Below are 142,758 nucleotides of genomic sequence, written 5' to 3'. Positions count from 1 at the left end.
AAAGAGTTAACGACCCAACACAGCCAAAAATTAAAAAAAAAAAAAAAAGAGTTAACGAAAATAGGACATTGTCCTGAAGCCTTAGAAGGATAATAAATGTAAAGTTTGCCATCTCACATATAGTTGCACTATTTGGATTCCTGCCTGAGCTGTCCAAACTTTGTCAGTGGCTGCTCTGTGTCAGGCCTTGGAGGGGGGGTTTGGAGGCCCCAAAGCAATAAAAACTCAGGCCCTCAACACAGGCGGTTGCCAAGTTTGGCCTCAGTACGAGCTCAGCTCACATTACATTACTTGTTTTTAATCCTGTCTTTCAGGTTTAAATTTTTTTTTTAAATTTTAGAACAGTTGTAGATTTTACAGAAAAATTGATAGTACAGAGAGCTCTTATATTACCCCCTCCCCTGTGCATAATTTCCGCTATTAGTAACATCTTGCATTAATACAGTACATTTGTAACAGTTAGTGAACCGGTATTTATACATTATTGTTAACTGAAGTCTGCTCTTTACATTAAGGTTAACGCTCGCTTCCTTCTGAGCTGTTCTGTGGGTTTCGACAAATGCATAATGACATCTATCCACCAGTACAGCAACATAAAGAAGAGTTTCACCTTCCTGAAAATCCCCTAGGCTTCACCTCCTCCTCCTCCTCCCCATGAACCTTGGAAGCCACTGATCTTTTTACTGTCCCTATAGTTTTGCTTTTTCCAGAATGCCATATAGTTGGAATCTGACAGTATATAGCCTCTTAAGACTGGCTTCTTTCACTTAGTAATATGCATTTAAGGTCCCCCCATGTCTTTTCATGGCTTGATACCTCATTTCTTTTTAGCACTGAATAATATTCCATTGTCTGGCTGTACCACTGCTTATTTAGCCATTCACCTACCAAAGGACTCCTTGATTGCTTTCAGTTTTTGACAAGTATGAATAAAGCTGCTATATAAACACTTGTGTGCAGGTTTTTATGTGGACATGTTTTCAACTCCTTTGGGTAAATACCGAGTGTGATTGCTAAGATCATATGGTAAGAATACATTTAGTTTTGTAAGAAACTGCCAAACTCTTCCAAAATGGCTGTGCCATTTTGCATTTCCACCAGCAGTGAATGAGTGTCCCTGTTGCTCTGCATTCCTGCCAGCACTCGGTGTTGTCAGTTTTTGGGATCTTAGCCAGTCTAGTAGATGTGTAATGGTATCTCATGGTTGTTTTCATCTGCAAGTTCCTTAAAGATATATTATGTTTAGCATATTTTCACATGCTTATTTGCCATCTGTGTATCTTCTTTTTCATCTGTCAAGATCTTTTGCCCATTTTTAAATAGGGTTGTTTGTTTTCTTAGAGTTCAGTTTTTAAAAATTCTTTGTATATTTTGGTTACAAGTCCTTTATTGGACATGTGTTTTGCAAAGATTTTCTCCAAGCTTTGGCTTATCTTTTCATTCTCTTAACGGTGTTTTTTGTAAAGTGGAATTTTTGACTTTAAATGAAGTCTGACTTATGAAGTTTTTTCTTTCGTGGATCATGCTCTTGGTGTTGTTATCTAAAAACTGATTGCCAAACCTAGATCCTAGATTTTCTTCTATGTTATATTCTAGAAGTTTTATAGTTTTGCATTGTACATTCAGGTTTATGATCCATTTTGCATTATTTTTTGTGAAAGGTAGAAGGTCTATGTATAGAATCCCTTCCTTCCTTCCTTCCTTCCTCCCTCCCTCCTCTCTCTCTCTTTCTTCCTTCCTTCCTTCCTTTCTTCCTTTCTTTCTTCCTTCCTTCCTTCCTCCCTCCCTCCCACCCTCCCTCCCTCTCTCCCTTTCTTTCTTTCTTTCTTTCTGTTGTCTGCCTGTCTGTCTGTCTCTTGTCTCTTTCTCTCTCGCTCTCTCAGCTCACACTTGGGATCCTTGAGCTGACATGTGAGACGTCCAGCTACCCTGAAGCCACAGTCCTGGAGAGAGAACATGGAGAGAACACAGAGAGACAGAGAGAAAGGCTGGAGGAGCCCCAGCTGTACGGGACTTCCCAGCCCAGGCCCAGATGTGAGCAAGCGAGCCCTCAGATGTTTCCAGCTCCCATTCCTGAGCCATCCCAGCTGACACCAAGAGGAACAGACATGAGCCGAGCCCACTGAACCCTGACCAAATTGCAAAGTCACCAGCAAAATGAATGTTGCTAATGAATGTTGTTTCAATCTGATGCCAAGTAGCACAGAGACAAACTGTCCCCAAATGAGCCCGGCCAGGTTGCAGATTCATGAGCTAAATAAATGCCACAATGTTTGGGGATAGTTTGTTTTGCAGCCATTGTACCTTGACCTGCTGCAGACCTACAATACTCACCTCTCACGTTCTTCCTTGCCAACAGAGCCCAGACTTCATCAGGGCAGCGGTGTACCCTCCCTGAGGCAATGGAACATGATTTGTTTCAGCCAATCATGACAGTCCCGTTCCAGCTTTCCTAGCCTCCCTTGTCCTATGGGTGGCTGAATGACCCAGTTCTGCCAACTAAACACACATGGAAGTCTGCATGTGGGGGAGTGCTTCTGGGGCAGTGTTAGTATTCCTGATAGAAGGGGTCTTGCGGCTGTGAACACAGGCCATCCTACCGCCAGGAGGGAAGGCCAAGACAACCGCAGTGTGGGAGTCCTGATGTCTGTGGACTATGGACGCAACTCCAGCAAGAGCCAATATCTGGAATTCTTGTAAAGTGAAAAGAATTTTCCAGACATGGGAGCCCTGACATCTTTGAACAGCTGAACCACAGCAGCTGTGGTCTACCTACAGACACCATTTCTCCACAGAAGAAATTTTGACTTTTTGTCATTTTGCAGTTTTTAACAGAGCAGATCCAGGGGGTTTATTTCAAGAGTTGGAGCCATCTGGGGCCTCCAAGCTGGCCTGGCTCACCTGGTTTTGGCGGGTGAGGACAAAGGGATTGATAACAACCCTGAACCAAGCTCTGTGGACATAACCAGCAGACTGTGTCAAGGGGGCTGAGGGTTGATCCCTTTTGCTACCACCCTTGGGGCAGAATGACATCCAATCAAACCTCAGGTAGCGCAGGTTCGATAAACAGGCTTTCTTCTAAAAGAAAGGAATGATGATCGTGGTGATGGTGATGATGATGGTGGTGATGATGATGACAATGATGGTGCTGGTGGGGATAATCATGGTGGTGGAGGTGGGGATGATGACGTTAATGGTGATGGTGGTGATGGTGATGATGATGGTGGTGATGATGATGACAATGATGGTGCTGGTGGGGATAATCATGGTGGTGGAGGTGGGGATGATGACGTTAATGATGATGGTGGTGATGATGATGATGACAGTGATGGTGCTGGTGGGGTTAATCATGGTGGTGGAGGTGGGGATGATGACGTTAATGATGATGGTGGCGATGTTGATGATGATGGTGGTGATGATGATGACAATGATGGTGCTGGTGGGGATAATCATGGTGGTGGAGGTGGGGATGATGACGTTAATGGTGATGGTGGTGATGGTGATGATGATGGTGGTGATGATGATGACAATGATGGTGCTGGTGGGGATAATCATGGTGGTGGAGGTGGGGATGATGACGTTAATGATGATGGTGGCGATGATGATGATGACAGTGATGGTGCTGGTGGGGTTAATCATGGTGGTGGAGGTGGGGATGATGACGTTAATGATGATGGTGGCGATGTTGATGATGATGGTGGTGATGATGATGACAATGATGGTGCTGGTGGGGATAATCATGGTGGTGGAGGTGGGGATGATGACGTTAATGATGATGATGGTGATGATGATGATGATAGTGGTGGGGGTGTTGAAGTTGATGATGATGATAGGGATGATGATGATGATAAGGAGGGTGGTGGTAATGGTGGTAGTGATGAGAGGATGATATTAAGAGCTGACATTTATGTAGTAGTGTGGCACTATGTACCAGACTCTGTTGTAGGCTCTTGTCATATATTAATTAATCCTTACAAAAACTCTTGGAATTAGGTACTATGATTAGGTCCATTTACAGTTGAGGAAAAGACACAGAGAGGATAAGATACTTGCTCAAGATCACATAGCTGGTGAGTACTGAGTGAGCACACTTCCTCAGGAGAGAGAAACTCCTCTCAGGAACCTAACTGACATTGTAACACTGTGCTTGTTGCAATATGCATGATTTGCCATCTGGGAGGAATGTATACAGAGCTTAGTGTTTCTGGCTGAAGACCAGTACACTCCTGCCTGCTTACTTCACTGATTTCCTGGGACAAAGGAAAAAAAGTCCTGAATTATACTGTCTCCAGGGCTGCCTTCCTCCAGGCCACCACGGACTCAGCTGTCAGAATTCACAAAGTTAAATCTCTCTCTCTTTTGGTTGAGAATCCCCCTGTGACTCCTCATTGCTTAATGGTTAAACCAGAGTTTCTCAACCTTGGCGCTATTGACATTTTGAGCTGGATAAGTCTTTGTTGTGGGGAGGTGTCCCATGCATTGTAAGATGTTTAGCAGCATCCTTGGCCTCTACCCACTAGATTCCAGAAGCCTCCTGCCTGTCGTAGCAACCAAAATGTCTCCAGACTTTGCCAAATGCAAAGTGGCGTGGGAAGTGGTGGTGGCCCCAGGTATGGAACCACTGGGTTAAAGGAAACAGGTTTCCAACCTTTAAAAGGTAATTTGACCACAGGGCTCTCAGGGGAGCCTCCCATCAGACAGCGGGCTTCCCAAGGGTGAAGACCCAGCCTTACTTGGCTTATTTCTCTTCCCCTGAGGTTGATCTGTAGCTCAGAGCAATGAGGACTCAAGAGATAGGAGTCAAATTGAGTACAACCAGATTGTGATAAGGGGTAAAAGGATACAAACAGGAAGCGTGGGGACTACCAAGGAGGGAGGCATCCGAAATGGGTCTTGAGTGCATCTCTGAAGAGGAGTGAGTTGCAGTGGAAGGTAGGGCAGCATTCTGAAGGAGACAAGAGGGAAGATGGGCATCCAGGCAGAAAAAGCAGCACGAGCAAGGGGTGGAGGTGTACAAGTATATCTCAGGGAGTGCTGGGCTGGGGCCAGCAATGCAGCTTGGAGCCATATTACAAAATGTCTTGAACACCAGCTTCAGGTGATGTGGAGCGTCAAAGGATTCCAAACCAAGGCAAGAGAGGTTCAACCGTGGGTTATAGAACAATCCCTCTGGCAGTTGCATGGATGGCGAATCTGAGGGAGACACAGCTGGTAACCAGCTGGGGTGTTGCAATAATCCACATGAGAGCTGAGGCCCAGCAGAGGGTAGAGCAAGAGGCAGAAGGATTCTAGGCATGGCAAGAGGCAGTGTCTTCCTGTTTCATTGTGGATAAATTCTAATCCTTTCCAAGAGTGAAAAGGCAAATATAAAATTTCCGGCCCATAGTAAATGATTAATAATATGAGCTTTCCCTTCTCCATCTCTGTTCCCTGGGCTGGCTGTGCTCTTCTTCCATTCCTCAGCCTGCAGAAACCACCATCTTTTTTGAAGGCCTGACATCTCCTCAGTGGAGAAGTCTTGAGCTTCCCAGACAGGGTACCTCCTCTGTATGCCTATGGCCACCTACCCAATGTCCTTGTTTAGGAGTTTTGGGCACCTTGTGATTTTGTGCTTGTTTTCTCTATTAGACGTGAGCTCTTTGCGGGCTGTGACTCTGTCTGTCTTGTTCATTTACTCTGTGAACCAATATTTATTGAGCACCTACTAGTGCCAGGCACTGTGCTATGTACTGGGATACAGCTACCACCAACAGTCTTGTATTTCCAGCACTCACAGAGCGCCCGGTGAGTGAGTGAGTGAATGAATGAATGAAGGCGTGGACAATGGGATGGTTGAGGTGGGCGAGACCTACAGAGCTTTGGTGAGTCACCCTTGACTGCCCAGCAGGAAGTGACCAAGGAGGAGCTGAAGCCCAGACAGTTAAAGAATGTGGAAACCAGCTCTCGGCACACTGGGGCTCCACATCCAGTGCTTTCCTGTGATGTTTCTGTGTTCGCTAAGTGGCCTCACATGGCGGCAGGACTACCACCTGTCAGTTGGCATGGCTCTGCCCTCTTCAGCTAGTTGGCCGAAGCTGCGGGAACTGTGGCTTTATTTGTAACGGATATTAGTGGTCTGTCGCCCACACATAATTGTCCCCTTGTTGCCAGGCAACAAGCCCTGTTTGTTTTTTTTTTAATCTTTACTGGAGTATAATTGCTTTACAATGGTGTGTTAGTTTCTGCTGTATAACAAAGTGAATCAGCTATACATATACATATATCCCCATATCCCCTCCCTCTTGCGTCTCCCTCCCACCCTCCCTATCCCACCCCTCTAGATGGTCACAAAGCACGGAGCTGATCTCCCTGTGCTATGTGGCTGCTTCCCACTAGCTACCTGTTTTACATTTGGTAGTGTATATATGTCCATGCCACTCTCTCACTTCGTCCCAGCTTACCCTTCCCCCTCCCCGTGTCCTCAAGGCCATTCTCTACGTCTGCGTCTTCATTCCTGTCCTGCCCCTAGGTTCTTTAGAACATTATTTTTTTTTTAGATTCCATATATATGTGTTAGCATTTCTCTTTCTGACTTACTTCACTCTGTATGACAGTCTCTAGGTCCATCCACCTCACTACAAATAAATCAATTTAGTTTATTTTTATGGCTGAGTAATATTCCATTGTATACATGTGCCACATTTTCTTTATCCACTCGTCTGTCGATGGACACTTATGTTTCTTCCATGTCCTGGCTATTGTAAATAGTGCTGCAATGAACATTGTGGTACATGACTCTTTTTGAATTATGATTTTCTCAGGGTATATGCCCAGTAGTGGGATTACTGGGTCACATCGTAGTTCTATTTTTAGTTTTTTAAGGAACCTCCATACTGTTCTCCATAGTCAAGCCCTGTTTTAAATCTCTGGGGATCTACTCCCCTCCCCCAACTTTCCATCCATAAACCTGCATGGGCTCCATGCCCAGCCTAGGGTTGGAATGCGTGGCCCAGGCTATTCCACTGGCCACGTGGCCACAGGGCCACAAAGCTTGGCAGGGCAAGCATGTGACCTAAGTACCCTAAGCTAGTCCAATCAGGGTGAACCTCAAGACTTTTTGTGGGACTGCTGGGACAAGAGCACTTATACCCTTTTGCACTGGAGCTGAGTGTGGAAGGTATGGGATTTTAACTTCATTGTTGTTGGATGCCATCTTATAACCACCAAGAGAGGGCTTTTCTGTTTATGGACACCCACAGAAAGCAGTCAAGAGATGGAGAACGAGAGAGTGAAATTAGGTCCCAATGAAACTGTCAGAACTCCTGGATCCAGCCGTGCCTGAAGCTAGCAAGATCTTACCCTGGACATTTTGGTTTTTTCCTCAAGCCAGTTTGTTAGCTTTCCATTCTTAACATTTGCTGTGCTGAACCGAGTGCTCAACCTGTGTGCGGAAATATTTGTAGTGGTTAGTCTCCAGTGGAAGGGAGCAGGAATGTGCCATGGCAAAGCTGTCAGTAGGGTGGCACCCCACTCCTGCCCTCCAGCTGTTTTGCAAGAAGGAGTCAGTGGAGCACCAGATTCTTCGAACAAGGGACAAGCCAACATGTGCCCTGCCTTCCTAGAGTACATTTCCTAAACAGAGTGGCCTCCTGGTTCCAGACTTTACTCCTGGGTATTCTTGCAGCATCTGCACAATCAGTGCTGTTTGTCCTTAGTGACATCTTTTGCTGGTCCTTTAGTGCCATCTGTGTCTTTGGTCTTTAACTCAGCTTACCTCTGGCTGGGTCTTTTCTCTTCTCCTTCGGACACTCAGACATACCTCTTGGGAAATGTCATTTCTCCAGACTGGACTCATTTCCATTTCTTGGAAACTTGCCATGTGCCCAGTGCCATGTAATCAATTGTCCCATTTAATCTTCAAACAACACTGTGCATTCCCATTTTATAGATGAAGATGTTGAAGCTCAGAGAGATTAAGTAACTCTCCCAAGATCTCACAGCTAGCAAGTGGTAAAAATGCACAATACCCAATATCTCTCCTACTCCACAGCCTGTGCCCTTGACCACTCTGCTATACTTCCTCTCTGGGATTCTATCTGGGAGGTATATCTGTGGGCTTCTTTGCCTTGAGGGTAAGACCCAGACCAAAATGAGCCAATGACTATCCTGACTATGACCATCTCTCCACGCACATGTGCATTCACACCCTACACACCTGCTCCCATATCCACAGTCACAGAATTAGCGTTACTTTGGAAGATGTGGGGCCATTCTGGGACAAAGGCCACAAAGATAAGGCTATGATGTCATCTTCATAAAGACAGTTGTTTGCCTCAGCATGTCCGGAAGGGAGTTACAAGGATGAAAGGACTAGTATGGGGCATGGAGAGAAGAAAGTTGAAAGGCTAAAGTCTCAGGGCGATTGAAGGAGGTTATAAAAAATGATGGTTAAGAAATCAGAGATATACAGGACAATAAAATATGCAGGAATGGGGCCTTCGGAAAAACCAGGCTGGCTTATTTAAAACCCTGTCACCCAGAACCCTGGGGTTTATTCATTCATTCAGTGAATATTTATTGATGCCTATTATATGTCATCACATCCTGGGAGCTAGGGACTGCAAAGGTGAATAAGACATGGTCCCTGTCCCCAAGGAGCTCATGATCAGCTGGAGGAAAGCATGACCAAGTAATTAGGGTACAATGTTATACCAGTCCTGAGAGGGAAGCATGAAAACAGAAGTTTTCTGGAAGAAGGGCCAAACTTGGAACATCTGATGGATGAGGAGGCGTTCTCCAGTTTGAGCGTGAGTGGGACGAGGTGGGGAGAGTGACCCAGGGGAAGAAACAGAATTTGCAAAGGTATTAAGAGGAGACCAATTACTGGGGTAATTGATATGAGATCAAAAAAGCTGAGGGGACAGGGAGAGTGACAAGACAGGTAGAAAAGAAACACAGCGTTCTGGTCCAGGAGAATAGTAGCTTTTAAATCTTTTTGTTTACAACCCACAGTAAGAAATGCATTTTCTATTCTGGCCCGGTACAATCACACACACACATGCACATGCACACGTGTGTGCATGTGCATGTGTGAAACAAAGATCAACAAAGCAATATTTCGCACTGCAACTTGCCATTCATTCTGATATGTTGTATTCTGTTCTATTTTGTTTTTCAAACGTTGGTCAGGGGTGAAATAAGCTTATCACAAAATAGTACACATCGTATGATTTCATTTATATGCAATTCTGTAACAGACACAAATAATCTAATCTACAGTGGTATAAATTAGGTCAGTGGCTGTCTGGGCTGCAGATGGGGTGGGGCAGGATTAAAAGCAAAGAAGTGAAAGAGAGCTTTCTTAGGAGATGAAAATATTCTGCATCTTGATTAGGGTGGTGCTTACATGGACACATGCATTTGTCAAAAATAAATACATAAAAATAAATGCATGGGAGGGAACTTTCCGGGGTGGTATTGGTGTTCTATATCTTGATAAGGAATTTGCATTGCACAGGTGAATGCATTTGTCAAAACTCATCAAGTGGTACACTTAAGATTTGTGTATTTCATTGTATGTACCTTTTATAACAAAAGGAAAAAAATTGTGGGCAAGTAGTGAACTGTAGTTGATGATATGCATGCTGAAGCGTTAGGAGAAAGTATTCTGGTGTCGGCAACTCACTTTTTGAAATGCATCAAAAAATAAAATAGATTGGTGGATGGATAGAGGAATGGAAAGATTTACAGATATGTGATAAAGCAAATATAAAAAACTGTTAACACATGTCAAGACAATTCAACGAGGAAAGGCCAGCCTTTTCAATAAATGGTGCTGGAATAACTGGATATTTACCTGCAAAAGAATGAAGTTTGAGACTTCCCTGATGGTCCAGCGTGTGAGGCTCCACTCTCCCAACGTGGGAGGCCTGGGTTAGGTCCCTGGTCGGGGAGCTGGATCCCACATGCATGCTGTGACTGGGAGTTCGCATGCCGCAACTAAAAAGAGTCCGAATGCCGCAACTAAAGACTCTGCATGCCGCAACTAAGAAGTCCGCATGACTCAACTGAGGGATCCCGCATGCCGTGACAGGGATCCCGAGTGCTGCTGAGACCCAGTGCAGCCTAAATAAACAAACAAACAAACAAACAAACAAATAAATAAATAAATATTTTTTTAAAAACCCAAAAAACAAAAGAATGAAGTTGGATCCTTACCTCACATCATATGCAAAAATTAACTCAAAATGGATCTAAGACCTAAATGGAAGAGTTAAACTATAAAACTCTTAGAAGAATACATGGATGTAAATTTTCCTGACCTTGGATTAGGCAATGATTTCTGAGCTATGACACAAAAAACAGAATCAACAAAAGAAAAAAGAATAAGTAAATTTGACATCATCAAATTTAAAAGCTTTGGGGCTTTAAAGGACACCAGTAAGAAAGTGAAAAGATAATCCCCAGAATTGAAGAAAGTTTTTGAAAATCATATATCCGATAAGAGACTTGTATCTAGAATATGTAAACAACAACAAAAACTTGCACACAACGGCATTATGCATAATCCCCAAAAGGTGGAAACAACACAAATGTTCATCCACTAAGAGTGGATAAATAAAATGTGCCATATTCATACGAGGGAATATTATTTGGGAATAAAAAGAAATGAAGTACTGATACAAGCTACAACATGGATAAACCTCGAAAACATTGTGCCAAGTGAAAGAAGCCATCTGTGAAGGATCACATGTTGTGTGATTCTATTTAGTATATACGGAAGATCCAAAACAGACAAATCTAAAGATCCAGAAAGTAGATTATGTTGCCCAGGGTTGGAGGTGGGGATGAGACAGCAGGAGACTGATGGTTAAGGAGTGCAGGGTTTCTTCTTGGGGTAATGAAAAAGTTCTAAAATTGATTGTGGTGATGGTTTGCACAAATCTGTGAATATAGTAAAGCGATTAAATTATACACTTTAAATGGCTGAATTGTATGGTTTATGGATTTTATCTCAATAAAGCTGTTTAAATATGTTAATGTAGACATAAATGAAACAATTGATAAATTGCACTTCACCAAAATGAAACACTTCTGCTCTTCAAAAGATACTACTAAGGAAATAAAGAGGCAAGCCACAGATGGTAAGAAAATATTTGCAAACTATGTATCTAATAAAGGACTTGTATCTATAATATAAAGAACTCTAAAATGCAATAAAAAACAACTCAATTCTTAAAAATGGGCAAAAGACTTGAACAGATATTTTACCAATAAATATAGACATATAGCAAATAAACATGTGAAAAGACGCTCAGCATCATGTCATTAGGGATTTAGAAATGAAAATCACAATGAGATACCTCAACACACATACTAGAATGGCTCATATTTTTATATTAAAAATTTTTTTAATATATCACAATTCCAAGTGATAGTGAGGATTGAAATAACAGGAATTCTCACACCTTCTGGTGGGAATGCAAAATGATATAGTCATTTGGAAAACAGCTGGGCAGTTTCTTATAAAGTAAAACATGTTCTACTATACAACCCACTTTTCCACTCTGAGGTATTTATCCTGGAGAAATGAAAACTCAGGTTCACACAGCAATCTGTCTGCAAATGTTTACAGTGACTTTATTCGTAACTGCCAAAAACTAGATGTCCCCCAGCTGGTGAATGAATAAATGAACCTCAGTACATGCATATGATGGAATGCTATTCAACAATAAAAAGGAAGAATCTTCTGATACACACAACACTGTGGGAAAATCTCCAAAGCACTATGTGTTATGAAAGAAGCCAGACTGAAAATGCTACCTACTGTATGACTCTGTTTATATGACAGACTCGAGGGAGAGAAACTAGACCAGTGATTGCCAGGGACGGGATGGGAAGCTGGGTCACTGCAAAGGGGCAGGGGAGAATTTTTGGGATTGAAGGCACTGCTCTGAATCGTGATTGTGGTAGTAGCTGCTTGACTGTATTTGTCAAAACTCACAGAACTGTGCACTAAAGTAGGTGAATCTTACTCTAAGTAAATTATACCTTAATCTAAAATTTTTAAAAATATATATTAAAGGTAGAATCTAGATGGTGGGAATATGTGTATTCATATCTTCTTGGCATGTTTGAATAAGTTCAGAATCAGATGTTTGGCAAAAACATCAAAAAGATATTAAGCGATTGATAAAAATAAATAAATGTACGCATGACCAAAACAAACAATTAATCACATAAAAATAGTGAGTCATTTCACCCTTCGTGTCTTAAATAATAAATGTAATAATTAAAGCATTAGAAGTCATGACCCACTAAATTGATTTTATAAGCTACTGATGGGTCGTGACCTGCAGTTTGAAAACCACTGCTGTAGACCAGGTTAAGGCACTTAGAGTTTAGCCTGAGAGAGCCTGGGGAGATTGGGGCCTCCAGAAGTGAGCAGAGCTGGGTGGGTTCTCCACTCTGGGACCAGGGCCAGTTGGAGGTCCTGGGCAGTAGCTGGAGCCTGTGCTCAGCTCAGAGGGAAATGGCTGCCTGCTGTCCCCAGGGAAGCTAGACCATGGACAGAATCCTGTCTCCTGCATCAGAGAGCCAGCCTGAGGTGGCAACAGAAGGCAGTCAGCGTTCTCGAAGTCATCTGTGTGGGTGAAAACCACAAGGCTCTCATCCACCATCTGGACTGGATCGGACCTTGGATTTGCACTCGACTCTGGATGGGAAAAAGTTCTCCCATTCTGACAGAGATTAGCTTTCTCACCAGCCTCGTCACTGGGCATACAGGGTCAGGCTTAATTTAATTTATTAGTAAAATCATGTTTCCTAACTTCAAGACAGTTGTGGTCAAGGAAAAATGTATCTCTATTATATCTGATTTTGATACTGGAGTTACAGTTAATTTCAACTTGTAGAGGGGTTCATGCATAAAAAAAATGTTCTTCTACTTAAAAGTGCAAGTTTGGAAACCCTCATTCAAAGTCATTTCTGCAATTTTAAGAGCTGGGCTTACCTACCCATGGTCTTGGAGCTCAAGATAAAACCCTGGTGTCTTCTTTCCCAGAGTCATCACCTGAGCTCTGCGCCATTTGCCCAACGCTCAGAATAGTCACAGTCCCGAAGAGGAGCAATGCCTTTCATACCTCTTTGCCTTTGCATAGATTTTTTTTCCCCTCTCTTGTTCCCCTGGTGAAACTCCTATTCGTCCTTCAGTACCCTGCACCTCCTCTGTGGCGATTTTTCTGGATTCCTTCTCCTACAGCAGAGGCAGTGATTCCTTTTTTGGCATTTCCATCTATCTGTGCGTGCAGCTGTAAAGTCAAGTTGGCTGTCTCTTTGGATGAACAAAACGCCACAGGAGTTTGTTGTTCCAAATAAAGTTGTCTGCTGCCAAGACCTCATGCCCCAGAGTATAACAAATTACTCTAAGTAGTTGCTTAGACTCTCCCAGCCTCCAGGTTGAGACAGAGGGTGGAGGCATGTATGCAGTGTAGACACTTACGGAGAACCCTCTGGGCTCTGATCTACAAAAGGCACCACAGGGAGGCTATTGTCCAATCCTGCCAGGCCCTGGAAGGTGGGTGTCCTCCCAGGTCCCTCCCAGCTGGGGCACGAGTGTCTGGCAGTGGCTGGGTGAAGCTTCCCCTCATAGCATCATGTAGTCATTCAAACTGGGATCCTGTCACCTCCCTGGGCACCATGAGGCAGCATGGCATTGTCACACAATCCCAAAATGCCTGCACCCCCGCCTCCCAGTTTGAGGAACTCGCTGCTTCTGCCCATCTCCCCCAAGCTCTTCCCTCTGTTCCCTTCTTCCCTGGGAGTTTTCACTGGAAACACAGCATGGTCTTGCTTGCCTAGGGGAGGGGGCAAGGGATACCGAGGCCAGACAGTTTCTTACTAACTGTTACACGTCTATCAGCACCTACCTCACCACGTTACAGTGATTTATTTCCTGGCCTGGACCTTTCTCTGAACTGTGAGTCTTCTGAGGTCAAGAACAGTCTCACTGACCTTGGTCTCCAAACGCTCAAGAGTGGGCTTTCTAATTGTGCCACTGAGGCAAGTTTTTTAAACTTCTCTGAGCCTCAGTAAAATGGGACCAATCTCATAGTAGTTTGGTTGGTATGAACAAAGGTAATGCATATTAATTCCTTAGAACAGTGCCTGTCGTGTACCAATAACTCAATTAATATTACCTGCTATTATTACTTGTTATTCTTATTATTGTTACTTGTTGTGGATGTTTGGTTGCCTACCCAACAGTCATTCCCAGCTTCTTTTTTTCCACATTAGAGACTGAAAGTGCAAAGTACTCATCTTCCCAGACTTGCTTGCAGCTGGGGCAGGCGCCAGTGCCCCAATCTTGGGCAACAGGACTTGAACAAAAGTGTGCAAGAGGCTTCTGGGAAAGATTTTCCTCTCTGATAAATAGACAGAGAGACAGAGACCTTGGACACTATCATAGAGAGAGGTGATGCTTGGAGCTGTGGTAGCCATCTTGTGACCATGAGGGCAGAGGTAAGGATAAAAGTCAACATGCTGAAAATGTCAGAGCAGAAAGATGCAAGGGTCAGGGGCCTTGATGACGTTTTTTAAAATATTTATTTATTTATTTATTTATTTTTGGCTGAGTTGGGTCTTCGTTGCTGTGCATGGGCTTTCTCTAGTTGCGGCGAGCTGGGGCTACTCTTGGTTGCGGTGCATGGGCTTCTCATTGCAGTGGCTTCTCTTGTTGCGGGGCATGGGCTCTAGGTGCGGGGGCTTCAGTAGTTGTGGCTCGCGGGCTCTAGAGCGCAGGCTCAGTAGTTGTGGCTCATGGGCTTAGTTGCTCCATGGCATGTGGGATCTTCCCAGATCAGGAATCGAACCCGTGTCCCCTGCATTGGCAGGCGGATTCTTAACCACTGTGCCACCAGGGAAGCCCCATGACATTGTTGAGTTGCTGCCCCAACCTTGGAACTTCCTATCTTAGAACACTTTGTTAAATTGGATCTGAAATGTCCTTATTATGAGGGCTACTTTGAGTTGGGGATTCTGGTATTAGCAGCTGAAAGTATTCCATTGAATATGGGTTTTTTTTGTTTTTTTTTTGTTTTTTAAATTTATTTTTTATTTATTTATTTTTGGCTGTGTTGGGTCTTCGTTGCGGTGCGCGGGCTTCTCACTGCGGTGGCTTCTCTTGTTGCGGAGCTCGGGCTCTAGGCGCGCAGGCTTCAGTAGTTGTGGCACGCAGGCTCAGTAGTTGTGGTGCACGGGCTTAGCTGCTCTGCGGCATGTGGGATCTTCCCAGACCAGGGCTCGAACCCGTGTCCCCTGCATTGGCAGGCGGATTCTTAACCACTGCACCACCAGGGAAGCCCCATTGAATATGTTATTACAGAAATTTATGCTCAGTAACTGTTGAAAGGAAGTGACAGTGCCAGGATGGAAATCCTGGACTCCTGGGGCCCTGGTAAGTGGCCTTTCAATGAACACCCCCTACTCTCCAGCCTCCACTCCCCCACCCAGATTCACATTAGCACAAGAGCTGACTGCCACCCGAGGTCATAGATGGGTAATGCTTCTTGGTCCACTAGTACGTGTGTTGGCCTCTTGGGCAGTTCTACAGTGTGTCCATAGGAGAGTGGGTGAACGCACAGCAAAAGAAAATACAGAAGGAAGGGAGGAATCACTCACAAGTGAATAATCCAGATTCCTCGGGCTTGGTTTGTGCTCAATCGGATCACACAGCCTTGTTCATTTAATCTGGGGGCGTCCCATAATCAGAATTGTAACATGGGGGTCAGCCTGTCATGGGCTGGCAAAGAAACCATTACCTATCATCACCTTGTTATGACAGTATTTCTAACTTAGTTTCCGAACGTTATTCATTTTATTGTATTGGAAACTTTGTCTCTTTTTTGCTGAGAAAAAGGGTCGGTGGGGAGACAGGGGTTATGTTTCTCTTGTTTCTGGTTAATTTTGTGGCTAGAAAAAATTTCGTGGGAAAGACAAATACACAACCTATTTACACCACAACAACTACCGGTCCCATGGTGATGCAGGATGTTACAGCAATAACTGGTGTGTGCCTTGTACAGGCTCATCAACACCTAACACTTGGTGTGGGAGTCCCATAGGTCAAAAACTAGCTAAAATATTTGAGGAGGGGTGGTATCGTACATTTTAAGGATGTGATAGGTCTCCTGTAGTTAAGAAATATCATTTCTGTGGCAGCACTTGTCTCCCGCACTTTCTTGAGCTGCCGTGTTCTCTCCTTATGTCACCACAGTTCTGTGTATGTGACCGTATTTCAACTCCACACTTACAGAACTTTCTAGGGTCAACAATGGCAGCTTCAACACAAAGGCCTTCTTTTTCCAGGTCCCACGCAGTCTCCCCCACCTCTGCAGCTGCCCATTCTTCCTCAAATGTTCTCCTGTGTTGATTTATAAGATTCCACACAGACTCTCTAATCACCTTTTTCTCTTTCCTTTCATCCTGCCCTCTAAATGGGGTCATTCACCACGTCCTCTTCTTTTTCCTCTAGCACTCTCCTTGTTCAGCTCATTTACAAACTTACTTTTCCCTTATCAGATACGTGCCTGTGATCAAAGCTTCAAGGATGCATAAGGATGTAAAGTCAGTGAATGTTTTCCCCTGGATCTACTCCCCCACCCCTGACCCTCCCAATCCCTCTTCCCAGAAGGAAGCTCTATGAGTTTTGAGATGTGCATTCTTGTACAAACAGAGACATAATTTGATAGTGTGGTTTTGACCACAGCTCTATGTTGATAATTCTCTGTCTCTACATCTGGCCCTGCCTGTCCTCCATGTCCCAGTGTTTCACGACCCCCGTCTTGTGTGCGTTTCCCCTGTTGCTATCTCTCAGACCTCTCAAACTCCATGCCTAAGACCAACTCATCATCTTTCTCCAGCTTTACTTCTCCTTCTGTGTTCTCAGCCTCAGTTAATAGTGTCACCATCCAATTAAGCAAGCTGGAAATGATGTCGCCATCTTTGACCTCCCCCTGTCTGTCGGTCTCTCTCTTTCCCCTTCTCTCTCATGAAAGACAGCCGTAAGCCACCATGGTCTGCCCACTCCACTCCTGGATTCATTTTCACATCTGCCCTATTTCCCTCTCCCTGCTGCTTCTGCCCTGGTCCAGGCCCTAACTCCCTCTCATATGAACTAAAGCAACAAATTGCTTTTTGTTGCTGGTGGTAGCCCCTGTATTATACCCAGCACCCCTTCTTCTCTCTCACTTCATTCAAGCTGCCATGGCCCATGCCTAAAGAATGAATCATGATTGACTGAAGCCAGAAACAGCAGTCCTAATCCTCTTTGACAGATTCTCACTTTCCTGGTCTCCTTTGCACCAAGAGGTGGTGATATGATTCAGTTTTGACTGATAAGACATACAGGGGAAACCTGGAAAGAGGCCCATGAAGAGAAGGACCTCTGCTCGCCCCGCCCCCTCCCCCCAACCAGCACCATCATTTTCATTTATGTTTTATTTTTGATTATTTTATTTTATTTAATATTTTTGGCCATGCCGTGTGGCTTGTGGGATCTTAGTTCCCCGACCAGGGATTGAACCCGGGCCTACAGCAGTGAAAGCACTGAGTCCTAACCACTGAACCGCCAGGGAATTCCCTTATTTATGTTTTAGAAGTTTAAACTCTTTAGGCTGACATTTGATGCCTAGACAACCTCACTCTGCACTTATCTTTCTTGCAATGTTACCCACTTCTCACCACATACCTTATGCTGGAGGCTGGGAGTAAGAAGGCCAAGAGTAGGTATGTCCTCCATGGTAGCTGGTCTCCAAAGATGGCCCCCAATGGAGTCTATCTCCCAGGATCCACAATCTTGTGCAGCCCCCTCCCACTCTGAATCTGCACAGGTCCTGTCAAATACTTTAATTCTTCGATAGCAGAGGGCCTGATGCTATGTCAGTCTGGGTCAAGACGACCCAGCAGATTCCACTGTTACATCCTCAGTGGCCCTAAGCCACCGGATAAGCAATCCAACCGCACTGAGACCACTGCGCCTGAGGCAGTGTAAGTGAACCCCAGGAAAGGCCATGTGGAGGAGAGCTGAGAATCTCAGTCAACACAGAAGACCAAGGCGCCCAACTCGTGTTGGAGGGTGAGCCATTCCCACCAGGCCCCGCCCGCTTGTGTCCCCTGAACTGACAGCCAGTGGAGCAAAGACAAGCTGGCAAGTTGGGGTGAAAAAGTAACTGAAACTCCCTTCTTCTGGTCAGAATCAACTAGTCTCCTCTTTCTTGCAGATGATACTACTCCTGCATCCACACTTTGCCTAGATTAGGTTTCCTCCTCATCACGTTTATCCCATCCTCAAGGCTCATCTTGAATGTCACCTCTTTAAAACCTTCTCGATTATGTCAACCCTGAATACTTGGGTATTTGGATCAGCTCTGGAGCAGGTGTGTGTTTGTGCCCACCTGCACGCACCCTCCCTTTCTATTGTAACAGCGCACCAATTTTGTTTGGACGGATGATCCCTCCTTCCTTTTCGGTGAAACTGTCAATCAAGTTGTCCACTCATCTCTGCCTTGGGTGGGACATAAAACCTGACTGGGGCCAATCAGCTGCTCTCTCCCTCCGGTACAAATCCTGAGATGGGTGACATGAAACCCCAAAGGGATGGCAGTCTGACTGCATCCTCATAGCTTCTGCCAGCTGGGTCCCCCAAGCTGCTCTCATCCCTGTTCAGTGCAAGAGTTGATTCTTCAGCTTTTTCTTTGAGTCTCTGAACCCACTTGTAGCAGAGACAGTAAGATCACCAATTATTCCATTTTCCCCTTACATTTTCCAGTCCCTTGCAGTTAGGGCAGACCCTGTGACTAGTTCTGACAGATGACAGTAGAGTAGAAATGACATGTCACTTTCAGGCTGAGGCAGTAAAAAACCCCTGTGCAAATCTCTAGTCTCTAGAGACCCCTGCATGATTACCGAGGAGGCTACGTGTTTCAGGTGATGGGGCTACAGGATCGTGGAGCCTCTGTTAATCTGAGGCCCTGAGTGAGTGCAGAGAAGAACCTCTGCTGACACACAAGGGCTAGGTAGCATGACCTAGAAATAATGATTTGGGGGATGTTTGTTACAGCACCATAGCCTATCCTATCCTGAGTAATATACACCCAATATCCTTACAACAATTTTTTTTTTTTTTTGCTTAAGTTCCCAGAGTCAGTTTCTTATGGCTAAAATAGCTTAACTGATAAACTCTACAGCACTTAGCAGTTCCTTCTTTGATTATACTTACTAATGTGCATCTATCTTATTTTTTTAATCAGCTATATATTTTTTAATCAACCTGACTAGGGACTACCAAGATTTCATCTTTGCATGCTACCACACTGCCGTACACTTATAAAGCTCTCAACAATTATTTGTTAGAATGAATGCAAAAGTTGAATGAAAATGAAAAATGTGATGAGTCAACTAGATACATTCTTTTCAGTCTTGGCTTCCAAATGTATTTTCAAGTGAGTTTTAATTAAGAGATTAAAAATATGATTTTACCTCTATTTTTGTGATGATGGTGGCAATATATATGTATATATATGTTTTCAATCATATTATAATTGATTCATAACTTCAAAAATTTATTAAATGCTAAAGAACAAAATACTTTTGAAACATCAGAACAAAAATAATATTCACTAAGCTCTTAATTCATGACAGATACTATATGTAGGGTTTTTAGTTTTTCATCTCCCCATCCCACCCCTCCCCCAATCCTGATGTTTAACATTGTATTGTGGACAAAGAGAGAAGCAGCAATGTGGAAATATTTGTCTATCATTCCCAAAGGAATTAATAATTTTCAAATCAGAATAAAAGTGTCCCAAGAAGTTGCTGAACCCATGAGGAAGAACCATGGAGAAGAAGGAATTCTCCACTTTCCTTCCTTTTAAAAGAAACACATGTAAAGTGAAAATGATTTACAACCTGTTCCCAGTGAGAAAGAGAGAGAGAAGAGAGAGAAAATGCTTTTGGTGGAATAACCTGTAAGAGCATGCGCCATGGGACGTGTGAATAAATTTAAGTGTTTTCTAAATCAGTCCTGCTCCAACTTTGACGTGCTTGCGTTTCAGCTGGGGATCTTGTTAAAATGCAGATTTTGCTCCAGTAGGTCAGGGTGGAGCCTCAGACTCATCCTGTGAGATGTCCCACAAGCTCCCAGGTGATGCTGACGCGCTAGTACATGGACCACCTTGGAAGAGCAAATGTAGAATGTTCCTTATGTGATCAGAACCGTCACTGCAATTCAAGAGCTCTTAAAAGGCCTACTTGAGACCACACTGAATTTGGAGTTTTGATCAGCTTGCCCTGAATTCAACCTTTGATAAGTTTTCTTTTTAAGTCAGTTAGGAAATCACTATGACCTTGAATCTTATCTGAAAATCACTTCTCTCATAATTTCACTCTTTAGAAAATAGTTGAGAGCACAGACACAGGCAAAACAGAGGCCTGAGAAAATAGGTGTATCTAATTCTAAATGTGTTCATTTTACTAATATTTAGCTTTATTATTATTATTTGCCACTTTTCCAACATTTATTTGCTCAGGCCAGGGGACGTTAAAAGAAGGCAGTTACAAGAAGAGATTAGGACTGCTGGTAGCTTGACAGAGGGAAGAAGATGGAAATACTGTAAAAAGCTGATGCTACAGTTACAAACTTGGGGTATTTCATGCAAAGGCAAGAAGCCCTAGAAGTAGTAATTGTCCTCAAAGACCTCCCTGTACTCATCAAGAAAAGTCATTATTGGCTTAAAACAGCAGATAAGTATTTTAGAATTATTAATACAGAAAATAGAAAACTTTTAAAATGTTAGTGTGTAAAGGGATAATCTAGTTGTATGGAAAATTCCTTTCTGTATAACAAATCTTGGATGATGCTAGATAAATATGGCTGTAACTATATCCCAATTTTTATAGTGTCAATTTCATTATATCTAAAATCTTCATGATCACAGACTCTATTTTGAAAAATAATATTTCTCATGAATATAAGACATGCTTTTCGAGAAAAGTTGGAAAATATAAGAAAGTGACATGAAAGAAAATTTACCTGTAATCCCCCCAATGAGGGATATCCATCGATAATATTTTAGTATATATTCTTCTAGTTCTCTAGTTTTCTCTTTCTCTGAAAATATTCTGCATTATGGTTTTTTTCTGACCTCAAGTATTCTTTGAAAACATGATTTTCAGGCTGCATAATGTTCTGCAGAATTTTAACTTATGCCAACCATTCTCCTTTTTAATTATATGGAGACATTTAAATTGTTGCCATTTTCCTCTGATGGAATTAAGGCTATGATGTACTTCTTTGTACATTAACCTTTGTGTGAGTCTCTGATTATGTCCTCAGATTCCTAGAAGTGGACTTATGAGGTCAAAGAACATGATATGTCTAGGCTCGTCATGGGCACAGCCAAATTGCCCTTTATGAAGATTGAACAGTCTACACTGCCCTGAAGCATGCACATTTCTCAGTCCACTGTTGGACTCTAAATAGGGATCGTTTTTAAAGCTGACCTTTGGGGGCTGTCTCCATCCTTCTAAGATAAGGGATGAGTAGAGGGGAATCACTTTCCCTTTCTCCTCCACAAATTCATACCCATTTCCTCCACCGGATCAAACTTCAAATGTAATGAATCCCCAAATTATGTGAGTAATAGATGCTAAAGAGGACTGTCATGAAAAGGGTTTAACCTTTCTACTTTCTTCTCCATTTATTGCCATGTACTTTAAAAAATTAAAATGTGGTTTTCATTCTTTTTCTTATTTTCACTCTTCCTATTAGAAATTAAAAATAAATACAGAAAAGTGAAAGAGAAAAAAATGACAGTCATCCGTTTTCCCACCATCCAACATTAACCACTGTTAAGATTTTGGCACATTTACCTCTATCCCCTTTTTTAAAGGGGGTGTTTGGAAAATTATACAAACTCTATATGAATATGTGGTCTTACTATTTTAAGATTATCATATTACAGATAAACCTCAAGACTTCTTTATTTTCTACCTCATCCCACACCCCTTCCCCCTTCCTAGAGGCCCTCTAGTTACAGTTTTGTGACAATATTTCCAATCCTTAAAAAGAAAATACTTTTATATGCATATATTTATCTATTGGAAATATAAACTATTCCCGTTATGCATTTCATCAATTTTGCATAAATGGTAATCCTGTTGCATCCTTTTGTATCTTGCTTTTTTCCCACTCCATTCTATGCTTTTAAGATTCATCCGCGGAAATACTTGTGAGTCAATTCATCCTTTTTAATGTTACACAATTATCTATTGCACGTGAATATTTTGCTTTTTCATTTCCCTATTAAAGATGTTTTCTTTTTTTCCCTCCATTGCCAACACTGTGGCAGCAAACCTCCTCAAGAGCACAAGGGAAGTTTTCTCCAGTTAATTTCCTAGAAGTGGAGCTGATAGATGAGCTTTTTCTATTTCAGTTACACCAAATTGCTCTCCAGAGCAGCTATAATATTTACAACTCCACCATATACGTACCAGAATACTGGTCTCCTCTCACCCTTGGCAACGTTTTGTCATTCTTATGGGGGAAAATCGGTATCTCTTTGTTTTTATTTCCAAGTAATAATAAGGTTGAACATCTTTCTACACATTTTGCAGCCATTTGAATTTCCTCTTCTGGAAGATACACTGGGAGACTCAGTTTTTGCAACCATGTTTGTAATATAGATGGAGCTGACATTTTCTGTAACTCTGCTGTTCTCATTTTGGTATCAAGTTTAGACTAGCCTCATAGAATGTGTTGGATCGACTACTCTATCTTGTTCACATTCCAGGGCAGTTTGTGTAATACAGTTTTGTTCTGTTTTTTGTTTTTCTCATTTTTTGTGTATCACTCCAGTAAAACTATTTCGGTCTAGGCATTTTGGCAGTTGGAGCCAGTCTTCTATACTACCTTTTCAAGTTCATTGATGATTGTTCATCTACTTCTCTTCTTTTTGGACCAAGTTTTGTAATTTGTATTTTTGTCAAAAATTACCCCTTTTATCTAGGTTTTCAAATGTATTGGCATAAAGTTGTTCATTGTGTTCTCTGATGTCTTCTAACATTTTTACTCTATCTGGTGTCTCCTCTGCCATTTATAACATTGCCTATGTGTATCATTTTCTTGATCAGTCTTATTAGGAGTTTGTCTATTTTATTTGTCTTTAACAGAACATCGGGTTTTGGTTTCCATAATCAACTTCATTTTGCTTTTTAAAAATTCCTTTCCCTTTTGTTGTCTCTTCGGTTTTTATTTTTCTACCTCTTAAATGCAACACTTAAATTTTGTTTTCTTGCTTTGTAATAAGTACCCTTAAGGCTATAAATCCCTCCTCTAATTGTTGTTTTAGTTAGATCCCACAAGTTTTATGTCTCACAAGTTTTATGTCAGGCTTTTATTGTCATTCATTTCTAAATATTTTATAATTTTTTTATTGGTTTTCTTTTCAAGCCGTGTGTATTCTTCAGTTACCAAATGTATGTTCTTTTTCTTTCTTTTTTAAAAATTAATTAATTAATTTAAATTTTTGGCTGCATTGGGTCTTCATTGCTGCGCGCAGGCTTTCTCTAGTTGAAGAGAGAGGGGGCTACTCTTCATTGCGGTGTGCAGGCTTCTCATTGTGGTGGCTTCTCTTGTTGCGGAGCATGGGCTCTAGGCGCATGGGCTTCAGTAGTTGTGGCACGCAGGCTCAGTAGTTGTGGCTCGTGGGCTCTAGAGTGCAGGCTCAGTAGTTGTGGCGCACGGGTTTAGTTGCTCTGCAGCATGTGTGATCTTCCGGACCAGGGCTCGAACCCGTGTCCCCTGCATTGGCAGGCGGATTCTTTTTTTTTAATTAATTAATTTATTTATTTATTTTTGGCTGTGTTGGGTCTTCGTTTCTGTGCGAGGGCTTTCTCTAGTTGTGGCAAGCGGGGGCCACTCTTCATCGCGGTGCGTGGGCCTCTCACTGTCGCGGCCTCTCTTGTTACAGAGCACAGGCTCCAGACGCGCAGGCTCAGTAGTTGTGGCTCATGGGCCTAGTTGCTCCACGGCATGTGGGATCTTCCCAGACCAGGGCTCGAACCTGTGTCCCCTGCATTGGCAGGCAGATTCTCAACCACTGCGCCACCAAGGAAGCCCTGGCAGGCGGATTCTTAACCACTGCGCCACCAGGGAAGTCCCTGTTGTTTTTCCGTTAAAAATGTATTATAAAATCTTTCAAAATACAAAAAGATATAAAAAAATAATGAATACCCAGATTAAGAAATAAAACTCAAATGTATGCTGATAATTTTCAATTTTACTTTTCATAAGTAAAAGATGCACGTGATAAAAAACAGATCACTTTGTTTTGCTGGTCCCCTCCTGAGAAGCAACTGCAGTTACTAATTTAAGGTGTATTCTTGTGAGTTGAATAGGTTTCTTTTTGGCTCTCTTTTTGTTGTTGATTTTTAATTTTACTTTGTTGCGGTTTGTGAATACAGTCTGTAGATTCTTTGGAATTTAAGCTTCCTTTGTGGGCCAGTGCATAGTCAATTTCTATAAATGTTTCAACTGTGTTTGACACGAACAGGTGTGCTAATGTTCTTTGTCTAAAATACAAAACTGATCTCATCACTTCCTCTCTGATAGCTTCTGTGGTCCTCGGGTTAAAGACCCACTGCCTTAGCCTATGATTTGGCCCCAACCTTCCTCTTTAGCCAAGCCCTCAGTCACCTCCCTTTGATACAACACATTTACAGACATGTAGCTCTTGTACCTTTTAGGGTCAACTTTCAGAAGCAATGCTTGAACTGTCAGAGTTGTCCTGTAGCAGACAGTCCAATGCCTGACAACGCAAAGGTCCTGTTAGATACTCAATGCGTAAGCCATAGAATGGGCTGTCTTCTGAGGATGGAGTTATGCTGAGACAGGACAGTCACCCAGTGGTGGGTTACTCACTCCCTCATCATGAACTCTAATCCTTACTCACTACTTGCTCCTCCTGAACCCAACCTGCCTCACTGAGGTCTCTGGTTGCAGTATCCTCCATGTCAATTTCTCAGCACTTTCCCTCCTCCCTCCCTCTGCCTGCCCATCATGGTGGATCACTTCAAAGGCCCTCCCACCAATGCTCTCCAGTTGCTTTGCCTTCTAGAGTCAGTGGCATATGCCCAACCAAGACCCACCCCAGGATGAATCCACACTAAGCTTTTGCTCTGAGGCCCCTGACACACGAATGGGAGATTGTGTGTGTGTGGGGGGGAGGGAATCGGGTAAGCGACTGTCCTGTCTACACATCTAAGGTTTCAACCTTTGCTGGAACCTCACTTTTGCATTCCCTTCGGCCTCTGTTCCAAACCTTTTGACTCCCCTCAAGTCCCCTAGCATCTCCCCAGCCCCTTTATTCAGCAGAATGATAGTTTGCTAATTTATGGAGAAAATAGAATACATCAGGGGTGAGCCTTTATTTAAACATTTTCACTTCCTTTCCTTCTGTTTCAGAGCGTCTCTCTTCCTCCTTAGGGTAAAAGTAATCCTGTCTCCGTATGTCCTTGACTCCATCCTCTCCTGTCTCCCCTGTTTTTATTCTACTTTTTCCCTCTGCTCCTGTGTCTCCCCTTCCCAAACCATCCTTCCCAAAAGTAGTCAGCACCCCCGACCTCAGCTTCCCTGCATCCACTCCTATCGGAGGCCAGCCTAGCTTCTTCCCCTCTCTATGGGCTCTAACTGGCCATCAGACTCTAAACTCGGGTCACATCTTTCTTGCCCTCTCCAGAGCGCTGAAGATCCCGACCACTTCCTGCTTCTCAAAACTCTCTCCTACCTATTTTGCCCCTGATACCACTCTGTCTTGAATCTCTTTCTTGTCTTTATACCTTCTTTCTTGTCCTTCTACCTTCTTTCTTGTCCCTTTGATCCTGAAATGTCCCCAGCGTTTTCTACTCATGGTCCTCAGTTTTTATTTCTCCACACACACCAGGAAAGCACACAATTCATTACGAAGGGGTGTAGTCTCTACCAAGCTCCGAACAAGCACTGCCATGGCAGAATGCTGGCTGATTGTCACTACATTGCCCCATTTTTCAAGAGCTGTCAGATACCCTAGGGTTTTACGTGAAATGCCTCAACTTTAAATGTAGATTATGAATTGAAAGTTTGCCAAAACTGTGCAGAGTAAATAAAACATGGATGGTCTCATTAGGGCTGTTCTTTTCTTATTCGACTGCCCCTAGGACAATTTATAAGGTACTTTATTAGTAATGGAAGTTCACATTTATTGAGGATTTACTATGTGCCAGACACACCTCTGAGTGGTTTGCATGTATTAACTCATTCAATCTTCACAACAATCCTATCAACAAAGTGCTATTATTATCCTGCTTTATAGAGGGAGCAAACTGAGGCAGAGAGCTTCAGTACTTTGCCCTGGGTCTGAGATTTTGAGTTTAAGAACCAGGTTTCAAATCCAGACAGTCCAGCTCCAGAGCTCAAGTTTTTAACCACAGTACTCTGCTGGTTTCCTCCCGCAGTAGATGAGAAAACTGAGGACCAGAGAGATTGAGAAGTTGTCCAAGACCACAGGAGTGGTAACCGGCCAAGTAGGGACTTGAAGATTCATCACAGGGATAGACACTTGCGCTTTCTACTGGTCTATAATTAGTTACCTGTTGCCCCTGCTAGACTGCACGACCAGCTCTCAGACCAGGGACTGGAATACAAACGTTTGTTAAAATGAGTGCCCTGGAAACGCAAAACAGTCCGTTCACCTCTGTTAATAACTTCATTTACTTCTCACAACAGTGCCCAGGTAGGACAGTAGCTAACATTTAGTCAGCACTTCCATGTGCCGTTATCTCTTAAAACCTCACAAACACACTATTTCATAGGGACTATTATTATCCCTACTAGACAGAAGAAGAACCTGAGGCTCAGTGCAGCTCCGTGACTCGCCCGAGATCTGGCAACTAGTAAGCGACAGAGTCAGGATTCTAGCGCGCGCTATAAGACAACAGAGGCCTCTTTCTTGACCATGAGGCCACACTGTCCGTTCTACAGATGGGAAAACTGAGGCCCGGGGCCGGGCACTATCTTGTCCTGGGAATGGGAATCGCGCCCATTGAGGAGGGCACACTGCACTCTTGCTCTTCCCCCTCTTGGGCCGCGCGGTGCCACTGCGGAGCGGGAGGCGGAGAACGAGAAGCGGAAGCCCTTTCCCATAAGGTACCGAGAGCCGCTTAGATGCGCTAACTCCCGCCCTAACTGACGGATCCCGCGACTCCAAGGCAACGGCGCGGGCTGGAGAACAGGAAGTGAGTCACCCGGTGGGAGGGACAAATCTGCTACAATCACCAATGGGAGCGCCGCGTCCGCGTTCGCCCCGCCCCGAGGGCGGGGCCGAGCCCGCCTTTTTGCCTTCGCCGCCGGCAGTGTGGGCTACGCTTGGGCAGTGCGGTGGGTAATGGGGGCGCGGGGGCGCGAGGCTGACAGGGAAGGAAGAGGGCCGCTCAGGAAGGCGAGGGGCGGACGGCCGGTGGGGGTCAGGCCCCGGGGGTCGGTCCGCGTGCTGTGCCGCAGTGTGGCTCCGGGGCCCGGGGGCTGGGGCTTCTCAATTCCTGATGGGGAAACTGAGGCCCCGAGAGGGGCGGCAGAGCTAGGTAGACCGGAAGCTAGTCCATCACACGCAGACAGACATTTTAAAAACGTAATATTAGGTGAAAAAATACTTTAAATCATAATATTAGTTGAAAAAGCGAAATACAAAATTCTGTCTAAACTGAATACGTAAAATAGGGCCTTCACTGACCACCCTCTTAGTCTCGCCGGCCTCTGTGCTTCCCCTCTATTTTGGGTACAGAACTTCTTACTTTGTACATGTCCACAGCCTCTTATTTTAAAGCCCTGAGGCTGGATGTGTTCAGAATCCCAAATTTCTTGGATTTTCGAAAGGTAATATGGAGCATATATTATATGTTCTGTCATATCTTCAACGGGGTCTGGGGCAATGTCTTGTGATCAAATGCATTACTTTTCTCACAGCTAAATATGTGCGTATTTACGCGAAGGGGGTAAACATCAACCATAAATAGTCTCACCTTAGGTCAGATCAGGTTTTCAAACTTAGAAGATTAGTTTTGAGAACTTTCGAGATTTGAGAATTGCAGATAAGGGACCTGGATCATAATTTTATCGTTCACTCATATTTCTCACTAATTCGGACTGAGGCTGCCACAGTTCCTCACCCTGCTTTTTGTATGGTCACTTCCCTGTCTCCATTACTAACGCTGTGTCGCCTTGTGCCCTCTCAACCTCAGTTTCCTCATCTGTAAAATGGGGTCAGTAATGCTTTCCTCGTAAGGCTCTGGGGAGGATGAAATGAGACTGTGAATGTGAAACATTAATACTGTGTCTAGCACTTGGCACAGATAGTTATGTTTGAGATTTGCTTATTCCACAAACATTTCTATTTTTAAATTATTTGAATGGTGATACACCCTCCTTTCATAGAGACAACTGACTTCTCTGCATAAACAAGCCTATATGTATCTTTCATCCTCATTTTCCCACCCCTTTTCCCCAAATTATAGCATTGTATACTGTTCTATACCTCCTTCTTATTAACATTTATTTTGGCTGTTCCTTAACATACTTATATAATTTTTTTTTTTTATTAAGATAAGTTACCCACCTATAAAAATGTGTGATATAAGTTTGAAGAACAAAAGCACAGTGAACACCCTTCCGCACACCACGAAGTTAAGAAATAGTACATTGTCATATCCTCAAAGCCTCCACTGAATCCTTTTCTTCCCTCCCTAAAGATAACTACTGCCCTAAATATTGTGTTATCATTCCCTTGTTTTTCCTTGTACTTTTTAGTATCTATGTATCTCTCATGAATGCAGTGTACGGTTTTGCTAGTTTTTAGATTTTATATAAATGGGATCCGAATATATATTTTGTGTGACTTGATTTTTGCACATAACATTACATGTATGAGATGCATCCATGTTACTATGAGTAGCTCTACTTCATTGCTGTTTTGAATTCCATGGTATGATTATAAAGTCTTTATGTAGGTGTTCTTCAGTTGATTGGCACTTATACTGTTGCCAGATTTTTGCTATTACATCATGCTTCATAAACATACTTCCTGGGGTAAATGTGGAAGTTTCTGTAAGGTATATACCTAATAGTAGATTTCTGGGGATATCAGATTTTTAGTGATATCAAATCAATGTCTGAAGTGGTTATAAGGGCTTATACTCTACCAGCAGTGGATGAAAGTTTCAGCCTCAGCCATTCTTAAGAATTTATGCCTTTCTGGTGACAGGTAAGACATAATCACTATGGTTTTAATACTCATTTGCCTGATGACATTGAACATTTCTTTATGTATTTATTAGTCATTTGTGCATTCTCTTCATAAATTTTCTCTTGCTCATTTTTCTCTTACATTGCCTTCCCCTTACTGATTTGTAAGATTTCTTTATATATTCTGAATCTTTTGTGTGTGGCTTAAATGTGTTTCAGATACCTTCCAGTTTGAGCTTGTCTTTTGTCTCTCTGTCTCTCTCTGTCTCTGTCTCTCTCTCCCCCACTTTCTGTATTTTTGATGAACAGAGGATCTTAATTTTAACAAAATCGGATTTATCAGTATATTCTTTTATGGTTTGTACTTTTCATATCTTTTAAAGAAATTCTGCTTTCCCTACCTTTGGTCATAAAGATATACTCCTATATTGTTGTCTAAAAGTTTTATTGTGTTTCCTTTCTTATGACCTTAATCCTCAAGAATTGAGTTTTGTGCATAATGTGAAGTAAGGGTCTAGTTTTATTTTTTTTCACGTATGAATAATGGGTTGTTCTGGCACCTTTCATTGAAAAGTCTGCTTTGATCTGGAGTTCCATTTCTTCAACATATCAAGTATCCATATATGTATACATTTCTATTTCTTAGTTGTCTGTTCTGTTCCATTGGCCTTATTTGTCCATTTCTGTACCATTATCACCCTTTATTCATTACTCTACCTGTATAATAAGTCGTGGTACCTGGTAGGACAAGTCCTCCTGCCTTTATCTTCTCTAAGAATGTCTTTGCTGCTTTGCCTTTACATTTTCTATGTAAATTTTAGAACCATCTTGTCAAATCACACACAGACATGTACACAAAGCCTGTGAGGATTTTGATTGGAATTGTATTGATTCAATTGCATTGGATCAATTTGGATTTTAAAGTGATTGCTTTGAACATTTCATCCTTAAGTGTTATGTGTGCTGTGGGTTTTTGTAGAAGTTTCCTTCTATTCCAAGTTTGTTAAAGAGTTTTTAGTATGAACAAATGTTGAATTTTATCAACTATATTTTCTGCATCTATTAAGATGATTGTATGCTTTTTCTCCTTTCTATTAATGTGGTGGCTCACACTGATTGGTTTTTTTCTCCTGCCACAGCTTTATTGAGATATTATTGACATATGACATTTTTTTTTAAACATCTTTATTGGAGTGTAATTGCTTTACAATGGTTTGTTAGTTTCTGCTTTATAACAAAGTGAATCAGTTATACATATACATATATCCCCATATCCCCTCCCTCTTGCGTCTCCCTCCCTCCCACCCCTCTAGGTGGTCACAAAGCACCCAGCTGATCTCCCTGTGCTATGCAGCTGCTTCCCACTAGCTGTCTATTTTACATTTGGTAGTGTATATATGTCCATGCCACTCTCTCACTTCGTCCCAGCTTACCCTTCCCCCTCCCCGTGTCCTCAAGTCCATTCTCTAGTAGGTCTGCGTCTTTATTCCCGTCTTGCCCCTAGGTTTCTTCATGACCATTTTTTTTGTTTGTTCTTTAGATTCCATATATATGTGTTAGCATACGGTATTTGTTTTTCTCTTTCTGACTTACTTCACTCTGTATGATAGACTCTAGGTCCATCCACCTCACTGCAAATAACTCAATTTCTTTTCTTTTTATGACATATGACATTTGATGGACTTTCAGATGTTTAACCATTGCTGGTATAAATCACACAATATATCGTCCTTTTTACATTGCTAGATTCGGTGTGTTAACATTTTGCTATGTTCATGAACGATAACGGATTTTCATTTTACCTTCTTTTGAAGTCTTTGTTAGGTTTCAGTGCCCAACTTATGTCAGCCTCATCAGATGCTTTGGGGATGGTTTGTTCTTTTTCTGGCTCTGGGATAGTTTATGTAACATTTGAAATGATTTGTTTCTAGAATGTTTGGTAGGATTTCTTGATAAATCCATTGGGACCTGAAGTGTTCTTTGTGGGAAGATACATTTCCCATAAAATGTCTTTAATGGTTATGAAATTGTTCAGGTTTTTAAATTATCTTTAGTCAGTTTTGAATGAATTTCCTGTGACTTTGTACACATTTAAAATACAGATTATTTTAAGTTGTCTATAATATCTTTTTAAAATGTTTGTGTCTGCAATTAGTTTCCCTTTTTCATTCCAAATATTATTTATTTATAAGTTTTCTCTCTCTTGGAAAATCTTGTCAGAGGTTTGTCACTTTTATTAAGTGTTTTCAAAGAATAATTTTGGTTTTATTGATCTTTTCAGATATGCACTTATTTTCTATTTCATTAATTTCTGGTCTTTATTATTTTCTTTCTTTAACGTTCTTTGGATTTAGTTTGCTGTTATTATTTTTATAGCTTCTTCAGATGGATGTCTAACTCACTAATTTTCACACCCCCCTCCCAAAAAAAATATATATATAAACATTTAAGGCTATTAATTTCTCTCTACTGTTTTAGTTGCCTCCCACCAATTTCTATGTGTAATATTTTATTTTCAGTTCAAAATATTTTCTGATTTCCATTAACAATTCATCTTTGATAAAGGATTATTTAGGAGTATGTTTCTTAAATTTTAAACAGTTTTTCTACTTTTCTTTCTGTTTCTGGTTCCCACCTTTATTGCATTGCAGTCAGAGAACATGTTCTGTATGAGACCAGTCTTTTACAGTTTGCTAAGACTTACTTTCTGACCCATATGTGGCAGTTTGCAAAACTGTTCCAGGTATGCTTGAAGACTGTCTATTCTGTGACTGTTGAGTACAATGTTTTATGCATGTCCATCACATTAAGCTTTTTGTTGTGTTTTACAGATCTTCTCTATACACACATTTTTTTGTTCATTTATCAGTGATGGAGAGGGATATGTTAGAATCTCCCACTATGGTTATGGATTTGTATGTTTATTTTCGTAGGTCTGTTAACTGTTTTGAGGTTCTGTTATTATGTGCTTAAATATTTAAAATTGTTATGGCTTCTTTGGAACTGAACCTTTTTATCATTTTATGGGGACCATCCTTATCTCTAGTAATGCTTTCCGCCTTAAAGTCTATTTTGTGTCATATTAATATAGCCACACCAGCTCTCTTTTGGTTAGTTCACAGAGTGTATATTTTCCTATGCTTTTACTGTAAATTTTTTGGCATTCTTATGTTTTAGAAGTAACTGCTGTGTCATATAGCTAGGTTTTATTAATTATGCAATTTGGCAAGTTTTTGATCTGGTTTAACAGCCTGGCTGTATCATCTACTTAAAGACCCTTAGTTGGGAAAGCATGAATCTCCAGAGTTTCTAGGATAAAAGTCCAAATTCCTCAGCCCAGCATATTCTGTTCTTGTGTCTGGAACAATCACTGGCAAATAAGGGGTACTCAATACCTAAAACTAGAATGGATGAATGAAGGTACCTGATCCTAGTGATAGGAAGTAGACGTGGCAGGACTTGGGGGCTGGCTGGATCTCGTCAGCCTCAGAGGAGAGCAGGATCAGGGTTTGATGCTCAGGTCTGTGGTGTCTGTATGTCTGCGTGGACTGTACCACCCAAACCAGATGATTCTCGGAGAGGACTCGCGGGGAGGAAGGGGTCGAGGAAGGAGAAGATGAGTCTGGTTTGGGATTGGTTGAGGTTGAGATGCTGGTGAGATATTCTCGAGGAGAGCTAGCAGGCAGGCAGAGAAGCTGGTCATGAGATGGTGCATCTCCCCAGCTCTGAGGCCCAGCTGATGACGCCGTTTAAAAAGAACAGGAACTAGCCTTCTTGCGTATCTCCTAGTGCTAGTTCTTGGCAAACCCTTGGTAGTCATATCTCATTTAAACTGCATCTTATTCTTTAAAGATCGTATTATCCCCATTTTATAGAAGAAAAGACTGAGATTAAGCATATTAGCTAAAAATGTGTCTGTGTTATATTTGCCTAAGGTAACAGCGACTTTCTTATAAGATCATGGCATCACCTGAAGTGGATGTTAAAACCTCAGAATTTCAAGCCCCTCTGCAGTCAGAACCTCCAGAAAAGACCTGGGGCTCTGCATTTTTAATACACAGGTTGATTCTTAAGATCAGGCGGGTCTGGCAGGCACAGGTCTCAAAGCCACCTGTCTAGTTCTCACCCTGAGGTCTTAGCCGCTGCACTGCACCACCTCTCTGTGGCAGGGGCAGGCTTTTTGATCAGGGCTTGTGCAGTCCTTTTATCAGCTCTGATCTTTGTGGTTTGTGGAAAGATAGCATTTTAGTAGAGAGCAGGAGATTTTGAAAAACACCCTGCAGTCCTAGCATGACAGTTGTTTTATTAGTGGTTTGGGAAAGGGGAAGGAAACTAGCATTTATTAAGTGTTTACTAGTAGTTCTCTAAGCAGTGAAAGTTATTCTGATTTTATAGTGAGAAATGGGGCCTCAGCTAAATTTATCCCAGGCCATAGATCTGGTAGGAGGCTGAGCCAAGTTTCAGACCCAGAAGTGTCTACTAGTAAAAATAGCTAAAATTTTTTTTTTAGTGTCTAGTCTGTTACCATGCTCTTATATGTATTTTTTTATTGAGGTATAGTTGATATACAATATTATATAAGTTTCAGGTGTACAACAGAGTGATTCACAATTTTTAAAGGTTATACTCCATTTATAGTTGTTACAGGCTTTTATGTGTATTTACTCATTTAATCCTCATAGTAATTCTAGGGAAGACGTTTCTATCACTATTCTCACTTAACAGATCAGAAACTGAAGCACATGGAGGTTAAGTGTCCCCGTTTCACACACCTCCGTGGTGGAGCCGCCTGTGAATCCAGGCTTTCTGGCTGCTTCCAGAGTCCACACTTCTCACCACTGCCCAGTACTAATTTGCCTCACCCCTGACTCGTGTCCTTTTCGTCTTTGTACTATTCATCGCGATGAACTAGATTTTAAAAACCATAACACACTTTTATCTGTTAATGTAAATTGGAACGGACCGTGGAACGTTGCTTTTGGTGTGCTCAGACATGACTGGATTGCCTTTGCTTCTTTTTTCAGTTCCTCCATCCATGCAGGGCAGCACGAGGAGAATGGGCGTCATGACTGATGTCCACCGGCGATTCCTCCAGCTGCTGATGACTCACGGCGTGCTGGAGGAGTGGGACGTCCAGCGCTTGCAGAAGCACTGCTATAAGGTCCATGACCGTGAGTATCGTTTCCCTGTTCCCAGGCTGCTCTGCCACCGTGTGATCAGGGGCTAGTGACACTGGACTAATACCATGTACCCAGTCAACCGATATTGCTGACCTGGGCGTTCAAGTCTCTCACCATCTCGTGCCAGCCCACCTTTCTCATCTCATCTTCAACTTTTTATTTTTTTTAAAGCAAATCTGACATTGAGCCCAGTGGCTAAGAACTTGGACTCTGAAGCTGGATAGTCATGGTTCACACCAGAGCTCTAGCACCTTCTCCAGTCCAAGTTGCATCATCTCTATAATGAGGATAATTATTTGTACTTCACACCTGGGGTGATTCAGAGGATTAAGAGACATAATACATACAAAACACCTGGCACGGAAGGCGCTGCATTGGCTATTGATAGGAAGAGGGCACCTTAGCACAGGGGTGAAGGGCACAGCCTTGGACTTGGCCAAATTGGTGAAGTGCCATCCCTGCCCTGTGCCAGCTGTGGGCATTGGGAGCATCTTCTCAGTGGGTTGTTGGGTGGGGTAAATAAGATAACACATGCAGAGCACTTAGAGACAGGACCTGGTTTCAATAACTGGAGGTAGCGGTAGAAGCAAGAGGATCCGTTCTGCTAGATCAGTGAAATCAATATTGGTAGATCTTACTGAGTGAGTGTCAGTATGGGTAGATCTTGTTGAGTGAAAAAGAAAGTTGATAAATTATACCTGTTGTATGATGTCATTGTGCTAAGTGTTTTTGTAAAACTTCACGATCTTTATTGTTCATGAATACATACATCTGTGTGTAAAAATATAAAAATGGATTCTAGAAGGATGTGCAGTACACCGTAAGGTGCTTGCCTTTGGGGAGAGGAGGAGTGGGATCGTTTTGTCACCAGAAATCAAAGGATACTTTGATTACCCTGTTTTGTTCTTTTATTTAAAAAAAGACTTAAACATGGCATTGTCAGCATAGTCTAATGGTTGTCCTTCTGATTGATTAACAGGAATTTAAGTATTTGTTTTTTATTCTATGTTTTTGTCTTTCTGTATTTTTAATTTTCAAAAGAAGTAGTCAGCTAAGTCGAGAGGGGTGGGGAAAGGTGTGGGAGGGGCCCTGGGTGCACCGGTGAAGGGACCCAAGACGAGGTGCCACATTTCGAGAACTGCAGTCTGTGGCCTGACAGAGGCAGAAGCCAGACCCCTAGGAGCTGAGGGGGGAAGGGCAGTAAGAGGGAAGACAGTAGAGAAGCAGTGCCTTCCTGAGGTGTAGAAGAAGGAAGACTTAAGAGGGTGGCATTTAGAGAAGAGGCAGGGTTTGAAGCGGCTGCTCCAGTGAGGTGTTCACGGGAAATTCTGGGAGCTGGGTGGTGCACATCAACAAATTAAAAGCTTGGGGGGGGGCCCTACAGTAAGGAATCCTTTTAAACTGTTTAATCTTCCGTGTCCAAACTTAACTGACCTACAAACCTTGGGAAACTCTGGACAAGAACATATGCCGTGTGGGAAGAGAACAGGTTCTTGTGGTACGTAGGTTTACAGGTTATGAAGAACTCATAATTGTACACCATAGTAATGGGTTTGTTTTTTTTTTTTAATTTAATTCTGTGGACATTGCAGACTTCTAGAAGGATTTGAAGCAGGAGAGTGACATAATTATTGCTGTGTTTGAGACTCTCCTTCTGGTGAAAATATGTTTGCTCGAATTGCCTGTACTGTGGTGGATCGGGGTCTTTGGTGAGAGCCTCCTTTATGGAAGGGGAATATTACATCTGTCAAGCTACCTTCTCTTGCTCTTTAAAAAACACAGCAGGACTTTAAACCTGGCCCTCAGTGTCCTTTAGTGATGGGCAGAATCATGCTTTTCTTAATTTTACCTACGTGACAGTTCCTTTTCCCTTTTAGTTTCTCATCTAAGTCTTTGAGTGTGAGCTTCATTGTTGACGGGGAAGTTTCAGAGCTCACTGCAAGAAGCTATATGATGCCTAAGTACTTAGAATGAAAGTGTTTTTGCCTTTATTTGACCTTTAAAGTTGTCATGACCTAATTTAGGAAAGTCCTGTAAAATGTGTCTAGGAATTGATTTATTCTTCACACTTTATGTACCATTTCTGGGCATCAAGATATGGTTATGGCTAGGGTAGTCAGGATAGAACTATTGGTGTTTTCTCCCATCCTTCATTAAAAAAAAAAAGAGAGAGAGAAAAGCTTGTTTCCAAGTGTTAATGTTATTTGAGGGATTTTTAAACTGAGGGATGATGGAATGAAATTATCTAAAATTAAGTAAAAACTTGTAAGACCAATATTATTAATCTCCTATCTTTTGAAGAGATTCCTAGGAAAGTCCCCTTTTACCAACTAGAAAAATATTTAGGTTCTCAGAGAATGATGAAACAAAGGAGTATTTGAAACTGCAAGTTTCAGTTTCCCAGAGCATTTGTCCCTTTTATCAAAGCACTTCCTATTCTGGGCTCTTGCTTGGGCTGTCCTTTTACTGTCATTAGGGGAAGACCAACTCCCCACATCTCCTGGCTAGTGAAGAATTTTGATTTTTTTCCTGATGTCCTGGTATAAAGCCTTGGCCTTTCTTCCTGGCATTGGAGCACCTTAGATTTTGAACCAGGGCTTGTGTACAAGCATGTGGCCATCCAGCACCATTTCCTGAGACTCTCCAGTGGGCCAGGCCTCTGTGCAAGGACTGATGACACAGATAAACTTTTGCTTCGCCTTGGGTTTCGTGAGTCAGACATGGAATCAGACACGGAATCAGACGATTCCAGTATGAGCCCCCTTGATGGCAGTAGGTACAGGAGGCCTGGGGAGTGGTGGTTAAGAAGACTTGGATTTGAGGATTTCCACTTTAGACCAAGATGGAGTAACAGGGACTGATTTACCTTCCTGTCTGAAACAATCAAAAGATGGACAAAAACATGCAACACTGGACATTAGTCAGTGAAGGACAGTGATCTCTTGAGAGGTTTTTCCCTCTTGACACCAAATATGCATTTTCTTCCCAGCACTACCTCCCCAGTTCTCTGGACACCAACTTGGGTGTCCAAGAACTCAATTCAGTTCTGACACTACCTACCTGGAGTTAGAGTCAGATCCCACCAGTGAGGGGCTTAGTCCCACGAGACTGCCCCTACTTACGATGCCAGTCTCAGGTCCTGGGCCACCCATACTTCTGACTGGCTATAAATCAGGGTTCTCATGATGCCCTCCTCAGGTTCAATACATTGGTAGAATGGCTCACGGAACTCAGGAAGACACTTTACTTGCATTTGCTGGTTTACTGTAAAGGATACAACTCAAGAACAGCCATATGGATAAGATGCATAGGGCAGGCTGCTGGGGGCAGGGGTGGTTTGGAGCCTCCGTGCCCTCTCTGGGTGCTCTACCCTCCTAGCACCTGGATGTGTTCACCATCCCGGAAGCTCTCCAGATCTCAACATTTAGGGATTTTTTTAATGGAGGTTTTATCACGTAGTCATGTTTGATTAAATCACTGGCTGTTGGTGATTAGCTCAATCTCCTCTGCCCAGAGTTGTGGGATGGGGCCGAAAGTTCGAGGCATGTAATCAAGGCTTGGTCTTTCTGGCAACCAGCCCCCATCCTGAAGTTATTTAGGGACCTGCCAAGAGTCATCTCATTAGAACAAAAGACATGCCTATCACCTTATCACTCAGGAAATTCCAAGTGTTTTAGGAGCTCTGTGCCAGGAACCAGGGACAAAGAGCAAGTATCTTTCTTTCTTTTTTTTTTTAAAACATCTTTATTGGAGTATAATTGCTTTACATGGTGTGTTAATTTCTGCTTTATATAAAGTGAATCAGTTATACGTATACATATGTCCCCATATCTCTTCCCTCTTGCATCTCCCTCCCTCCCACCCGCAAGTATCTTTCTTATACCACAGGGAGAATTGGGGTGCGCACTACAATTGCCTCCGGTCACTGCTGTGAGAGCACTTTCAGGCCATGGCACAGGGGAAACCAGGCAGAGCTAGACAGACTCTCTGAGTTGAGGAGATGGAGCTGAGAGTTCAAGGAGATGAAAGCAGCCAGGGTTTGTAGGACAGAACTGTACTGGAGAAGAGAGATGCACAGAGAGAAAAGTAGAGATCTATAGAGTACCCCTCCACCCCCATCAGGGATCCAGCTGAGAACTGATCAGCAAGGGAACTACCTGAGGCTAAGGAAAGAACCAGTTGAAAGAAAGAGTTAGGGAAACAATGTGGCATGTTCACACGGGGCTGGGAATAGTGCCTATTCCAGGCCCAAATGGCTTCCCTGGTGAATTCTACCAAACATTCAAGGAAGAAGTAATACCAATTCCACCCTTACTCTTCCAGAACATTGAAGAGAAGAGAACACTCCCAACTCATTCTATTAGGCTTGTGTTATCCTGATACTAAAACCAGACAAAGACATTGCAAGGAGGGAAGACTAAAGACCAGGATCCCTCATGAACGTAGATGCTAAAATTCTAAACACAATTTTTGCCAATCTCATTCAGCAATATATAAAAAGGATGATGTAATATGACCAAGTGGGGTTTACCCCAAGAATGCAGGGTTGGTTTAGCATTTGAAAATCAATCCATGTAATTCACCACATTAACAAACTAAAAAAGCAAAACCATATGATCATCTCAGTAGGTGCAGAAGAAGCATTTGACAAAATCCAACATCTACCCAGGCATGATGAAGCAGAAGTTTTTTTTTTGTTTTTTGTTTTTAATTTATTTATTATTTATTTATTTGTTTATTTATTTTTGGCTGCATTGGGTCTTCGATGTTGGGTCTTCATGGCTGCGCACAAGCTTTCTCTAGTTGGGGCGAGCGGGGGCTACTCTTTGTTGCGGTGCGCGGGCTTCTCATTGCAGTGGCTTCTCTTGTTGCAGAGCTTGGGCTCTAGGTGCGCAGGCTTCAGTAGTTGTGGCACGCGGGCTCAGTAGTTGTGGCTCGCGGGCTCTAGAGCGCAGGCTCAGTAGTTGTGGCGCACGGGCTTAGCTGCTTCGCAGCATGTGGGATCTTCCCGGATCAGGGCTCGAACACGTGTGCCCTGCATTGGCAGGCGGATTCTCAACCACTGTGCCACCAGGGAAGTCCCGAAGCAGAAGTTTCTTACAGAAAGCTAAAGAGATCCTCAGGAACAGTGTGTAAACAAGATAAACAGGACCTCAGGCCTTAGAGCAGGAGAGAGGAATCAACAACTGTCTGCACAGAGTTGAAAAATCCAACATCTATTTCTGATTAAAAAAAAAAAAAAGAAAACCCTCAGCAAGTAGGAAAAGAAGGGAACTTCCTTAACCCAATAAAGGGGATCTATGTAAAACTACAGCTAACATATTTAATTGTGAGAGACTGAATACTTTTCCCCTAATATCAGGAGCAAGACAGGAATGTCCATTCTCATCATTTCTGTTCACCGTTGTACTACAGGTTCTAGCCAGTGCACCCAGGCAAGGGGAAAAAAAAAATCCACATTGGAAAGGAAGACGTAAAAGTGTCTATTCACAGACATGATCATCGTAGAAAATGTGATGGAATCTTTGAAAAAGCTACTAGAACTAATAAGTGGGTTTAGTAAAGTTGCAGGATACAAGATCAATATACAAAAATCTGTTGCATTTCTGTGTGTTAGCAGTGAATCATCAGAAACTGAAAAATTTTTTAAAAGCACCATTTATAATAGCATCAAAAACATGAAGTACTTAGGAATAAATCTGACAAAAATTTGTAAGGCCTGTAAACTGAAAACCACAAAATATTGCTGAGAGAAATTAAGGGAGATCTAAATAGATGGAGAGACATGCCATGTTCATGGGCTGGAAAATTCAGTATTGCTAAGATATCAGTTCTCCCCCAAATGATATATAGATTCAACTCAATTTCAGTCAAATTGAAACCGCTAGGTGGTGTTTCGGGGAGGGCTCCGAGGAGCTCCGGTTCTTTATGTCTCAGTGCAGAAAGAATTCAGTGAGAGGCAAAGTGATAAGAAGTGATTTATTAGAATAGGACGCTTGTGAGGTTACAAGTAGCGGACGGGCAAGAGGGTGCCGTCTGCTGAGAACTTAGTGGGCCACAGTTTTATAATCAAAGGAAAAGTGGGGAGGGGGAAAAGGCCACCCTCTTCCTCATTCTAGAGTTGACGTCAGGCTTCCCTCATCAACTCCTCCTCCAGGTTGGCCAGGGGAGTTTTCTTGTCCCTACTTGGTCAAGCCAGGACTGTCGTGGCACTATGGAAATGAGCAAAAAGGCGGTAACATATGCTAAAACTGGTAAATCATCTCAGGTTTTGGTATAATGTCACCTTTTCCTTATATTTTTGTTTTTAGTACATGCAGAGGAGCGTGTCCTAGGAATCATTAACTTACTGAGTCAGGATATGGGTTAGGCTGTGGGTCTCATGCCACCATTGTTTTACTCTTTGGGGGTGTGTCTCATACTTCTGTTGCATGGTTTTGTTGCTAAGCAAGTCTGCTTTCTTGAGTCATCATTAACTCACAGAGGTCGCCGATACTTTTTTCTTTACTTACAATCTCCTAGCAGGATTAACTATTTAATTACAGTAAGTCCCCTACATACAAACAAGTTCCGTTCCAAGAGTGTGTTCTTAAGTCCAATTTGTTCGTAAGTCCAGCAAAGTTAGCCTAGGTACCCCAACTAACACAATCGGCTATATAGTACTGTACTGTAATAGGTTAGTAATACTTTTCACAAAAATAATACATAAAAAACAAACAAAAAATAAAGAAAACATTTATAATCTTACAGTATAATACCTTGAAAAGTACAGCAGTACAGTACAACAGCTGGCATACAGGGGCTGGTATCAAGTGAACAGGCAAGAAGAGTTACTGACTGGAGGCGGGAGACGAGGTGGAAGATGGTAGAGCTGAAGGATTGTCAGCAATAGGAGATGGAGGGCAAGCTGCAATTTCACTCACACATGACGTTGATGGCACAGGTTCTGGTTCCTTGCTGGGTTCAATTCTATCTACCCTCTTGAAAAACCGATCCGGTGATGTCTGGGTAGTAGGTCCTTTTTTCTTGTCATAGATGACACAGTAGCACTGGATTGCATTCTGAACGGCTGCTGAACCTTCGTGTACCGTGCTACGTTTGGGTCCTGTGCCTCAAAAACTAACAGTGCCTCCTCAGATAAAAAAAATCCCCTTGTCATTTCCTGTGTCGTGAATCTCTTCAATTCTTCAGTTACTTCTTCCTCTTGTCTCTCTTCGTCCTTTCTCTGGGCACGTTCGCATCTTTGAAAGTTCGCAACTTGAAGGTTTGTATGTAGGGGACTTACTGTACCTACTTTGTCCCTTTACTCTGTCCCTATCAAAATCCCAGCAAGGTTTTTTGTAGAAATTGACAAGCTGATTCCAAAATTCACATGGAAATGCAAAGAACCAAGAAGAGCCAAAACTATTTTGAAGAGGGAATCAAACTTGGAGGATTAACTCTGATAAATAAGGTTAATTAAGATTACCTGATTTTAAGACTTATTATATAGCTGCCATATCAAGGCAGTGTAGTATTGGCATAAAGAAAGATATACAGGTCAATGGAATAGAATAGAGAGTCTAGGAATAGACCCACACATAGATGGACAGCTGATTGTTGACGGACATGCGAAGTCAACTCAGCGAAGATAGTCTTTTCAAAAAATGATGCTGAAATAATTGGATATCCATATTCAGAAAAATGAACCTGAGCCATACTTTGCACCCTATACAAAAGTTAACTCAAGATGAATCATATACCTAAACATAAAACCTAAAACTGTCACACTTCTAGAAGAAAATATAGGAAGAAGCCTTTGTGACCTTGGGTTAGGCAAAGATTTCTTGGATATGATCCATAAGAGAACGAATCAATAATTGCACTTCAAAATTTTAAAATTCTGCTCTTTAAAATATACCACTTAGAGAATGAAAAGACAAGCCAAATACTGGGAGAAAATATTTGCAAATCACATATCTGATCAAGGATTTGTATCCAGAACATATAGAGGACTCAAAAAACTCGACAATCAGAAAACATACAACCCAATTAAAAAAGAGACAAAAGACTTGAACAGACACTTCACCAAAGAAGTTATGTGGATGGCAGATGAGCACATGAAAAGATGCTCAGCCTGTCGTTAGACCTTAGGGAAATGCAAACTAAAACCACAATGAGAGACTACTACACACCTATCAGAATGGCTACAATTTAAAAGACTGTGTGTATCATGTGTTGGCGAGACAGTGGAAGAACTAACTGGAGCTCTCATCTGCCGTTGGGTGTAAAATGATATAGCCATTTTGAAAAACAGTGTGGCAGCTTCTTGACACAGCCGTTTCTCTCTCATGTACTTGTTTTTAGACTCAAGAGAAGCGAAGATACATGTCCACAGAAAGGCTTGCACGTAAGTCTTCAGAGTAGGTTTACTTGTAATGGCCCCAAACTGAAAAAATCCTACTTGTTCCATCAACAGGCGAACTGATAAGTAGACTGTGATGTTATCCATCTGATGGGCTACTACTTAGCAATAAAAAGGAATGAACCATTGCTACCTGCTACAATATGAATGAATCTCAAAATGGTCATGTCCAGTGGAGAAGCCAAACAAAGGAAAGTATATACTGTATGAACCCATATATAAACAATTCTAGACAATGCATATATGGCTATAGTGACAGAAAGTAGTTCAGTGGTTGCCTGGGGATGGTATAGTGGAGAGTTGTGAGGGGTGGGAGAGAGGGATTACACAGAGACATGAGGAGACTTTTAGGGAGTGATGGATATGCTTATTATCTTGACTGTGGTGATGGTTTCAAGAGTGTATACGTGTTGGGACTTCCCTGGTGGCGCAGTGGTTAAGAACCTGCCTGCCAATGCAGAGGACACGGGTTTGAGCCCTGGTCCGGGAAGATGCCACATGCTGCAGAGCAACTAAGCCCGTGTGCCACAGCTACTGAAGTCCGTGCACCTAGAGCCCGTGCTCTGCAACAAGAGAAGCCACAGCAATGAGAAGCCTGTGCACTGCAACAAAGACCCAATGCAGCCAAAAATAAATAAATAAATTTATAAAAAAATAAATAAAAACAAGCAAGAAAAATTTTAAAAAAAAGAGTGTACACGTGTATCACAACTTACTAAATTGTACCCTTTAAAAATTGTATGTCAATTATATCTCAACAAAGCTGTTTAAAAAAAAAATCTGCATTTAAACCTACTTCGCTACTTGGTAGCAGTGTAACCTTGATCGTCACTAAACTCCAGAGCTTCATGAATATAATGTGTGGCATGTGCTCCGTGGCCTGTAAGTGCCATGTAGAGGGATAAACAGGTTTCCAAAATGCAGCTCATTCTCTTGGTCTCATAAGGCCCTGTGTTATCTGTGTGGGACTCTAAGGAAATAGATGCAGCATTCAGGAAAAGTATCCTTTCTGTATCCAGGGCTTACCTGGAGAGGCCCCCTTCTTTTTTTTTTTTTTTTTTTAAAGCGCTTAGGATAGCGCCTAACAGAGTTTTCTTTTTTTTTTTTTTTTTTTAATTAATTTATTTATTTATTTATGGCTGTGTTGGGTCTTCGTTTCTGTGCTAGGGCTTTCTCTAGTTGTGGCAAGCGGGGGCCATCTTCATCGCGGTGCGCGGGCCTCTCACTATCGCAGCCTCTCTTGTTGCGGAGCACAGGCTCCAGACGCGCAGGCTCAGTAATTGTGGCTCACAGGCCTAGTTGCTCAGTGGCATGTGGGATCTTCCCAGCCCAGGGCTCAAACCCGTGTCCCCTGCATTGGCAGGCGGATTCTCAACCACTGCGCCACCAGGGAAGCCCCGAGGCCCCCTTCTTGAAGTCTGACTCCCAAGAGAGTTGGCAAGTAGTTACAGAAAGTTTCATTAGTTCAATTTTCTAAAAACAAAACAAACATGGAAGCCTGAATTTTGAAGCCTTCGAAGGAGGCCCAGGTCCCCTTGGGAAGTTGGTATTCCTGATGATGTTGTCGGGGAATGGTGTTGCCCAGCTTGGGGCTTGAGGGGGCCCTGAACCTGAACCTGACTCTGGGTTGGAATGTGTGTCATTGATCATGTGGCTTTACTGGGCAGGAGCAGAAGGTTGCCACAGCCCACAGTTTCATGGCAACGAGTCTCTCAAAGTTATTCGCCTTGTTAAACTATTTTGGGGCTGGTCTTTCTGGTTCTGTTTGGTTGAACAAGTTGGGTTTTAGGGGATCATTGGGCCCAGCCTCCTCGTCTTACAAAGCAGGAAGCAGAAACCCCTGGGAGTCTGGTGTGCTGTGTAGCCCCTTCTCACACAATGGCTCTGGGCCCCAGCACTGCCCAGTGCTGCCTTCTGAGTCAGTGCCCGATTCTTTGAGGGCCTGCCTTGCCTGAAGCTCCTAGGGTTGCTTTTTAAATTTATTTTTTTATTTTGAAATAGTTCCAAACTCACAGGAGAGTTGTAAGAATAGTACAAAGAACTTTTTCCCCCCTGAATCATTTGAGAGTAGGTTACCAATTTGAAATTCCATCACTCCTACATTCTTTAGGGTGTGTTTCCTTCTAGCAAAGACATTCTCCTGAATAACCGCAGGATAACCATTAAAATCTGATGTTAAGGGCTTCCCTGGTGGCGCAGTGGTTGAGAATCTGCCTGCCAATGCAGGGGACACGGGTTCGAGCCCTGGTCTGGGAAGATCCCACATGCCGCGGAGCAACTGGGCCCGTGAGCCACAATTACTGAGCCTGCGCGTCTGGAGCCTCTGCTCCGCAACAAGAGAGGCCGCGATAGTGAGAGGCCCGCGCACCGCGATGAAGAGTGGCCCCCCCCCACTCGCCGCAACTGGAGAAAGCCCTCGCACAGAAACGAAGACCCAACACAGCCAAAAATAAAAATAATAAATAAATAATAAATTAAAAAATTAAAAAAAAAAAATCTGATGTTAACATTGATCCATCACTATGATCTAGTCCACAGACCCCATTGGGGTTTCTCCAGTTGTCCCAATATTGTCTTTTTTAGCAAAGGATCCACCCCAGAGTCATGTGTCACATTTAGTTGTCACATACAATTTGTCCTCAGGACAAATTAGGTAGAATACCTGAAATCTTAGATTAAAAAATTAAGACTTAACATAATTTCAGTGAGCAGAATAAGTGATATGACGTTCAGGCAAAACACCAGTGAACTGAAGTGCATGTACCACAAATAGATTAGGGAACACAGTGTCAGAGGACCATTATGGATGATAGATATTTTCCGTTTTTGTCAAACCTCTCATCTGCCCTCATCCTAGCTTTGTTTTTCTCATGCGGGTTTACATGACCGCATCTGCGCTGTTGTCTCTGCAGGCCTCGGGGCTCAGACTCATCGCTGGGTGGCACGTGTCAGTGGTGAGGCGGTGGTGCTGTCCGCCTTTCAGTTCAGTACTCCATCCTGTGTCTGCAGTCGCGTTTATACGCACCTTCTCTTTCCACGGCGGACTCAGCGATGATTAGACGCTGGCTCCAAATAAGTTTTCCTCCTGCTTTTAATGATTTCATTGTACATTTCTCCCCTTTGGCCGTGATGAACAGTTAATAAGCTTACCGCTGTCTTTCTGCTTGCCTTTCCAGTTAATCAAAGCCCGCTTGCCTTTCCAGTTAATCAAGGGGGATTAGGCTTGTGACCGTAACTGAAAAGTGGCATAAAATTAGCATGAAAAGTAACATCTCAAACGCAACTTGATGAATATTTCAACATACAGAATTTCATAACAGGCAGTTGTGATGTGCTCAGACCAGAGTCTTTGGGTTCTGGAAGCTCTGCAGCCACGAGGAAACAAACTCTTGTGGCTTTCACATCTCTGGCTTTTGAAGGACTCACTGTGTCCAAGTTCCAGCTGGCCCTTGATGACTGTGTGGCGCAGGAACCCAGCGGGGAGATGGCCCCCAGCAGCCCTTCCAGGCCAGTGTGGGTTTGCTGAGCCGGGGCCTCTGTGTGCTCCACGCTCTCCCAAAGTGTGGGCTTCATTTGCTCCAGGAAGTGTTTTATACTGGATCCCAACCACGAGGGAGGGTGTGTGGGTGTGTGGGAGCACTGGGAGTGGATTCTTCAGCAGGATTACCACACACACCACTGGCAGCAATAGAGAAGCCATTTCTTGAAGACACAGGTTCAAATCAGGGACTTGGGAAAGTTTGTTTTTTTCACTTTCTCAGTCTCCGCTTTCTGTTTTATAGAGGAGATCTTACCTACCTCATGGAAAAGTCATGAGTGTTAAACAGGGAACTTAGGTGAAGCGCCTGGCACAGAGTACTTCCTGCTCCACGTCCAGCGCATGCGCCTTGCTGCCCCTGCCTTCCTGTATGGCCCACCCCCTACCATCTACTCTCAGATCCCGGGGCTGGGGTTGGGGGTGGGAACTCACCTCAGAAGATCCAGGATGTTGGTAAGTAGGGTGAAAGGAATTGTTATGTAGACCATAGGCTACATTTCTCACGCTGGGATTTTCTCAGAAATCCTCGTGGAAGGAGATCACGAGTGCAGGTGCTGAGTGGGGGTGTGAGAGACAGGAAGGCCAGCGCGACCGAGAGTAGAGCGATGGAGGCACACGGGAGCCACTGGTGGCTTCCAGGTTGGTGGTGGTGGTGCGGGTTATCTGGCTTCACCCTGGCTGCGTGTGGAGGACGGGTGGGGGGCTAGGGTGGACGCTGGGAGGCTGGAGGAGGCTGTGTCACACTCCAGGGGCAAGGTGCTGCAGACTCAGAGGGGGGCTGCAGTGAACCGGACGAAAGTGGCCAGCGTCATCTTTCTGATGGCACCACAGGCCTGCTCGTGCCTTTCAGCCACCTTCCTCACCCGTGCCGGGAACAGGGTGCTGAACCAAGTCCCACGTGTACAGAGTGTGGACATAAGTGAAGACCACTCAGATGAGAACAGGCAAGGGCTGTTTATTCAGAGCTTGCTCTAGCAGGGGGACTTGTGTTTTGGAGACTTGCTGGCAGGCAGAGGAGTGGGAAAGCTGTATAGAGGAACAAAGGGAAGGCTTCAGCTGTGCCCTGATTGGAGGCCGTCGGCTCGGGAAGCTGGAGGTGGGCAGTCTAGAAGCAGGACAGGCTGTGATTGGTTGGGGGAGCACACCTGGCTTTCTCTGGTTGGTCCTAAGTTGGAAGCAGGGACAAAAATTAGGGAAGCTGTCAGTTATTAATCAAGACCTGGTCATTTTTTTTTAATATAGATTATTTTATTTTATTATTTATTTTTGGCTGCATTGGGTCTTCATTGCTGTGCGTGGGCTTTCTCTAGTTGCAGTGAGCGGGGGCTACTCTTCATTGCGGTGCATGGGCTTCTCATTGCAGTGACTTCTCTTGTTGCAGAGCACAGGCTCTAGGCGCGTGGGCTTCAGTAGTTGCGGCACTCGGGCTCAGTAGTAGTGGCTCACGGGCTCGAGTGCAGGCTCAGTAGTTGTGGCGCAAGGGCTTAGTTGCTCCGCGGCGTGTGGGATCTTCCAGGACCAGGGCTCGAACCCGTGTCCCCTGCATTGGCAGGTGGATTCTTAACCACTGCACTACCAGGGAAGCCCAAGACCTGGTCGTTTTGAGCCATTTATTACAGAGGTTATGGCTGGCTTCCTGAGCTGGTTGCTAGAGATAGTGGTCTGACCTCCTACACGTCTAACTTATAGGTAGCAGGCTGGCTTCCTGGGCTGGTTACTCTAGGTGGTGGGTTGGTTCCCTGGGCTGGTTGCTGCAGATTGTGGATCAGAGCCCTGTTTCTATAACGTTTATTGTCTGTTTGTATATTCAGTCTCTCAGAAGAAGGTGTGTGACACAGTCTGTTCCTTTGAGTTGTTTGCAGTCCAGCTTCTGAGAAACCACAACTGCTTATCCGGTGGGTCAGGGGACGGAGTGGCCTCTGCAGTCACCATGTCTCTTTATGGCAGGGCTCCAGCCCACACCAGAATTTGAAAACTGTTGGAGTGTCATTGGGATCTAGCTTACAGTCAGAGCCCTGAGCTAATCTCCGTTGTCACAAGACACTACCATTTTTCTCTTTTTTGATTCAGAGTCCTGGGAGTTAAGGCATCAAGTTATGTTGTTGAGCGTCGAAATATTTTTTTAACCTTTTATTATGGAGAAAGAAAGGTAGAGAGAATAATACAACGCAGCCTCATGTACACATCACCCAGTTAAAATGATAACTCATGACTAATCTTGTTTTATCTGTGCTCCTGATTACTTATCCCCATATCATTTTGACATAATTCTCAGACCTCATTGCATATCTGAGTAAGAATTTTTTTTTTAAATGAATGCTCAGGTCCTTTTGTCACTGTGCCAGACTGAAGGCCAGATGTTTGTTTTCTGGCCTGGACTTTGTCACTTACCGGCCCTGTGGTCTTGGGTAAGTCCTTACGCTCTCTGACCCTTGGTTTCCTCTTTTGGAAAACAGACTGTACCACATACTGGCTCCCCTTGGCGGTCGTTCGTGAGGGTCTGATGAGATCCTGAGGGAGCAGAACTTTAGCACGTGGTGATGTGATGTACGGATGGAGAGAACGCTTTGTCTAATCCGTCTGCCGCGTAAAAGGCTGCTCTCCTTCTGTCTCTGCTCTTCCCAGCACTGCTCACTAACCGCACTGTGGAGGTGCCATTGTCAGCTCCCGTCTTTCCACTCACAGGCCTGAGTGTCGAGGGGGTCATCTTCCCCAGGCAACTGAGGTGAAAGCCCTAGGCTGGGACGCGACCCCTCACACACCTCTCTGGCCCAGTGTGCCTGCCTGCCAGCCTCTCCCAGCCCAGGGGTCTGCTCTCGGGCCTGATGTGCCCTAGTGCCCATGTCTGGTCCAGGGCCTGGGCTGCCCCGTCCTCAGCGCTCAGGAGGACCACCCAACTGGCCCCATCAGATGAGAGAGCTCTCATGGGGCATGTTGGCCCGTAAGTGGTTTGGTCCCCTGGGGTCTTATTTTTTGCTATTATTTCCTCTGCCTAAAATAGTATTTCCTCTGCCTAAAAGTTTTCTATCTGTGGTGCCTGGTTTGGAACAAAACTATCTGTTGTTCAGAAGTTAGGGCAGCAGAATTCCTGCTGCCCAAGTATGCAGTGAACCCTGGGTTCCAGTAGGCTTCTGGGAAGCAGAGACTCTGATTAACAAGAAGAGGTTTGTTGGTTAAATTAAAAGTTATTTTAAAAGAAGAGGAGGTAACAGTGGTGGCCAGAAAAAACGACCTCTCAAAATGAGTTGAACCAGCTCTCACTCCTCAGAGAAGTGTCCCGTTTGCTCAGTGCTACCCCAGCCAGGCCACTGCCCTGAGTCCCATTTTTTAATTGCCTCAACAGAAGGGCATTTCCTGCTGAAGAAAGAGCTATTCTGTCCTGAGTCCTTGGCCTTTAGTTTAGCTCCTCCCGCAGCAGCGCGTGTGACCCTGGCCAAGTAGTCAGGGCTGGAGGGATGACGGATGTCGGCCAGGCACAGCCCTGTACGTGGCCTCGGGGCACAGCCCTCTGGCGTCAGCACCGCCTCTGGCGTCTTTCCCAGGCACTGCTCAGACACTTTCTGTCTTTCTGTATTGGCCGAGTCCCTCTTTGTGACCCTGAAGGCACAGTGCCAAGTTCTGGAGGAATGTAGATGTGACCTTGGTGGGGTCTGGGGTAGGGAACGTTCCCAGAGGACGCTTGCTCTGCTCCACAGAGGCTGTGTGGCTTCTGGCGCAGGAGCTTGGCCTGGGCTCCATTTGCAGCGCTGGGCGAGTTGTTTAACCTCTGGTATGTAAGGGCGATGATAACAGCTGACCTCGTGGAGTTAGTGCTCTTGCAGCGACGCAGTGAGCCAAGCTAATGAGCAGTGCCCAGCGCGTACTAAGCTGACGACAGCCCCACATTTACGGGCCTGTTGTTCTCAGCCCAGCAGAAGCAACCTCACCACAGCGCATAAGAAAGGCACAGCTCCAGCCTGCTTCATGGAGAGAGAGCACGGGTGGCACCGCAGACCTACAGACCCTTGCTTGCCTCAGCCGTGGTGCTGACGGTCCTGGTTAGGGTGTCTCTCTGCTCTCTTGAGAAGAGGCAGCTGTGGTAGGTCCAGGGCCTTGTTCCTTACCTCTTATAGCTCATCCCGTGTTGCTGACTGCTGGTCATTGGTGTGGAGGGCCCCAGCCTCTGATCCAGTTCTACCTGCAAAAACTTGGTATTTTGATACTTACCTGAAGCGTATCTTTTTTTCTCAGTTGGTTCGGGATCTGAAGGGAGGAGCAGTGTTATTCGTTAGTTCTCTAAAGTCCCTCGAAGTGGTAGAACCAAGACTGGAAATAGTTGCCTCAGAATCATGTGATATGGTCTTTATCTCACGCACGGTATCGCGACTGTGGACTCATAGGATATTGGGGCCAAATGGATCCTCGGACACTGCTTTAGGCCCAGTGTGTTCCTACAGATTTGCCAACTGTAGCTTTTCCACCATGGGCTCCAGGAAGAGGGGAGGGAGAGGGGGCAGAGCAGTGAAAATTAGCTGGTTTGAAGACTTGATTTTGGGAAGCACTGATCTGGTGTTACCTTGCCACTTAACGGGCATGTCAGGGATCTTGGTAGCAAGCAAGAGTTCCCAATTCTGGCCAACCTGAAAAGGAACGTGTTGGGAGGCTGTTGGGAAAGGAACACACGGGACTGACCGCTGGCTGGTGGCCAGACTGGGGAAGGGGCCGGAGCCCCAGGGCACCAGGCACAGGAAAGCACAGCAGCACCTCTCGGCCAAAGCCCCCCTCCCCCTCCCCCTGCAGCGACTGGGCTGGAACCACCTCCTGCCATCCCTTTGTCCCTTGCTCAGATTGAGAGGGTGTCTGACAGGCTGAGCACGGGTTCTGGCCCAGTGTTGGCTGACCTGGGACCTGGCCTCTGCAGGTTCCTGCTCTCTGGTTTTCTGCATATGGGATTTGTTTTCCCACCAGAATCACACAGATGGGGGAAAGAAAGACTCTTTGGTAGAGTCTATTTAGGGAGTGGGGCAGCCAGATTTGGTAGCTGGAACAAAGTGTGATGGGGAAGGAAGTGCTTGAGGACCGTGGGAGGACAGAGACAGCGCGGGTCCCTGAGTCTCTGTGGTCAGGGCCGGCCTGCACAGGAAGGGGCGTGGCCGGACGCCAGCCGGTCGGGAGCCTGGCTGGTTGGAGCGGGGGTGGTGGAGAGAGGGTCGCAGGGAAGTGTTCTCGTCGCGCGTGAGGTTGGACGTGAGGTGGCCGGTGGCCTTCAGGGATGAGAGAAAGGGAGAGGCTGGCCTGGGGGCCCACAGAGGGGTGGGGCGGGACTGGGCCGGCCCTGCTGCTGCCTCTGTGGCCCCAAGAAGTCCAGTTAGGGCGGGCGTGTGGCTGAACAGGAGAGCAGCTTCTTCCCAGGTGATGGTGCAGCGCAGGGCATCCGTGGGCAGCACGGGCAGGTCCACCCAGGGGAGGGCTGTGGCCGAGCCCCTGACAGGGCCGCTGTGCGCTGGAGCCCACGGGGGCCCCTGAGCAGGCGGCCGGCTGCTGCAAGGTCGGTGGTAGGAAGGGCTTTTTTTTCCTTAAATTGAAAGCATTCATGTTTCTGAAAAGTGAGGCTGGACAGCAAACTGGAGGTGGTGGGAGAGGGGAAAGCGCAGGGCGGCTATTAGCTCATCTCCGTGCGGACGAGGAAAGTCCGAGGTAGCAGAATGCTTTTGATCTGCCCACAGAGTACGTTTTTCTGAACGACACCCAGGAGAGGCCTTTGCAGTGGAAAACGCGAATTGTCGCTTTCAGAGGGAGGTGGGACTTGCCACTGTGTCACCTGGGGTGGACGGGCTGGCTCCCGAGGCAGAGATCCTGTCAGTGGGCGGGAGGCGGTTCTTGGTGCCCGGGGGCCCCGCGCCTGACTCTCCCACGGTCGAGTCGGGTGCTTGGCGGGGCCGAAGGGTGTCCAGCAGGCCGGGCGCGGGGCTCGTCCGTGGAAACTGGCCCCACACACCGGGGCGAGATGCTTTGCGTGGTGTGGGAGCGGAGGAAAGCACCGGAGCACTTCGTGCCAGCGCAGCAGAGAACAGCTCGCGGAAGAAAGTGCCCTTCGAGCTGGCTTTCGTAACTAGTCGATGGGAGTGAGGAGGAGGGCGTGCGAGCAGGGGCACGGAGGCAGGAAAGGTGACCGTATTTCACTCCTCTGATCACACTTTTTCAGCAGCTGTGGCCAAATTTCATCATCACGCTACCGTTACGATTTTTGCCACGTCCATGTACCATCTGTTTATTAATACGAATTTTTTCTTTAAATTGCTTTCTTTGTCGTCATTTTTTGTTTTTTTTTTTGGTCGCGCCACGTGGCTTGAGGGATCTTAATTCCCTGACCAGGGACTGAACCTGGGCCACGGCAGTGAAAGCTCGGAGTCCTGACCACTGGACTGCCAGGGAATTCCCTAAATTGCTTTTTTTTTTTTTTTCTTTAACTTAAGCAACTTTACTTGTAAAGGAAGATTAGATCCCGCCTGTGATTCACCTATTAGTATTTCTGTCCGGGTCTTTGTCATTAGCTTTTCTGGGCCTCCTCAGCAGATGCCGTGCCTGTGTCACAGCTGTCGCCTTTACATGGCTGCGACCTCCATTGCCACCAGCGTGATCTTTTATTTTTTTAAACTTTCATAATATTTAGCTATACAAGGAGCTTACAAGTACCTTTCTAAGAAGCCAAACAGATAAAGTTCAAGTGCCCTGGGATGACCCCCTCATTTTAGTTCCCTTCCTAGCAGTGGCCTTGTTCATCAGTTTGGTGGGTAACCTTCCTGGCCTTTTTCCTGCATATATTGGTGGTTTTATTATTGTTTTTAACATAATATTATATTGTCTGTTTTCCTGCTATTTTTTTCTTACAGTGATTTTTCTAAGGCACAAATCTTTTGAAATTAATTATTTTAATAAGTGAAAACAGTAATACATACGCTTGGTTTAAAAAAGTCTCACAGTACAACAGGGTGATTCCAGGACCCAAGGCTCACCATGTCTCTCCTCTGCTTCCAGCTCTGAGAGGCTCCCACGTCCCACAGGAGGAAGGGCACACGCCCCCCCCCCCCCCCAGCCCATGGGGCCCTGGGCCATCTGGCTCCTGCTTCCTGCTGCTGCCGCCGCAGCCCTCCCAGCCGTCCTTCCTTCCCCTGCCAGTCTGCTGTCCATCCACCCCAGCCCCCTGCGGTGCTCCCCGGGCCCTGTCCGTACCCCCTCCTCTGACAGGCTGATGGCCCCAGAGAGGGTGCTGCTGCCTTGTGCGTCACCAGGGACAGCACGGGGCGGCTGGCATACAGGTCAGGGGCTGTGGCCGTGCTGTCAGGGCTCCCCGCTGCTCGCCGTGCCTGGCAGTGTAACGCTGGGTGAGTGAGCCCCCCTCTGCAGGCAGGATGGGTTCATTACTGTGTGAAGAGCGCTCAGATCAGGGCCTTCCCCGGGCTGGGTGCTCCGTGTGAGCTGTTGTGTGAGCTGTTGTTCTTACCTTGTGGTCGTTACTCTTCACTGTCGCAGCCCCGGGCCAGCACAGGCGTGTCAGTGTTCGATGTGTGTTTGGATGTCGAATAAAGGGAGGAAGGACAGAGGTGGACCTGACGCGTGCGTGAGGACAGGCGGGGGCAGAGGCTCTACGGAGGAGTCAGGCTGCGATGCCCACTGCACTGAAGTGCTGAGTGGGGACAGTGACTGGGCGGCAGGGAACTGGGGCCGGGGAGGAGGCCGAGGGCTGCCAGCCAAGACAGGAAGACCTCGGCAGGCCTCAGACACCATTTCCCAGGCCTTTCTACTTCACAGCGCTGTCTCTTTGCTCCAGGAAGAAAGAAGCCGCAGGCGTTGGCACTCACCCAACAGGGCCAGGGCCTTCGCCCATTTCTGGCTTTGCTGTCTCGTGTTCAGGATGATGGCGGGATTGAAGCAAGCTGCACTTTTTTTGATGGAGCACCCTCCCACTTTTTGGCTTTTGCCTGTTGATTTCCAGGCAGTGCTACCGTAGACAAGCTGGAGGACTTCATCAACAACATTAACAGTGTCTTGGAGTCTTTGTACATCGAGATAAAGAAAGGCGTCACGGAAGATGACGGGAGACCCATTTACGCGCTGGTGAGTGCAGACAGAGCCCCCTGGTGGATGTGTGAGGGACTGCAGCGGAGACAGCCCCGTGCCCTCCTTACTGAGGCGAATGCAGGTGCACCCGCCTCACCAAGGGCTTGGAGGGAGAAAGGGATAAAATGCCTTTTCATTTAGAACAAGACATAGAAGCTGGGAAAAGAAACAACGTGCGTGGCCGCTAAGGACTGGGACATATTTGGGGCCTCCTGTTTTCAGGTTTTCCCTCCCAGCTAGGGAAGGAGGTGAAATACAAACCCCCATCCTTGGCTCGGGAACCACCTTAGGCCGTCAAAGGAGATCAGGCTCCTACCCACCGGGCCCACACAGAAAGGGGCTCTAGCCCAGGGTTTCCCAAACGTTGTTCCATGGAAGAAAGGGTCATGGAGTCAAATAACATGGAAATGCTGGGTCAAATCGGTAAATCAGATTTATTTACTGCCAGACTTCCCAGTGCCTTTTGCATTTGAAGCTCCGTTAGCACGCAGACAAGTTTCCTGAATTTATCTGAGTTTGGAAGATACCACACAATCTTGGGAATTCTAAAATCTCTGAAAATTAGACATACTGACTGAGCTACAAGTTTAAGCCTGTAACATAAGACCGGTTACAAATTTATTCCTGTGGCCCACAGTGCCGGGACACAGGTGCTCCGTGACTTGGCAAGGCAGGGAGGGAGGCGGGGAAGGAGAGCGCGCCAACAAGTGAATTAACTGACAAGTGAAGGGCACAACCTGACCCTCACGCTGACTTATTTTTTAGGTGAATCTTGCAACAACTTCAATTTCTAAAATGGCTTCAGATTTTGCAGAGAATGAGCTGGATCTGTTTAGAAAGGCTGTAAGTACAGTAGCTCCCATTGCCCAGCAGCTGGGCTTCTTGTGGGAATTCCTGTCTTTCACTGGAAATGGAAACTGCAGTCTTAGAGGGTCACCACTGCTGCCTGAGAAAGCCCTTTGCAGAGGGATGTCACCGAGCACCTCGCCCAGAATTCATAGCTGCCAGGTGATTGCTGGGGAGGTCGCCACGGCTGCCTAGGAAAGAAAGGCTGGTCCGGGTTTGACCCCAGCTGGTTGAGCAACAGTGGGCCTCCTGGGTGTGTGAGGCAGGTGAGCAGGTGTCAGTGCCTGGTACCGTGGCAGCATCGCCCGGGAGCTTGCTAGAAAGGCCGAATCCCAGTCCCCACCCAGACTGCATTCTAAGAAGGTGCCCCCGATCCGTTTGCACAGGCACATTTGTGAAGCGCTGCTCTGCCTGCCCGGCTTTGGAGCTGCTTACTCAGCCACCTTGTCACTCACCAGGCTGAGTGCCTGGTCAAGACAGTGCTTCTCAGCTCTGGCTGCACCGTAGTAACTGGGGAGGTAAAAACAACGCAGACATTCTGGCCTCAGGTCAGGTCTGTCGAGTCCAAGTCTCTGAAGACCGAGTCCTGGAATCCTTCCTTTCTAAGCCTCCTCTGGGGACGATCAGCAGCCGAGGTTGAGAATTGGGCTCTAAGATGCCGGACACACCTATGTGTGCAGGAAACCTGTCTTCCCAGTGGCTGTGCCCTGCTGTGGGCAGAAGTGTCAGGGCAGTTGGCCGGCCAGCCTCTCCCGGCCCTGCGTCCACTGTGCCTCTGCACCTCCCGAGCGTGCTCTCTCGCTGCCCACCCTGCTCTCCTGCCCTTCCCGACTCCAGCCTGCCACTCAGACCAGCCCTGATGGCCTGCCCACCTTTGAGTAGGAGGGGTGCCGCCCCATTTCCTTATTCATTCATTCCTCAGCTTCTCCACCTTCAGGGAGGTGAAGTGACCCTTCTTGATTTGGGGGGCATTAAGGTCACTCATTTGGGATGGTGTTACAGGAGAGACTTTTGGGTCAAAACTGTTCATGGCTTTGGATGCATATTATTAAGTTATTTTCCTGAAGAGTCCTGCAGTTCTGCCTGTGATATGCATAGTTTCACTGCACCCCTGCCAGAATTGGTATCATTGCTTGAAAGTTGTTTTTGCCAATTTAATAGATGAATGTGGTTATCTATTTCTTCCAGTTGGAACTGATTATTGACTCAGAAACTGGCTTTGCATCTTCCACAAATATTTTGAACCTGGTTGATCAGCTTAAAGGCAAGAAGATGAGGAAGAAGGAAGCCGAGCATGTGCTGCAGAAGTTCGTACAAAACAAATGGCTGATTGAGGTACTTCGTGCCGTGGGTTTTCCAGCTTGGCTCACTTTTTAGAATGCATCACAGTTTTTCCTCCAAAACCATATTGTATCTAATGGATGTCTGTTGAGCCAGGCCCGTTCGGGTCCCTTCTCTGCTTTGAGGCCCACAGTGACCCTGCAAGGACGACTGGAACCTCCTGTTCATTCACGTGACCTGGGGGAGCCCCAGCTGGAAGTGGGGGAGCCCCAGCTGGAAGTGGCAGAGCCGTGGGCCCCAGACTCTGCTCCCCAGGCAGGTCATGTAGTATGGCGGGCAGGAGCACGGCGCTAGCGTCAGCCCTGGGCCTGAACCCCGGTGCAGGTGCCCCCGTGTTCCTGTGAGAGGGGGGTGATAGCGTGCACCTCCGGGTGTGTGAGGCGCGGGGCGAGCCGGTGTGTGTCGGGTCCCAGCGCTGGGCCCCCACAGGAGTCACTGTCCCTGTCGTGGTTATCGCTGTCAGCGTCGTATTATCCAGGGCCAGCGCTGTTGGGTTCTTTCACTTAGATGGTGGCCCTTAAAGAGCAAAGAGGACGTGTAGACAAGCGTTTGGAGAGGGGCTGTAGGAATCTGTGAGAGGTTTAAGTTTCTCGACGCCCTGTGTCTACTTCTGTTGGCTGGAGCAGTCAGATGTTTCAGTTCTTTTTCCACAAATGCACCACCGTTTCCAAGAAACCTGAGTCAGACAGGCTCAGCGCTGCCTCGTGCACCACAGCCCTGCCCCTCGGGGGCCAGTGTCTGGGCAGGACGTGCTGAGATAGTCCCTCAGCTTCCTCATTTGGCGGTCAGCCCCTTGGCTGGAGGCCGCTGCTGTGGTGACATGATGCTTCACTTCCTTTTGGGGTGGAGCTCACCTCTGGAGTCCTGGCGACAGTGTTCTGAGTTACTGATCTCAGAGGGTGAGCGGGCCCTGGTAGTCTGACCAGAAACATTCAGTGCCTGAGGTACTTGCCTGATGGGAGGAAATGTCTGAAGAGGCCACAGCGGCGGGGAGCTGCTAGTGGGTGCCAGCATCTCTGGGTGTGTCTGCGCAGCATGTGCTTGGGTCCTTCCAGCCCCCTTGTGAGGGCGGGGAGCCCCTTAGCTATGTTTTGTAGCTGAGCCCACTGCAGCTCCGTGATCTGGGTGAAGTCCCACACCCAGCAAGAGGCAGAGCATGTTCAGGCCCCAGCTTGGGTGACTGCAGGTCCCCATCAATTGCTTTGTCACAGTTTTTCTTCCTCTCTGGGGTGGATTTGGCAATATGGAATGTTCTCGGGCAGCTCGGGTCGTAACTGACCATGCTCTGTCCTCGGGCCAGGCTTTCTAAGGGCGGGGACTGTTATTTCATCGTTGTACTTCATCACTCCTGGAGGTACTACTTCCTGAACGGTGACTGGGTGGGTAGAGGAAGTTCCAGAGGAACAGCATTTATCTCAAGCTTACCCCCAAAATAATACAAGAAATCCTCGTAGATTAGGAAATACCAGTATTCATACGGGACCTTGTTGATACGAACACCCGTCATATCCCCCGAAGCTCACCCTCCGCTGCCCAGGCGCAGCCTCTGTGCCTGGCTTTGGGCCCCAGGGTGGTCGTGTGTGTCTAGCACATGCAGGTGCTGTCCCACCACAGTGCAGGGCTGTGTGCCTGACTTTATCGGGACTGATGTTTTGCTGCCCAGAGCAGGGACGACAGAGGGAAAGAATGCCTCTGGGATCCACTGGACTTGCCTTGGGCCCTGCCTCCCATGCTCTCTGCTTCTTCCTCAGTGAAGTGGAGACGCTGGTGCGTCCTCCCAGGGCTGGGGGTTCCCTGAGCACTGGCCTCTGCAGCCCCGAGGGCCTCCGGGGAGCCCCCTTGCTGCCTGACCCCTCTGGCCTCGTGTGGACAAAGGAACAGACCCGGGAGGAGGTGGGGGGGCATGGTGGTGAGACACCCCCAGGGTCCTCCTCCGGCCTTGCCTGTACCTCTGGCGGTGGCTTCTCGCCTCTGAGCCTGTTTCCTGTCTGAAGGGTGAGGACGGTGGTGGCGCGCAGGTGTTTTTGTCACGAGGGCAGGGTGCTTTCTGAAGTGGTCAGCATGGCGTGGCCGTGAGTTCTGTGGCACTTGCGAGGAACAGCTGAGGGGCTGCCAGGTGAGTGCTGGCCAGTCCCCCGACCTGCCTTCCTGGGGCAGCACCTTGACCGGAGGGACCATGTCTGAGTCTCACCCTCAGCCTCTTAGAAACGGGACTTTCCTCAGAAGCCATGCTGTGGGGGAATGTCACCTGGTGGCACTTTGTTACGAAAGTACCTGGAGAGCCCTGCCTGCTACCCTGCGCAAGGCTCCGCCCTGGCCTTGCACAGGGTACGGAGGTGCTGAGGCACCTGTGCAGCCCCTCAGGGGGCCCTGGCGTGGAGGGTGGTCAGGGTCAGCAGGCGAGGCCCCAAGATATGGAGGCGGCCTCGGAGAAGGCGTGGATCCTTGGAGCTTGGGTGTCTGCTGGCAGCTGCGTCTCTGCGCACCCTCGGCACCAGTGCCCGCTGCAAGAGCCCAGCTCAAAGGATGGCTGTGAGGCCTGGGAGGTCACTCGGGTTTGGGTCTTCCTTGGAGATCCAGGGCAGGCCGCCTGTCCCGGTGACGGGGCCCCGAGGATGAGTGGGGTCATGAACAGTAAGCACCGGGCAGTTTCAGGCAGCTAGAAGACGTTTAGTAACTGCAACTCGAGCCTGACTCTGAACTTGAACTTGCTCACCCCAGCTTTGGGCGTTCCTCCTTGGGATCGATGCAAGGGCCACAGCGCTAACAGAGCAACCTGCCCTCTGCAGAGGAAGTGACACTCAGCTGAGGGCTAGATAGGAGGCACCTGGACTGGGGGTGGGGACCATGGTCCAGGGCAGAAGGAGCAGCCTGTGCCCGAGTGGGCATGGTGGGCGCAAGGAGCTACGGCTGGGCGCTCTGGAAGAGGGGACGAGGTGAGCCTGGAGGTGGGCAGGAAGGGGTTCGGTTCTTCAGCCTAAGAACGGCAGAGCATCACAGGGCTGGGCCCCGCAGAGCTCAGGTCGCTGGAGAGGCTTGCAGAGGAGCAAGGGTGGGCCCAGAGGGCGGTTAGGAGGGTGAGGGTGGCCGTGGAGGTGGAGCGTTGTTACGAACTTGGGAGCTTTTGAGAAGGTAGCAGCCACAGGACCCTGGACAGCCTGGGAGGCCACCCTCCCGTGCCCAGCACCTGCGGGGCACAGAGCTCCCGTCCGCTTCCTGGCTGGCCCGACAGCCTGCGGCGCGGGACACCAGTGCCTCGTGCTGGGCCTCCATCCACTTGTGACAGTCCTCGGGCTGCATCCTGCCTGCCCGCCCTGCTCCCGCAGTCGGCGCTCCTGCTGACTCTGCACCCATTTGCCATGTCTCCCTCTGGCTGGTCACCCACCTGCCACTGGAGGCCCAGAGTGAATGCACTTCCTGGCTGGGTTACGGTGGGGAGGGGGTGTCAAGTGGGAGAAACGGGCCCCGCTTGTTGCAGGCGTCAGGTGGAGAAGAGCAGAGACACGAAGGGGCGCTGGGCTGACCCAGCAGCCGCAGGTTCCGGTAGCGGCTTCTCCTGCAAGGCCTGCGACGTCGGCCTGCCCCAGCTGCCCACCGGCCCTTCAGTGCCCTTTGCCCAGGAGCCCCACTGGCAGCTCCTCCTCCCCCAGCGCGGGCAGTGGAGGGGAACGAACATGGTTAAGAGGTTCACCTCCCGCTTCACTAGTCGGTTTTCATGAATAAACGTCCGTGGGCCTCTGTGACCCCTGCCTCTGCCCTGTGAGCTGGCCGTAGGGCAGTTACCACAGCCAGGTTTTCTGTACATCCTGGCTTTCCACCGTGTCTGGTTGGGGGAACCGGGAGGCCCCACCAGCCATGCCACCCAGCCACGCTGGGGGCCTCCCTGGACCGTCTCCAGCGTTGTCTGTAAAGTGGCGCGGCTGGAAGTGATCACGGATGGTCCCCTTGGAGGCTCCAGGCAGCAGGGCTGGGGGCACCTGCTGTGCTGCTACCTGGGGGTGGGGCTGGGGGGCGCTGGGGAGGAGAGGAGGAAGTGGGCGCTTGGGTAGGGGGTGGAGTTCATGCCGTGGGATCACTGCCTCCCTTTCACGGCCTCTGTCCTCATCTGGGGGGCTGGGCAGGCCTCACACGTGGGGCTGCCGTGCAAGATCCGGGATTCCTGTCTGTGAAGGCACAAGGAAGGCGTTAAGAAGATGCGGGGGCGGGGGTCCGTGCCTCGGTTTCCTTTTAGGTCTTACCTAAGTTTTCCCCGCTAGAGCCTCTGCAAGAGGCCGGCGTGGATGCCTGTTGACCGGGGTTGGCGAAAGCCTGTGCGGCGAGGGGCGTGTGGACCTCTCCCCGTTTCTGGGCCTCGGGCCATGGGAGCAGAGATACAGGGTGGGAAGAGGGCCAGGTGTGCCAGTTTCATAAAAGATGCCACTTCCTGTTGTGTCCCTGCAGAAGGAAGGGGAGTTCACGCTGCACGGCCGGGCCATCCTGGAGATGGAGCAGTACATCCGGGAGACGTACCCCGACGCCGTGAAGGTCTGCACCATCTGCCACAGCCTCCTCATCCAGGTACCGCAGGGCCTGGGGCGGGCACTTCCTAGAACTCTCACTCTGGGCCCCAGGCCTCCCTCGAGCGTGAGCAGAAGGTGGGCGTCTCCTCGGAAGTGTCCGAGCATGAGTGAGCGCACGGAGGCCCGCCTCTCCTCTCTGGTCCCTCTGTTCTCGTCCCAGCACTCTACTTTTCTTCCAGATAAGGCTCTCAGAGGTCTTCTGTGTGGTCCATATTATCTCGGCAGCTGTGTGGTGAACACCTTTCTGTCTCAACCATGGTTTCCCCGTCATCTGTTTTCCCCTGTGTACTTTGTAGGGCTGCAGAGCAGAGCAGCTGGACCGGTGCTGGGTGTTTATGTTTCCTTTTTATCTCTTTGCGATCGTCACCTACACCGGGATAGGCCTCTTTGCACGTCCATCCTTGGGCACCTGGTTGTTTTCTTGGGTTGAATTCCTGGGAGTGGAATTCCTGGAACAGAGTGCACACACGACTGTTGAAAGCTTTGCTCCACGTTGCTAAAGTGCCTTCTGAAAAGTGGCCGTCCTCACGCCCACTGCAGGACTCACACGTGCTGGGAGCCTGGGACTCAGCCTTGCTGCTCCAAGGGCTTGGCCCACTGCCCCTGCTGCCGCGCTTTGGCCTTTGGAGTCTTGAGCTTCTTCCCCACGTGCTCATTGGTCAGATTCTTTACTAAAACCCACTGCACTAAGTTAGACTTAACGGGTTGTTCTTATTATGAATCTGGGGCCTGGGAGACAAAAATACTGAGCCTGCGGGACGTTTTCCTTGCAGTTTCCTGAAGGTTTATGAACATGGCGGCTTCCACGCCGTGGCTCCACGGCCATCACCTTTCTCATTTCAGGGTCAAAGCTGCGAGACCTGTGGAATCAGGATGCACTTGCCTTGTGTGGCCAAGTACTTCCAGTCCAACTCGGAGCCGCGCTGCCCCCACTGCAACGACTACTGGCCCCACGAGATACCAGGTTCGTGTCCCCAAGCCGCTGTCTCCTCCTGGCCTCCGGGCGGCTGGGCTGGCAGGGCTGTGAGCGTGCCCGAGTTCTGGTGCCTGGCCCTGAGGGGCCACGGGGGGCAGGGAGACGGGGTGCTCCAACAAAGCCGCCACGTGCGCACAGGACCTGAGCCGTACACGCTGAAGCAGCTCTGAGGTAAGCGGAGGCCAGCTTGCTTGCCCTGTTCCACAGGGCTCCCTAGACCCTGGTAGACGTCCTGAGGCATGTGAGGGTCTGGTGTAGACGAGGCTCTCTCCCCGGCAGCTGTCTCGGGAGGGGAGGTATAAGCGGTGTTCCCAGCTCCCTGTTTGTTTATCTGTCAACTGGGGCTAATTCTGCCTTCCTGGGGAGTAGAATGTCCCATAGGACAGAGTCCTTGGCACACAGACATGGCTGTGGATGGCAGCCGGCCGCACCGTTCACAGTATTTTGTGGCTTTTCTGCGTACAGACGTCTTTGACCCCGAGAAGGAGAGGGAGGCCGGCATCTCCAAATCGAACAAAAGGTCCTTGCGATCCAGGCAGCACTAGCCGGCCGCCGCCTTCAGGGGAGTGCCCGGCGCGCCCCGTTTGGAAGGGAGGCATCAGTTTCGTGTTTCACGTGAATCACCTCCTTTATCTTTTACGTTCACTTCTGAACAGGTTTGGAATAAACTTGCTAAGCAGCCACCTCGGCCTCGTCTGTGGTCGTGTGCCCCTCTTTCCTGGGGCTCACTGAGAGTTGGGAGCCCCTCAGCTTGGGCTCCGGAGCGGAGTGAGGGTGGCAGAGCTCCTCCCGCCCGGCACCGTCCGAGGCCACTTGCTCAGGGCGGCTTTGCCTTCGGTCCCCAGCTGTGGTCACCCGTCCCACCCACACTGGCTGGCCTGACTTGGGCTTGTGGGGGCCTTGGCCCCCTGGGCTGCACCCTCCTTGGTCCAAGATGCACCGGCCTGAACGGCATTGCCCACCGGCTCCAGGCTTCTCCCGCAGAGTCACCTTCCCACCGTGCCAGGCGGCCTGGTGCGCCCCTGCTGGCTGCCCTTGCCCGCAGGCCCGGGCCACGCGATGGGGACCCGTGTACCTCAGCCCCTCTCCCCTCTTACTTTCCAGGGCACGGCATTTCTTTCTGTCCCTGAATGAACCATCGTGTTCCTCACTGCCAGGCCTCTGCACACACGTCTCCCCCGCCTGCCTGCCCTCCCCTCGTGTGTCCCGCCCTTGTCGGCAACACCCGTCCACCCTTTCGATCTTGGTTAGGCTGTCACCACCTCCACTCCAGTCCCCCACCTCCCCGCATGTCTCTGACCATCACACTTGCCACACTATTTTAACTCCGTGTCTCGCCTCCCTTCCGCCCCAGAATCAGTCAGGACCCCTTCAGTCATGACAGCAAACCCAACTCAGAGGGGCTTAAACAAGGAAGGACTTGGCCAGAGGGGGGTCCTCTAGGAGAGGCTTGACGTAGTGGTTCCAGTGTTGTCACCAAGCATCCACGTTTCTGTCTCTGCCCTGTTATCGTGAGTGTTGGCCTCACGCTGGTGCCTAAAACATGGTCTTCCAGCAAATCCAGCCTCTTTCTTCCGGGTAGCAAAATGGCTGCCATACTTGCAGGCCTCGCTCACCCAGGCCCCGCCATCAGGAGGAAGAGGGCGGGTCTCATGTAGTGGCTCCCCCATCCCAGCAAACATCCAATCTGGATACCTGTGGGGGAGGGTGGGATAGTCCAATCGGCACTCTCGGCCTGGGCCACCTGTGAGCCGTGAGTGGGGCAGCCGCTCCCGAGCCACGTGGGTGGGTGAGGAGGTTCTCTAAGCAAACTGAACACGGTATCACCAGGGAGAGGGGGAATGAACGTGGGCGCCCAAAGGGCGGGGCGGCCTCCACCCGTGCAGGCAAGGACGCTCTGCCCGATTCACCTGCATCAACCGGCTGTGGAGCGGGACCCAGGTCCGGCCTGGGCCCTGAGGCCCACCCCCAGGCAGCGAGAGGCGTTCAGCTGTGAGCCAGCCCGGCCCCTGGCCCAGCCTTCTGAAGGCAAATACAAGCCTTGGTGAAGCCCTGTGGGAGCCCCGACTGGCGGGTGGGCGGGTGCAGCTGTGTGCCAGGCACGCCACCGAAACCAGCCCCAGCCAGCTTACCCAGAAAAGGGGTTTCTTGGGAGGGTCTGAGGAAGCTTGCTGACAGCAAGGCAGGAGAACCGGTCTAGAAAACATGGACCCTGGACTCGGGGATTCCGGCGGGTAAGGCCCATTCCCCGGTCACGGTGGGGACTGCTGCCGCTGCACAGCAGCTCCAGCTGTTCTGTTCGTCCTCCCAACGCACCCTCAAGATGCAGGTGCAGGAAGGGCTCCGGGTTGACAGACCCTCCAAGGCTGCACTCCCGGGAGGAAGGGGATCCTCCACAATGCTGTTCCGGACAAGGGGGAACGGAGGCCAGGGGCCAAAAGCAGAGCAGCACGTCGTGGCCTTCCTGCCTGTCTGGGCGGGTGGCTGGGCGGTCAAGGCCAGGCAGGGTCACACCACACAGGTGGCAAGGAAGCTCTGAGCACCTGACGCTGGGACACTGCTCTCCTGCTGCCAGTCTCCCCTGCGGTGACGCCAGCATGAACTTCCTGAGGACCCCTTGGCATGGCCCAACCAAAGCCCTAACCCCAAGTTCCAGAGCGCTTGCCTGGCACTCAAGGCCTTTGTGGTCCGGCCCTGCCCGCCCCCGGGCACAGCCTGTCTCCCACCGCTCTGCCCTCCCACTGGTGCCCCAAGTGTGTCACTCCAGGAATTACTGGACCGGGGACACTCACCGCTCTTCCGGCCTCCGGTCTCCCCCTTCTGGGCTCTTCTCACACGGCAGCGTGATCAGCCCTCGTCTCTCCTTGCTTAGCACCTTCATCCCTCCCCCTGCTGCCACAGTCCTGGCCCTGCCAACCCCAGCTGCCCTCCCGCTTCCCTCAGCGCCCTCAGCTCGCGCTGCGCCGGCCCCATCCTCCCTCCCAAGGCCGCGGCTTTCCTGCCTTGGGCTGCTGCACCTGCTGCTCGGAGCACCTTCCTCAAGTCTCTGTGTCAGTTCTGGATTCCAGGTCCTTCACGCTTCTACTCAGACGCCAGCTACGGAAGTCATGTCCCCAGCCCCTCCCCCGTGGCCACATTCCACCGTCACCCTGTTCTCTTGCCTTCACAGCACTTATCACTACCCGCACTACTTATTTTATTGTCCGTCTCCTCTCGGGGTCCCCCAAGAGCACGAAACACAAGGAGGGCAGGGCGCCCATCCTGCTCGATGCTGCGCCCTGCCTGGCACAGGACGCGGGTGTTGAGCAGCCCTCTCTGCAGCTCCGGTGGGTGGGTGCCTGCACCTCCCCTTGGCCCTACGAGCAGCTGGTCGACACCTTTCTTCTAAGCCGCCTTCGGTCCACACCCCTCAGAGCGGAAGCCAGCCCTCCAGCCAGGATACTAGCAACACGGGAGCCTTGCCCGGAGAGCAGATGAAGATTTCATCTTCCCATCTGACAAGGGACACCTGCTCGAGGCGGCCAGGCCTCAATATGTTTTAATGAACGCTTCCTCTAGTCCCTAACTTCAGAACCACGGCATTACAGATGAACCGCGCTTCGTCATCAGCGGCTCAGCAGGAGTGGGGCCTGCCAGCTGGGATGGATGGGCTCCTAAGGCTGGGCCACCGTGGGAGCTGGAGCCGCGGAAGGAGTGGGGGTTATGCAGGCAGCCCTGGAGTTACGGCTCGTCTGCAGCCCGTCTCCTCACTGACGGCGAGCCTGTGGGCACGGTGGCATCCCCGTTTTATGCCTGACTGCCTTCAGCGGCGTTGATATTTGCTATAAGTTCTTCATATGAAAAATGAGGCGAATAGCTATCAATAATGCTGGGTAGGGGAATAAACGACCTCACAAGCAATTGCTCACAGAGCCCTCGATTCCTTTCTAAACAGCTCTCGTATTCGCCCGGCCTCCACGCCTGGCCCTGGCCTGGGCTCACCCACGGCATCAGACCCACAGCCTCCCTGCAGCTTTGACCATCAGCCCCTCCTCTTCCCTGCCGAGAATCAAACATATATTCTGATGATCTCTCTGCTCTAAAACTCTGAAGCCCCAAGACCTACATGATAAGGTTCAAATTCCTTGGCCTGGTTACAGAGGACATTAGTAGCTAGTTTCAGCTGCCCATCAATGCTTCCCACCCCCCTTCTCACAGTAACTCGGGGGGGGGGGGCCTGTGAGCCAGGCCCCGCCAATCAGAGCAGCCACTCCCTGCCCCACGGCATCGCCCCAGAACGGGCAAAGGTCCCAGGCCCAATGGTCAGAACCTTCCCTGAGGTTTCTGAGCTGGTGTGGCTGAGGTGCTGGGATCTGGAGTTGACCTGCTGGGGCCATCTTCTCCCCCGGGGAGAAGGCTAGCTACAAGAGGGAAGAGACTGAAGTCAAGGTCAGACCAGCAGACATGAGGTGGCCACGGAGGGAGAGAGGCCTGGTAGGTAGAGGCATGGCCCTGGGCCTCCTCCGCAGCTGTTCCTGCAGGTCTGTGACACCCCTGCCCCCAGCATCCTTACCTGGTCAAAATTCAAACAGAACCACCCATGTTTTATACAAATAAAACAAATGTGTTTATGGAAAGTCTGAAGCCTGGGTCTCTCCTAGCCTAAAACCCTCTTCCAGAGAGGAGTGACCCCTGGGCGATGGAGACAGCAAGGGGCAGGAGGGGGCCTGCCAGGTGGTTCTGTTTCTTGACTGGGGGACTGGTTGCTGGGAGGGTGTGGAGTGGAAAATTCGCCAAGCTAGCGGGTCTGTGCACTTCTCTGAAGTAACCAAGACAGAAACTGCCCCAGGCTCCCCACTGCCCAGCAGAGGCCTGAGCTGAGCAAGCCGATAAGAACCCACCCCCGTGACCAGGCCATGGCCACCCGACTCCAGAGCCTGCGGGCCACGGCTGTCCTGACAGGCCAGTATTTACAACAGTAATAATCATGAAGACTGGGGACAGCCGCTGAGGTTTGTAGCGCAGCTCTGCCTACACCACATCCCTAGAGCCCTCTGTGGTGAGGACTAGCGCTGCCCTATTTTCCAGATGGAGACACACAGTGCAGTTTCTTGCCCCAAATCACACAGCAATTAAGCGACAGGGCCAGGCTGGAATCCAGGCAGCCAACCTCAGAGCCCAGGAGCTTCTGTGCGGGTTGTGGGCCTGGAATGTCCCTCTGGGGTCCCACCCGCCTGCCTCCGCTGCCCACACTGGCCTGGGCACCCCTCGCCCTGCGTGTGCCCGGCGAGGGGGTCCTCAGGCGCAGGCCGGGCCGGGCACAGGGTGGAGGACGTGTGACCACGAGCGCGTCTGCTTGCCGGGCACCCTCCTCTCGGGCTACGACCACCAGAAGCTGACCGAGAAGCTCAAGTCCAGAGCCCGCACGTAATGCCAGTACTTCACCGGGATGAAGAGGATCTCTCCCGGAGACAGGATGCAGGACAGGAATGGGGCCTCGGCAAACCTGGGGAACCTCTCCACGTCGGGATTCTCCACGTCAACCTGAGGAAAGCGAAGGAAGTCACTGGCCTGCTCTCAGAGACAGGGTGTGGAGGAGGGGAAACGGCGGGTCACACCAGTCCCCCAGGCCCACCTGGCTCGTGTTGTGAAGAAGGTGCGTGTCATGAGGATACAGGGCCTCTGACTCCTGCGGGGAGTACAGCCGGATGTACTTCCTGCCCATCACCTGCATGGAAGAGAGCCGCCCTCCTCAGCAGGTGCCCGGCCGCCCCGGCCGCCCCGTGCCTGGCGCACACGCCAGGTGAGGAGCGACTGCCTTCGCTACCGTTGCTAACAGGCCTCGACCGTGGCGCCGCTGTCTCAGTGCCGCACGTGTTATTAACTCTAAGCCTCAGCACAGCCCTCCGAGGTGGTTTATCCTCTCCCCCCCATTTTACAGGTGAGGAAATGGAGGCACAGAGAGGTTAAGTGAATGGCCCACGTTCACAAGGCTGAGAGGCGGTCTGGCTCCCGGCCTCTCTGCTGCCTCTGGGGACTGGTCCCCGGGCTGGAAGAACACTCTCCCTCGTCAAACCTCTCTGCCTACGACGGAAGGTGGTTTTATAACAGGTGCCCCTCCCCTTACAACACACACGCACGCACGCGCGCTGCTCTGTCTGGGTCTCAGTAAAACCACCCACTGGCTGAGCAGCTTCCCCGTATTTGGAGAGAGGATTCTGGCAGGAGAAGCTGGCCTGGTTCCGATGGACGGCAGGGGAGAGGCAGCCGTCGGGGCACTTGCTCCGTCCTGAGATGGCGCCCCGGCCCTGCTCTGCCCTCAGGAGGTGTCCGGGAACCCAGGCGATGCAGGAGCCATGGCTGGAAGCCGCCCCGACCAGGCAGAGGGCCCCACCCTGAGGCGGGGTACCTTTTGTTTCTCTGTTTTCACTTCTGTCCACGTCCCTGTCAGTGGTTCATCTCTTTAGTGTTTAAATGTGGACAATGCGGCCAGGCCGCGTGTGGCTGGGCCAGGAGGAGGGGGAAGGCCGATGTTCTGAGCAGCTCCAACCTGGGTTAGGAAGTTCTGCTGGGGGTCCTGGTGAAGCGGGGAGACGGTGCCTTGGGGACCGAACCAGGCATTGATGGTGATCTCCTCTTCCTCCCTGGCGCCCAGGCAGCAGTAATCGGGGATGCTGATGTCCTGCTTCAGCTCCGGGATCTGTAGGGCCAGAGCAGACGCGGCGGGTTAAGACCAGGCCTGTGGGACACAGCAGCCTAGAAGTCCACTGACTCTCCCGGAAGGCCGATACACACTGTCTTCTTGTGTAATAATATGACTGTAGCCATATTTTACTGTATAGGAGTTTAAAAATCAATTTTAGAAAGTAAATATATAATTGCTAGGGAAGGGTTATAATTTTATTTTCAGATTTCTTTCCATGTCATATGCATTTTAGCTTGGTTTCCTTTTCTTAAAAACCTGATACCACTGCTTTGTACCTAAAAATAAACCAGCTTGCAATTTTCTAATTTTAGAACATCAAATTAAAGGAAAACAAAAAGAAAATGGGACTGAGTAGTTAATGAAATCTCTGAAAGGGAAGATTTTCCAAACTTTACTAATGGTAAAGCAATCACAATTGGTACATTTAAGATAAGTTACTTAATACAAAGATGGGGAGTAAAATGGGAAACATCTGAACTGTGGTAAAGGAAGGTTAATGTAGAGAGTGCATACAAAATAATAAGGAACCCAATACATAAGGTATACAAATAAGAAAAGGACAAAAACCAGATCATACATAAAGATAAATTAGATATAAAGAAGGGTTTCAGTCTCATTAGCAATAAACATTGTCACCATTTCCCACTGATCAAATTAGCAGAAGCTGAAAAAGTGGTAACACTCAGTGGTGGTGAGGATGTGGTAAAGGGGGCACCCTCATGCCAGGCTGCTGGTGGCATCAAGCGATGTGGTCAGGACTTCCCTGGTGGCACAGTGGTTAAGAATCCGCCTGCCAGTGCAGGGGACACGGGTTCGAGCCCTGGTCCGGAAAGAATCCCACATGCTGCGGAGCAACTAAGCCCGTGCGCCACAACTACTGAGCCTGCGCTATAGAGCCCGCGAGCCACAACTACTGAAGCCCGTGTGCCTACAGCCCGTGCTCTGCCACAAGAGAAGCCACTGCAATGAGAAGCCTGTGCACCACAGCAAAGAGTAGCCCCCGCTCACCACAACTAGAGAAAGCCCACGGGCAGCAACAAAGACTCAATGCAGAAAGAAAGAAAGGGAGGGAGGGAGGGAGGGAGGGAGAGAGAGAGAGAGAGAGAGAAAGAAATTGGGTGAAAAAAAAAATTGGTTTAAAAAAAAGAAAGCGATGTGGTCAAGTGTGGAAGTCTTAAAACCATTCGTGGACTTTGACCCAGGTGAAAGTGAGCTTGTGCTGCTCCTTTGTGTGGCGGCGTCAGGGGCCTCCGGGAGGCTGTGAAGTTAGGGCTCCCGGGGAAGGACGAGGGCTGTACGAGGAGGTGCGGTCAGCTGACCTGCCCCGGCACCGTCAGTGACCATCTCTAATGAGACGGACAGGTTCTTCCTCGATTTACGATGGGGTTGTGTCCCGATAAACCCATCGTAATTTGAAAATATCGAAAGCTGAAAACACATTTGGTACACCTAATCTGCCGAACATCATTGCTGAGCCTGGCTTGCCTTAAACGTGCTCAGAACACTTACATTAGCCTACAATTGGGCAAAATCACTGAACACAAACTCTATTTTATGATGAAGTGTTGACTACCTCACCCAATTTATTGGATACCGTACTGAAAGCAAAAAACAGAATGTTATCTGGGTACAGAGTGGCTGTGACCGTATCCATCGTCTCCCCTCATGATCGTGTGACGAACTGGGAGACCCAGCCCAGCATCACGAGAGAGTATCGTAAACACACCACTCGCCCAGGAAAAAAGCCAGATTCAAAATTCAAAGTACAGTTTCTACTGAACGCATATCACTTCGGCACCACCATAAGGTTGAAGAATCCTAAGTTGGGGACCACCTTATACTTTAAAACGGCAAGTACCGTGAGTCCCCTCATGTTTTCTTATGCCCCACACCTCCTCACTTCCCGACCAGACCCGCAGAAGGCAGCTCCAGGGCTCCACTCCCAGGGCCCGTGAGGAATCCAGCCGCCCTGAGGGAGGGGCTGGAGCTGCCTTCTGCAGGCCTGGTCGGGAAGTGGCTTCAGCCAGGGTGAGTGGTTTCTTCACTCTGAGACTCCGGTTCTTTCCAAATGGGGCCAGTCCACACAGCCCTGCCGAGCCCCCAGCCCCCAAGACTGCCTGCTCTGCTGGCAAATGCTCGGAGGCTTTGGGAAGTTAAATAGAAACTTAAGTTTGGTTCCCAAAAGGTTGCAAAGGGGACCCACTATGCTAGTTTACTCAGGTATTTTCAGACTGAGCTCTCGGGGCTGAAGGGACACCTGCAGGTGGACTGGCCATTACTTTAGTGCAACAATCGCAGGGGGCGGCTGGAAAGTTCTCCCTGCGGGGAGCCTGGGCTGTTCCGTACTTTTAGAGTCTGTCTCCAACAGCCCATGTAGAAATGCGGAAACGCTGCTGTGTCCACTGCTTTGGGCTGACAGAGAAGTTCACAGTCTGAGGTGCCCTGTCCTGTGGGGCTCCCCAGCGAGGGGCGAGACGCCAAAGGCCTCTGGGAACTGCCTGTGTCTCCCCTGCCAGGCTCGCTGTCACACCACACGGTTTCTGGCTGGGATTACGCCAGACTCCAGCCCTGGGGGATGCTGAGAAGCTGCCTGGTTCCTGGTGACATTATCAGGTTTCCTGAGCGGTGACTGGTTGACCAGACGGTGTCATCAGAGCCACTGGCCAAGGATTCAGAGACGCCAAGAGGAGAAACCGTCTTAGACGTGACTGATACTTGAAGGCAGACCAAGCACAGTGGCCAAAATCTTCTGAAACACAGGGTCGCTGGGAGGGGAGTCAGTAAGAGGTTTTGGGTGGGGCGACCCTGAGCTTTGTGCAGGCAGAGAAGGCCCCAGAAGCCACACAGAGGCTGGCAGGCCAGGCGGTCCCTCTGCGCTGCATGATGGCCCCAGGGCTCCGGCAATCCCCAAGGTAGTCTGACAGCAGAGGAGAAAACCCACTTCTGGGGTCCCAAGACAAAACGCCTTCAAAGTCTTCGATTGTCATAAAAATAATCATGTACTTTGCCTTCTACTTCTAAATGTGCTTCCTCGTGTTCTAGTAAAATGGCAATTGGCTGCTCCAAGACAGGGAGCCAAGATGACCTGTGGCTTCCAGGGGCCCTGGGAGGCCGAGCCCCAGTATGACGGAGGCCAGGGGATAGGACAGGCCGGTCTCTTGAGATCACGTGGTAGGGGCCTGATCAACCTGAATCCCCCTTTTCTTCACTTAGCAAGAGAGGCCAGGACGCAGGACCTACGAGTCCTCACGTGGGGAAGCCTGGGCAAGAGAACACAGCCCACGCGGCCCCATCACCTCCTGCCCCCCTGTAACTTTGGACCTGCAGCTCCTGGAGGCTGGCACAGCCCCAACTGGGGCCCCCCGGTCAGGACAGGGACCCCAGCTTCCCACTGGCTGTGGTCCTGACCCCGAATGACCCAGGTCTTCCCTGTTTAGGGCACAGACCCAGCCCCTGACCTCGCCTCCCGCCCAGCACTGCCCCCTCTGGGCAGCTGTGGCGTCAGGCCTGGCCAAGACCACATCTGCCAAGTCCCCCCGGATGCCTCAGCTCCACCTAACGAGTGGTTCGGGTCCCAAACCTAGGAGTCTTCCTGGGCTGCTCCCTTTCCCTCGGTCTCTGCACACCCACCACGTCAGGTGCCGGCAGCTTACACACATCCTAACCCCTTCTCTCCACGCGCGGCGTCACCTCTCCCTGGACCGCTGCAGCAGCCTTCTAGCGGTCTCCCTGCTTCCACACCTGTCACTTCAACTCCTCCCCAGACAGTGCCGCAGCCATCCTGGAAACACTTCCCTTCACATTAAGAAAACCATCCTTCCTCCAGCCCTGATCTCCCTCTCAGGCCCCATCTGCCACTTCCCTCCCCTTCATGCGCTCGGCTCCGGCCACACTGAACTCTCCTGCCCCTTGAAGGTGAAAGTTCACATCTGCTGCTCTTTCAGCTGGCATGGCGCTTGTCATGTCCTTTTAGACACAAGAAGAAAATAAAATGGCAAGTTGATGACGGGGATAAAATACCCACAATGCTTACGGTTGACAACTAGCTTGCACCCAGAACATATATAAAGGATTCCTAAAATTCAAAATAAGAAGACCAACAACCCAATAAAAAAAAAATGGGCAAAATATTTGCCATGTGGCTGGGTACCTACTGCTCATCTTTTGGGCTGCTGCTGAGACATTACCTCCCCAAGACCCCTTCCCTGACCATCGGATGGAAAGGGCCCTTGCCCTGCCCAGCCTCCTTTGTAGGGTACATTTTTCCTTTCCTTCAAGGCGCTCATTACCCTCAGATACACGTGTTTTTCAGGTCCACGGGGCAGGAGAGCAACTGTCTCCTTTGTCCCGGCGTCCCCAGGGCAGGGTTCAGTGCCGGTGCACAGGGGCCTACAAAGCAGCCGTCTCCCGCCAGACATCAGGGTCACAGCCCCGGCCACCCCCCAAGTACAGAGCGAAGAGGAGAGCGGGGGATGAGGCAAGGGGTGGATGGAAAGCCCAACTGTCTGGTCATTCCCCAGGGTGAGCCCTCCTCTGAGCGTTTCAGCATCCTAACCAGACGGCTTTGAAAGCACAGGATGCAATCTGATTCATGCTACACTTCACTTTGTTCCGTTTTGTTTGCATTTAAAAACAAAGTCTCTGTTCTTCTCGTTATGAGGACTATACGTACTCATTATAGATGATTTGGAAACCGCAGAAAAGAGAGGGAGGAACCCCCTCGCCCTCTCACCCCCCCGCAGACAATCCCTGTTCACCTTCTGCGGCCTTTCTTCCTGTCCTTTGCCAACTCAGCTGCGGCCATCCTGCACATCACTGCACAGCCCCATTTCCTCACTCCCCACGAGCCAGACGGTCCCGGTTCCCGCCGCTTCCCCAGCTCTGCATTTGGTGGCTACGGGCCCCACCTCACGCAGGTCTGGGTGACAGGTGATGCTGGTGCCATTGATCTGGGTGCGGCTCAGGATGGACCCTGCACTCTAAAAGCCAGGATGCTGGCGCTGTCTGGGCCACACCTGGACGGTCTCAGGGGAGGATGTGTGACGGAGGGAGAGCTAGTACAGCCTGCCACCGTCCCTCTTCTTCCCCTGGGCGCTCTCCGTGCATCCCCCGGCTCCCATGTTGGATTCTCCTGGAAATACCACCTCGGAGTGGGAACCCTCCGGCTCACAAATGTCCTAGGGCTCCTCGCTGTCTTGGCCTGGCCTTCAAGGCCCTCCCAGCTTGGCCCCAGCCCCCCTCTTCGGCTTCCTGCTCTGCTCTTCTGACCGAACCCTCTCACGCTGGTGGACGCGCCCAGCACGGGGATTCGCTCTGCTCTCCGACCCCGGCTCGCGAGGCGCCTCCCCCTGGGACTGGCCTCGGCCTTGAGCCCTGCTCCTCCCCTCAGCTCCAGCCCACGGCCCCTCCTCTTTCCGTCTCCACCAGCTCGTCCTGAGGGTCTTCCATCCGGCCGGTCAGGGTAGCCAGAGGCGTGGAACCCGGGCCCTGCCCCAGCGCGCAGGCCCAGGGGCGGGGAGCCTGCCTCGTAAGCAGACGATTGAGGGGGGGTTAGGGCGGCTCCAGGCCCTGCCCAGGGGACCCTGTGAGTCAAGGTCAGCGGCAACTTGCTCATTCTGGGTCAGGTCAGAGCCTGCCACCCTCACCTGGGGGACCTGTTCCTCAGTTCTGACCACACCCGGGCTTCAGACTCCATCCCCCGGGGGACAGCCTAGGGCCTGCTCTGCTCCCCTGCTGCCCACTGGCGAGTAGGGCATGGGTAGAGGCACAGGGGGCCTCCCTGCTCACCGCAGGGGGCAGTACCACTGGGGAGCAAATGAGGCTGCGACCCCTTTCCAACCCTCTGGGGCCAGCGCCCAGGAAGGGAGGTGGGAGAGGGTGAGAGGGTGAAGGGTAGAGGGGCTCGGACTTACCTGGTCAAAGAGCTGGTGCTGAGCAAGGTACCCGATGTCCTTCGGCTACTCCATGGGAGAAAAACCAGAGGCGACACAGAAAAGCCCCGTTAGTCGCGGGACACCTCCTCAGAGCTGCCCGTTTGGCTGGCTCTCAGCCCCCTGCCCTAGGCGTCACCTGCAGGGCCCTCCTCTCCGGCCTGCTTGGTCCCCCTCCTCTGACCCGGGGGCGAATGTGATCCCTCGCCAGCCAGCAGGACTGGGCTGATGGGGGGACTGAGGATCCGGCCCTGCCTCTGCCCTGAGTAAGTCACCCTGAGCCCCGGGGCTCAGTTTCCTCAAATGAAACAGGAAGGGGCTGTACACACATAAGAATTTTTTAAGAATAAAAACGGAATCATACAATATGTATTACTGTGAAGTCTGCTTTTTTCATTTAATGATATATCACGACTACCTCTTCAGGTCAATACAGGCACACGTGACTCATTCTTTTGATGGATGCACGTTTTACAGACAGGATGCATCATTATTCATTCAACCATCCCCCTGCTGGTGGACATTAAGGTGGTTCTGCCGCGGTGTTTCAATAAACAGCCGAATGCTCTGGTCCTTATGTTTACATAAGGAGAACAATGCAGTCAGGGAGTACGTGGATTTTAAACCTCAATAGCTTCTGCCACATCGTTTTCCCAAACGTTACATCATTTACACTCTCACCAGCAGTTAACGTGAGAGTCCACTTTCCTACATCTGCCTGCACTGGAGATGATCATTTTGTGAAAATGTCTACGAATCAGATGAGTGAAAAGATCAGTGCTTTACAAACTGGGCTCCCCGACGCTCAGGGGTTCTTCGAAGATGCCCGAGGGCCTCTGCAAGGGTCAGATGGGGGCGGGGCAGATGGGACGCTGGGCACCACTGACCCCAACTGCGGCCAGAGTGGCCAACAGGTATCAGGAAGAGGAAGACACCCAGGGCCCTCACTGTTAAGAAATGACAAAATGGCGCAGCTGCTTTGGAAGACAATCTGGCAGCTCCTCAAAAGGTTACACACAGAGTTACCATCTGACCCAGCAATTCTACTCCTCATATACACCTAAGAGAAATGGAATCACATGTCCGCATAAAAATGTGTACGTGAATGCTCACAGCAGCATTCTTCATACCAGCCAAAAAGTGGACACAACCCAAATGGCCGTCCACTGAGGAATGGACAAACAAGATGCGGTCTATCCATCAAAGGGATAGTATTCGGCCATACAAAGGCACGGAGGACTGGTACGTGCTACGACAGAGATGAACCCTGAAAACATTATGCTAAATAGAAGAAGCCAGACACAGGTCGTCACATATTATATGATTCCAATTATGTGAAATGTCCAGAACTGGCAAATCCATAGAAACGGAAAGCAGATTCGTGGTGGCCTGGGGATGGGGGGAAGGGGAAAGGGATATGGGAAGTGACTACTAATGGGTACGGGGTTTCTTTGGGGTGACGAGAATGTTCTAGAATTAGATAGTGGTGATGGTTGCACAATCTTGTGAATATACCAAAACCCACTACATTGTAACCCAAAAAAACCAACCAAATAAAAAAAACCTCCAAAAAACAAAGGGCCTGAAATGGGAACCTTATATCCAGCCTGCCTTTCTCATGCTGGCCAGCCTACTGGCCACAGGCCCTTAAAGAATGGTTTCTTGACTCCTCCAAAACCTCCCCTGGCGACACATGGAAGTTATTTGCCCAAATGTAACACGTTCCCTCCCTCCTAAGTATGAGGGGGCAGGAGTCAAACGACACACCTCATTCGTGATGTACTTGCTGATGAACTCATTGACAGTCATGAGCGTCTGGGACCACTCCTCGTCCGTGTACCTGGAACCGACCTCTACTGGGACGGTGCGGCAGCCAGCGATTTCTTGGATGTACTCCAGACTATTCAGAAAACAGGGATTGGCATTGCCATCGTATGCTAACACCCGCTGGGTGCCCTGCTAAACGTGCTACGCTGGTCTCCTTTCATTGGCACAAACGCTCACGAGGAGGAGGAAGACCCCACTTCACTGCTGAGGAGACACAGGTGCAAGAGAGGCGAGGTCACTTGCCCACCTGGCGCTGGGCAGCTTTGCAGATACAACCAATGAATCTGGTTCTTGCTGGGCGGCTCTATTTCCCTGCTTGCCTAGCGCCTTTCAACCTCTCTCTTTGCTCGCCCTGTCACAAGCAGAGAGATCTTCTTTGGGCCAGTGGCAGACAGTGCAGGGTGGTGAGGGGCCTGGGTCCTCAGCTCCGGTGGCCTGGTGCCGAGTCCAGCCCTGCCTGTCACCCACCAGGGGACCTGTGGCAAGTCCCTTCGCCTCTCTGAGCCCTTGCTCCCCGTTTGCAAACTGTGGGTGATGACACTGCCCGTCACACAGGAACCAGGGAGGGGACAGTGGGGGAAGACATGGCATGTGCCCGCCTTGCGTGGTCAAGCACACAAGTCTCAGCAGGAACCACTCCCTCCGCAAAACCACTGCCACAGACAGACTGGCTCCATCCACCTGCCTGAGACACGCCTCCTCATTTCAAAATTAGGCACGGCTGTGGCATCATGGCTACTGTCCAGCTGCCTGATCTGACCTCTCCACCATGAATCTGAGGAGGGACTGGAAACAGACATGAGGAGAGAATAAACACAGGAGCCCTTGGAGCCCACGCAGAGGGGGTGGGGCTGTCTTGGGTTCTTATTTCTACTCTCAAGGCTCAGGGACCCCTAAGAAACTCCACAGAATTCCTGAGATCCTGCAAAACTGCATAATGGACTTAACATTGGACTTCCACGACGCACTCCTTAAAAACTGCTTAGGGCCGGCAAGCTGTAGAAGGTAAGAATCTTATAACCTCTGGCATCGCTTCAGAGCACCGTGCCTTTAATGCGTGTTTAACCCCTTGGCCGTCCATCTCGCTTCACTGCCAGTGAAGTGTCTGGGGGGCTGTATTCACTTGGGGATGATGGGAGGAGGAATTTGGGGGTCTCTGGGGCTGCTAAATTGGGAAAAGGAACCGCACCGCCCTCAGCAGACGCCCACCTCCACTTCTTCATGCACGGCCAGTGGTCGGCCACACCTTCCAAGATCACAGGCCTCCCTGGATCCAAAAAATGCTTCCTGAAATGCTGGAGGGATGGACAGTGAAGCCGGGGCACCGTTCTTTCTGACGTCATATCTGGAATCGGAACGCGGTCATTCCTTGCTTTCTGTTCAAAATTAAGACAAAACAAGATGGCAACAACTGCAGAAAGGACAAAATTCGAGGCATTCCACTAGGAATTTCCATCAATGGTAGTAAGACAGCTGAGGTGTCATTAGTAACAATAATAACAGTTAACATTTATTGTCAGTTTTACTGCTGCTACTGTTACTACTGACGTTTCATGATATCAAGATGTTTTTTTCTCTACCGGTTCATTTAAAATGTTTGTTTAATTATAAAACTAATATACTGCTTTCATAGAGGAAAACTTACTATCCCAAACTCCACCATCTAACATACAAGGATTCTTCTCATTACTGTATGTTCCTTTCCCATTTTGTTCACACATATACATCTCTGATCCACTCTAAGATTCACAATGAATAAGCAACTCTGCCTCTTCTGTCCAATCATTTCTCTAGTTTCCATGCTGCCACCCAGTCCTTGCAATGTCTTGAGTGGCTGCCTCATCATTTACTTAACCAGCTCCCAGCTGAGGGGCCTGAACAAGTTACTGTCTCTGAGCCCGTTTCCCCATGTGTTAAACCCCGCTGGGTGACGAGACCCCATATGTAAAGCACCCAGCACTGCCGCCGGGCACCTGTCGGCTCCCTCTGCTGGACCCCAAGCCCATGCTCAACATTCACGCAGTGGCGGCAGCGGCAGCTAACATTCTTCCCTGCAGGCGATGCGCGAGGCCTTGAATTTGCCTGTTCTTTTCTCGCTGTCCCCAAAGTAGACTTTTACTTCCCTGTACTCCCTTGTCAAACAGGCCTTCCCTGACCACCCTGTCTGAAGCAGCCTCCCCACCTTTCTCACCACCTGGGAGAAGACATTCTTTTACAGCCTCACTAGAACGTCAGCTTGAGGACGGGGTCTGGACCACGCCCTTGGTTCCCGGCGCATCTGGGCCACCACTGGGGCTCAATAAGGCTGCTGAGCAAAGCCCTTCCTACAGGCAGGGGAACGGAGGTGGCACAGAGCAGCCAAGACACTGCCTGAGGCTTAGGCAGCGGGTGGTGGCGCAGGAATGTGAACCCAGGCAGCTGCCTTCAGAGCCTGAGCTCCCACCCCTTTAACCATATGCACTGCCCCAGACCGCGAACACCACCCTGGCCATGAAGCCACCGCCATATCCCTTGGGACAGCCCTGGCCTGGGCAAGGGTGGGTGCAACCCCTGGGCCCAAGGGGACAGATATTTGTCCCTTGATCTGCATGTCTGCCTGACCCTCTGAAAGGTCCACCAACACCCCATGCCCTTGGCCCTGTGGCACCCTTGGCAACACTGGGTGTTGTATAAAATCTCATTTGATAATTTCAGAGCCAAGAATGGCTGCTTTTTTTGTTTGTTTAAACCAGAGGTGAGGTTGAACATTTCCCACATGTTTGTTTAACAGATCTGTTTCCTCCTTGTGAACAGTCTGTTCGTGTGTCTGCTCTCTCTACCTCCTGGGGCCCAGTTTTTTCTTTTTTCTTTTCCCCTGTTGATTTGTATAATTCTTATACAATAAAGATATCTCCTCTCTGACAGCTTTGCTGCAAATTTCTCTTCCCTGTTTATAGGCTCACTTTTTATTTCAGTTACATGCATGGTGTGTTTATGACATCCATTTGCATTATTCTTATAGAAAAATAATACTCACCGTAGGGAATTCTGAAAACAAGAAAATATTTAGAAAAATGTCGAAAACACCCCGTAACTCCCTTACCCAGTGTCCAGTACAGTCTGAGTCCTTTTTTTCTGGGGGTCAGCACTCTGCTATTTTAACAGATAAGGAAACTGAGGCTCAGAGGAGGTGACTGACTTGCCCAGAGGTACTGTGAGTGGGTCTGCGTGTCAGTGCTGGGATGTGAAGCCTGAGGAAACCACCCTCAGTGTCTGTGGGGTGTTCTCTGGCACATGCACTTAAATACCAGTGAGGACACGGTCAAGTGTCTAAAGGGCAGGACCGATCAGTCACGTGAGTTGTAGTATCTCATCCAAACTCAGCAGCACAAAGACAGAGGCAGACAGGAAAGTGGGTGACACTTCAACCAAGGGGCCAGGAAGAAGCTGAAAGAGAAGGGCTCCCGCTGGCTGCAGGGCTCGGCCACACAATCCCTCTGAGCCATTTCTCTCAGGAACCACAAAGCTTTTACCCTCCTGCTCTCCCCAAGGGGCACTGCTTTTGCACAAACAGAGAAAAAAAAAAAAAATTGAGACAAGAGGCTGCTCCATTTCCACATCAATGGCGATGCCATTTTTCAACCAGAGGGGTCAGCATGCCAGGGGCTTCACCCCAGGGGAGAGCTGACCTGTGACTTCTAGGAAAACAGGGCTGATGGATTTTGCTGGGTGTGGTCAGTGGCGGTTGCCCACCCCCCCCCCCCCACCGTCCCCGGATACCTTTAAGCCGAGCGGCTCCTGGCTCGGGCCGGGGGCGGGCCTTTTTCCAGAGAGCAGGTGCTTCTGGAGGACGGCAGTGACTTTAAGGAGGATGTCCCCGAGGATGGCCGCCCCCATCAGCAGGCCCATGTCACAGGCTTTCAGGGCGGCGGCCACGGAGGCAGCGTCCCCAGGCGGCGCGCACAGACACATGGCTTTCAGGAGGCAGCTGAAGGCGTACACCCGCCGCCAGTCCTTCTCCACGTGCTGCCAGGGCCCTGTGTTCAGCTTCTCCCAGGAGTAGTCGAGCAGCGCCTCGCAGGTCTGCAGACACTCTCGCCTCCTGTCCCCATAGAAGAGCTCGGCGGCTTCCTGCAGCAGCAGCACCACGCTGCCCTCCACCTTCTCTCCCAGCTCCAGCTTCAGCTCCTCTTTCGTGCGGGGCAGGAGTGCCCAGAGGGCCTCCCAGAGCGCGTCTGGCCCCGCCATCGGCCCAGCCGGCTCAGTCCGATGAGTGCTGGGGGGAAAATAAGTTACAGCAAAACACCACGTTGTATGCGTACATATTTACAGTTCTACATTTTCATAAAATAAGACTGGGGGAAAACAAGCTAGATCTGTGATGACATCCAGCGGCCAAAATGTCAACCACTGAAACTTTAAATATATATAAACTATTTTCCTAAAAAAAGAGAGAGACCGAGAGAGAGACAGCACGCACAGACCTGGTCCCCTATAGGTTCCCAAGGCTTCCGGACTTGTCCCATGTAACACACATCTCATCTGCACTGATTCTTCAACAATGGTCTTCTCCGCCCTGTGAGGGCAGGGTCCCTATCTGTCTGGTGTCACCACTGCATCTTCAGGGCCTGGCATAACACTAGGCACACAGTGGGCACCGGACCTGTATTTGTTCAGAGAGTAACATGTATTGTTCTTGTCTGGAATGCCTCCAACACCCCTCTTCTCTGGCAACTCCTATCCAGCCTTTAAGGCCCACCTTAAATGATCCCCTATGTGAAGCCTGCCAAGATTCTCCGACAGTGTTTTGGGTTTGAACAGCCCTTGAGCTTCTTGCGGTGTCAAGCCCATAGTAGGCACTCAATTACTACTGAAGGAATGAGATCTTAACGTCTCTGGAGGAAACCTGGAAATACGTAAATCCTATACAAAAAGGTTTATCACAGTTGGTGACTTTAGCCTGGACATTATATATAGATGGCAGGCCAGTCTCTAGGAATAAGTACTAATATGTGAACAGGTTCTACTGCTCACAACTTATGGTGATTTATTTGCACTACAATGTTGTAGGTATTATACTAGCAGCTGCTATATGCCTCATCTCATTTGATACTAAGAAATAGGGACCATCATGCTTTTTGCAGAGACTGCTCTATGCTGGGGGTCAACAAACTTTATCTGTAAAGGGCCAGATATCAACTATTTTAGGCGTTGCAGGCCATACAGTCACTGCTGGTACTACTCTGTCACTGTAGTGTGAAAGCAGCTTTATACAGCATGTAAACAAATGGGCACGGTGTGTCCCAATAAAACTTTATCTACAAAAACAAACTCGTGCTTTAAGCTCACCAAAGCCCATTCCATCTTCTTCCGGGGCACACAGTTAGACTCCATTTCTCATTTGCAATTAGATGTGACCACGGGACCGTGTTCCAGCTAATGGATGGAAGTGACGTATGCCCCTTCCAGGCCTGGTCCATAAACACTTCCTATGTGATCCTCCACACTTTCCCTATCCACTGGCTGGAAGCGAAAGACTCTGAGGCCTTAGGGGATGGCAGAGCCATAAGATAGCCCCCCAACTAGGAATATCCATGCTGGAATGCTTCCGGAGCAAAAAATAAACTTGTATTGTGTTTAGCCACTACAGTGTTGATGATGCTTGCTGTAGCAGTTATCCTGCCCTGAATGAAGCAGTAACTTCCTTCTACTATTGAGGAAACAGATGGCAGAGAACGTAGTAGAGGGTATTTGTTGACTTCTGGTGGCTCGGAATCCTTTTCTCTTTCTTGACAACATACCTCCATCTCCTTTTGAGAAATTCCATCATACCCACTGAGATCAGTCTGGTGGGATGTTGCCAAGGGGTGAGTATGTAACCCAAGCTAGACAATGAGTTGCCTCCTTTGAATTTGAACTTTAAGTAGGTCAACTTGACCAGAGATAGCTGACATTTCAATTTTGTCCTAGTGGCAATTTCTGGACCAGACTATTCTTGCTAGGGTCTCACAATTATTGTCCGTAATTCCTAGGATGCAGAAACACTTTAGTTCTTGTGTTTTCCAAGCCAAGTTCTCAAGCTTTCTGTCGATTCTGTGGGCCCCACAGTCTCCCAAGAAATTTCCTCTTGCTTATGTCAACCAGGGTTTCTGTGGTTAATAATAAAAGAACCTTATTTGACCCTTAAAAGTAACTGACACTCAAGAGCCACGGGGGGATGATGAAGGCAAGAACGAAGACTTGCCTGTGATAAAGCCCCATCACATGCTCCACTTCCTGTGAGGGAAGAAAGTCACCCTAAGGTGCAAGAGAGCCCAATGATCCCTGCTTGCTGTTATGAACACTCTTATCTAACCCCCTTAAGTATGGGCAGGACCTGTAATTTGAGTGGTAGGCAGAATAATGTCCCCCAAAGATGTCCACATCCTAATCCCTAGAACCTGTGAGTATGTTACCTAACATGGCAAAAGGGACTTTGCAGATGTGATGGAAGAATAAGGACTGTGAGATAGGATTATACTGGATTATCTGACTGGCCCCAACCTAACACAGGAGTCCTTGAAAGGATCTTTCCTGGCTAAAGTCAGAGTCAGAGGGAGACGTGATTACAGAATTGTTAGAGAATGCAATGTTGCCAGCTCTGAAGATGGAGGAAGGGGGTCCCAAACCAAGGAATGTGGGTGGTCTCTAGAAGCTGGAAAAGGCAAGGAAATGGATTCCCCCCTAGAGCTTCCAGAAGGGAATGCAGCCCTGCTGAGACCTTGAATTTAGTTCCATGTTTAACTTCTAACTTATAGAACTGTAAGCTAGTAAATTTTTATTGTTTTAAGCCATCACGTTTGTGATAATTTGTTATATCAGCAATAGAAAACTATTATTACTTGCCTATTATAACCAACAGGTGTGTAGGTTTGGTATGTGTAGCTATTTACTTTTTGGTCTAAGATGGCCAAAGTGACGAGATGCCACTTCAGGGATCAGGTCACATAAGACTGGAACTTCCATCTTGCTGGCAGACTCTCTCTACTGCCTTCTTGGTTTGCACGCATCGATGAAGCAGGTGGCCCTGTTGGTGGGGCCCATGTGGCAAAGAACTGAGGGTGGCTTAGAGTCAACAGCAAGCTAGGAACTGAGGGCCTCAGTCCAGCAGCCCTCCAGGAACTGAATTTTGCCAACAACCACAGGCACTTAGATCCTTGTCCAGGTGAGCCTTCAGATGAGAGCTCAGCCCTGACACTATAACTGGAGGCTTGTGAGAGACCCTGATGTAGATGACCCAGCTAAACCCTGTACAGACGACGCCCAACCCACAGAAACAGAGATAATACGTGTGTGTTGTTCTACAGTCACTAAATTTATGGTGATGTGTTACGCAGCAATAAATAAACACTCCTACCAGATTTCCTGGACATGCTGGGACTCCATCTATAACTCACACCAAAGAACAGGAGGAGAAAGCATGGTTCCCTTTAGCTCTAATGTGTGTGAAGACGTTAGCAGTAGGTAGAGAAACAAAGACGTGTGAAGGATGCTAGAGATATGGTCCCTGAGGGTGCGTCGGACAAGCCATTCCTATTGCTGGGCCCCATTTCAGCTCACTCCGCACCAGTTCAGGAATATTCAGTATTCAGCAGACAGAATACTTGCCTCATTTCACCCCCAGAAAGACCCTACAAAGCTGATAAAGTACTTACAAAGCGTTTGCTGTAAAGCCAGGAATGCTCCAAGCACTTTATATACACTCTTAATTCTTACAGAAACTTTAGGTATTATCATCTCCATCTTACAGATAAGGAAGCTAAAGCAGAGAAGTTAAATGATGTCCCAAAGCAATTCAGCTAATAAGAGGTGGAGCAGAAATTTAAAACTCGGGCAGTCTAGCTCACAAATCCATGATCTTATAAATGAGGGACCAGAGCCACAAGATCACAAGCCAGCACACGATGAAGCTGCACATCCGGGTTAACTCTCAAGAAAACTCTGAGGAAGGAATTATTATTCTCCCCATTCTACAGATGAGAAAATCCTATCACTTCACATAAGAAAAGGGTGTACCTTTCTCGCTTGTTACTATTTTTGAGGTGCCTCTTCCTGGGTCTGTCCTAAAGTAGTGCAGTAATTCAGAGTTTTTCTCAGTTCTGCAGTCTATCCCCAGCACCGCTTTCTAATTGTATTTGTTCCTCACCATACTGTGAAGCGGACAGGGGTGTATGTGATCATCTCCCCTGCAACTCCACCCTCCTATTTTGCTGATGAGAAAACTAAAGTCCAGAAAAAATGAAGTGACTTGACCAAAACACACCACCACAGTCAATCACTTGTGCAGAGACAGAACTTAGATCATGCTCAACCTCAGGGCCCTTTCGTATGTGCCATGTCAATGCTCCATGTTTTCTGGGTTTTTTTTTTTTTTTTGCTGTGCCACGCGGTTTGTGGGATCTTAGTTCCCAGAACAGGGATCGAAACCGGGGCCCTGCAGTGAAAGCGTGGAGTTCTAACCACTGGACTGCCAGGGAAATCCCAAGGCTCCATGTTTCATGTACATTATCGAACGTATCCCTCACAATTCTACAGTGTGAGGCTTTACAGATGAATGAAGTGAGAGTTGGGAGATTAAGCAATTTGTCCAAAACTTCACAGTCAGTGGCAGTGTCCACTCAGACACTCTTCATGTTCGGGCATGAGGACTGCATCAGCTTTTGGAGCTTTGGATCCCAGCTCAGTCCCTGGTTCACAATGGATATCCTTCCCAGCTGGTTTACTGCATGACAGGACTCAGAGAGCCTGAGTGGCCTGGCCCAAGCCCGCCAGGATGACTTCTATCTCCAGCCTCCCAGAAGATTCATAAATGTCTTGTGTTGGTCTCGTTAAGAGCTTCACAGTGCAGGGCTTCCCTGGTGGCGCAGTAGTTAAGAATCCGCCTGCCAATGCAGGGGACACGGGTTTGAGCCCTGCTCTAGGAAGATCCCACATGCTGCGGAGCAACTAAGCCCATGCGCCACAACTACTGAGCCTGTGCTCTAGAGCCCACGAGCCACAACCACTGAGCCCACGTGCTGCATCTTCTGAAGCCCGCGCGCCTAGAGCCTGGGCTCTGCAACGAGAAGCCCACGCACCGCAACGAAGAGTAGCCTCCGCTCGCCACAACTAGAGAATGCCTGCGTGCAGCAACGAAGACCCAACACAGCCAAAAATAATAAATAAATAAATTTATAAAAAAATACCATACTAATATCAATAAAAATAATAATATATTAGAGAAAAAAAGAGCTTCACAGTGCAGGCTTCCAGCATGGTCTTATCCACTAGTCACACGAAAAACAGCACGTGGACCCACCAGCTGGCCTTCCTGGGTGGCCTCAATGCTCATCCCCTGAGTGTCGCACATGAGTCTCATAAAGCAATTTCGAAAAATCTCACCTTGAGCGTGCAACAGGCCTCAGAGGCCTCATATTCTGGCTTCTCACAAAGGTCTACAAAAAGGCCTCCCAGAAGACGACTTATTTGCCTTAATATAAAAATGGCTTCTGCTGGGGCCTATGTACCAACTTTGTAAATTGGTCTCTTAGTGGCCTTAGAAAATAGCCTCCTGGAGGGTTTCAAATGGGCTATAAACCAGTTCCCTGGGATGCAGATTTTAACCTTTGTAAATTGGCCTCCCAGGGTGACCTTACAAAATAGTCGCTCGCAAAGCTCTCAAAGGCCTTACAAAGCCAGCTTCTAAGGTGGCCTCCCGTGCTGTTTTGCAAAATGACCTCCCAAGGTGGTCTCGTGTTTGGTTTTCATAAACCGGCCTCTAAGGAGGCTGCGGTGCTGCTTCGCCAGGTGGCTGCGGGGAGGGCCTCAGGTTGACGGCCGTGTGCACCAGCCTTCTGGGAGAGAGGGCCTCGAGCTGGCTGTACAGATCAGCCTCTCCGTGGCCACATAAAATAGCCTGAGTAATTTATTTTGAATCCAGAGCTCCTCAGTGAACGCCTTACAACAAAGCCTTCAGAGAGACTTATGCTGACGCTGCACGACACAGCCTTTCAGAGGTGGGCGCTTCGGGATGGCTGTGAGTTCATTTTCAAAATGGTTTTCCAGGTTGCCTCTGTGTTAGCCACCTGAAACGGCCCTGCGCATCTCATGACTGATCTTAAACACTGGCCTCCCAGGCGGCCTTACAATAGCAGCCTGTAGCAGCCTGGTGAGGTGCCGCGCTGGCCACCATCCCTCTGAGTAGTCTCATGTATGGCTTCGTTCCATCGGCCTCCCAGGATCTTTCATGATTTGGCCTTTTCAATAGTTGCCGTATCGAACGGCCTTCCGAGGAGGAGCCGCATCGTATTACAGAAAAGTCTTCCAAAGTGGCCTCATGACCTGTTTTAAAGACTGGCTTCATTACATATTGGGCCCTTGTCTGAGGGCCAGGTGAAGCCTGGACTTCGTCTTAGTTGTACAAACCTATCTTCCATGATCCCTGTTAGCCATCTGAGATGGCCTTATAGGAGCAAGGTCCTTCCCCGGCTGGGTGAAACACCTTCTTGTCAGCTGTGTGAAACAATCTTCCAGAGGCGCTGGCCTCATGTGGGCTGTAAGCAGCAGCCTTCAAACAACCAGTTGGTACGGCCTTCCACTGAAGGTCAGGTAGAGGCTACATTACGCTGCCTTTCTCAATGGCCTCACGTCCAGGCTTTACAAATCAGGCTTCCAGCATTCCCCACGCATTAGTCTGATAGAAAGGTTTCTTGACGATTGTATCAAGCAATTTTCTGGAGGAAGGTATCAGCCTGAGTAGCCTCATGGCCTGGCTTTACTGATTTGCTTCCCAGAGTTCCTCACTGAATTGCCTTTTTTTCTAAAAGGCTGTATTAAACGAACAAGGCTTCCAGAGGAGGGAATCAAGGGTAAACTGTGTGAACAGTCTTTCAGAGTAGGACTGCAAACCGGCCTTTACATTGGCTTCCCAGAGCTCCACGTAAAAGGGATAAGCAAGTTGCATAAACAGCCTTCTGGTAGGTATAGGTGGATTAACTACAGAATTTATCATACAAACCAGGATGCTATATATAAGCCTTTTATTTATTTAGCTTGATAAAATATACATTTTTCTTTTGCAAACTTTTTTATTCTCATCATTTTCTCCAACGTTTTTTTCACTGTTTGGAACTGCCATTTCTGCACGTAGGAATTTCATCTTACACAAGTTGAATACTGGAAGTGCTGATAGTAGGTTTCAGGGACAAGTCACAAACTGGCATTATTCCAGGCACATTGAGACCCATTGTCCCCATAATCACAGGCCATATGAAAAAGCCTCAGTGGCCTTGTATCCTCACTTTAAAGTCAGTCTCCTAGGGGTAGACAGGTATTGGCCTTAAAAGACTTCTTGTTAGTTACATAAGGCTTTTTTTTGAAGGGGGTGAGGGTAGAGGTGAATTGCCTTTTATAAAAGGTTGTATTAAATGAACAAACCTTCCAGAGGAAGGTCTTGTGTCCTGGCTTTGTAAACTGACCTTCCAGAGTGCCACCTGTCTGTACTGGTCTCATGACATGAGACAGCTTTCACAGGAAGCTCAGGTACAGCCTGCATAGAATTGCTCTTCTCAGTGTACTGTCTTGGTTTCTTGCATAAAGGACTGTTTGTTGGCATAGGAAATAATCTTGAAAAGGGGGTCAGACCAAGGTTGTATGAGCTAACCTCTCAGAGTGGCTTTTGTCTTGGCTTTATAAACCAGCCTAACGTGAACTTCATAAACGGCTTCTTGCTGGTCACGTTAAACACCAAGGAGCCAAGTACAGGCTGTATACAACAGCCCGACTCAGGTCCTGACTTCATGAATTCACCATCCAGATAGAGGGTATTATGTAAGCTGGCCTTTGGTTGGCTATTAGTTAACAGCCCAAGGGGGTTCCTGACGTTTATAAAATAAAGCCTTCTAGGAAGCCACCGCAGTCATCCCAGAATTCTCTTAAGTTATCTTTAAAACTCTAAAGCGCCTCCCAGAATACATCGGCCTCAATCTGGCTTTCTGGGACCAGGCTGCCCAGTCTTGTAACGAGCAGACGGGATCGGGCTGGGCCGTCGGTGTGGCCCCAACACCTGCCCACCCCCTGCCCCTGGATTTACTCCAACCTTGTTGAGCACGGTGACCCATCTTTGCTCAGAGTTAACCCCTATCGAGTTAAGACACCCCCGTCCTCCAGGCGGCCACATGCACAGGGCCCACCGGGTCCCCCAGGACGAGCGGGCTGGGCGGGCTCTACGTAACCCACCAACCCTCCACCCCGAGGTCTCACACCTCTTCCCTCCCCGGCGCCTCCCCGGGGGCTTCATTTCCCTTGGTCCACATTTGGGGCCCGATGGTTTAAGCGTGCCCAGTCGGCCTAGCTCCAGACCGACAAACGGCAATTGGCCCGGGAGGGTCAGCCAGCAACCACCTGCCGCTACAAACACGGCGGAAATCGGAAGCCTCGCAAGTGCATTAGAGTCGCATCAACGCAACACCAAGAACCGCGCAGGGACACAACAGCCTAGTCTCACACAGGCGCAAAAAGAAATGACTGGCGTTAAGAGGTGCACCACGCACGCGCAAGGCCTTCCTCCTACCCCTGGAGGCGCTGGAGTTGACCGGCTAAACTGCGTTCTCAGCGCGCATGCGCTACCCCTGGTTCTTCCCCACCCCCCCCAACAGCCGGCTCAGTTTCGCTGCTTTGAAGGGCCGCCCTGTGCTTTCCAAAGCGCACGCGCGAGACCGTCCTTTCCTGCTTCGCCCCTTCACGCTACGCCTGCGCAGTCCTCCCCTCTCAGCCCGGCCTCCCCGCTTCTAAGGAGCCAGAGCTGCACGCCCTCTCGAGTTGCTCAAACTCACCTGTCTCGAGTTTGGACAGTGTCGAGTCGTCGGAGGCCGGCGACGACTCTTCCTTCTGGACCGAATACTCCGGCTGTCTCCGAGTAGTCAGAGGCTTGCCCGAGGAGTATCGATCACCAAGGCATGCCTAGAGGAACGCAGAGTGATCGATGCCGTGGCCCCGCCCTCCCCGCCCCGCCCTCCCCGTTTAAAAGCTGGAGGGTGGAGCGACAGCCTAGGCTTGGGCTTTTGCCTCAGTTTCTCTTACCAAGTGGGTAACGCGTGCGATTGCCTCTGTAACGATAACTTCGTGTACAAGGCAGCTTCACATCTACCATTTTATCTAATCGTACAACTAGGATTATTCTGTTTTACAGAGCGGTAAATCGAGGCTCAGTGAGATAAAGTGGTCAAATCCTCGTACTTTCGGAAAGTCGCAGATCCTGACTTTTCGAAGTTCACCCCCAAGTGCTGCACCCACGGCCTGTGGGAGTGAGGAGGACTCAGGGTTTCAGTACGGGGTGGCAGGCGAGGGGTCAGAGCCCTTACTTCTACCACTGCTAACTTGATGCTGAGTGGTGTGGGCATCACTGGGGGTTTCGGTTTTGAGCAAACTCCCCGTGGTCTCCAAGGACTGGGCCCTTTGAAGCATTGAACAGAGGCGATAGAAAGTTCTGTTCGTACTGCGTTTGGAATCCAAGTGGAAATAGGAAGGAAATTTATTTACTGGTGTTAAAGAAGAATTTATTTGTGACATTTGTTAAAGACGGTAAGGCAGACTTTATTCACTGGGACTGCTGCGATGGGAGGGGCAGAAGTGTTGTGATAGGGGAGAGAGATGGGGCACAGCTCTGAATACAGCAAGGACAAGTGGAGATTGATAGCCAAGGAGCAGGGTCTGGGTCAGTGGATGGAAACTTATTAAGAGGAAACATAATGGGTAAGGGGAATTCTAGAGGCTAAACCAAGGTCCCAGGTTTTTTGCTGATGGCACGCGAGGGTGATAAGATATCAAGGGTAGAGGATAAGGATTTTGATCAGATATGAAGGGTAGGGGATTTTTGCTAAACTGACCCAGCAGAATTCTTGCTAAAACTAGACAAAGCAGATCAAAGACAGAGCCCAAGGGCAAGGTGTAGTTACAAAGAGGTCTCAGAAGAGTCTGACCAGAGTTAAGTTGAGGAGAGAATCTTTGTCACTGGTTACCAGAGATGTGTCAGGCATTGTCTGGGCCCCCTAGACTCCTCCAAATCATGTAATTCTCTTCACAAGCCTGTGAGGTGGAGATTATCATGTCTTATTTACAGTCAAGGAAACTGGGGGAATTCCCTGATGGTCCAAGGGTTAGGACTCTGTGCTTTTACTGCTGAGGGTCCAGGTTCAATCCCTGGTTGGGGAACTAAGATCCTGCAAGCTGCGTGGTGTAGCCAAAAAAAAAAAGAAAAAAAGTAACTGTACTGTCAGGGAGACTGAAGCTTGCTCAAGGCCAATTCAGCTGATCAGTGGATCTTGGGTACTGTGCTAGCACCAAAGAAAACACACTGAATCAACTTACCCAGCCCTCACAGATCTCACGGGTAAGTGAGATTCACAAATATTTATTGAGCATTTACTATGCACCGAGCACTTCCAAGGTACTTTTAAAATATTAAAATTGTAGATAGTACTATCATAATTATCATCCCCAGTTGGGTGATGACAGCGTTGAATTTTACCTGAGCCCTGTGCTCCTGGGAAACAGTGAAGGTTAAAGGAAGACCCCTTACCCTTTTTTGTTCTGGAAGGATACTTGCTGCAATGAACCACCATTCCTCCTGTGACTTAGGGGGACTCATGGATGCCCACTTTGTTTACCTATGACAAGGCCAGACACAGACCCTCCAAATCCCTGTTCTTTGCCTCAAAAGTAACTAGCTGAACTGCTTGTCTCCACCAATCATTCTGAGCAATATTCCTGTGTGGATAAAAAAAAAGTGTTGCCTGCCATCAAGCCATCAGCTACTGTAGCCACCCCTACCGGTGCACCCTGAGGAGAATTCAGGATGGAGAAAAACAGGATACTGGCCCTTGATAGTTAAGATGCATATCAAAAGAATCATTTTAATGAGCCCAGACTCTTGCATCTTCCCAAAGATAGAAAAGCAGTAAAATCATTAACTTGAGATGTCTGATATTTGTGATTAGCAGTAATCTTTTGCTGTTTGACTACGTAGGTTTTGTTTGTTTGCAAAAACTCCTATGTATCTAGGCTACTCCCTTACTTCTTTGGAACAGTTCCTATCTGAGAGTCTGTATGCTGGGCTAGAGTCCTCAGTAATGACCCCGAATAAAACATAACTCTCAGTGTTTAGGTTGTGCATTTTTTTTCGGTTGACACTTTTTTGTTTTTGGCTTACAGGATCTTAAGTGCCCCAACCAGGGATTGAACCCGCACCCTCAGCAGCGAAAGCATGGAGTCCTAACCACTGGACCGCCGGGGAAGTCCCTGTCGACACTTGTTGACTAAACTTTGGTTAAATTCTCTCCTTCCTCCAGGCCCCTGAACTTTGGCCCACTCTCAGCCTGAGCCTGCAGACAGCCCCTCCTGAGAATAGATGGGCCTCAGGATAAAACGCTCCATGACCTCCTGTGCCACCATGCCTCCCTTTCATCCAACCTCCCAGTTCCTTCTTGCCTCGTTTTCTCCTCTTATAAAAGGAAAATTCTTTTGCCTAACCCTTGAGATGCTTGCAGAACTATGGTCACAGCACTGTCTCTGTTACAATAGCCCCTTTCCCCCTTTGCAATCATCCTTTCAAATCAAAGTCTCCCCTTACTAAGTCCGATTTTGTTTTTTTATTTGACAGTGAATGGGCAGAGACTACAGTGGGTGGGGGGGCACTTGGCCTCTAAGAGCCCAGACAGGCCCCACTGCAAGGACCGAAGGAGATTCGAAACCAGGACCCCCTGATTCTAGAAGGACACTCTGATTCGCTTCCACAATCAGGAAAGGGGTTCTGGCCTTTAACATTGAGTGTGAAGTGCTGCCAGCCAAGCAGAGAGAAACAGCCCTTTTGCCAGCTCATTTGTGTTTTCAAAACTGGCTGGTTGAGATGAAATACAGGCACAGATGAAATGTTTTTAGAAAAGAAAAGAACGGCAATCTTTCACCATGGGGTTTCACTTCCTGTAGTCTCCTTGCCAATCCACCCCACCTCCCCTCACTCCCCGCCATCAAGCTGACAGACCCATCTGAGTGCTGCAAGAGGCACTGAGCAAACAAAAGGAGTCATTTACGTCTGTGTTTGTGATTTTTCTCCATTTGATCAGCAGCCTGTAACTTTAATATATCCAAGTGTGCTGGGAATGTTTGCGGCTTAATTATCACATGTATTTAAAATACACACATACAAACAAAACTCCAAACTGGAAAACAACATTTAGCTTGGCAACGGAAGAGATGTTTAATTTACTCCAGTTGTTTAAAGATGATGTGAAAACCTCCCACATACTGGCTTTTCCACTGATTGGTTGAGTGACCTAGGGCTGGTCAATTACCTATTCTGTGCCTTCCTTCCACTGTGGTATGTTATCTTCACTGCCTCAATTAGTGAGTCTAAGATGATCTTAAAAGTCTGGGCAGGAAAAAGCATGGTGTTTTGTTGAGTGGACTCCACTGGCGTGGAGGCAAAAATTCTCTGACGTCAAGTCAGACAGACGGACACGTATTGCCTCTCGGAGCCCTAGCGTTCTCCTCCAGGAAATGGGTATGAGAACCTACATCCCAAAGTGGTGGTGAGTATTAATAAGACAGCTGTACATCTCAAACTATACCTTCTAGTCTCTTGTTTGTCCCAGAATCCATACGTTCCAACTTCCCATTTGCCTACTGGTCCAGGCCCCATTTCCTGTTCCTTGTTTCTGGCAGGCTGGTGACTACTTTGACCGATGGAATATGGCAGGAGTGACGCTATGGGACTTCTGGGGCTGGGTTTTAGAAAATAATTCAGCTTCTGCTTTGTTCCCTGGAACTCTCAGGAGCCTGGAGCACCCACGTAAGAGGTCTGACCCCCCTGAAGCCCAGGTACCAGGCACCTGAGTGAATGAGCCTTCAGAAGATTCCACCCCCAACCATACAAGTCTTCCCAGCTGAACCCTGGATGTGATGGAGCAGAGACAAGCTGCCTCTGCCATGCCATTTCCCACCCCATCGAATCTGCAAGCACGATATAATGGTTATTACATGTATGAGCTTTAGAGTAGCTCAGGATTAAATAAAGGGAGGGGGAGTAACTCAGATACCTTCCATGCAGAGGGAGTGTTCCAGGAAGAGCAAACAGCCTGTCTGCTGGGGGGGCAGGGCAGGAGAGACCATAGGGGTGATTTAGAGCAAAGATCTCCAAAGTATGGGCGTTCCCACTGGTGATACAAGGGCTGCCTGGGGAGGCATTTTCTCCCACGCCCGGGAACGTTGAAGTGTCATTGTGGCATTCATTTCATCAGGAATAGCCGCCCAGTTTGCACACGTATAAGCAATAACATCTTGGTCACAACCGCCACCTGCTCTACAGCGATTACATGATGACATAGTCTGCAAGAGGCATCCTGACTTCAGACGTTAAATGTGAAAAAGAATATGCATCTTAGAATAGATAAAGAGGGGTAAGAAAATAGTACGAACATCAGGGGTTGGCAGAATATGGGAAAACTGGCAAAGGGCTTTCGCGAATGGGAGCCTCTTGGGAAGAACTCACGATGCGCGGCTTGGGTGAGCATGTGGCAGGGGGCCGGGGACATGGTGGGGTGGTGGCCCTTTCTGGCCATCTTTGCATTCAGCTCTGTAGTCAGTACCCGCCGGAACCAGGTCTTGCTGCCTCCAGGCCCAGCCCCCGGCTTTTTACATCTCCAGTACCCCAGTTATCCATCCGGTAACCTCAAGAGGCCTGGGATCTTGCTGCTGTGTCTTCCTCTAGCAATTTCAGTGCAGACTGAAAACAGGGGTGGGGTGGGGTGGGGAAGAAGCTTGAGCTTCTGGGCCGTCTTCTTTTTGGGGGGAGCGCTGCACCGCGGGGCATGTGGGATCTTAGTTCCCCGACCAGGGGTTGAACCCACGCCCCCTGCATTGGAAGCATAGGGTCTTAACCACCGGATCACCAGGGAAGTCTCTGGGCTGTCTTGAGAGGGAAGAGCCTGGGCTCTGCGCCTCACAGAATGTTGTAGTCGCCACTGCCAAGACGTCTCTTCCTGGCTGCCCCTTTGCCCTGCTGTCCCCCAGCTGCAGGAGGCTTCTGGGAGCTGCGCCCAGCCTGGTGTGATGACGCCTGTGAGGGTGAAGCAGAAGGAAGAGTCCGGATGTCCTGTCCTCGCCCTGTGTCCATCCCGGTGTCCATGGGGAGAGGCCATCATCAGCGAGCAGAGAGGGGGCAAATATGGACAAAGAGCTTAGTTGATTTTCCCCAGGGGGACTGGAAGGGCCATTCATCATCATCATGATCATGAGGATTGTGATTACCATTGTTTTCAACAGTGGAAATAGTTACCATTTCTAGAGCATTTACCAGGAGCTGAGTGCTTTGTATACACATCGTCACCTTTTATCTTTACTTGTGGTTCTGGAGACGTTGATACTAAAACTCCATTTTATTTTTTTAATTAATTAATCAATTTAGCTAGTGGCCACGCCACGTGGCTTCAGGGATCTTAGTTCCCCGACCAGGAATCAAACTTGTGCTCCCTGCAGGGGAAGCTCGGACTCCTGACCACTGGACTGCCAGGGAATTCCCTAAAACTCCATTTTAAAGATGAGAAAAGGGAAGCTTGAGGCAGTAACCCTCCCAAGGTCGCACGATTGCTGGGGCACAGTTGTGCCCCGATCCTCTAGTCCTGGCTGGTTACAGAAACTGCAGGAAGACACTTTAATCGCTCAGAGCCTCGTGTTCTTTAAAGAATCAGACGAAAGCTTGGGTACCCCAGACCTTCAGAAGGCTTACATCTAGTGAAGGAGCTGGAGAAGCTTGGGGTGAAAGTGACCAGTGATGCCCATCAGGGCAATTCCACGAATATTTTCCTGAGTCCTCGGATAAGCCAGGCACTGTTAGACTCTGGCAGGGGTGGTGGGGATGAAGCTACAAAGATGAAAAAGGCATATTTTATGTCCTTGGGAACTTAGACATTAATAGGGAGAATAAAAATAAGGATAAACCCTAGTACATATCATCATCATTGATTTGTATCAGACATTTTGGTTATAAATTATAGAAATGCAACTCAAATGGTCACATTTATTGAATCACATGACAGATAATCCCAGGGATTGATTTGGCTTCAGGCAAGGCTGGATCTAGGTGCTCAGATGGTGTTGCATCATCTTTTGGCCTCTCTTTTTTCCTCTGAACTGGTTGGTTTTATTTCCAGGCAGACTCTCTTCTTATGGTGGCCCCTGGCAGTTCCAACTTTACATCCTAGTATTAGCAACTCCAGGGGAAATAGAGTGCTTTTTCCTAAGAGTTGTAGCAAAAGTCCTGGAGAAGACTCCCATTGGTCTGGCTTATATCCCTATGTATATGACTGAGCCAATCACCATGTAAAGTCGTTGTGATACTGTGATTGGCCATGGTTAGGTATGAGTTCCCCTTTAATTGAGAGTGGAGGTTGAGCAGTTCTGCTCTCAAAAATTGGGGTGCTGTTACTGGAAGAAGGGGAGCAGATGCTGGGCAGGCAAAACCCCTGCATAACACAACCTCAGAGGTAGAAATGGCCTTGGTGTGCCTTATCCAATACCCTCACTTTATAAATGGGAAAACTGGGAGACCCTTCAAATCCCATCTCGGCCACTGGGCAGGCTCTGAGAAATCTCTTTACCTCCCTGTGCCTCAGTTTCCTCATCTCTAAATGGCTAGAATAATGACATCATAGGGTTAATTGGAGGGACTTCCCTGGCAGTCCAGTGGTTAAGACTCCGAGCTCCCACTGCAGGCACAGGTTTGATCCCTGGTTGGGGAACTAAGACCCCGCATGCTGCGTGGCATTGCCAATATATATATATATATATGTATGTATATATACGTATATGTATCTATATGGGGCTAATTGGAAGGATCAATTCATATGACTGCTGTAACACGTTTAGAACAGCGTAACATTGGGTGCTCAATAAATGCTTGTTCTTTCTCCTCTTTGCTCACATCCCCAGGATCCCCCAGAGTCATTCACTCTCTTCTCTGTGTCTCTGAAATACTGCATCCATCCCTTTGCTCAAATCCAGTATTGTCATCATTTGTTCTTACTCTCATGGAGCTCAGTTTCTTCCTCTGGAATGTGAGTTCTTCAAGAGCGGGGACCAGGTCTTGTGAATCGCTGTTTCCACTGCCCAGCACCTAGCAAAGGTCAATACATATGCGTAAAAAATCAATCAGTCAATCAACCAACCAATCACCAAAGTTGGTTTTGCAGACCAGTGGTTCCATTTATCTAATGCTGCCTAACAAACCACCACAATTGACTTAGAACAACATTTATTTTGTGCCCAAATCTACAATTTGAGCTGGGCATGGTGGGGACAGCTTGCCTATGTTCCACTTGGTGGCAGCTGGGGCAGCTAGAAGGCCAGGGACTGGAGACATCTGAAAGGCTGCTCACCGACACATCTGGTCCGTGGGCTGGGAGGATTCAGGCAGCTGCTACACAGTCTCTGCAACCGGATGGTGTCAGGGCCATGGACTTCTCCATGTCAGTGCAGGACACCTAAGTTGTATGACCCAAGAAAAAGAGTAACAGAAGGAAGCTGTATCACTTAAAAAAAAATCAACAGTTTTAGAAGAGCTCTAGATTTACAGAAAAATTGCCAAGATAATATAGACAGTTTCCATGTACCCAACACCCAGTTTCTCCTATTCTCTTAGGTTAGTGTTGTACATGTATCACAATTAATGAACCGATATTGATACATTTATATAATTAAAGCTCATACTTTATTCAGATTTCCTTAGTTTTTACCGAATATCCTTTTTCTGTCCTAGGATTCCATCTAGGATACGACATTACATTTAGTCTCCTTAGTGCCCTGGGGCTGTGACAGTTTCTTATACTTTCCTTGGTTTTCATGACCTTGGCAATTTTGAGTCCCTCAGCTGGGATCTCTCGGATGTTTTTGTCATGGTTAGGCTGGGGTTATGGGTTTGGGGGGAGAAAACCACATTGGTGAAATGCCCTTCTTATCACATTATACCAAGGGTACATACCGTCAGCATGACTGATCATTGTTGATGTTAATTTTGATCATGTGGCTGAAGTGGTGATTATTAGTTTTCTCCACTGTAAAATTACTCTTTCCCCCCTTTTTCATACTGTATTTTTGGGATGGAAGTCACTAAGTATGCACAGCCCACACTTAAGGAGTGGGGAATTGGGCTCCACCTTCTTGAGGGCAGAGTATCTAACATAAATTATTTGAGATTCTTCTGCATGGGAGATTTGTCTAGTTTCCCATATTTATTTATGTATGCAATCATTTATTTATATCAGTATTGACTCACGCTTATTTATTTTGTGCTGGGGTATGTTCTTTTTTTGTTGCTTGAATTGTTCTAGCTTTGGCCATCGGAAGCTCTTTCAGGTTGACTCATGTGTCCCTTTCATTCCCCTCCTCATGCGTGTGTAAGCGCGCACACTTCCTTACCTTTAGGCACTACAAGATGCTCCAGGCTTATCGTGTTTATTTCCTGCCTTTGTCTAGAATCAGCCATTTCTCCAAGGAGCCCTGGTTCCTTTTATTGGAGAATAGTACTAGAAACCAAGATCTGGGAGTTAGGTGGGCTCAAATGGCTACTGGGGTGTATCGCCTTTTTAAACATAGCCTCCAAAGTCATGGATTTCTCTTCTGTCATAATCACAGCCTTGCTCAGAAACAAGGGGAGAGAACACAGATTTCCCACTTGTTGGTTGAAGGTCTGTCATTGTCACATCGTAAGAGCTTATGAGACGGGATATACTGGTGCCATCGTTTTTGGAAAACACCATCTGTCACGACAGTGATTCTGTTACACACCCAAGGATTCTTATTTGATTTAAAACATCTTTCACCCCTGTTTGGTTTCTATTTTGCTTCAAAGAAACTCTTTCCATGGTGTGGTTTTTCTTGACAATGGTTTTAGTTGATAGAGGGATGTACATTAAATAACATTGAGCCACATTGTGAGACAATCACTGCCTTCTCATACTCTCCTAGTCCTTTTGTTGGGGTCAAGGAGAAAGTCTCAGTTTGGTGCTACAAATGTAGCACTTCTAACACTTGCATTTCTAACACTTGCTCATTTCTTTTCTTTTTTAATGTTCTGGCTCAGAGCGTTCTTACAACACAGACTTCTAGGTAGAATTTAAGCGTATTTATTTATTTTACTTTGGCAGTTACTCTTTGCAGCAGAGACAGTCACTGCTTACCAGTCTGCATGCACCACCCTCCTCCCCCGCACCCCCATGTCTTAGTTCCCTGCACTTTGGCAGGGCCTTGTGACTCTCTGTGGCTAATGGGCTGTGTGTGGAAGATTTAAAAGCCTGTGAGCGACCCTTCTGTTCTCTCATCGCCTCTTCGAAGATGGCATTGCTTCCTCTGCCTGACACTCGTTGACTGAGTAAAGCGGGCCTCCTGCCAACTCACTCTGGAGATGCAACATGTGTCATGTGAAACTTTGCTCTTGGGATCAATTGTTATTGCTGCATCGCCTAACCTTTCCAGACTAATAAGCCTTAAATAGAGTGAGTAATGCTGGATTTTCATTTACATAATGATGCAAAATTTACCAAAATAAAAAGTGAATTTGTTCAAAGAAAAATAAGTGAATCATTTGCTAGATGATACCCAGATATGGTGAAAATCCTCAGGGCAAGGACTCAAATGAGTAGCATTTGGGGAAATACTGCCATTGTTTTCTCATCTTGCTCTCTGCATGGGACCTCTGACCTTTATTGGGACTGGCCAGAAAAAATAAATCTCTGTTAATTCCCATTTGTTCCTTGTATGTCCTAGGGCTTAAGCAACAATCACTAGAATCTCTTCATTAAAACTGATTAGTCAGAGATTACATGAAAAGATCTGAATTTTCAATTTCGTTTTAGAGCCAAATACCTTGCCTATTGTGTTCCCCAGACACTAATCAAGGGTATAAACCTGGTGAGAGGGAGCTTTTCAAGTCTTTCTGTTCATGCGGTGCTCTTTAAAGGCAGAAAAAAATGCAAACTGACTCAGAATGAGAGACCACCCAAACACTGCTGCCGAGAGGGGAAGGATGGAGCCCGTTCCAACTCAGTGCCACCAGCAGCCAGCCATGTGCTGATTAGAGAGTAATTGGGTCTTGGCACAGTGATTTGCATGTTGGAAACTGCTAAAATATTCAAGTACTTGACTGTGTCTCTTCCAATTAGATGTAATAAATGCAGATTTGGGTGGCCATATGTTTTATTTTGATGTAATGATTTTAACCTTTATGGAGTGTGTGTGTGCCTCTGTGTGTGTGTGTGTGTGTGTGTGTGTTTCTCTAGGGCTGCCTGATTTGAGATAAGCTGGTATTTTAAGATGCAGTGTGATTCGCTTATTAGAGACCCCTTCTTGGGATTGTAAGAACAGGTAGTATCAGCCTGTTCAAACTAGAAAGTTTGAATCCTTCTGCTTTTATTTATTCCCTCCCTCCCTCCCTTCCTTCCTTCCTTTCTCCCTTCCTCCCTTTGATTAATCTCTCTAAGCCTCAGTTTCCTCATCTGTAAAATAGGGATAATAACAATACTTATGAGAATTTTTATGAGGAATAAAAAATATCTTTCCTGCAGATGAGACATATAGTACAGTGTTTGGCACATAAAAAGTGTTCAATAAATGATAGCCATTATTATTTTTTTTTTAAATAAATTTATTTATTTATGTTTGGCTGCATTGGGTCTTCACTGCTGCGTGCAGGCTTTCTCTAGTTGTGGTGAGCGGGGGCTACTCTTTATTGCGGTGTGCGGGCTTCTCATTGCGGTGGCTTCTCTTGTTGCAGAGCACGGGCTCTAGGCACACGGGCTTCAGTAGTTGTGGCACGTGGGCTCAGTAGTTGTGGCTCGCGGGCTCTAGAGCACAGGCTCAGTAGTTGTGGCACACGGGCTTAGTTGCTCCGCGGCATGTGGGATCTTCCTGGACCAGGGCTCAAACCCGTGTCCCCTGCATTGGCAGGTGGATTCTTAACCACTGCGCCACCAGGGAAGCCCCCATTATTATTGTTATTGTCAGCTGTGTGTCTCTTAGCAGGTTACTTAACCTTTCTGAACCTCAGTTTCTCCATTCATTACTCCAGATTGCTGTGATGTCTGAAGGAGATAATTAGATATTTTTATTATGTGCTCAGTGAATGAAGGAAGGAAGGAAGGAATTCTGGGCCTCATGTATTAGTCAGAGTAGGATTCCAACAGTAACAAACTGCCCCAACATTTTGGCCAGACACAATAAGTTTATTTCTCCCTCTCACTGCATCCCAGTGTAGAGGCACAAGGAGGCTCTGCTCCATGCAGTCATTCGGGGACCCACAGTCCTTCCAGCTGAGGCTCTACCCTCTGCAGGGGCCTCAAAGTCCTCCTCCTTCCATCCATGGATGGGAAAGATGGTGGCAGATCTCATGTGGGAGATTTTTATGGGCCAGGCCTGACAACGGTCACTTCTGTTCTGCTTCCAGAGGCCTCTCAGTACAAAGCTGGCCACAAGGAAGGGTGGGAGATGGTCTAGCTATGTGCCCAGGACAGCAAAGAGGATGACACCTCACCCTGGATTAAAGTTCCTAGAGACCACAAAGTGAGGACCGCCAACTGCGTCTGGGACTCACAAAGTAATAACAAATGATCTGACTTGATGTCACAACAGGTTGAACAGGCAGGGGAAGGTTGGAAGGAGGGGAAAGGAGAGAACCACATTCAGAACAACGATGCAGCCCTGCGTCTCTTCTATGGCTCTGAGTCCCACATGTTGGAGCTGTAAACTGTGTCCATACCCCCTCACCCCTCCTTCCGTCCTTGGTCATCTCCTCCTTGGGAATCCATTAGCAAGCTCCGTCATTGTTTTTCTGATTTCATTAAAAATGCCACCAAGACACATGCTCTGCAGTCTGCCACTTCAGTCCTAAGTGGGGCATTTTTGCTAGATGGATCGATTTTTTAAATGACAGCATCTGTTTTCTTGTACACATTTATTTATAATTCTTCCCTTGGCAATTAGAGCGGGGGAACCGGTGAGCGGTAACCAGCTGTGTGAATTAGCGGGAAGGCAGGCAGTGATTTGATCTGTGAAGGAGTACCAAAGCCCTGGACAGAAGCAATAAAAATGGAACAGATGCCTTGAAATACACCATCCCGGGGAGGGACTTGTAAATCACGTACGCTGCTGGCCCCAGAGATGGCAGCTGAGCTGGAAAAGCCCATGAGAGTAGGGGGCTCTGTCTGGCCTTCCCTGGGACTCAAGGGGGTTGATGGGTATATGGGGGAGGGTAGCAGAGTAGCTGAGGGGAGTGGACCTCGGCAAGTTGGACCCTCTGCTGAGTTCCCATTTCACTCAGGGGAAAACCCAAAGTCCTTACCATGGTCCACAGGACCCTGCTGATGTGGCCCTACTCTCTCTCTCACTCCTACCTGCCTCACTTGGTCTGTTCCAGCCACTCTGGCTCCTTGCTGCTTCTAGAACATTCCACGTGCTCCCTGTCCTCAGGGCCTCTGAGGCTCCAGCTTCCCCTGCCTGGAGCTCTCCTCCTCCATCTCCAATCTCCAGGGCTCTCTGCTTTCGCATCTGTGCTCCAATGTCCCTTCTCAGAACCTACTAGTTAACACTGCAGCTCTAACCTTCCTCTCCTCTCTCCCCTGGTTTGACTTTCTCCCCAGCACTCACAGCTTTTCTAATGTGACATACATTTTAAATAACCGTTTATTTTCTGTCTGCTCTGTAGAAGCTTCACAATGGCAGGGACCTGGCCTGTCTTGTTTCCTGCTGAGCTGTGCTTGGCACATAGTAGGTGCTCAGAAAATATTTTCGACTCAATGAAAGGATTTACTTTGGAGGGACACATTGCCCTTTTTACTCTCCTCCTCTGCAATTTCAGGGGGAGGTGTCACAGAAAGCCCAGGTCACCTAGGGTGGCGCCCTGGGGACACCAACCCTGTATTCTCCAACTCTGTAGCTCCCCAGGGCCTAGCCCAGAGCTTGGCACACAGTAGGTGTTCAATAAATTGTTGTTCTATAAATAGTTATTGAGAGATGACTGAATGGCCCAGGTTGATACTCATCAATGCTCAGGGCAAAAACCAAAGCATCATCCAGATTCTTTCTTTTATTTTATTGTTGTTGCTGTTGTTATTTTTTATTATTATTATTTTATTGCTTTGCCCAGCACCAGAGAGTCTGACCAGCAGCACCTCTGAAATACACCTTTCCTGCAAGCACCAGTCTCCTGATCCTCCCTGAGTGCCGTGGCCTGGGCCACGATCACCTCCCACCCAGGGAACCCATCCCCGCTGCTACTCTTGCGCCCCCTCCTGTTTGTTCTCCAAACAGCAGCCAGAGTGAGCTCATAAAACTGTCAATCAGATCTCACCCTTTGCGGGCTCGCCACCCTCCAAAAGGGGCTAATACCGAAATCCAAGCTGCGGCCTCCGTGGTCCTGCACACGTGTCTGGTTCTTCTGCCCTCCCTCACGGCGAGGCCACGCTTGCCCCCTGGCTTCTTTTGAATATCCCTCAGAACCTTTGTGCTTGCTGTTCCCTCTTCCTGGAATGCCTTCTCTCTGGTTGGTTCCATGCCGCCGGCTCCTTTATCCTTCAGGTTTCAGCTCAAATGTCACCTCCTCGGAGAGGCCTTCCGGGACTACCCCATCTCAACCAGTAACCCAACCCTTCCCCCTGCCTCACGGGGAGGAATGGCCTGAATCCCTTCGGGTCCCAGGGACTTGGGTCCTCTCTGCTCCGTCCCCTCCCCCCACCTCCTCCCATCTGCTTTTGTACACGAAGTGGCATCCTATTTTGATCTATTACTTTATCTTTTTTGTTGTTCCACCTGCCTCCAGTTTCCCCTTTCCCTTCTCATCAAAGCAGGCAGCTGTTGCCTCAGGGGAGGGACACAGAAGAAGGGGAGGAAGAAATAGCCCACAGGTCTTTTTGGCTTTTCTTGGCTTTTCTTCTCTTTCAGGAGAATTTACAGCGCTCTCGGAGGAACTAAGAGGCTGCTGGGGATTTGAGGCACCGCGGAACCGTCTTGGAATAACGGTGGGGAGAACGGACCCCCTCCCCAGGCTGCAGAGAGACTTCCCTTGGCTGAGGCAGGGGAGGGGTGAGAGGCGAAGGGCTGGGGCCTGAGCACCTCCCCTGCCAGGTCCCGGAGAGGAGGCGCTGCCTCTAAGGCCGGAGACGCCAGCCTCAGCTCAGCCTCCCCTTGGGTTGAATCCTGCCCACAACTATGCTTCGTTTGGCCCATGGATGCTCTTAATTTTTTTTTTTTTTTTTTTTTTTTTTAGTTATTTGTCCATAAGAGATTGGCTATTTCAAAATTCTCTTGAAAATTCAGGTTCAGATTTGCAGTTTCTCGTGAAAAAGAGATCCAGTAGCCCCGGGCCTGTGCTCCTGTGAGGCCGCCCCTCCCCACCGGTGGGCCTGACACCAACTTGCTGCTTCCCGAAGCCCCTACCTCTTGCCACTGCGTCACAGCCAGTCCACTTGGCTTCTTTCAATGACTAGTCTGGTCCCTGTGGGCATCTGAGTTCTCAGGCTCCGGATGATGGTGCCAGAGACAGCTTGAGCGAAGTTTCTGGGGCATGTTCTGGAAGCAGCAGAGAGTTTCTGCTTCTGAAGGGGTCGTGTGGTCAGGAGGGATGGAAACCCACGTGGAGAGTGACTACCAAAACTGACTATAACATCTTGGCACCGTGGAGCCCAAGAGCCGAGGCCCAGTCCCAGAAAGGAGGGGGAAAATCAAGTAGACTGAAGTTTACTCTTATGCTGGCACGGCAAAATGGAGGGCAAGCGTCAGCGATTCAATGGGTTACAGAAGAATTGAAAAAACGAATATATTTCTTGAGCAACCGCGTTTGTGGATGAGATGCAGGGCTGCTGTCACCCTCCTTCAGGCTCCAGATTACCCCCCCTTCTATGACATTGACTTTCAATCAGAATGGACCAGTTCTTATCTCCTCCTTACTTAAGGAGTGAAGGGGTCCAGGATCTCTAATTGGGAGAAAGCCTTTAGGGCTGGGCTGGAGTTGACCTTGAGACCCTTTTAGGGAGTTATCATGCCAGCTGGGCAGGCAGGTCTAGAAGAGTAGGAAAGGCCTGATTCATTTCACGCATCTTGGCTGAGGAGCCACATGGAAAAGCCACGCCGGTTCTTCATCAGCCTGCTCTCGGCCCTGGATTTTTCTCTCCCTCATCTGCTCTGCTGAGACTGGCAGGTGCCAAAACTTACAAACGGTCCCAACCCGTACTTCCATGTAGAACAGCAAAGCATCATAATTTCTGGGTCATGACCAAGTGGAACAACTTTCCGCCAGCTAAGGTGACACGCGGCAGTTGGCATTTGAGCAAGCTGCTTCGCAGGACCAGCAAGAGACAGTAAGTGCCACCTCGGGGCTATTACTCTGAGAGAGAGAGGAATAGCTACAAGCTTGTGACTTTGGTTATTCAATTGGTATTTCCCTCGCGGTGAAGGAAGAGGTAGGTTATTTATTTAACAGGGCACTTGTTAAGTGCCAGGCACAGCACCCTTTACGTACTGCTTCTCACAGTGCTTTGCAAATGTCAACTCAGTTAAATCCCCACCACAACCCTATGTATGAGGTTGGAACTATTGTCATCCTCGTTTCACAATGGGGAAACTGAGGCACAAACCTCTAAGTAAATTGCTCAAGGTCCCACAGCTGGTGAGTGACAGAGCTGGGATGCGGTGGCCTGGCTTTAACATCTGTGCTCCTAACCACTGTCCTGTGCTTAGGGTGACCAGCTGTCTGGGTTTTCCGGGGACCGAGGTCTGTCCCAGGACGGATGTGGGACTTTGAGCGCTAAACTTAGGACAGTCCTGGGCAAAATGGGACAGTTGGTCATCCTAGCTAGGCTGCTTCTCGAAGATGGAAGGTGTTTGATGGTGAAGATGGAAGCCCCCTTCTCACCAACCCCTATTTATAGGTTTTCCCCAGTCTTGTAAGTAAAATATGCCAGGCGCTGTGTTGGAGGGTAGAAAGGGCAAACATGGCCCTGTATTCCTGGAGCTGACACTCCTCTGGGAGAATTGTGACAATGAGACAAATAATATATTGGATACTTTCAGATTGTGATGGTGCTTTGAAGGGAATGGAGTGAGAGACAGACATCTTCAGATAGAAGAGTTAGGGAGGGCATCCCTGAGCAGGGGGCCTTGGAAGTACAGGTATCCCCCATTTTTTGAAAGTTTGCTTTATGCCACTTTGCTCTTATGAAAGACCTATATTAGTACCCCTTTTTTGCTAACCGACAAAAATCCAAGGAGGGCTTTCTCTTTTATGAAAAAAGGTGAAAAGAGAAAATAGCATTCAGTGTTTGCTTTGCAGTGAGCCATTATACAGTCATGGAGCACTGCCAAGCTCCTTCCTGGAAACCATACTCAGCATCTCATATCAAGCCACCATAGCTCTGAACTGGGCCTGTGAGCATCTGTGCTTTGCCTTGTTTATTTTGTGCATCTGTGAGCAAGTTGTGTCCTAAGGCAATTGCTTCTTTGCTTTATGCCATTTCGGCTTACAAAAGGTTTCATAGGAATGCTCTACTTTCGGATAGCAGGGGAATCCTGTAACAAGACGTGGCTATCCAGGGGAAGAATGATCCTGGCAGAGGGGATAGCAAGTGCAAAGGCCCTGAGGTAGGAACAGGCTTGGCTTGCTGAAGGAGTGGCAAAAGCTTGGGGAACAGCCGGCAGTGGGCAAGAAATGAGCATGAGACATGGCTGTTGGTGATGAGGAATCTGGATAACATATTAACAACAGGCAGCCACTGGGGGATGTTAAGCAGAGAAGTAACTGGATTTGAGCTGCATTTTGCAGTAGTGGCTCTGGCTGCTGTATGGAGAAAGGACAGAGAGGGATTCGAGGGGAAGCAGGGAAGCGCATTAGGAGGACATTTGTCTCCCCAGTCCAGGCAGAGGTGAAGATGGCATGGACTAAGGTGGAAGCAATGGAGTCGGAGTGAAATGGGTGGATTCGGGAACTATTTTAGGCATGGAGAGATGGTATTTGCCATGGTTAAGAAGCGGAGTTGGAGGGTAAAGACAGGTCCCCACCCCTACTGTTGGCAGGACCGGGGCAAGAGCACAAATGGGGACCCCCATACATGTCTAATATTTAGAAGTCAAGCTAACACCATTATTAAGTGAAATATATCCTGATCTCCAGTCCTGGGAAACACTTTCTCTGTAGGCACCTGGAAGCCAGGTTTACATTAGGACTTCTGCGACTTCTTGGGGTTCTGTGCCAGAATGTGGTGGCCATGGGAGACTGGGGCAGTGACCTCCAAGGTGTGGGGTCCTTTCTTGCTGGGATATAGAAAGGGAAACATCAGCGATGATGCCTGGGGTTTTGGCTTGAGCAAAATTTAGTCCAAATTCATCCTCCATTGTGGCAGATTTTTACTTATACTCCCGTCCCCCAAGGCGGAGTTCCTTACTTCTTTTTCTTCTCCTTCAAGACTGCTTTTGGAAGTTTCATGCAGACAGGCCTTTTCTACTGACTGTGACCTCAGCCAGTTTCTAGCCCTCTTCGAGCCTCAGTATACTCAGCTGTATATTGGGACCACTGATACCTTCTTGCTACCTACCTGCCACTTAGTGAGTGAGAGGATGCATGTAAAGTGTGTGTGGCAGAGACAGCTGTACATCCACCAAAATCCCTTTCTTTCTTCCTCTGGGCACGTAGCCTTTATTTCCTAGTCCCACTTGCTGTTGAATGTGGCCATGTGATTGCGTTCTGGCCAGTGGAATGCGGGCATAAGGGATGTTCTTACTTCCAAGCCAGGACTATTATAACCTCCCCCCTCAAGATCTTTGTTACTCTTCCCCTGTCTGCTGGCTGGGTGTGAAGCTCCAGTGGAAGGCTCTGATACCTTAGAATAGGGGTTGGCAAACGATGTCCCATGAGTTAGATCTCACGTGCTGCCTGTTTTTGTAAATAAAGTTTTATTGGAACACAGCCATGTCCATTCATTTATGTATCATCTATTGCTGTGCATATGTGCTCTAATGGCAGAGTTAAGTAATCGTGATACTCTATGACTCACAAAGCCAAAAGTATTTACTGTCTAGCCCTTTATAGAAAAGTTTGCTGACCCTTGCCCTAGAAGATGGCAGAGCCACAAGATAGGAGGAGCTAGGGTCCCTGAGTAACCACATACAAGGCCTCGTGCCTGCCAGAAGTTGCCATGTTGGACTGACTCTCAATGAGCAAGAAATAACTGTTTATTGTGTAGACCTCTAATATTTTGTGGATTGTTTGTTACAACATCTGGAATTACTTATCCTAACTAGTACAGTGCTTGGTACACAGAAAGCAAACAACAAATGATATCTTCCTCCCATTCTCCATCGTTTTACAACTCTCCATATACTACTGTATTTGGAATAGCTCAGAAAAATGAGTTGGGCTTCCTTTAGGCCTTCTTTCACCTCTGAGCCTTTGCACAAGCTGGTCCTAACCCTTCTGCCAAGAACATTCTTTCCCCATTTCTTCACCTCACCGTCTCCTACGAATCTTTCAGGCCCTGAGGTAGCACCACTGCTTCCAGGCACCATCCCTTCCTCCTGTGCCCCCCAGGACTAGGTCGGGTGCCTCTGTTACATGCTCCTAAAAAACCTTAGAGAAACAGGATGGCAGAGTGGTTATGAGCTGAGCTCGGGTTCGGCCGCTGGGCTTCAGGTCCTGGCCTGCCACTTAAAGCCATAAGACTCTGGGCAAGTGGCTTAACCTGTCTGTGTCTCAATTTCCTTATCTGTAACATGGAAATAATATGATCTATCTCATCTTGTTGTTGTGGGAATTAAATGAAGTAAAGTGCTTAGGAAAACATTTGCTACCTTGCCGGGGCTGAGTGCGTGTTAGATGATGTTATTACCACCATTCTTATTGCTGCTTCTACCCGAGCAAGGATGCCACACTCCTCCTGTGATAACGCTTTTCCACGGAACTCTGAGATAACTTGACGGTTAGCAGGCTCTCAAAACATTGTGATTGGATGAATGAGGGAAATGGCGGCTGGCGCCCAGTCCTCTGGGGCTTGGCGGGTAGGTTTTTCAGGCAAAGCTGCGCTGGGCAGTGCCTGGGAGAGGGTGAGGGGCTAAGTGTAGCCGTGTGGCCTGAGCGAGGGCAGCGTGTGGTCAGAGGAGATGGGCTGTAAGCCATGGAACACAGCTGTTAAGGCTCTTTGTTGTCTGACCGCAGAAGCCGCTCCAGCAATCTTAAGTTGAAGAGGAATAACAAATGACTTAATAGAGCACAGAATTTCCAGAGGGCTACCATCAGACTTGAAGGCTATGCAGACAGGAGGAACACTTAAATTACACCACCAGGCTGCTCTGATGCAGGCCCTATCCCTGCCATCCCCAGCCAGAAGCCACCCGGTCATACAGGGGTCCCGCTCTAACTTCTGCATTGCTGCTCCGAAAGCAGGATGTCTCTCCTGTGTGTTTGCACGGACAGAGGGCACTGGAGAGCGCACAGAGTCTGTGAGAGAGCTTCCTGATGCCAATCTCCCTGCCCCAAAGAATCCTGGGGACCTGACCCTTTATTGAAGCCCCTTCTATTTGTCTAACAGCAGTGGTGGATAATAATACTGATAACTGACGTTATTGAATTCCCACGGGGCACCAAACAGTGAGTCATGTGTTTACAGCATTGTCTCCCATCATCTTCACAACAATCCTGGGAGATAGGTGCTGTTATGAGCTTCATTTTACATATGAAGGGCCCGAGGCTCAGAGAGGTTAAGTAACGGATCCAAGGTCACACAGCACAATCGAGAATTCAAATCCAAGTGAACTCCAGAGCCCAAATTCTTGACTGCCACATCATCTTGCTGTCTTTACTCTCCTGGAAACCTACTTGGTGATTTAGACAATGGAGGGAGGGCATCTATGCATTTATGAAGCGTGGTCTGGGCCAATTTTCCCCCTAGGAAGGGATTTCCGCAGGGCCTGTGTTGAGGTTGTACGTTCCCGCTGAAGTGGTGGTGGTGGGAGGGGTCCCTAGCCTGGGGGACAATGAGCCTTTTGACCTCCAGCGACCAAAGGGAATGGAACTAAGCTCCTGTCAGCAAGGCTGATGACATCAATGCCCCAGGATACTTTTTCCCTTTTCTCCCTTCTCTCTCCTCCTTTATCTTCCTTCACTTATCATTGTCAGAACCTCCATCATCACCACCATCCTATTATAACCATCCCTGTTCACCATGCTCCACCGCTCTCACCACCGGCCGGCCCACTGTCCTTGTTACATTATGACCATAGCGATGACCATCACCCATGGCATTATCAGCATCTCCAACCATCTATCAACCCCTCCAACCATCACCAAACTATCAGTGCTACCATGTCTGCCATCAATATGACACCTTCATCACCACTGCTATCACCGTTATTAATCCCACCAACACTGCCCCCACCACCGTCCTTATACTGTGAGCCTATTCGCCACTATCATTCACCGCCATCCACCACTGTCACTACCACTTGACTCCCTTTGTCACCAGATCACTGCCACCACCACCACTGCTTTCATTGTCACCATCACTCATATTTTCATCACCACCAACACAATGCAGTACAAGTCACAGATACTTTATGAATCTCTCCAGTATTTTAAGCTTGTGTTAAATGCCGAGGGGTAAACCTGACTAAGAAGGGCACGGTGACTCATGTCCGCCATCATTATCAGCATTAGTTTGTTTTTTTTTTTTTTTAAATTTTATTTATTTATTTATTTATTTTCGGCTGTGTTGGGTCTTCGTTTCTGTGCGAGGGCTTTCTCTAGTTGCGGCAAGCGGGGGCCACTTCTTCATCGCGGTGCGCGGGCCTCTCACTATCGCGGCCTCTCTTGTTGCGGAGCACAGGCTCCAGACGCGCAGGCTCAGTAATTGTGGCTCACGGGCCTAGTTGCTCCGCGGCATGTGGGATCTTCCCAGACCAGGGCTCGAACCCGTGTGCCCTGCATTGGCAGGCAGACTCTCAACCACTGCGCCACCAGGGAAGCCCTCAGCATTAGTTTTTAGTGGAACCTCATTAATGCCATTTTAACCTCTATCCCTGGCTAAACAGTTGCTTTGAACAGAACAGCATCTTGTAAAATTTGTGCGCTCACCCGATACCAGAACATGTCCCAGAGCCCAGCTCCCGCTCCCCCTCCTGCTGGCCCCCAGCCCAGTCCAACCCATGGATTTCTTGTTGGCTTTGCTTGGGGGTCATCAGATAGGACCCTTCCCCCGCCCTCCATCCTTTTCCAGGCCTCTTCATGCCTGTCTGACTGCTTTAATACTGGACTTTAATGCTTCTCAGCCTCAATATGGTGATATAATTATTACCACATGTTATGTGGGTTTTATAAGCTTGAATTAAATGTCACTTGGCTGAAAGCAGAAGATGGGAGAAATCTGGTTTCCATCACCAAGTTCGTGTGAGGCTGCTGGAAGGCTGTTGTCTTTTGGAGACTGTGTGGGGATTCTGAGGAAAATGATCTTTCCTCTGAACAAGCCACGGAGAGGGAAGAGGCGCCTGCAGGCCTTATTTTGGCCCTAAGTGACCAGTCAGAAGGAGGTAGATTTCAATCCATTTCAAGAGTCTGTGGTTGATGGGTTGGATATGCTTCATGGACTCTTCTTGGCCCTCTGCACCCTCACCCACCCCATCATTCCACCCGCATTGTACTCTGATACCACTTCCCAGCTGTGTGATTGTGGGCAACTAACTTGACTTTTTTTGTGCTTCAGTTTCCCCAACTGTAAAATTGGGATAATAATACATCTACTCGTAGTGAAGGTTTTATGAGCTCACCCACCTAAATCCAACACGAAGAATTGATCCATAGTCACGGTAATAGTAATTGTACTGGCACTGACACTCATGCTACTAATTATAACAACAACTAGTGGGTTTAGGGGCTGATGACTCAATAGCCCTGTGGCCATTCTAAACAGCTTGAGTGAGTTAAAAATGGTCATTTCCACTGCTTCTGTGGTTCTCACAGGCAGGCAGCTGCTTTTCTTGAAGGGGGCTTGGAAGAGGCAGTGCAGAGATTTGGGTTTGATTCGTGGTTTGGCTACTTACTAGCTGTGTGACCTTGGGCAAGTCCCTTAACCTCTCTGTGCCTCAGAAGTTGTAACATGGGGATGATCAAATGACAGCCTCATAGAGCTGTGGTGTTGATGAAATACCCAAGTGCTTGGCACAAGGTCAGTGTGTGATTAGTGTTTTTTGTTGTTATCATTGTTAATCTGTCAACCAAACAAATGTGTCTCTGTTTCCAGTGGTTTCTAAGTGGATTCAGGCATGTTGAAATGTGCCAGGAACACTGGTGGGGGTGGGTCCCCCATCTGTGTTTACATGAGGCCTGAGACATCTGGAGAGCAAATCCCTCCCCTCAGGAGCAGCAAGAAGCAGGGCCTGCACTAGGGCGAGGCAAAGGCAGCACCCACGGCATCCAGTTTAAGGAGACCCTCACTCCCAGGTGCTGGTCCCACACTTCCACGAGCCTGAGAGTAAGCGCCTCCTTAAATTTTGCATCCTGAGCCCTATACTTGCCTCACCCCTCCTGATCCTGGTAAGAAGCCAGACTGGTCCAGCTGCTCCAGTGGTCAGAGCAAGGCCAGGATGCTGAGCCCAGAGTTTCATCATCAGATCTTGTAGCAGCCACTAACAAGAGCAAAAAAAAAAAAAAAAAAAAAGAGAGAGAGAGAGACATTACTACAGTGATGTAGTGGACATTTGTCTTGCTCTGTGATTTCTTTTGAACACCTTTGGGAAATTGTCTTTCTTCGTAGCCCTGCCTCCTCAAGATAGGAGTCAAGGGGTGCCATCTGGCAGCCCCCCTTGCAACCTGGGTGTGGACCGTGGTCTCAGGATAGCGGGAGGAAGGTCCTGGCAGGGGTGCCATGGGTCCAGCTCCAGCAGCATGAGGGGTCTCTGTAGGGTCTTTGCTAAAATATCTTTGCAGTGTCGTCTGAGGACTCTCCCTGGCTTGGTGGGCTTAATTCTCTAGCTTTTCTGGAGACTCAGTGAATGTTGCTGATAAATGTCTTTATTTCCTCAACCAACTAGAGTGGAGCCTGTTGCAGGCACCCAAAAGCCCTGACGGTACAGAACTTCATGGAAGTCGTGGGCTGGAAAGGCCTGGAGCTGGGAAGAGGGCAGGCATCAACGTGCTTTTTCTTGTGCCTCTCCTCTCTGTTTCTCTCTGGTCCCGAGCACGGATGAGGTTTCTCAGATTTTTCATTCATTTTTGCAAGTTCCAGACCTCACAGAAAATAGACCCAATGTCTCTTGGTCTCAGCATTGAATTTTTGGGAGAAATTCATCTGATTGGCCCAGCTTGGGTCAGCTACCCTGTCCCGTTGCTGTGTCCAGGGAGTGGGGTTACACGGAACAAACGCTCTTGCTGGACCCGCTCCCTTTGGCAGCTCTCGGGAAGGAGACTTTGTTGGGAGCTGTGCACGTATCCCCAAGGATCTAACTGTAGTCAAGAAGTTTCTATGGCTGGAGCGAAAGAGGCCACTGAGACTTTTTGGGGGCCCCGCCCTGTGGGGTTGGAGATGGCTGTAACTCAAAACAGAAAGCTCTTTCATTCTGGAACACACTGGGGCCCAAGGGGCTCAGACAGGAGCCTGCTGTAACAGTGAATTAACAAAAAAATCCATTTGCCTCCCCTGCTTCCCCCTCCCCGCCACAGGGCACAGAGCAGTGACATCTGGAGGGCTGGGGATGGTGGGGACATTGGCGCCTGGCAAGGCAGCAGCTAGGCTGGGCTCAGATCTATTTGTGAGTGCCTTGGGTAATCCCGTAAATACTGCTGATGGAAAAACAGGACTCTGGAGGCCAAAATTCTTGTCAAAGCAGGTAAATCCGAGTCACTGCCGTTAATCAGGCAGGTGGGCCTGGGGACCCCCAGGTTAGACGGTCATTAGCTCAGCACCTGCCACGTGCCAGGCATGGAAGGGAGATGCCTGTCCTCCCAGGCACCAGCACCCCTCCCCACCCCGTGCAGCCATTTCTCTTTATATGCAGAAATATATGCAGAATTCAAAGTGAGGGGAACGGAGGACCTTGGGTTGGTTTTACAGAAACAAAGTGAGATGTAATGTTTCATAGAATCTAGACTTTCTGAGGGAGAAAATACAACACTGTTATGAAGAAGAGGCTTAACTTGTGGGAGCTCATAACACGCCCATATGGAGACGGCCCGTCCATATGTGAATCCATACAGATGTGACGAGAAGCACCCGCCCCTTTCCCTTCCCACCTGGGGTCCTACCTGCTGGAATGGGAGAGTGTGGAGATGTCTCCTCACAGCAGCTGCCCCAGCCTTGTCTTCCATCCTGTTCTCTGCCCGCCAGGCCCCCTCTTCTGTCTCTGGGTCTCCAAGTCAACAGCTGCCTTCTCCTGCCTCTGAATGTTTAACTCTGCTGAGCCTTTTCCCTGCCTTTGTTCAACTGGAACATTCCTATCATTCTTCCAGACCCCTCCTCAAGCTTCCTCTCTGCACGAGACACTGTGGGTTGCCTTCCCAACATCCACTCCCCCTTCTGATAACAGAACTCATATATATATATATCAATAAGGTGCTCCCGACCTCCCTTGCAGGAGGCCAGTCCTGTGACGCAGGCATTGCTCCCCTCTCCAGTGTTGACCACAGAAGCATGATCACAATCTCAGTGACGTCCCCTGCAGATCCGTAGTTGCGATGTGATGGTGTTTGGCCAGGATCTGGGATCCTCCAACACCCTGCCTCTCAACCGGCAGATGGAATGATGATTTTGGAATCAGACAACCTGCTTTCAAATGTGGCTTCTGCATAACATAATCGTTGGGTGACCTTGGGCTGGGCCTCAGTTTCCTCTTCTTGCACTGGGAACAATGCTGGCTTCTCAGGCTGTTGGGAGGGCTGGTCCAGCGTGTAAACTCCACGAAGATGATACGCCCACATAATAGGATGGGCACACAGTAGGTGCTTAACATATTGGGATTGAGTGGATGAGAGGGCAGGTCTCAGCAGAATGACTGGTCAGGAAATCTTATCTAAAAAGCTGAATGGACACCCAGGCCACCCCTGGGCTACAGGTTCCTGTGGGGGACACGGGGAGGGCGGGGGAGGGGAAGAAAGGGTTAAGTGTTGGGGTCCCTCCCCCAGCATTAGAGCAGATCGGCTCTGATCAGATTTATGCAAGGGATTCATTCCTGAAGCCATGCATTATTCAAGACTAAATTTCCCAGAGGGATAAAGGCAAAGCAAGATCTGCATTATTTCAAAATCTGAACATACGGCAAGTCTTTATTAATATTTTTAAATCGCCCGTTTTCCAAGTCACATAATGCAAATATGCATAAAATGGGACGTGCTGTTTCAGGGATCTGGACAAGATTCGGTGGGCAGGAAGTTTTCTGAGGGTTAAACAGTTGATACCCTATTCCTGGCCTCCCAAATGTGTGGGCGGGGGGCTGTAACTGGAGGGGAGGCTAATCACAATATTAAAAGCCATTTGATATTAAAAGCCATTAAATTTGATATTAAAAGCCATTAAAGTACCGACGTCAAAGATTGATTAACTTCAACAAAATTAGAGCTGATTCAAAGTGATTCCTAGGGAGCAGTGTGAATTACTGAAAAATTAATTGGTGTCTTTTTTCCTCAGCTGCTTTAGGCTCATCAGAAAGGAATGAGAGGAATGTTTCTTCCCATTTCCCCAGGACCTGCTGCAAAATCAGAGGTTCCACACCCCCTGAGAGCAGAAGTGCAGAAGGCAGAGAGCTGGCTGAAAACACAGATTCCTGGGCCCCAGCTCTGGGGTGGGCCCAGGACTCTGCATTTTCACAGGCACTTCAGGAGACTCTGATGTGGGTGGTAAGAACCCTGGGTGTCTGAGGCTCCCTGGAGCGGAATTTAGCTGGCTCATGTGGGATGCAGAGGTGCAAGGGGCTGGTGCTTGGAGGGGAAAGAGGTATTTTGGCCTCGGGGACTGGGTGAGAAGACGCTGAGGTTCTGAAGGTGGCGGCCCTTGCAAAGGGCCCTCCAGGTGGTAGGTCCTCGGTGGGGTGGCTCCATGAGGGCTGTGGAAGCTGGACTCGCAGTCCTGCAGTCTTGGGAAAGAGGTCCCTGGGGCCCGAAACAGGCCTGCATCAGTGAAGAGAGCCCTTGACGGGCATCTGTCACCCATCCCAAAAAGCAGTTGTTGGCGGGGGCATAGTGCATGACGGTGACAACGTCAGTAGCAAACATTTCAGTCATTCACTAGTGCCAGGTCTCATTGTATTAAATACACTAAGTTATAGGTCTCATTATTACTCCCATTTTACAGATGAGGACACTGAGGCACAACTTGCCCAAGGTCACACAGCCAGTGAAAGGGAGAACTGGGATTAAATAGAGGCAGTAAGCCATAGAGTCTATTCTTAGTCCCTGTGCTCTACAGCCACAAGCAGTAACTGAGGGGATGATGATCACAAGAGCTGAAAACTGAATCCTTTCTAATTATTTTGGACCAAACCTTGGAATCCTTGTATGATCCACAGAAAGGAAAGACTCCAGAAATTGACTACTATTGAATTTATTATCTAACTAATGGGGGTCTGACTTGATTTAGAAATCTAAAGAAATGGGACATATCTTCTATACAATTCATACCTATGGCCCCAATAAGAATGTCACAATCATGTGCTTGCCTTTTTGATATGCTTTCTTTCTTAAGTTTTTGAATAGCTTCTATATTGTGTTTACATAGTTCAAAATCAAAGTAATATAAAAAGATATTTACAAAAAAGCATCACTCTTTCTTGTCTCTGTTCATTGTATTTTCTCTCTCCTTAGATGGCCACATTTATTATTTTTGTGTGTCTTTCTCTAACACTTCTTTTTTTTTTTAAATTTTTTTCTATTTCTTTATTTTGTTTATTTATTTTTTGGGGCTGTATTGGATCTTCGTTGCTGTGCACGGGCTTTCTCTAGTTACGGCGAGCGGGGGCCCCTCTTCCTTGCGGTGCACGGGCTTCTCACTGCAGTGGCTTCTCTTGTTGCGGAGCACAAGCTCTAGGTGCGTGGGCTTCAGTAGTTACAGCAGATGGGCTCAGTAGTTGTGGCTCGTGGGCTCTAGAGCGCAGCCTCAGTAGTTGTGGCGCACGGGCTTAGTTGCTCCGTGGCATGTAGGATCTTCCCAGACCAGGGCACGAACCCGTGTCCCCTGTATTGGCAAGCGGATTCTTAACCACTGCGCCACCAGGGAAGCCCCCCTAGCACTTCCTTATGCAAATACAAGCAATTGTGTGTGTGTGTGTGTGTGTGTGTGTGTGTGTGTCTCATTCCTTTATTACACAAAAGGTAGCAAACTATATATACTGTTTTATATCTTGCTTTTTTCCACTTACCAGTATATTCTGAAGCTCTTTTGATAGAGAGAGCTTCCTTATTATTATTATATATTTTTACAGCTGCATAGTGGGGTGTGCTGGAATCAGTAAAACTGATTGTTAAACTGTCAGAAGTTTTGTGAGCTGGTTGTCGCCATATTGGTAGCTTGAAATGGGCCTTGGAGGAAGTATTTGCTCAACAGAAGTGGGAAACCTCTACCAATCAGGGCTTCCCCTCTCAGAGGACTGGATGTTATGAACATGTACGGTACTCCACCCATGGGATGGCTGTACTAAGGCTTAGTTAACTAGTCTCCTATAGATGGATACTTGAGTTATGTCAAATATTAAAAAAAAAAAATGGTGCTTCACTGAATCACAGCTCTCTGTCCAGAGAGGGAAAGAACGGGGATATTGTGGCAGCCACGAGGATGGAAATTGTACATAAGCCCCACCCTTTTCACTCAGTGTGATCTTGGACCAGCTGCATCAGGGTGTCCAGGAGCTGGTTAGAAATGCTGACTCTCAGGCCCTGCCCCAGAACTCCTGAGTCAGGGTCTGCAGTTTAACAAAAAGCCCAGGTGGTTCACAGGCACCCAAATGTTTGAGAAGCTTCCCTGGACAATCTTTCTATGCCAGAGCCCAAGAGGCTTGTGGGAGCCCCTGGGAGCCTCAACTAACCCATCTCCATCCTAAAAGTAGGAAGCATCAGCCCCTCTTTCTTTAAGGTCTTACATCACTCAGGTGAGGAGAGACCACCTTAAGGCACAGTAGTGGCAAAAGGAAGCATCTGCCCGAGTGCTTCTGTAGAAGTGGTCTGTCTGACCCACCAGGCCATCCCAGGGTGGCCATCCTTGAAAAGCCAGAGGAGACCCCAGGTTACCTCTTACCACGCCAGCCCTGGGACCAGTACTTTCAAGAGTAAGAATTGAGAGAAGATGGAGAAGGAGGAGTGTGCGCGCACGTGCCTGTGTGTGTGATGTGGGGCCTTGGCCTGATACATTAATGGGAGGAGGGAGAGGAAAGGGGACCCTTGAGAGCCCCCTTGTGGCCGACTCAAGTGGTGAAGGAACCCCAGTGCCCAGGCTGGGTGCTAACAAGGAAAGGAAGAGTAAATAATTGCCGGGTAGTAGGTGGACTACAGATTTGGAGAAAGAGACCACTGCCTGCACACACACACACGTGTGCACACCTGCTACAAGGGACCGATTTCTTTAGCCAAGGCTGCACGAGGCGGTCCGCAGAGCGGGGGCATCTTCTCTTGATTTCTCATGCCCTCCCCTGGTTCCCTCCATGGGACCAGTTCCTGTGTCCCTCTCCACACAGGATGGTTCCTTGAAGGGCTGAGGAGGCAGCAGAGTTCTGCTGTGATGCAGACCTTCCATGGCTGGACCGACAACTGGGGAGAAATCCCCCAACCACCTGGGCACCCTGTTAAAAGGCTGTTTACACCTTCAGGCTCTGGCTTTGGAGCCAGGCTCACTGGCAGTGAGGCCGCATCCTCACCCAGGGGCAGAAAGCAGAGCCAGGGCTCAGGCTCTCCTGAACCGTGTGTCCACCTCCACCTGCCCAGGATGCAGGGGGTCCACCCCTCTGCAGTAATAGTGGTTCCCATGTATTGAGAGCTTAGTAGGTGCCAGGAACTGCCCTCACTTGATCTGATTTAACTCTCACAACAAACCGGTCTACTGTGTGTACTGAATACTCAGTAAATACTGGTTGAATGAACGGATTAGCCCTTTGAATTGGATCTTATTATTCCCCTGGTGGCTCTCTGACTTTGTTTCCTATCACTCTCCTGCTCACTCTGTTCCAGACACACTGGCCTCCTTCCTGCCTCAGGGCCTTTGCATTTTTGTTCCTCTGCCCAGATGCTCTTCACCCAATATCCATGTGGCTGGCTCCCTGCCCTCCTTCAGGCTTTACTCCAATTGCTCCATCTCAGCGGGGCCTTCCCCCAAACACCTTATTTAAAATTACAACATCCCCTCCCTCCTTCCCCTACCTTATTTTCCCCCAAACATGAATTACCTTCTCCCAGGCTATACATATTGCTTCCTGATTGTGTTCATTGTTTGTCTGGTCCACTAGGATCTACATTCCTTCAGGCAAGGATTTCTGTCCGACTGGTTCACTGCTGTGTCTCAGGTACCAGCTCAGACTAGGTGCCCAGTACATATTTACTGACTGTATGAAAGAATGGATGAGTTCCCTTCTTACAGAGGAGGAACTTGAGGCTTTGGAAAATGAGCTGATCACTGTCCAAGTCCACACGGCAAGTAGGTGGCAGAAGTGGGATTCAAGTCCAGTCTGGCTCCAAACTGGAATGTAGGGCTTGATCCCGGAGGAAGTGCTGGACGGGTCTTTTTTTTTAATATATTTTCTTAACCATATTTGCTTATTTATTTATTTTTATTTTATTGCTGTGTTGGGTCTTTGTTTCTGTGCGAGGGCTTTCTCTAGTTGCGGCAAGTGGGGGCCACTCTTCATCGTGGTGCGCGGGCCTCTCACTATCGTGGCCTCTCTTGTTGCGGAGCACAGGCTCCAGACGCACAGGCTCAGTAATTGTGGCTCACGGGCCTAGTTGCTCCGTGGCATGTGGGATCTTCCCAGACAAGGGCTCGAACCCGTGTCCCCTGCATTAGCAGGCAGATTCTCAACCACTGCTCCACCAGGGAAGCCCCCACGGACGGGTCTTTTTAGGTGGGTTATGAGGCAAGTTGAGGTGTAGGGGAGGAAGAAAATACTTTCTTCCTCTACCCATCTTAGATTCATTGTCTGGGGCCCTGTGAATTAGACCCACAAGAGATAAACAAACAGAAGTTTATTAACATGTATGTCTAGCATACTTATGGGAGTATCCAGTGCTGAGTAACTCAAAACAGTGGTCAGGATTTGGGCTTACATAGCATCTTAACAAAGGCACAATATAGTGCTAGAGTGACATGAGAAGGAAAAGGACTTTGAGTTTCTAGGGCAGCAAACTGTGGGAAGGTAACTCTATGGGGAAACTAATGGAAGATGAGAGCTAGTTAGTAAGGTTTGTTGTGTAGATTCCTCTAGTGTCATCTTCATGCTGATAAGATTCTAGAGTTGTCTCCAGTGATTAACTTCTGTCCTTCCCGGTAGAGAGGAGGGACACCTTTACAGATTTATGTCCTGCTTTTAGGCAAATAGGAGAAGGATGGAGAGATTTTCTTGTATCTTTTTTTTTTTTCAGTTGCCTTCAGCTCAAAAGAATCCTTATGCCAAAATGGCATATTTTGGGGTGGCATATTCTGCCACCCTTCAGAGGCAAAGGTTTTTAGTGGCTGAATGTTGCAACTTGCATACAAGCAAGTTCAAAGAAGCTCCAGCCAGCCTGCCAGGTAACAGCAGGTAGCCTCAGGTGGCTGCAGGTAATGAGAAGATGCTTTGGGATGGAGGCCTGCCCTGTACATTATCTTTGCTGTTATTTTGCTTCAAGGGACAATTGGTCCCTAATAGCAGATGTGCATGTGTGTGTGTGTGTGTGTGTGTGTGTGTGTCTGTGTGTGTGCGTGTGTGTGTTAGCCAGTTTGTGGGGATGTCTGCATATACAGCCACCTGTCTGAGAACCCCTTCCCATGTGGACCCTGTGGGCTGTACAAAGGAACCCTGGGAGTGAGCTCCGGGCTTTGTCCACACCAGGGCAATTATGTGGGTAATTGTGCCAGTGTGCCCATTAGCTGACATAATCAGGGAGTGAATTAACTTCAGCTTTTCTGGCTGTATTTTAAAGGCATTATTTAAATGCTCTTTTTTTTTGAGCCTATGCACTCTTCAGAAATTAAATTTAGACTGTGATTTTATTACCCTTTTTATTTAATTTATCCAAACGGTTGCATTCAAGCTGTGAACCAGCTGTTGACTTTGAAAAAACATTGTTCAATTTGAAGGGAGCATTTTAAAACTTAATGTAATGGCTGTAAGTAATCACTATAGCAATTACAAACCCCAGCACTGTGCGTCATAAGGGGCACAGGGGGTTTGGAAGAATGCTCAGGTGGGCAGAGGGATGGCTGGGGCAAGAGGCAGGGATGCAGATTTGGGGGAGGGGGAGGTGGGAGGGTGGTACGCAGGGACCTGCAGACCACACAAGCCTGCCTCTCCTCCCTGGGCTAGCTGGGGCCTGGGCACGTGGATCTGCTCAGCCCCTCGCTCCTGCTGGCGTCTCCCCAGCCACTTCATCCCAACTGAGGGACGTGTGTGCTCTGTCCCCTGCTCCTTGCCAAGGACAGAGGAATAAACGAGGTTCCGAGGTCGGACGGAGTTCAGGGGCTCAACCTGGACATAACCTTTTCGTTAGTTCCTTTCTGCCTTTCTATTTATTCATCTACTCATTTATTCAATCACTGTGGGAGGTTGCAACAAAAACGGGCACAAATTCTTCCTATCCCTGTATCCAGTCCCTTTGTGATGCACTTCTTTCACTAAGAAGTGAAGTCTACTCCAAATCGCGGATTTGAGTTTAGTTATGGGATGGCCTTTGGCCAATGGGATGTTAGCAAATGCGGTGCCAGCTGATGTTAGTCCCCTCGTGCTGCCCTGAGACTCCACGTGGAACAGCCCGGGCTAGCCTGCTGGATGAGCGGAGACGACGTGGAACACGGCTGAGCCGCCCAGCTGATGGTAACCAGCCTGCTAACACGTGGGTGAACCCCCTTCGACCACCCAGCTCCAATGAGCCAGCCCAGCAAATCTACTGAATCCATGAGCTAAATACAGTGACTGTTGTTTTGAGCCACTACATTTAGGGGTGGTTCTCTATGCAGTAAACATAAACCGAAACAATCACTCAGCAATCATTTCACTGGTGCCTAATCTTTGCCAGGCATTGCACTCAGCCTTGGTGATGTATAGCCCGATGGTGGGCGTGAGATTTGGCCAATCAGAACACGCCATTCCTCTGATCGCAGCTTCCTATTGGCCGGTTACCTCTTGCCTGGGGTGGGCCTTCCGACTCTCTTGCTCTGCCCTGCCCTGCAGACCGCAAGGTGTCTGCGTTCCAGACTTAGCTCCAAGTCTCTCCTTAGCGCCACCCTCAGATGGGCAGTGGGCACTGCCAGTAAAGCTTAGTGGTTGAGGGCGTCAGACTAACAGGAGGTTCAAGTCCTAACTTCTCTATTGACCACCATCTACTGTCATGAGCTGGATGGTAGGGTCAGACTGTCTGAATTCCAATCCCACCTCTGTGACATTGGGTCACAGACACACCTCACTGAGCCCTAGGTTCTCTATCTGCAAAATGAGAGATGATACTACTCCATTCATAGGGCTGTTGTGAGGATCAAAAGAGATAGAACCTGCCACGTAATAAACACTCACTGCAGGAGAGACTTCCTACCACCACTCTCGGAGTCTCAGGTTCTCCATCTTTGAAATGGGCAGACATCACGTTACCTATTGCTAACAACCACCTGAGGATGGTGTAAGGATGAGAAATGATGCATGCATTTCAAGGACTTACCACTGGGGCTCACACATGGAATGTGCCCTATAAATGGCAAATATCATTGTTTTTTGCTATTAGTTGTTATCAACCAAGCAAGGGGGAAAGCTCTGGGCTGAGGCTGGCTTTCTACCTCCTAGCAACGAGCACTCTGGGTGCTTTAGGTAGCTGTCCTCTGTCCTCCCAGGACATATGTCTTTGCTGGAGTGACAATGTGGCCAAACTGACTTACCATGTACATGGGTTATGATCTTTTCTTCTCTGGTCTCAGTTTCCTTATATTTAAATCGGAGGATTTTAGAAAGGAAAATGGTTTTAAATTATGTGCTTCCTACGACCGATTGGTAATGTCTGTCTGGAACCATGAATGGAGATCTCACCACATCCAGGCTTATCAGGAAGAAGTGTCATGATGGATTAGTGATGTCTGCAATTTATGTGAGGTGGGAGGATGGAGTGTATCTGCCGACCTAGACTAGTAGTCTCTTAGGCGTCTCTTGGGAGTACTAAGATTCAGTCACTGTGCGGATTTCTGACCTGACAAGTCTATATATCAGCTTTCATGTTGTGGGTGCTTCAGAGTGGAGCTCGGGGTGGGTAATGAATATTACTCATCTTCATATTCTCAGGACCTAGCGAGGAGTTTCACTCCTCAAATGGCCTGGAGGAAAGACCATAGACTCTGTGGTCAGAGAAACCTGGAGTTCTATCCCAGAGCTGCTATTTCCCAGCCGTGTGTCTGTGCAGTGGTAATCACCAGTGCTGTTTGCCAAGTATTCTGGAGCTCCCATTTTGGGGGAACTAGATAGTATGGTTGTAGGATCATGTGATTAGCTCTGACCAATGGGTTGTGAGCAGAAGTGAGATCCCTCAGAAACGTTTCTTTCCTTCTTCCATGATGACCAACAAAAATGTTCCAGATGTGCTGAGCCATCAAGCTGGACCCCAGAGTGAAGGCTGGTCTCCCTGGGAAGCTGAGTCTGAGATGGAGATTAGCACACATTCAGTGTACCAGGTGATGCTCCTGGGATCCACACTCACGGATGAAGGGAGGAGAGCAAGAGCGTTGAAGCTGGGGTGGTCCTTCAGAGATGTCCCAAGTTGGGGCAATGGTCTGAGCTTTTATACCTTCATATCAATCACTCATTGAATGTAAGTTACCCCCAGGAACTTTTGTCTTTCCTGGTCATAAAATATTTATAAAGGTATACTTTAGGGACTATAGTGAATATAAAACTTAGGATCACAATATGAAGCGATTTCAATCCTCTCAAAAAGTCAGCCTAGTCCTCAATGCTCTGCAGATGTAAAGCCACTGGGGAGACTCACTGAAAGCAGTTAGACTAGTACAGAGGAGGCTTTTCATGAACATTTATAACTAGATCATCTGAATACCTCTTTTAAGTGCAAAATCACACCGCATTACACTAATGCAGCAACCATGCATTCATATTGTTTTCATTCGTAGTCAAATTGCATAGAGCAACAGAAAAAGGCACAATGGAGCTCACAAAATGGGCTAAAAAATGAACCTGTCCTTGCAAAACACACACCAGGAAGGGAATGTAACCTTGGATGAGATGGAGCTCTTCAGCTGAGAGCAATTCCTGCAGAGGGATCACAGCTGCGGGCTGAGGACAGCGCTTCCAGCAGCTGGAGAACAGCAGTGGTGTGCTGGAGCCCGCTTCTTTTTTGGGGGAGCGCCACATGGCATGTGGAATCTTAGTTCCCCCACCAGGGATTGACCCCGTGCCCCCTGCAATGGAAGCGCGGAGTTCTAACCACTGGAGCACCAGGGAATCCCCAAGGAGCCAGCTTCTAGCAGCCTGTGAGAACGGACTATTAAATGTTCAGGAATTTGGCAAGCCAGTTGTTAAGCATAGTCACCATTAAAAATTAAATTACATAAATGTATACATACATTTTATTAAAAACAAAGGTAATAAATACTCAGAACTCATCACTTCCTAATTGTTTTACTACATTTAATTTTACCTAAGCTCTTGAGCTGATTTACATCATTGTATGGTGGAAATACTACACAGTGCGTGCTATCACACAACTCCAGCTCTGCATTCAGTGACCTCGGCAGCTTGAAATCCATCCTAGTGGGAGTATTTATTATACCACAGAAATTGGCAAATGCTGCAAATCAGGGCTTTATTCTTTGTTTGGTTGATTGTCTAGACTGGAGAAAGTGATGGAAAAAAGGCAGACTAAACTAAATGTCACTGGTAGCTGTTACATTGTGAATAGTAAAAAAAAAAAAGTCAAATAATAGTTGAATTGCAACTATAGGTGGCTGTGGATGTATGAGTTCGATAAAGATCAATAAAAGCATTCTGTGAGAATTATTGGGCTATATGGAATTTACAATAAAAAGTATTACATATTTTATTATCATATATAAACAGTACACTATACATACTTCATATCAGCAAAATTTGTAATAAGTGTGTATATTTATATTTTTTCTCCCAGAGAATTATTATTAAACATTTACCAACACACCGCTGGGGACTAGGTCCTTCATCCTCTAAGGGGCTCTCTTGGGGATGAAGCACGGTGTCCATGAAAGAAGGTGACGTGGAGCAGAGTCGCTGCCATGCCTTGTAGGACATGCAGCTTGAGAAAGAGATAGTTTACTGCTCTCTGATGTTTTATGACTGGGATTTGGGGGATTGTTTTTTACACAGCATGACCTAGCCTACACTGACTGATATACTTGGGTAAGGCACTTAATTCTCTGGGCTGTAGTTTAGTTTCTTCACAATAATACCTCCTTGTAGGATTTCAGAGAGAGCCAGAGGTGAGGTCTGTATTACCTTTGCCATCCAGTAGGCACTTCTGGATAATGCTTTTTATTGATAGTAGTGTCTTCATGAATGATTATTTATCTGATTTAAAATGTGCTTGAGCCAATTCATACGAATCATCTTTGGATAGGTGGGACGAGGGCACAGCTTTCTGTCTCTCTGCTTCTCTTGGTATCTATCTCCATCCTCTCGACCCCTCTTGGTGTCTTTCTCTGCATTTGTGTCTGGCTCCATCACCATCTAGGGGACAGAACCAAAGGCCACCAGTCCCAGCTGGGAAAGCGGCACTTCAGGGGTCCAGGAGTGTTAACTGCCCAGTAACTGTTGCTGCAGCTGCTTTGTCCCCAGGTCTTCTGAGTGGAGTAAAATGCCACCCCAAGAAACAGTGGCAGAGGAGGGCCAGCCATAAAGATTAATGTCCTGAAATAGCTTGGAGGCAGTGGCGGTCGGCAGGAAGAACAACTGTAACATAAAATAAAAACGGATGGATTGATCACTACAAAGCCTGGCTGGACCTCACATAGCCTCCAGCAGCTAAGGCAGAGGAGGGGGTGGAGCGTAGACCTCAGCCCAGAACCCCTGGGGGGCAGCCTGGCTCCCTGGGTAATTCTACTGTGCGGCCAGGATTGAGGACTTCTGATTCTGAGGCCAACTTCACACCAAGCAATTATTGAACACCAGCCGGGTGTCCTACAATTCAACTCAATTCTGACACTATCTACCTGGAGATAGCATCAGATCCCACAGGGGGAGGGTTCAGTCCTACAAGATGCCCCACCGCAGACACCAATCGCAATCCAGGTTGTCACCTGTGCTTCTGACTGGCCATAAGCCAGAGGTTCCCAAGACCCCCTCCTTAGGTTCGATTAATTTGCTGGACCTCTTACAGAACTCAGAGAAACATTTTACTTATTAGATTGCTGGTTTATTGTAAAAGGATGTAACTCAACAACAGCCAGATGGAAGAGATGTGCAGGGCAAATCATGGGGAAGGGGCTGCAGAACTTCCATGCTTTCTGAACGCACCGCTCTCTCCAAATCTCCGTGTGTTCACCAACCCGGAAGCTCTCCGAATCCAGTCTTTTTGGGTTTTTATGGAGGCTTCACTATGTAAGCATGATTGATTAAATCATTGGCCATTGGGGATTGATCCAACTTCCAGCCCCTCTCCCTTCCCCGAAGGTCAGGAGGTGGGACTGAACGGTCCAACCCTCCAATCACGAGGTTGGTTCTCCTGACAACCAGCCCCCATTCTTGGGTGCTCTTCATTATCTCATTAACATAAACGCAGGTGTGGTCAAAAGGGGTTTGTTATAAATATCAAGATACTTTTATTGCTCTTATCACCTAGGAAATTCCAAGGGTTTTAGGAGCTCTGTGCCAGAAACAGGGACAAAAGTCAAATATGTATATCTCTTGTTATAGATCACAATATCACAGGATTCCTAATCATTTTAGATGGTACACGGATCGCCTTTGAACTGCACTGGATTGTTCAACAGGAATAACATGTCTCAGAGGCGATTGTGAGGATTAAATGTGATGCATTTAATAACTTATTAAAGGTCCGTCAGACGGGGACTCATTAAATAAATTATGGTTATCCATAGCTATTTATAATTACGAGACAGATTTACACATGTTGTTATGGCATATTCTCCAATAAATATTAAGAGGAAAAAGCAAGATGGTGCGAGTCTTGATGGTGTGCCTCCCTCTGGAGGGGGGAGGAGAAGCTGGGGCAGCTGGCTGCTTGTATATTCGTGACTCTCTCTAGAAGGGATACCCCTGAAACTGTTCCAGTGATCACCTGTGGTGATTGAAAATGGGGAACCGGTTGACTGAATTAGGTGGGAAAATTACCTTTTGACTCTGTGCCCTCTGATACTGCTTCAACTGATTACCGTTTATATCTCGTACTTCTCCCTTTATTTGTTAATAGCAGAGAAAAAAAAAATCCCTGGGAGATTTGGATACCCGACCAGGTTTTGGAACCACCACCACCGTCCAAGACACCAGCCCAGTCAAGTGCAATGTCAGTATTGAGTCTGTGAAGATCCCAGGTGACCTAGAAGTTATTTATGAGGTGGTGGGGCTGGGTCCCCGTAAGAGGACCCCAAACCACTATGGAGAGGAATGACACGGATAAACGGCAGAGGTCAAGGCTTTCAGAGAGATTGGTTGCACACCAGAAGGACAAAAGGAACCTGACAATGCAAGTGTCGAATTTTTCGGGCTCATTCTGCATGGCAAGGACTGCAGTGGGTTGTTAAGACACAGGAGACTTGAGAGTTTCCCTACTGAGTTCTGCCTTGTTTTTTTCCAATTCTGTCAACTATTAGGTCTCCCCAGTGTTATCATTGGGCCCCCGAGACCCTAACGTGTCAGAACTCCCCTTCACAGACCCTACAGCTGTGCGGATGCAGATCCAAGTGGGTCCCTTGGTGCCCAGAGGCCCCTGGTATTTGGGCGCCCTGATCTTAGGCCGGCTGCGGTGGCAGTGGAGTTGGGATTGCTTGAGGCCAGGGGCTCGGGGACAGTTATGTCTTCATGACCCCTTTTATGGGCCAGGCTCTGCTCCCCTTGACTCCTTCGTCCTGACTTTGGGGGTCAGTCTTTCCATCTTCCTGTACTGACCCTTCCTGAGACTCCATTCCTTCAGAAAGCCCTTTCCCCATTCTCCAAGGGAGTTGCATCTGAGAACTTCCACGTTGCCTCACTCAAAACAGCCTCCTGAGCCTCTGGGAGAAATGGTGCAGAAGATTCAGGATTGGCATTCAGGCCCCAGGACATTGGGCCAAAACCTGCCCTCAAGAATTAAGGTAGTTAGTTCCCTGGTGGCCAAGTGGTTAGGATTCTGGGCTTTCAGTGCTGTGGCCTGGGTTCAATTCCTGGTTGGGGGAACTGAGATCTCACAAGCCATGTGGCATGGCCAAAGGAAAAAAAAAAGGCATTTATATAAGCAACAAGGTCCTACTGTATAGCACAGGGAACTATATTCAATATCCTGTGATAAACCATAATGAAAAAGAATGTATATATATGTGTAACTGAGTCACTTTGCTGTGCAGCAGTAATTAATACAACATTGTAAATCAACTATGCTTCAATTAAAAGAAAAGAATCAGGGAAGTATTCTGGGGGACAGTGAAACTATCTGGCCTTGTCTTGTTGTATACATAGCTGGCCTCAGGGTAGGGCATCGTGTTCTGTGTTGGGGAGTTTGCCTGTCTTGTCAAAGGCACCTGGTATGGGTGGTGTCCTCGAGGCATGGCTGACCCCATTTCCTCATCAGGAGAACCTGAGTAACGCCACCACTTACAGAGCTGTGAGTGAAAACGCACAACAGAGCATCTGGCCGCCCATAGATGGTGGGGCAAGTGTTCGTTGCATCTGGATGTGGGCGGGTCCTAGCAGGAGAGGGCGTGTCCCTGAGCTGCAGACCTCGCAGGGACTCCACCCTGGCACACACAGTCTGTTTCTTCTCCAAACATCCTGACCTGGGCAGACGTCTGGGCTGAGGTGGGCCCTGCCGGGATTGGAGAAACAATGACTGAACTCGTGGGGGCCGCAGGGAGAACAACCCTTGCTGGGGACTGGCTGTAGCAGGGTGGGTGCTGGGGACTGGCTGTAGCAGGGTGGGTGCTGGGGACTGGCTGTAGCAGGGTGGGTGCTGGGGACTGGCTGTAGCAGGGTGGGTGCTGGGGACTGGCTGTAGCAGGGTGGGTGCTGGGGACCTGTGTGGGTTCTTGGATAACTGAAACCCTTGTGGGCCCTTTGTAGCACCAAATGCCTAGAGAGTCAGCCAGGTGGCTCTTTGGAGGCTTAAAAGACAGAGACAATGGACAAACCTTTTGGATGCTGAAGGTCACTGCAACACCACTCAGTCTGATCCCTCCATCTTCTTTTGCCCTTTTCTTCTGGCCACAAATTCTGGGCCATCTTCCTTTGTGTATGCAATCTAGGGTCTTGCTGACCTCATGAAAACCCTGTAAGAGTTTAAGGAGGCATACAGAAAGCCCTAGAAAAGAAAAACTGGGAGCTAGTCTTGGTCCTTTCCTGGACTCAGTGGTCAGAGTGGACAACTGATAACTGATTTTCTCCCTTCTGGTTCCTTCAAGCTCCATGACCTTCAGGCCCCCTCAAAACTCATGGGTGTGAATAAATTCCCAAATAGGGAAACCAGCAACCAAACATATCCCCTTAATTGTGTAGACCTGATCTAGAAAGATGAGTCTGGAAGAGCTCAGGGCAGAACCTCATTTAATATGGACCCTATAGTTTTACTTTTTCTGAAGTTTTGGAGTCAGGGACAAGTTGAGCAACTTCCCCCAAGCAGCCACAGAGAGAGTAAAATCTCAGTCTCACCCAGCAGGAACCACCTCATTTGCATGCATCAGAAACAATTTTTGTGAATTTAATTAATCACAGTTTACATGCTAATAACCCTTGAAATATTTTTATGGGTAAATAATGGGTATTCCCTGCTGTGGGGGGAATCGTTGGCTCCAGTGCTCACTTACAGTTTATTTCCCATTGAGTGATCACAGCATGAGAGTGATACCTACCATCGTGATGGGAGAAGAGAGGTGTGATTTTTGTTTCATGGATGAGGCCGGGAGAAGGTAGGATCTTCCCTAGTAGGTGCTTGGTGTCAAGATGGGGCAGCCGGAGGGGCCAATGCTGAATGTGGCCACTTTTACTTCTAGGTTTTCTGGTTATAACATCTTGATTATAATTCTATTATAGTCATCATCATCATAATCCCTGCTGCCACTACCACTACCACTATGACCATGATCTCCTCTTTAACCAGTTTTATCACCATCACCACCACCATCACCTCCATCATCACCATTATCAGCACCACCGTCACCTCCATCATCACCATTATCACACCTTAAACCAGTTTTATCAATACCACACCATCACAGTGTGACCACTGTCACATCCCCACTTCTATCATCTCCATCATCACTATCATCATCACAGTCACCACCCCATCATCACCAGAGCCTTCAACACCCCCGTCAGTATCAGCATCATTACTACCATAAGCACACCATCTCAACATTCATTACCTTTCTGTACCCTGGGGATGCTATTCCCTCCCTTCCTTGGATCCTGCTTCTCCTCTTTCCCTCTCCACACATCCTCACCCTTCCACATCTAATCAATCACTAAATCTGATTGATTCTCCCTCCCGCATACCTCTTCAAGTTGTGTCCTCATCTTTCCTTATATTTCTTCAGTCTAGGTCCTCATAATTTCTCAGCTGATCTCCTGCAAAAATGGTCTCCCTATTTCTATCCAACGTAGTGCCAGAGTATCTTTCTAATATGGAAATCTGACTTCTGTGATTAAAACTTTTTCTCATTGCCTCATTGTCATCAGCGATACTTCAACTCTACTATATAAACTGTTTTTATGGAGAACATTCTATGGACCCCACACCAACGTGGGGCATAAATAAGAGAGAGTGCTTGTATCTTTCTGATCAATTGCTTCAGCAGCACTCACCTGCCTTATTGGTAGGACACTTATCACTGTTCTCTTAAGTTTCTTTCCTTGCCTCCACCCCTCCCTGGAATGCTCTCTGAACCTCAAAGAATTTCTTAGTTCACAAGGGGATCTGTCTTCCTCCAACCCAGACAAAGCAAGAGCAGGAGTCTGGTCGGTCCACTGCTGCAGCTGCTTCTTCTTACCAAAGGGGTCACTGTTGAAGATAAATTCTGCACAGTCTTGTGGATGATTTGTTCTGTGGTTACACTGGGTTTCCGGGTACCTGTCAAGAGAAGGTGTTCTGACTCCTTCAGCGCTATGCTTGGCCAAGGCCCCAGGGGTACACCTCTATGGTCAGTGTTGTCACTTCAAATACACAGTCACTCTTTGGGTAAAAGCTGGACCCAGGGTCATTGGTTTGGAGTCAGTTCATAAGTATTACCTCAGGCTTCCCGTCTGACCTAATTACTAGACAATTAGCTATTATTTGACTCATTCAAACCTCAAAGCTCTTGTTACATCTTGAAAGAAGTCCACTTGAAGGGCAACTTGCTTTGTACCTATCCTTATGCTGCAGGCTACCCACAGTGATGACAAAATGCCTTCTATTCCTAGTCATGCTATCTGTAATTGACAGCTGCTTTAAGTAAAGTTGAGGGAGGAACCCATGGGTTTGATGTTCTTCAGGACTGTCCTATTATCCTCCTGACAGTGGAGCATAGAGTACCCTCTGCAATGCTCACACATCTTTTCTTTCTTTTTTTTTAAAATTTATATTTGGCTGCATTGGGTCTTTGTTGATGTGGGTGGGCTTCTCATTGTGGTGGCTTCTGTTGTTGCGGAGCACGGGCCCTGGGGCATGTGGGCTTCAGTAGTTGTGGCATGTGGGCTCAGTAGTTGTGGCTCACGGGGTCTAGATGCATGGACTTCAGTAGCTGTGGTGCATGGGCTTAGTTGCTCCGCGGCATGTGGGATCTTCCCGGACCAGGGATCAAACCCATGTCCCCTGCGTTGGTAGGTGGATTCTTACCCACTGGGCCACCAGGGAAGTCCTGCTCACACATCTTTAAACATGGTCTAGAGATGATGTAGGAAGAGTACAGGATTGGAAACAGACAGAAATCATTCGTATCTGTGGTGGAAATCAGCTGCATTTGCCTGCCCAGCATCCCATTGCTTCTTCAACTCTCACAGAACCTCAATTTTCTTTTCAGGAATCACCCTTCCCCCCACTGTCAGTCCCTGTGGTTTGGGCAAGACTGGTCTTACCTCTGTTCTCAAGGGGTGGGACTCTGACTGAGGCCTGGCCAATCACAGGACTGAAACTCGCCAGCTACAGCGATTGGTTCAGGGATCAGCCATGACTCAGGTAGGACCAATGAAAGCCTGACCTGAGATTTTTGCTAGAACGATGGGAAGAGAAGCACTGCCTTTCTGTTGAGAATGCTAAGCTGGTAGGATATAGGCTTGAAGCTGTTGGGATTCTATCTTAGCCACCAGGTGGAGAAAGCCTGACTGAGAATGAAGTCAACTCTGCAGGGAGCAGAGCCAAGAGATAGAGATGGAGAGATTCTTGAAGATTTTGAGTACCTAGATCTAACAGTACCTGAAGCTAACATTACTGATGGTCTTTTCATGAGCCAGAACATACTCATTTTCCAGTTAGGTCCATCTGAGTTGGGCTGAGTTTTGGTTACTTGTCATAATATAGCTTACTAATTCATCTTCTGAGAACCAGTTTAAGAGGAGTCTCACTAGTGAAAGACATTAAGACAGACAGGCAAACAGGCAGATAGATGATCTATCATAATTAGAAACTTCTTTTCACCTCTTTACAGGGCAGAGCCGCACCATCCCTCCTTGCTGTTTGCTTTGCTTGTGTCTGATGCAGCCAGGGCAGGGCGCCAGTACCAGGCAGGCTGCAAATATTACAAAACGTCTGGGGAAAACGGTATTGTTCCCAATTTATGTATTTGCTTCCCCTCCTGTCTCCTGCCTTTTTGCTTTTATTTAGGGCTGTGTTCAATGTTGTAATTATTTTTTAAATTGGTAACGTCTGTGTCTCGGGTGCGTGGCTTCCCTCTGTTGCTGGGCCTGGCGCTGTAAATAAACCCTGGTACTTTGGCTGGGAGGCACCTGCTGAAATATTGCCCTAAATAAATAAAAGGCAAATTAGATATTGGAAAATAACTTTAAATTACATTTGAATTCTTGAGGAATTACATCTTACATCTGCGTTTAGGACAAATGAATTCACCATGAATAATATGTCTGGAGTGAGTGCCAATGGAGGATAGCAGTGTGGGGCACTGGGAGGAGGGAGAATAGGATTAGGTCTTTCCGAGGATAGTGAGGCTTAAAAGAGATGGGGCTTCTTAAGGGATGGTCATGGCAATGGGTGTGTGTGCGTATACATCCTAGGAAACCTTGGATATGCCCGCTGCATCTTCCAGAGAGGTGGGGCTCCTCCAAAGGAAAGTTGCCAGGTTGGTTAACTGGGTTAATTTCCTTGTGGATGGAAGGGGATGCTGGCATCACTATGTCCCTACTATGTACTGGGTACCTCACAAACATGGAGGCAGTGTAGTCACCAGCTTTCGGGACAGGAACCTGGGTACAGATGCTGGTTTTGTCACTACCACTGTTGACCAGCAGATAGACACTTGACATCAGGAGACTTCAGTCCCCTGGCTTGTTGCTGAGGAATTGGGGGCAGGGAGGGTTATATGTCTTAACAGCAGGGGCTTTGGCACCAATCTGACTTGGGTTCAGTCCCTGTTCTGACACTTCCTAGTGCCTTTGGGCAAGTCACTTACCTCGCCAAACCTGCTTCTTCATCTGTAAAATGGAGTTCATAACAGTAGTAACTTGTCTCTCAGAGTTGCTGGAAGGATTAAGTGTGATAATAAATATTACTTGTTGAGCATAACTTCACTCATAGAATGGTAATATTATTCAATCTTGTTATCTCACAACAGCCTTGTGTAATTAGATGTTAAAACTGAGGTTTCAGTTAGGCACCAAGATAAGACAGATTAGCAATTTCAAAGTGAGGTGCCAATTCTCTGTATGCAGACTTTCAAATAAAATAGTTGGAAACATGTACCTCAACTCTCAATCCCCTTTTACCTACTTCAGAAATAGAAAAGAACTGAAAATGAAGAGGAAGGCAAACAATTTGTGAGGAAGATATCTTTACAAAAAGCTATCCCGAGAGCCTTATTCTTTCCCTGTCTTAAGGAGTAAAAGATGCTGGTCTCTTCATTGTAAAGCTAGAGATAGGTGTGCGGAGTACAACAGTAAGACTGGTATGTGGAGAGTATTAGTCAGGATAGGACAGTCTTTGATGCAGTAACAAATAAACCCAGAAGTCTCAGTGGCTTAATCAAACTAAGATTTATTTCCTGCTCTGGTTGAGTCTGGTGCTGTTCTCTTCCATCTTATAGCAGTGCTGTCTGGAATACTTGGCCCTCAAGGGAGGAGAGCTAGAGGGTGGAAGTCTCTGAGGTTCTTAACCACCTCAGTCCAGAAGGGACACATGGCAATCCTGTTCACTTCATTGGCCAGAACTTGTCACATGGCTTTAATCCAACTGCAAAGGAGTCTGGGAAACATAGGAACACCTGGATATTTGGTGGGTACTACCATTTCCTAGGAGCTCTTCCTCTAGGAGAGCTTGAAGGGGTTTAGCCTGCACTCCCAGAGTGTTTCAGGGCAAAGGATGTGTGGCTGTTTCCAATGGACTAGCCAAGTGGGGGAGACCTGACATGGGATCATTGTGGGTCCCATCTGACAGGAGCTCCTGGAAGAAGGAGGTGAATGCATTGGGCTGAGGAAAGACCACTTGTGATAAAGATGCATCCACTCAAGTACAGGGAAACTTCAGCTGGTGAGGCTCCAGGAGGGAACCCCAAAGCACTAACAAGTCCCCTATGAAAGCATCAGTATTAAACATCTGCCCAGTCTAGAGGGGACAAGGCCAGCTTGCACAGTAGGGGTTCAAGAATACCTTTCCTGCCCCCTTACCCTCCTCCCTCTCCGAGCACCAGCCCCAGAAGGGAGAAGTCTCTCCATGTCAGGCGGGGCAGGCAGAGTGGAGGCAGAGAGAAGCCAGTCACGTTCCCTGTCCCAGGGCTAACCTCCACCCAGACGTAGTCTTGACCTGGGAGAACCTCAGGACTTGATGGTTAAACCAAGCTCAGAGTTGGATGAATAATTTGGTCTGGACACTCTACTTATTGAATTGAAACTATTTTATTCTTTCAGCAAATGTTTATTGACCACTGTTCTAGGTGCTGGGTTACATCCATGAACAGAGCAGCAATGACTGGTCTTGTGGGGCTGCAAATCTAGTGTTGCTTCCTTGGAGAAGGACAGTCATGGTCACAAGAGCCACGGGACCTGGGGTAGTTTTCAACCAGGCCAGGGGAAGATACCTCCTACTGAATGAAGTTTAAAGCCATGAAGACAGCCATTGCACTTGTCAGGAGAGCATTAGTCTCCCAGGTTTACAGATGAGAGAACTGAAATTGCCCAAGGTCACACAGCTAGAAAGTGGCAGAAGCAGAATGTCCAACTCAGGCCTCTCTGACTCCAAAACGCTTCCTCTTTCCATGGTATAACCTAACTACCTCCTGAAGCCTTCTTCCTTTTTCCAAGAGTCTCACTCACCATGCTATAAAAGCTCGTCCCACCCTGCCATCCTACAGCCCTTGAAGATGGGTGCAGAGGAAGAGGCAAAATCTGGAAGGTCTAAGACTGCTCTTTCCTTGGAAGCTCAGAGACCCAGAGCTTCCTTTCCCCACCCCCATCATAAACACCTACAACCTGAGGACAGAGGACCACGTGAGGCAACGGAACACAGATAGCCATCTGGGTGACGTGTCCTGTGAGGTCCTGTTCCCTCGCCCCATTCTGGACCAGAGGAGCCCATAGCTGGCAGGGGTCATGAGAGGTGCAGGATGGCTGCTTTTTACTCTCCTTACTTAGTGCCTGTCACTGTTCTAAGCACAAGTATTAAATCATTTGACCCTCAGAACAACCCAATGAGGCAGGTCCTATTTCTAAATTGCTTTACAGAAGAAGAAACTGAAGCACAGAGAGGGGAAGTTACCGGCGTAGGGCTGCATGGCGAGGGAGGGGGCAGAGCTAGAATTCTAAGCTGGCAGTCTCCAGCCTCCTAGCCACTCTGCCATCCCACCCCTCTCTGCCTCTGTAATAGGAGCTGTCGGGTCCAGTCCAAGCCTCTCATTTTTCTGAATTGGAAATGGAGGACCTAAGAGGGGTGACAACCTGCCCAAAGTCTCACAGTCTGCTAGTGTCCTGGCATCCAGTGGGGTCCCTTCCCCGTACCCACTGTGGATCAGGTCAACTTTGGGATTTTGGGGAGGAAGACCAGAAAGTGCTTCTTGGTCAGTTGGTGGCGTTACTGCTGAAAAGTTGTAATTGACCTTGTACCAAGAAGCACATAGAGACAAATACCTCCTAGAATGTGGTGAAGAAGCTTCAGGAGGCTGAGCCTAGGGGTGTCTGGCTGGGGAGATCCTGTACCAGATCAGAGCATCAGGGTCCAGTCTGCGGGTGCAAGCAAGAGAGAACGATATATGCAGAAAACACATGCTCCGTCAGAAGGCTGTGGAACTGCTGAGCCATCATAGCTGCCTTGGGGGTCTGGGAGGCAGAGCCTGGGCGGCTTCACCATCAGGATGAATTAGCTGTAACCACTTTCCATCCGGTGTCACTTCATTCAAGGTTCAAATTCTTGGGAGAGAGAATCTTATTGGATCATTTTAGGTCACATGCTTATCCTTGAGCCAATCACTGTATCCAGGTGGATGGAGCACTCTGACTGGCCAGGCTTGGGTCATGTGCTTATCCCTGGACCAGGGAGGGTCAGGCTTGCCAGAGTCTCATGGAGCAAGACGGGGAGGTTAGTATCCCATCCCTTCCTCAGGGCAGGACTGAGTCAGCTACAGGAACATCACCACAGGATCTTAGTGTGAATTAGAAGAAGGACATGCCTGTGGGCAGGATCAGCCCTGTGAGCTCAGGGCTTGGTAAGCAGAGCCCGCATGGATGCAGACACTTGCCCTCCAGACCAGTTAAAGCAGATTGCCTAAATATCAGCATCTTTCCTTTCCTTTCCTTTCCTTTCCTTTCCTTTCCTTTCCTTTCCTTTCCTTTCCTTTCCTTTCCTTTCCTTTCCTTTCCTTTCCTTTCCTTTCCCCCTCCCTCCCTCCTTCCCTCCTTCCCCCCTTCCCCGCTTCCCCCTTTCCCGCCTTTGCCCCCTCCTCCTTTCCTTCCTTCCTTCCTTCCTTCCTCTCTTTCTCTCTTACAATTTAATGCCTTTTACTGTATTCACAGACTTGTGCATCCATCACCACCATCAATTGAAAAGCACTTTCATTACTCCAAGAAGATATCAACGCACCCCTTCACTGTCACTCCCAAATCCCCCCACCTTCCGCCACCCTCCACCCTCGCTGTAGGCAACCAGTAATCTACTTTCTGTCTCTATAGATTTGTCTATTCTGGACATTTCTTATAAATAGAATCATATAATATGTGGTCCTTTGAGACTGGCTTCTTTCACTTAGCATAATGTTTTCAAGGCTCATCCATGTATCAGTACTTCATTTCTTTTTATTGCTGAATAATATTCCATTGTATAGATATACCACATTTTAGTTATCCATTCATCAGCTGATGGAAATTGGAATTGTTTCCACTTTTTGACTATTATGAATAACTCCACTGTAAATATTCCTGTACAAGATTTTGTGTGGATCTATGTTTTCATTTCTCCTAGGTATATACTAGGAATGGAATTGCTGGGTCACATGATGCCTTTATGTTTAACCTTTTGAGGAACTGCCAGACTGTTTTCCAAAGCAGCTGCACCATTCATACCAGAAGTGCAAGAGGGTTGCTTACACTTTGTTTCACATAACCACCAGAACTTATTATTGTCTGTCTTTTTGATTATAGCCTTCCTATCAGGTGTAAAGTGGTATCTTACTGTGGTTTCAATATGAATTTCTCTGATGGATAATGATGTTAAGCAACTTTTCATGTGCTTATTGGCCTTTTGTGTATCTCCTCTGGACAAATATCTACTCAGATTCTTTGCTCATTTAAAAATTGAGTTATGTTTTTATTGTTGAGTTGTAATAAGTCTTTATTTAGTCTACATACAAGTCAGACATATAATTTGCAAAACCTTTTTCTCATTCTGTGGGTTGTCTTTTCACTCTTTTGATGATGTCATTTGAAGTACAAAGTTTTTAATTTTGATTAAGTTCAATTCATCTAGTTTTTCTTTTGTTGCTTGTGATTTTGGTGTCATATCTAAGATCCAAACTCAAGGTCACAAAGATTTCATCTTATGTTTTCTTCAAAGAATTTGATAGTTTTACAACAACTATGTAGTCTTACATTTGATAGTCTTACGTTTAGGTCTTTGATCCAGTCTGAGTAATTTTTTATGTGGTGTGAGGTAGGGGTTCAACTTCATTTACTCTTTTACATGTGGATATCTAGTTGTCCCAGCACTATTTGTTGGAAAGACTATTCTTTCTCCCTTGCCAAAAATCAACTGCCCATGGATATATGGGTGTATTTCTGAACTCCCAATTTTATTTCATTGATATTTATGCCAATACCACACTGTCTCAACTACTGTAGTATTGTTGTAAGTTTTGAAATTGGAAACTGTGAATCCTCCAACTTTCTCTTTTTCTTTCAAGACTGTAAGATTGTATTGCTGATTTTTTGACTTTCCATATGAATTTTAGTATAAGATTATCAATTTCTAAAGAAGAAGCCAGGTGGGATATCGATAGGGATTGCATTGAGGCTGTAGATCAGTTTGGGAAGTCTGGCCAAAATGGCAACACTTAATCTTCTGATCTATGAACATGGGATGTCTTTTCATTTATTTAGGTCTTCCTTAATTTCATTCAACAATGTTTTGTAATTTTCAGAGTATAGGTTTTACTTTTTTGTTACATCAGTGTTTTTTAAAGCTCCTTTGGTGATCCCAATGTGCAGTCAAACTTGCATAATGATTTCAGTAGCTAACATTCCTTCAGTGCTTTTATTCCAGACTGAGGTTCAGGGAAGTGAAGGGTATAGCAGAGCCAGGCTTGAGGCCCAGATATGTCTGACTCCTGAGTGAGTTAGGCTCTTTTATCAATATCCACCTGCTTCTCAGGAAACACACCTGGGATTGTAACTGAACTACAAGAGATCCGGGGCCCTCAGAGGATTCACAAAAAGGTTTGAGGCTTGGAAAAGATACCCAAGTGCTCCCACTGCCTTCCAGGGTCCCAAGTGGGTGTCCTTCATCTCTTCTTCTAAGTGAACATATACCTCTTGTATTAATTCCATAAATATTTACTGAGTCCCTCCAATGTTCCAAGTGTGGCACTAGGCGCTGGGGCTCCAGCAGTAAACAAAAAGACTGCCTTGTGGAACTAACATTTTTATAGGTGGAAATAGACAAAAACCTAAGCCAACAAATAAATGAGGGGGCTAATTTTGGACTGGTATAAATCCAGTGAAGGAAATGGATTAGGATGTGTGATATTGTGCTATAATGAGGAATATAAATATATATATATATATATATATTTGGTCTTTGTCTTCACTTCCTAGCACAGAGCTCTTAAAATCGTTATAATTTTCTGAGTGATGGGGGGGTGATAGGTGTATCTTTTGTTATAATATTTGGTCTTAGTCCCTGGTTCCTGATTCAAGAGCTTCTAAGACCCTTGGGACTTATGATAAGAGTGTTGTTTTATATGCTAAGAATGACTGGGGGTGGTGGCCTAGATAGCTTCAGAATTGGGGCTGGTTTCCAGAAAGACCAAGGCATGATTAGAGGGTTGGAACTTTGAGCCCCACCCCTTGACCTCTAGGAAGAGGATGGGGCTGGAGATTGAGTGCAGTCACCCAGCGCCAGTGATTTAATCCATCATGCCTGTGTAATGGAATCTTCATAAAAATCCTAATGATGGGGTTTGGAGAGCTTCCAGGTTGGTCACACATCAAGGTGCAGGGGTGGTGATGTGCCTGAAGAGGGCATGGAAGTCCATGGACCACCCCCTCCACCACGCCTTGCCCTGTGCATCTCTTCCATGGGCTGTTCCTGAGTTGTATTCTTTATAATAAACCAGTAATAGTAAGTAAACTGTTTTCCTGAGTTCTGTGAGTAATTTGACAATTAGCCAAACCCAGCGAGGGAGTTGTGGGAACCCCTGACTTACAGCCAGTCTGTCAGGAGTACAGGAAGCCCGTGGCTTGCAGTTGGGGTCTGAAGTGGGGGCTGTCTTGTGGGATAGGACCCTTAACCTGTGGGGTCTGTGCTAACCTCGGGTACTCAGTGTCAGATTGTGTTGAATTGTAGGACACCCAGTTGGTGTGTGGAGAGTTGCAGAATTGATTGTTGGTGTGAAAAAACCCAACACATCTTGGTGTCCGAGGTGTTTGGAGAAAAAAACACTTTAGGGCATGTGTGATAGGTGGTTAAGAAAAGTCTCCCTGAAGAGTGACATTTGGGCTGAGACCAGCCGTGTGAAGACCTGGAACAGTGTTCCAGGCTGGATGGCATGGCAAATGCAGTGGCACCAAGGAGGTTCCAAGCTTGCTGTGGTGGAGGGACAGAAAGAAGCCAGGTGTGGCCAGAGCATAGTGAAGAGTGAGAAGAGGATGGAGAGCCAGGTAGGGGCTAGATCTTGAGGGTCTTAGCATCGGTTGCTGTCCAGACAGGAAACAGACGGCACACTCAGGGAGGTAAGTGATGAAAGTTTAATGAGGGGACTATTTATGGAGGTTGGGCGGGGTTGAGGGTGACTAATTAGGAGGCATGAAGCACCTGGGCACCAGTAACAGTGGGGCCCTTGTTGCCACCCTAGTCCTGACGGGGCCAGGGAGGAGCAGTGAGGGGAACCCAGAAATAGTCATGGCTGTAGGAGACCACCAGTGGCTCTCATCAGAGGGACCCAGCCATGCCAACCCACGGCCAAGCAGAGAGAAAGCTGGGAATGATACCCCCTCCCTCCTTCCTGTCCCCATCTCCTGCTGGCACCTCCCCTTGGCTGTCCCCACCAGAAGCCAGAGGGCAAAGGTTGATGTTGACCCTTCAGGTCAGCCTCTGGGTCACTAAACAGTGTGGGGAAGGATGGAGAGTGACCTGGGGACAAACAGAGACGATCTAGCCCAGTTGTGGAAGGGGTGGTCCAGTGTGCATTTTATTCTGAGTTCAGTGAGGGGCCACTGCAGGGTCTAAGATGAGGAGTGATCTGATCTGGGATGAACTTGACCTCTCTGGCTGACGTCTGGGGAGTGGATTGGGTGGGGAGGGCCTGGGTGGGGAGCACAGTTTGGGAGGCTCTTCTAGTTGTCCAGGTGGCTGATGACAGTAGATTGGACTAGGGACGGAGTGGTGAGGATGCAGAGAAGACCATGGGCTCAGGGTTATATTTTGAGGTGAAACCCATGTGGTGGATTGGGCGTGGGGGAGGCGCAAGGCCACATGAGAAAGGAGCGTGAAGAAGAGAATAATGGACGACTCAATTTCAGCCTCACTTAAAGCTCAGGAAGCTCACAGCTATGTGTGTGTGGAAACATCACCTTCTGGATTTGTTCCCTGTGCCTACCCTCACCGCTTCACAGGGAAAGGGGATTTAGATGACCTCCTTAGGACAGCCCAACGTGGCAGTATCTTCTTAACAAGTGAAGAATTCAGACATCAGAGAGGTTAAGACATCGGCCCAAGATCACACAGCAAGTAGGTGATAGATGGGAATTTGGAGACCCGGGTCTGTCTGATTCAAGAACACCCTGTGCAGAAGGAGTCGGATGGGGTCTCTTGCCTTACACTTTAGCCACAAACCAGAGAGAGGCTGCAAGCCCATCAGCAATGTGTGCACGTTGTTAGCGATGCCTGAGGGGATATGTGACCGTCTGCTGTGTGCAGGAATTTGGGCAGAGCAGCAGACCCAGCAGAAGCTTTTTAGTTAGTTTTTTTTTTTTTTTTTCATTATTACAGAATTGAAGAACAAGGAAGGGAACTAACATTTACATGCTCATTCATTTATTTCTTCATTCTTTAATTAAAAAACCTATTCCTGAATTCCAGGCTTCTTGCTGGGCAGGTTTCTTGCATTATTTACTGAATCCCCAAAATGAACCCAGCCAAGGTAGGCCCCCTGCTTCACCCCTGTTTCACAGACCTGAGGAAACGGAGGCTCAGAGAGGGGAAGTGACTCGCTCAAGGTAACACCTCCACCCCCAAAGCATTTCCCACAGAGTGTAAGGCCTGCTGGGTGGCAGAATGTAGGGTGCAGTGGTTAGAATCATGGTGTTGATTCCCAGGCTGTCTTCATTCAAATCTTGGCTCTCCTTCTTTAGAGATGTGACCTCAGTTTCCACATCTGTAAAACGGGGTTAGTAATGGTATCTATCTGAAAGGCTATTGCAAGGATTGATGGGGATGAGGCATGCAAATGACTGAGCAGAGCAAGGGCTCAGAGCACTTTGACCCTCACTGGGATCTCCCTTCCCAAAACTAGTGTCAAGTTCAATGCCATGAGGTAAACTCTTCAGCCATGTCTGGGCTCCCTCACTCAGCAAGTACCAGATCAGCTCTACTCCCTTCCCTGGGGTGCTGCCCGGCACCCGGCCCTGGGGTAAGGGCACAGGGATGGGAGGACAGGCTCTGCCTTCAAGCCATCACGTGGTGGGGGGACAGGTGCAGACACAGGCATGCACCTCAGAATCCAAGAGGTGCAACTGCAAAGCTGGATTCAAACAAGAGTACTGATAGCAGTGCCCCGCCCCCCTCCCCCCCCAGCCTCTTCCTAGTGCATCACTT

General features: G+C 48.0%; 2 protein-coding genes and 1 long non-coding RNA gene across 9 annotated transcripts; 1 reads left to right on the top strand and 2 right to left on the bottom strand.

Annotated features, from left to right (window-relative positions):
• Nucleotides 1–27,363: 27,363 nt before the first annotated feature.
• NSMCE1 (NSE1 homolog, SMC5-SMC6 complex component) lies at nucleotides 27,364–62,935 on the top strand. 5 transcript variants are annotated; one of them, XM_082431128.1, is made up of 8 exons: nucleotides 27,364–27,448; nucleotides 34,333–34,483; nucleotides 54,410–54,527; nucleotides 55,296–55,373; nucleotides 56,565–56,711; nucleotides 61,158–61,274; nucleotides 62,120–62,240; nucleotides 62,718–62,935. In XM_082431128.1, the coding sequence occupies exons 2-8, from the start codon at nucleotides 34,344–34,346 to the stop codon at nucleotides 62,795–62,797; spliced, it is 801 nt and encodes a 266-aa protein (XP_082287254.1). In that variant the 5' UTR covers nucleotides 27,364–27,448; nucleotides 34,333–34,343; the 3' UTR covers nucleotides 62,798–62,935. The 5 variants fall into 5 exon arrangements, with proteins under 5 accessions (XP_082287254.1, XP_082287251.1, XP_082287250.1 ...); XM_082431124.1 differs by having other exon boundaries at nucleotides 27,366–27,448; nucleotides 34,333–34,479; nucleotides 54,406–54,527; XM_082431126.1 differs by lacking the exon at nucleotides 27,364–27,448 and adding an exon at nucleotides 29,302–29,327 and having other exon boundaries at nucleotides 34,333–34,479; nucleotides 54,406–54,527.
• On the bottom strand, nucleotides 53,325–54,011 carry LOC309645691. Its single transcript, XR_014255019.1, has 2 exons — nucleotides 53,914–54,011; nucleotides 53,325–53,833 (listed from the first exon to the last, which is right to left on the bottom strand). It is a non-coding gene; the product is annotated as an uncharacterized lncRNA (long non-coding RNA).
• A 140-nt stretch (nucleotides 62,936–63,075) lies between the features above and the next one.
• Nucleotides 63,076–89,660, bottom strand: KDM8 (lysine demethylase 8). 3 transcript variants are annotated; one of them, XM_082431112.1, is made up of 8 exons: nucleotides 89,525–89,660; nucleotides 80,454–80,949; nucleotides 77,904–78,070; nucleotides 76,635–76,767; nucleotides 74,850–74,894; nucleotides 68,782–68,931; nucleotides 67,867–67,959; nucleotides 63,076–67,775 (listed from the first exon to the last, which is right to left on the bottom strand). In XM_082431112.1, exons 2-8 carry the CDS (start codon nucleotides 80,919–80,921, stop codon nucleotides 67,611–67,613), a joined length of 1,221 nt encoding a protein of 406 aa, XP_082287238.1. In that variant the 5' UTR covers nucleotides 80,922–80,949; nucleotides 89,525–89,660; the 3' UTR covers nucleotides 63,076–67,610. The 3 variants fall into 3 exon arrangements, 2 of the variants coding, with proteins under 2 accessions (XP_082287238.1, XP_082287239.1); XR_014254993.1 differs by having other exon boundaries at nucleotides 67,763–67,775; nucleotides 68,641–68,931; XM_082431113.1 differs by lacking the exon at nucleotides 67,867–67,959.
• Between the last annotated feature and the right edge of the window lie 53,098 nt (nucleotides 89,661–142,758).

The sequence above is a fragment of the Balaenoptera physalus genome, assembly GCF_965194825.1.
Source record: "Balaenoptera physalus genome assembly, chromosome: 16".
NCBI lineage: Eukaryota > Metazoa > Chordata > Mammalia > Artiodactyla > Balaenopteridae > Balaenoptera > Balaenoptera physalus.
Note: the sequence above shows the minus strand (reverse complement) of the source record. Positions and strands in the feature narration are given on the sequence as shown.

Coding starts and splice junctions, on each gene's coding strand:
- KDM8 (XM_082431112.1), bottom strand. CDS start 80,921: ATGGCGGGGCCAGACGCGCTCTGGGAGGCCCTCTGGGCACTCCTGCCC. Junction 67,960..68,781: donor AGCAGAACTTCCTAACCCAG/GTTGGAGCTGCT, acceptor TCTTCCATGCAG/GTGATGGGCAGGAAGTACAT. Junction 67,776..67,866: donor TTCTTCACAACACGAGCCAG/GTGGGCCTGGGG, acceptor CGCTTTCCTCAG/GTTGACGTGGAGAATCCCGA.
- NSMCE1 (XM_082431128.1), top strand. CDS start 34,344: ATGCAGGGCAGCACGAGGAGAATGGGCGTCATGACTGATGTCCACCGG. Junction 54,528..55,295: donor GGAGACCCATTTACGCGCTG/GTGAGTGCAGAC, acceptor CTTATTTTTTAG/GTGAATCTTGCAACAACTTC. Junction 56,712..61,157: donor AAAACAAATGGCTGATTGAG/GTACTTCGTGCC, acceptor GTGTCCCTGCAG/AAGGAAGGGGAGTTCACGCT.